The sequence below is a fragment of the Nyctibius grandis genome, chromosome 1 (genome assembly GCF_013368605.1).
Source record: "Nyctibius grandis isolate bNycGra1 chromosome 1, bNycGra1.pri, whole genome shotgun sequence".
Taxonomy (NCBI): domain Eukaryota; kingdom Metazoa; phylum Chordata; class Aves; order Nyctibiiformes; family Nyctibiidae; genus Nyctibius; species Nyctibius grandis.
The window spans coordinates 116,568,504-116,686,271 of NC_090658.1; the positions used below are offsets into that span (position 1 = coordinate 116,568,504).

At 42.1% G+C, this 117,768-nt stretch overlaps 1 protein-coding gene across 5 annotated transcripts; it reads right to left on the reverse strand.

Moving 5' to 3' along the window:
* Positions 1 to 47,958: 47,958 nt before the first annotated feature.
* NOL10 (nucleolar protein 10) lies at positions 47,959 to 112,523 on the reverse strand. Of its 5 annotated transcripts, none has more exons than XR_011048334.1 (24): positions 112,436 to 112,523; positions 111,879 to 111,924; positions 110,993 to 111,091; positions 110,107 to 110,184; positions 108,243 to 108,280; positions 104,226 to 104,362; positions 103,380 to 103,445; positions 99,876 to 99,936; positions 99,268 to 99,353; positions 98,825 to 98,903; positions 97,453 to 97,602; positions 95,148 to 95,214; positions 88,898 to 88,950; positions 70,365 to 70,491; positions 67,492 to 67,571; positions 67,223 to 67,321; positions 66,491 to 66,580; positions 64,559 to 64,732; positions 63,916 to 64,163; positions 58,646 to 58,748; positions 53,173 to 55,241; positions 50,419 to 50,535; positions 49,029 to 49,113; positions 47,959 to 48,392 (listed from the first exon to the last, which is right to left on the reverse strand). XR_011048334.1 is itself a non-coding variant. In XM_068402546.1 (21 exons), the coding sequence occupies exons 1-21, from the start codon at positions 112,499 to 112,501 to the stop codon at positions 55,122 to 55,124; spliced, it is 2,067 nt and encodes a 688-aa protein (XP_068258647.1). In that variant the 5' UTR covers positions 112,502 to 112,523; the 3' UTR covers positions 52,917 to 55,121. The 5 variants fall into 5 exon arrangements, 1 of the variants encoding a protein (XP_068258647.1); XR_011048332.1 differs by having other exon boundaries at positions 47,959 to 48,426; XR_011048333.1 differs by lacking the exon at positions 50,419 to 50,535 and having other exon boundaries at positions 47,959 to 48,426.
* Between the last annotated feature and the right edge of the window lie 5,245 nt (positions 112,524 to 117,768).

A 117,768-nucleotide genomic window follows, 5' to 3' on the forward strand; every position in this document is an offset into this window, starting at 1 on the left:
GAGTAGATTTAGCCCAGGAGCTCCAGCCTCCTTTGGCACTTGAGCTAATTCATCATGCGTCATTCCATTTTTGCCTGTCACCCATCAGGCAAGGGCCAATGCTTCCAGTCACGCCTGTTGAGATGTGTTTGCTTATTGCTGTGCTGTACCAACCGATGTGTGTCAAGGAAAGCCTTGACCTTCCTTATTTAGCTTTTCTAAATCCTTCATTTACACTTGTGTGCACTGTTTTTTCCTGCTCAGTGTTGAAGTCCCTCCTTTCCACATTGAGCTTCTTTGTGCTAAGATTTCCTGCCTTTTTGCTGAGTAGTTTTGACCTTCATTCAATAAATCAATAATCTTCCCAGAACTTAATCATCACAGCCCCCCCGACTGCCTCTGCCTTTTGTACCAGCACTTTGCCACAGCACTTCAGCAACAGTTTGCCTGGAATTTCAATGGAATATATATAATTCCTGAATTGCTCTTGGACACACATTAAATGTAGCACCTCTTCAAAGGGTTCTTCTGCCCAGTTCCTAACCCAGCGTTTAACACGGCAAAGCCCACTTGAGTTGCAGTCAGCTCATCTCTTCCCCCAGGCAGGCTTGTGAGGCCAGGACTGCGACCAGGTAGACGGTGTGCTCTGATGTCCAGCTCCAAGGGTGACATGCCAGTTATCAGCCACATGAGAAGAGCCTGCAGAGGCTTGCAGGAGCGAGCCACCACCTGGAGGCTGTTTCCAGGGATGAACACTGGCTCCTTCAGTCTTCCCTAGTTTCCTTCAAAAAATCCTGTACTCCCAGCAACCCACAAAGCGAGCTGCCAGAAGAGCTTAGGCAGGTTCCTGGGCTTGAGCATGTTTCATCAGTCCCTCACTGAAACAAACACATTTCCATAGGTCAGTCTTTTCTGACCGTGCACTCAACAGCAAGAACAGGCTTCTCAATTGAAAGCATAAAATTGCAAACATTTCTCAGGGTATTTCTTTTCCTCCAGAACAACAAATCTTTCTTTCCATACCAAGTCCAAAGGGATGTATTTTTTCAGAGCTCACCCATGGTATCCAGGTAGCAAATTCTCTTCCTTTAGTAGACTGCTTTCCACTTTGACTTAAAAGGGGAAATAGGCCCTCAGCCAAAGGGTAGATCTAAACTCAGATCTACAGAACAGTGCTGTTTCCATCTTTGTTTGTATTTGGGCCTGTCTGGCTTCCTAGGGTGAAACTCCTCTTCCAGATCTGCACAGCAAATACCAGCTTTGCTAGTGTGTTCTCTGCTCTCCCTTTGGCAAACAACGTGCTGGAAGTCAGCATATCTAGGGAGATCAGTCCAAACTGCCATGGGAAACTGGCTATTTTTCTAAAATACATGATACAGATCAACCACAGGTTACTGCCTAGATTACTAGTTTGTGGTACTCATGAGATCAGACTAGGTGAGCATAAAGGTGCCTTCTGGCTTTCAAATCTATCAGCCTAAATAATGCATTAATGAAGTAACATGGAACAAAGCCATATTTGTTCATGTGTAAGGCATGTTAATGATGTTCCTTTCAAAGATGGGTAGATGGAGCAGTGGATTGATGCACTGAATTTCACCTCTAGGGACTCTGACTTTGGTTACGAGACAAATGAGTTTGATAGCATCAAGTAAATACTCAATGGATATTCGTCTCCATCCCCAAAACCGCCATGCAATTTGGCAGGAGCAACAGTCTGTGCTCACGAGACGTCTAGAGGTGCTCAGGGCATTGGCAGTCCTCTGGGAGGAAGCATCTGACTGCACTGTGCCTGGTGTTAGCCAGCGCTCTCACCCTCTCACTTCCCCAAGCACCAGCAACACACTACTCCCCAGAATCACTGCAAAGAAAACAGAAAATTAAAGCTGAAAAAAGGGGGGAAAGATGTGTATTTGGGTTCACAAAGTGAGTTAATGCTGGAGATTGGCTGAACTACATACTGTATCAGCTTTGATGCATTATTAGAATTGTGAAAACTTTCAGTGTTTCAAGGAAAAGATTTTTTCCAGGCATAAGATCAAAGCAAAAGCTAAATAATATTGGGTTACAGAGCAGGGGACTTTCAAATGGCTGGTCTTGCCTGTTTATGTATCTAGAAATGTTGTGATAGGAGCAGCTCTTTTCTACAAGGCCCAGTAACAACAGCATAAATCAAGCATTAATGAGAAGTAGACAGCAAATTATCTGTTTTTTAAAGACATTTCTATTGGAGCTTGTTTTTAGGGAAGGAAAAAAGGAGTTCTGTTTTTAATAGCATAAAAATAGTTGTCCAGGAGGCGCCACTGTATCTTTATCCCAAAGCATAACAATGTTAGATATAAAACAACAGCCCTGAAGCAGCTAATAAAACTACATAGGGGGATGTTTTGACCCAGACCTGCTAGGACACAGCTCAGAGTGAATCCTCGCCATTTTTTGATAGACTTTTAGACTTCTTGCGTATTCATGCTAAAAAAAAGAGATCGATGTACTAGTCTGTGCAAAATCAGAGGTGTGGAAAATTTGCCTGCAATGTGTGTCCCTGTTAGATGGGACATTTCATTTCAGCAGTCTCTGGGAGACAGAAATGATGGCTGTGACAGCCGGAATTTAGTCGTGGAGCAGCAGGGTTCACAGTGAGAGGACAGCAGGAGCACAGACTAGGAGACTAGACATACGGGGACGGATAATTCCACCCTTCTAAAAGTCATACATTCAATCTGAACTATTTGTATAGCTAAAGCAGAGGGGCAAACACCTTCAGAGAATAAGTCATCCTGTCCTAAGACAGGTGCTTAAGGCAGGGGCTGAACTGCCCAGCAAAAGTGCCTTTTTTTTCCTCCCCTGGCTCTTGGAGCCAAGGAAACTCGTGGAGCCAAGACGCCTAATTGCCAGGTGGCTAAGGCAGAGTGAGATGCATCACCCCCACAGCTAACTTACCTAATCATCATGACTCCTGTTATGTTTCCAGACGGGAAGAACAGCCAAATACTTTCAGTCTTGGATATGTTTATACGAAGGAACACAACAAGAAAGAACAAAAGTAAGGTCTCCCTCCGGGACACGGCCACAGTCTGTCTCTCTTCTGGAAGGCTTTCAGTGAAGAGAGTGAAATGGCTGCTTCCCCATGTTAAGGGCTGTCTTGGTTTTCCCCATAAGGCTGAAACACAGCCTTTTGTCTAGAGTCCACCTTCCCTATGGATGGCATTGCTATCTGAATGACACCATTCAGGCCCATTTATAAAGCCAAGAAAAAGAAATCTGAAGATCTGCTTCCTCCACTAATTGCAGATTACCGTAATTTCAGGCCAAACTCAATTGCTGCCACAGAGAAGAGAATCCAAAAGTAGTTCAGACTCTCCTCTTAACCTGTTAAGGAAGCACAGGCTGTTCTGAGAGTGACTTTTTAAATGTCAAACTTTAAGATCAAAACCATGGATGAGGAGTATATATTTTTAAAAATGTCTCCTTTATTCCAACATTTCTGTAAAAAGATGGTGCAATTTTCATCCCTCCACATATAGCCAAACTGCTGGGCTTTGAGTAGCAAACATATCAGGCCTGGCCACCACCCTGTAGTTTGTAACTATGGTGCAAGTGATACCCAACCATCAAAAGTCAATAATCCTACTCTGTAGCTGTAGGAGAGTCATTATGGCTTATTGACTGTATGCAACCACCGAGCCTAATAGACCTTTATTCCTCCAAATTGCTCCATCACACTGAACTTCCCAGCTCTGCTACAGAGATCTATTCTACTTGGGAAGGAAATTGAGCCTCGCTGAAAGGGGTGCTGGACTCCACTGAACAGAAGGCACCAGCAGAGCTTGCACCTGTTGACAAACATCCCTTTAGGGTGAGCACAGGTGGACCCTTATAAGCATGTTTACACAAATAACAGGCTGGATTCCATTTATTCGCAATGAGATGGTGTTTTCTTGTTTCTTGACTGAAGTTTTGACATGTAAGTCAATCAAGACCAGAACATTTCAGAAATCCAGTTTCCATTGCAAGAAAAAATGGTGTCATGAAAATATTTATTTATATGTTTCTATGAATATACATACAAATACATGCATACGTGTTTGGCTAGAATGAGATTCATTCATAACACACGAGAGGTCAGAAAGAGTTTACCTCCATGTGTGCACGTGTGTATGCATGTACAAATATGCTTGTCTGTATAAATAGAGAGAGAATAAAAGATTGAAAATAACACGAGGAAAACCAAGAAAGAGGCAAAACAAAGAACAGTAAGAGACAGGCAAGAAAGCCATGGCGTAACTGAAGTTGTAAATCCAACTTACATTGTACATCCTGTGTGGCCAGGATGCTCCTTCCATCAGAGGAAGGAGCGGTGTTGGACACTACAGGGCCCTGATTCAGATTTAGATCTGCAAGGTGCTACAGCAATGCCCAAATGTGGTCACCGAGAACAGGTACGTGACTGCTCTCTTGCACAGCCCTAGATCTGGAATAGCTTTGTTGGAGCCAGTGGAGTTACTCCAGAATTGTACCTGTGCAAGCAGAGATAAAATCTTCTGTGCAATGTAGGAGGATTTATGTAATCCAAGGAAAGGATTTGGTCAAAGCAGAAACAAAGGAGGAACGTGAGCACCCTGCTGCACAGTCTTTGAAGTGTTGTGTCTTTTACAAGGGAGTAATCTAACCCATGTTTATTCCAGTGTTTTTCTTCCACAATTTACTCCAGAGATTTTCTTTAAACAATAAATAGGAAATACTCTCACATACAGCTGTGCAGGATATCTAGTTTACAAGCCCTTTTTCCAGGGTGGGAGCTTGTCCGTTAGGCATCACAGTCATGGAAAAGAAAATAAAGTAAGTGATGCAGGAAGCAACAATGCTGGCATTCTCATTTAGCATCCATTCAATGCCAAAATTAATTGGAGGAGATATCCCTAGGTGACTACCTGCATGAAAACGAGATGAATTCCAGCTACTTCCATCCAGGGAAAGTGCCATCAGCCTTCCTGCAGTGCTCCCCTTAACTGTTGCAACAAGCTACTCAGGATAAAATGCAGACCACTGAAAGCTGCCCTGCAGCAGCACTCAGTCTCGGAGACCATTCACTAGGAATGTACCTGATAACTTGGAGGTTCCTAAGATGGTGCTCAAAAAGGTCCTGATCTGGACAGAAATGCAGAAAAGGTTGGATATGGACTCAAGTTTAAGCACTAGAAACCCCTAAAACTTTTAACAGGACTGATTTGGCAGGTGTGCTCAAGGGAAGCACACCCATGGCAAGAGCATCAAAATTAGTCCAGAGCACATCTTAACCTGCTTTATCAGTTTCTGGGTAATATCCCTGTGGCTAGAGCAGATCTCCAGTGAGTGTGAGACCTGGCTTCCAGTACCACCAGCTTCCGTGAGTACGAGATCTCTTCTTGCACACAGAGAAGACTGTCCCGGCCACCAGGCTATACCATACCCTTGGCATTCAGAGGGCAGGAAAGAGGTATAGATATTTATTCATATTTATATGTTAAAGCTGGGCCACATGCCACCTGGACTGCAAGTCTCATAAGGTCAGAAGATGAATGAGAAGCAGCCTTCTCACTGGAGGACTGGGCTAGACTGGGCTATACCCAGAGACTGGTTACACTGGCTTGGAAATACATTTGATAGAAAGCTGGATCTGTTTCTGAGCTATGCCTAGCTGGTCTCCATGCAGGCTTGGGGGACAGAGGTGAGTCTGAGTCAGCTGGGTAGCTCCCTCTTGTCTGGAAGCAGCATAGCTTTGCATTTCAGGTACCTGGATGGGCTTTACATAAGGAAGATTTTAAAAGTGTGATGCTGCTCTGAAAAGCAAGGAGGTGAAAATGGGATGATAGGTCTCTGAGCTGATTCCCTCAGTGACTCAGATCAGATATACCCTGCTTGCAGAGAAAAATGAGGGGGAGGTTCTCCACTCACCTTCATCTGGGAGCCAGGCTGGTTGTTTTATAGTCTGGACATTAATTCTGCCTGATTTTGCCCAGGAAAAAACAGACAGCCATTTATCAAAGAATTATTCTGATGATGCAGTGATCAACTAAAATACAGCTTTCTACCTATTAGAGCAGGGGCAATCCTCCATGGTGAGCATTAACAAAAAGTGAGTAAGTGTATACTTACATGGTACAGCGATCAGCAGACAGCACTCTCAACATATATGGGATCTGATGAAAAAAGGGTATTTTCCTCAGCCACGTTCGCATGCACACTAGAATTACACAGTCAATTCAGAAAATCTTCTTCAGATTAAGCTGTGGGTTTTCTTCTCTGAGAGGTCTTTGTTTGTCTCCTTGCAGCATTTCAAGCGTTGCATGTGTCTGTATCCCCATGCACAAGGCAGGTGGAGGACTGAGTCCAGATCTAAAGTCCTGAGCACGGAATTTGTGTAGGAGGCAAAGGAGCTACATTTGAGCCATGGCATCTATAGCCAGGCATCTTCTTTTTTTGCAGTGTTCCTGAGCACGTTCACATTAACATTGTTAGCCACCCTTGTTTGACTGGAGCAGTTTTGATGTATCCCATTAAATTCAGGTGGCTCATTCACCAAATTGACTGTGGTGGCTCACGCATGAGCTTTGTTCCACTCCGTGACTCCGCTCTTGTGAGACCCCACCTGCAGTACTGTGTCCAGCTCTGGGGCCCCCAACATAAGAAGGACATGGAGATGTTGGAATGAGTCCAGAGGAGATGATCAGAGGGCTGGAGCACCTGTCCTATGGAGATGGGCTGAGAGAGTTGGGGTTGTTCAGCCTGGAGAAGAGAAGGCTCTGGGGAGACCTTCTAGCAGCCCTCCAGTACCTGAAGGGGGCCTACAGGAAAGCGGGAGAGGGGCTTTTTACAAGGGCAAGTAGTGACAGGACAAAGGGGAACAGTTTTAAACTGAAAGAGGGTAAATTTAGATTAGGTATTAGGAAGAAATTCTTTACTGTGAGGATGGTGAGACACTGGAACAGGTTGCCCAGAGAAGCTGTGGCTGCACCCTCCCTGGCAGTGTTTAAGGCCAGGTTGGATGGGGCTTTGAGCAACCTGGTCTAGTGGAAAGGCGTCCCTGCCCGTGGCAGGGGGGTTGGAACTAGATGATCTTTAAGGGCCCCCAACACAAACCATTCTATGATTCTATGAAAAGGAGAGGAGCTAAACCAGGCAAGAAGAAAATTCTGGCACTCAGTCCTGGCGAGCACAATGGCCTTATTTATTTCATGCATTTTCTTTCTTCTGCTCATACAGTCAGTTCAGATCACATTTTGTCTTCCAGAGATAAATTAGAGCCCACAATGGGCTTCAGACCAACTTTGATGGAAGCTGCTTAAACAGGGCATGAATTTGCCCCTCTACCTTTCCTCTGATTTAAGGAAACATGCATGCCCAGATTATTTCACCTGAGGTAGCCAAGCATTAATTAATTACATAAAAGCATTTGTGAACCTGTTAAAACTATCTGTTAGATGAGCAGCACTGCTATCTCCACCATCGCTCTAAACGTTTTAATTAATTTGGGGGAATTTACACATGCACATTGTCTGCCAAATTCAACAAAACTTGCTTTATAAACTAATAATAGCATTTGCTTTCACTGTGAAGGAGTTATGCAAGCTCTGTATGTGCTTGCAAGCGGAGAGGGTGCTGGCCTCTGCCCAGAGCCAAGTGCTGCTTGGTGATTTACCAACAAACCAACGTTCTCATCAATATTAGTTTATTTATTTCACATTAATGACAGTAGAGGTGCAGGCACTCAGCACCATGCATGCAAATGTGTGTTCAGCATGTGACAGGATCAAGCCCATCAAAAATAGTCTTTTTTTTTGCAATAGGTTCAGAAAAATAGTGATTTGTTTTCTCAGAGCGATGCAGAGCTGTTAGTGAGGCCTCAGTGACTTGTGCTGTCCCCTTTGCCGATTTCACACTGCATTTAGATAATATAATTGTAACAGCACATCAGGGCTCAGCTGCTGGAAATTAGTGGCTGGCGCATGATTTTAAAAGGAAAAATTACTGCCCTTTTTGGCAGAATTTGAGAGGATAACTCATTAATTAGGTAGCCTGAAAAGCAAAATAAAATCCTAGTCACCTTCAGTGGATTAGCCACATAGAAACAAAGCCTGCACAGATGTGAGGAAACTTCACCGAACAGGGCAATGTCAGCTCAAACCACATCCCAGAGAAGGCCTGATCTGCTGCTCTGACAGCATTTTCCTTCATGGACATGGGAGAAAAAAAACCTCTAGTACCTGAGCCAGATGACATGAAAGCCCTTGCCGCGGAAATTCCCCGTGCACCGGCACAGCTGCCCGTGCTGTGCTTCACCGCCTGCCCCACAGTCCTTGTGCCTGGGTGGGGGGATGGGGAGATGTCCTGGAGCACCCCAGAGGTCCTCTCCCCCAGCACCTGCAGCTGGAACATGCAGAGGATGGTCTATCCTGACATGCCCCAGCCACCGCAGCACCTTGGTGTCCCACAGTCTCTGATGCATCTGTCCTCACCCCACCTCTGCGGGGTATTGCCCCATTTCACAACACCGAGGGCAAGGCGTTTTCAGGAGCGTTCAGATGTCTGGATAGGCATCTGGCCCCAGATCTTCAAAGGTGCCAAGGCAGTGCTGCACTGCAGCTTGAGTTAAACCGACTGCAGCTGGAGCTTAAGCGCCCCTGCGCTTGGGGTTTTCTCCAGTATAACTACATCGCTCCAAATCCACCTAGATAAACCAATACAACTTTTCTTGTATAGACAAGACCTTAATCTCTCCATTTAATCTCTTCTTGCTATTGTTCCTCCTGGCCTGGGCCTCTCGGCAGCCCGGAGCACTAATTGCAGCGAGGTGCACGGCTTCCTCAGGATGAGCAGAGAGCTACCCTGTGAATTAATTGCCACTTGTGGCTGGCATTAGACTTGTGCTCCAGCTCCCTGAGGCAATATTAGTTTCAATGTTTCCAGCCCGTAAGACTCAAATTTAACATTCAAAATGCATCTCCTTAATTTATCTCCGTCCCTTGATATGATCTTTCCTGTGCTTCTTGGTGATTTCTTTGTCATGATAACCGTGTAGGTTTTGACAAAGATCTTTCTCCAGCAGTAGCAGGATTCGGTACACCACATCACCCCACTGGTCTGTCAGATTGCATCTCCTGCCTTTGACAGGCCCTGAAACCACATTTTTTAGAGACATGTGGGGAATCCCATCCTATCACCAGGTCTGTTACAGAGTCACTGGTGCTGCACTGCCTGCCCAGCACTGCCTGCTCGCTGCTGAGGACATCTGTGTGGCTCCCACCTGGATCTGCCACACTGGGCAGAACTGTCTTTCACGGTAATCCCACCACAATCGCTTGTGCACATGATATTGTGTCGTGCCAAGCAAGGACTGTGTTAGTTTCTCCTTTTTCCCCTACAGCTGCTCACTCCAGCCAGGTCCTTGCTGTCCCCTGCAAACGAGGGAGCTCCCATTGCAGCCCAGCCTTCACCTGGTACCTCTGCCATTCCTCGCAGTGCTGTTGCCACTCCAAATAAAACACGGTGCAGGGAAATAAGAAAAGAACAGACCCTGCAAGAAACAGGAATCTGGAAGAAGTGTTTTGGGAGCACTGATCTTCTGGTGTCACCTGCCTGATTGGGGGATATTGCTCCTCCAAGGAGAAGATGGTATTTGGTTTTCTTGGCTCAAGGTCCTGTATTCCGAAGCCTGTTGACTGGTCACATTTGCTTGAGCAGATGACTCTGACTCTATCAAAATGAGGTCAGGGTCTTGTTAGAGGTGTTTTTTTAGGTGACCATTTAGCTCTCCCCTGCTCTGACCTCAATCCACACAAACCAGAGGAGACAGTAAGTGGGAGTCAGCATCTGGCTGGGGTCAGAGTCTGGCCCGGTGGGAGGTAGAAGTTGTGTTTTATAGAATCTGCTGTCATGGAGGCTCATGACCAGATCTTCTGGGCCTAGGTTATTACAAAAAAAGTAATAATCAGCAGGTTTGCCGATGGCACCAAGCTGTGTGGTGCAGTTAATGCGCTGGAGGGAAGGGATGCCATCCAGAGGGACCTTGACAGGCTTGAGAGCTGGGCCTGTGCAAACCACATGAAGTTCAACAAGGCCAAGTGCAAGGTCCTGCATGTGGGTCAGGGCAATCCCAAGCACAAATACAGGCTGGGCAGAGAATGGATTGAGAGCAGCCCTGAGGAGAAGGACTTGGGGGTGATGGTTGACAAGAAGCTCAACATGAGCCAGCAGTGCGTGCTTGCAGCCCAGAAGGCCAACTGTATCCTGGGCTGCATCAAAAGAAGCGTGGCCAGCAGGTCGAGGGAGGTGATTCTCCCCTCTGCTCCACTCTCATGAGACCCCACCTGGAGTACTGCGTTCAGCTCTGGGGCCCCCAAATAAGAAGAACATGGAGCTGTTGGAACGAGTCCAGAGGAGGGCCACGAAGATGATCAGAGGGCTGGAGCACCTCTCCTATGAAGACAGGCTGAGAGAGTTGGAGCTGTTCAGCCTGGAGAAGAGAAGGCTCCCGGGAGACCTTCTAGCAGCCTTCTAGTACCTGAAGGGGGCCTACAGGAAAGCGGGAGAGGGGCTTCTTACAAGGGCAAGTAGTGATAGGACGAGGGGGAACGGTTTAGATTAGATAATTAGACAGTTCATCCACCGCTGTGTGGTCTACAGGCACGTGTGCGTGCACTCAGTCACGTCCCCTTCATCACACTCTTTCACTGGCAGTAGGTATTCCACTTACCATTAACTGAAGTAGCTCCTCATTCAGGTTAATGTGTGTCTGTGCTTGACATACCGTGTAAGAGGAAAACACTAGAAGGGAAATTTGAGCCGACGTATCTGCAGGATGTGCAAATCAAGTGCAGAAACGAGGAATTTGGCAAGTCTCTCGGAAATGATTATAGTGGTTTTTCTTTTTAATCTCATGCCTTTTACTCATTCAGCCGGGACACTATTTCCTATTTCACGATATTTCCACATTACATATCTGCTGGGAATGTAAACACAATCCGGGATTCAGCTACAGCTTTTTCAGGAGAGAAACATCTGCTTTCCAGTGTCACCGCCAGCCCCAGCCCGTGCAGGGAAGCATTCAGCGGAGGAGTGACACAGCCTGACATGGGGTGGATGGACCACAGGTCCACGTTGAGTACATGCTGTATGAGCAGGGCAGGCAAGCTCTCCCCCACTTATCTCCCTTTCATCCCATGCAGGTGGGGAATTAAGCTTGGAAAACTTCTCTGGAAGATCTCTGATGAGTGAGTAGGTACATTCCATAGTTTCCTCCTGCTTCCAAGGCATTGCTGTGGCCCAGCTCTGTGTTTGGAAAAGGCTTTGCACCTCCCTGCCAGGGAAAATGTGAGGCACAGGGACAAAGCACAGGAGAGGAGCTGTGTGGGGACCGGCGGGGAGAATCACAGAATTACAGAATCAACCAGGCTGGAAGAGACCTCAGGGATCATCAAGTCCCAACCGTTGCCCTGACACCACCCTGTCAACTAGATCATGGCACTAAGTGCCATGTCGTCTTTTCTTAAACACATCCAGAGATGGTGACTCCACCACCTCCCTGGGCAGCCCATTCCAATGTCTAATAACCCTTTCTGAAAAGAAATTCTTCCTAATGTCCAACCTGAACCTCCCCTGGTGAAGCCTGAGGCTGTGTCCTCTTGTCCTATCGCTAGTTGCCCGGGAGAAGAGGCCAACTCCCACTTCACTACAACCTCCCTTCAGGTAGTTGTAGACTGCAATAAGGTCACCTCGGAGCCTCCTCTTCTCCAGGTTAAACAACCCCAGCTCCCTCAGCCATTCCTTGTAGGTCAGACCCTTCACCAGCTTGGTCGCCCTCCTCTGGACTCGCTCCAACACCTCAACGTCTTTCTTGAAGTGCGGGGCCCAGAACTGGACACAGTACTCAAGATGTGGCCTCACCAGTGCCGAGTACAGAGGGATGATCACTTCCCTAGACCGGCTGGCTACACTGTTCCTAATAGAGGCCAGGATGCCATTGGCCTTCTTGGCCACCTGGGCACACTGCTGGCTCATGTTTAGCCGGCTGTCGATCAGCACCCCCAGGTCTCTTTCCACCGGGCCGCTTTCTAACCACTCTTCCCCCAGCCTGTAGTGCTGCATGGGGTTGTTGTGGCCCAAGTGTAAGACCCGGCACTTGTTCTTGTTGAACCTCATGCCGTTGGTCTCGGCCCATCTATCTAACCTGTCCAGATCCCTCTGTAGGGCCTTCCTACCCTCCAGCAGATCGACACTCCCACCCAGCTTGGTGTCATCTGCAAATTTGCTGAGAGTGCACTCAATCCCTACGTCTAGATCATCTATAAAGATATTGAACAGCACCGGCCCCAGAACTGAGCCCTGGGGAACACCGCTAGTGACCGGCCGCCAGCTGGACTTTGCCCCATTCACCACCACTCTCTGGACTCGGCCATCCAGCCAGTTTTTAACCTTGAAGAGTCCACCCATCCAAGCCCCAGGCAGCCAGTTTGTCTAGGAGGATGCTGTGGGAGACAGTGTCGAATGCCTTACTGAAGTCTAGATAGACTACATCCACAGCCCTGCCCTCATCTACTAAGCGGGTCACTTTGTCATAGAAGGAGACCAGGTTGGTCGAGCAGGACCTGCCTTTCATGAATCCATGTTGGCTGGCCCCGATGCCCCCATTGTCCTGCATGTGCCGTGTAATGGCACTCAGGATGATCTGTTCCATCACCTTGCCTGGCACCGAGGTCAGGTGAGAGGCCTATAGTTCCCTGGATCGTCCTTCCGACCCTTCTTGTAGATGGGCGTTACATTTGCTAATTTCCAGTCAGCTGGAACTTCTCCAGTTAACCAGCACTGCCGATAGATAATTGAGAGTGGTTTGGCAAGTTCATTTGCCAGTTCCTTCATTACTCTGGGGTGGATTACATCCGGGCCCATAGCCTTGTGGGTGTCCAACTGGCACAGCAGGTCACTAACCATCTCCTCCTGGATTACAGGAGGTTCACACAGCCCCCTGTCCCTAACTTCAGGCTCTGGGGGCCGAGTCTCCTGAGGACAACCGGTCTTGACATTAAAGACCGAGGCAAAGAAGGCATTGAGCACCTCTGCCTTTTCCTCATCCCCTGACACTACACTACCCTCCTCATTCAGCAAGTGGTGGAGGCTCTCCTTGACCCTCCTTTTGCTGAGAAGTCAGGCAGCAGCAGCTCCTGGATCAGCAACAGCAAAGCCAGGACTTGCAAATGGAAAAAGGGGCAGTGCATGTCAAGAGCATGGTGGGGGGAAATAAGTATCACAACCTCTCACCACGCAGGGTGCTGGAAGACGTGATGGTTAGTGACTCAATGGACTGGGATTTAATTTTTCCCATAGGAATTAATGTAACTGAGAGGGCAATGAATGCATGCATGGACTTACAAAGTGCACATTCTTTAAGTGCACGGGGCAGTATCTATGGTGTGAAGGACGGAGACATGGAGACAGGACCACTGAGTGATTTATGGGAGTCCGATTTTTGGGAACGGCCCACTGCTCTGAAAGGTCTCGCCTGCTTTTCCCATGAGGCTGACAGCTTGATGTGCATCCTCTTGCAGGAGAACTCCTTCTACCTCTTCTGAATGATCCCTTTTTCATCCTTGTCATTATCTTCCTCAAATTAATAAATCTCAGTCAAGCCAGTCGAGGGCAAGGGATAGAAAAATGAATCAGTGATGAAGGTTAGCAGAGCAGGGTGTTAAATGATTGGTGATGAGACTCAAAACCACAGGCAGGGAAGGACCAGGCAGCAGGGCATTGCTGTACTGCCCAGCCTGCCTTCCCCTCTGTAACTGTCCTGTTTTCTGTACAGAAAATCAGATTTCCCTAGGCCCTCATAGCTGTTTTCCATGGATCAGGAGAAGCATGACTGGAACCATCATCCCACATTGGTGACTCCTTCAAGGGAGCAGTTAGTGAATGAAGGAGGGCAAGAAACCCCTGTGCCTTTACGAGACAGTGATGAAAAGTGAAGATCCTTGCTTTTGATGTTCCTTGCAATTGCTGTGCAAGTGATGCTTCGTACCCGCTACCATAGTTCAAGCCCGTATCACACATAGGGCAGAGCACAGGCTGCTCTGGTTTGCTGCTCTGGTTTACTGTTTTGGTTTACAGCTTTCTCCATTTATATGATCTCATCTAGTCCCTCCTGCACTTGCCCCAGTTTGGCATGATGCTATCAAAGCACTTTGCTGTCCTCTTCCAAGTCTGTCTTGCACTTTAGACATATACTTCCTTCCCTGATGTTACATTTCTGCTGCATTTTCTACTTCTGCAGAGTCATATTCTCTCCCACTGCAGAGCTGTGCAGTGATGTGGCAAATTCATACTTCCTGAAGGTTTAGCCCTAAAATTCCAGCCAAAAGGGCTGCTGAATTTGAGAGAAATCCAAGATTGCTACTTCAGCTATCCTCCCTCCCCTCTGCCTGGGGTGTGTAGGGGGTACCTCTTTGCCTCATGCTGCCCTCTCTGAGGTAGATGGAGAAGATCACCCCTTCTCAGGGGGGTTCATTCTGGCTCAGTGGCACTGAGCTGGGTTAAAGAAAACATGGAAGAAATGAGGACAGGTACTCCTATAGACAAATTCATGTTAGGGTGATATAAGAAATTTCTACCATTTACTGTTTTACAGATGTCACTGTCTCTTGCTACTCTAGCCAGAGCACGTGGACTCTTCATCTGACAGAGTTTGCAGCCAGGTACCTTAAACTTAAGGTTGCATCAATTCCTGTTCCAGAAAAAAATGGCTCAGGATGGTGACTTCTGGCCAACGGCCAACCGAGGGCAGTCACCTCTCAAAGTACCCCACAGATAGTGCCTGTCACTGCCTCAGCCACCACTAAAACTGGACATGCAATCACTGTTACAGGACGTCTCCTATGAAGACAGGCTGAGAAAGTTGGGGCTGTTCAGCCTGGAGAAGAGAAGGCTCCAGAGAGACCTTCTAGAAGCCTTCCAGTACCTGAAGGGGCCTACAGGAAAGCAGGAGAGGGGCCTTTTACAAGGGCAAGTAGTGACAGGGGGAATGGTTTTAAACTGAAAGAGGGGAGATTTAGACTAGATATTAGGGAGAAATTCTTTACTGTGAGGGTGGTGAGACACTGGAACAGGTTGCCCAGAGAAGTTGCGGCTGCCCCCTCCCTGTCTGTGTTTAAGGCCAGGTTGGATGGGGCTTTGAGCAACCTGGTCTAGTGGAAGGTGTCCCTGCCTGTGGCGGGGGGGTGGAATTAGATGATCTTTAAGGTCCCTTCCAACCCAAACCATTCTATGATTCTATGACCTTTTCGAAGTGATCTTAAATAAGCTCTGCAGCTAAAAACCAAATGCAGTGTTTCACACAGAGAACCCTGATACATACTGTTAATTACCCACTCGAGAATAAAATTGTGATAATTAAAAGATCAGATAATGGTGTCTGGGAAACACCAGAGCAGTAACAGCAGAAATGTTGGTTTAGTAATGAAATGCATGTTAAGTACCCTGAAATACCTCATTAACAGCTGGGGTGTGATTCCCAGCGCCAGCCTCAGAGTGCTAACAGCAATAAGACACATGGAGCTCTAAGGTGAAATGGATATTTTCTCACCATTTTTTATATTTTGGAAAGCAAGTGAAATGAAATCATGCGAAAAACTTTTTTTCCCACTGTTTTCAGCATGAAACAGTTTTCAATTTTCAGTATGGTGCAAATCACTGAGTTGCACTCCTCGGTGTTAATTTGACATTTCCCACCCTCCCAAGAGATGCAAGGAGAGCCCAAAGGGCCCTGATAACCAGGATAAAGGAAGAGGAGAGCATGTGGCATCACTGCAGGAGAGTCCCTTTAGCCACCAAATGGAAACTACCACAGGAGAGAGATCTCATGCTTTGACTTTGCCCTCAGCTCAGAAATCCTTGGGGGAAACAGCACCAGGGAAATGAGTGAAGTGGGTAGGAATGGATGAAGTAATACACAGTACAGTATATCTGTAACAGAGGATTAGGGCAAGTCCTCCAACAGAGACCAGCTGTTTGAGCAGCCTCTTTTTCCTGTGTATTGTTTGTGGCATTTCAAAGAGGCTCCCTTTTCAGAAAGACCTGGATTCACAGCTGCTGGAAAAGTGAGCTAAATTCAGGCAATTAATGAATCCTTTTTGGAAACTTTGCAGTCCCACTGTAGGATATTCAGGAAAACAGAGTCTTTTGTGTCAAGCGGTCTGCAGTTGGTAGAAACAACACTTAGAGTGAGTAATCTATGATTAAACCAAAACCAAATAATGAGAATAGCTGTATCACGGGTTTTAAGCCTCCTTAAACCAAGCCAAAGGAAAGAAAGGGGTAGGAACAGCAACCACTGAAGCAAATAGAGGGTTTATCCATCTCTAGAAAAGCTACACAAGAGAGCTTCAGCACACAAGCTGAAGATTCCCGTCTCCAGTTTGCCCCAGCTCCCGGGATGTGTGGCCTCAGATGGGCAAGCTCCTGCTAAGAAGGACTACCTACCCCTGCAGAGTTTTGTTTTGCTGAGTATGATACCATTAAAACTTGTCTGTCAGAGAAGAGACTGTCAGGGAGGGTCATTTGCTGGCTGCAACTGCCCTCTGGCCAGACTTGGCACTGTGGCAGTACCAGGTAAGTGTCTTTCTTTGAGAAATACAGCTCAGTTTTTAATCCAAATACTCTAAAGACTTTTGAATGGGTTCAAATACCACACAAGCAAAAAAGCTCAAGAAACTACAGGACACACACAGTTCAGGACAAAATTGTAAGCAATATCAATGAAGGAGGTGGACCATGGCAAAGGATTTTCCAGTTGTGTCCACTGCACAAAGTCCCTCAAAGGCAATGCTATTGTGAGTGTACCTTTGCAGCCGTGCATACACGACTGTGACCAAGGCCTTTTTATTGCACTGAATCCTAGTGTCACTCCCTGGAGAAGCATTTGGTCTTCCTGTTCAAAGCCTGTTATTAAACTACCAAACATTCTGTAGTTGGGAAGAAGAGTTCATCATGACTGTTCCTCAAAGCTTGTGAAACCCAGGAAATGCTGAACAGCCTTTCTTCAGCAGCTGTAGATACTGCTTATAGATTAAAATAGGAACATTTGGGGTTTTTCTTAAATCACTAAAGGTTGCGAACTTGCCAAATGCTTGCTCTGCTCTGGACATACTCTGATAGCCAACTGGCAGAACATTAGGATTATAGGATAGGGATCAAGATATTTAATCATTAGCATCCTGTGTCTCCAGCCCATGATTCTAAAGGTAACATCAGTCAGTACTTAATTAAAAAGTGATACAGTTTCAAACTTGTAAGCCAGTATTTTGGGTTGGGTGAGATTGCAGAAAGGGTACTTTCCAACTAAAGATTTCTCCCGCTCAGCAGATTTCTGTCCAGAATATTTTGTCTACTGTACCATTTTTATGAGAAGCCACTGAAATGAAAACAGACTTTGGACAAAACAGCAGCATATATATATCTGGGCATGGTACCTATAAATGGGTCCAACACTGTAAGTTGTGACCTGATGGACCCCCTCTGGTGACCCAGGGGATCTCTCCATGCACAGCTCATGAACGCGGGCTGATGGGATCAAAGCGCAGTGCCTTAGCACCCACGGCACTGCCAAGGCTGTGTCACTCACGTCTCCTAAACCAAAGACAATCTTTAAATATTAAAGCCCCTCCTTCACTTTGGACTGAAACATGTCTACATGGTAGATCAAATATTTTATTTTCCTGATGTTGCTACAGAAGAATGGGGGGTGGCAAGTAATTCCAACACAGAAGAACAAAGCCAGAGGATTAGTTCTGCTTCTTAAAAACTGTAGTTCTCGAGCAGCTCTGGGAGACCTCAGGAAAAGCTACAAGTCCCAGCAGGAGAAGGGCATGATACCTAAGCAGAAGATCAGCCATAGTGCTGCGGTCTGTCCCAGAAGGAGGACTTCGTGAGTCAGGGGACACTGCCCTTAGCTCAGTGAATACCCGAGGGGAAATGGACATACATATATACACATCCATATATATATATATGTTCTGTCTAACTATGCATTTTTCTCCCTAGCTCAGTAAACACTGATTGTCTTCCTACAGTCTTTACAATGCGTGTTATGGCTCTTTCATGTGTCCCTGAACATGTGAAATCCAAACCCAGGGCTGGGGCTGTTACAAGCCTGAGACAGCCAGGCACTTTTCTAGGAAAGGGTTGTAAGGAGTGGGAAACCCAGTGTTTAGTTCCAGTGCTAAAGTGGGTGAAGAAAAAGATTTTCTTGCAGCCTCCTCAGAACAAGGGAAATGGCAGAAAATAAAGGTCCAGCACAGCAAATCCAAACACAAGGGTCCAAAGCCGATCTGCCCAAAAGAGCTCTTCCAGGCCTGTATTCCAGACACACTGGGAGATGAAGAGCTGGTACCCCATCCCAGGCAGGGGACCTTTGGTAAGTGCCCGTCCTCAGGAGAGAGGCAGTAGCTCAGAAAAACCCATGCTGTTCAGTTTTGGGCCCCTCACTACAAGAAAGACATTGAGGTGCTGGAGAGAGTCCAAAGAAGGGCAACGAAGCTGGTGAAGGGTCTAGAGCACAAGTCTTATGATGAGCGGCTGAGGGAACTGGGGTTGTTTAGTCTGGAGAAAAGGAGGCTCAGGGGAGACCTTATCGCTCTCTACAACTACCTGAAAGGAGGTTGTAACGAGGTGTGTGTCAGTCTCTTCTCCCAAGAAACAAATGATAGGACAAGAGGAAATGGCCTCAAGCTGTGCCAGGAGAGCTTTAGATTGGATATTAGGAAAAATTTCTTCATGGAAAGGGTTATCAAGCACTGGAAGAGGCTGCCCAGGGAAGTGGTGGAGTTACCACCCCTGGAGGTATTTAAAAGACGAATAGATGTGGTGCTTAGGGATATGGTTTAGTGGTGGACTTGGCAGTGATAGGTTAACAGTTGGACTTGATGATCTTAAAGGTCCTTTCCAACCAAGACGACTCTATGATTCTATGATTCTATGCCCAGCATTGCATTTGGCTGGCTCTGGACAGCCTCCAGAATAGCCTGGTGGCTTTCTGTATCTCTCTCCAGCAGTACTGACCCCTCGCTACGGACCATGTGTGGGGCTGGGCACCCGCATCATGCTGCCTTTGCAAGTCTGTGGCAAGTCCGTGGCAGCAGAGGGACATGGTCCAGCTACCTGCCTGATGCATCCCACCCTTCTTTTGGATTTGCTCCAGTTTTCTGACCCCAGGAGGAAATAATCTGACCAAAAAATGCTCAGCAGGAGCAGGCTATGAGCAGGCTACCTCACCTCGGAGAAATGTGCAGAGCCAAGGCAGGCTCTCAGCCACGGCAGCATCAGCCACCGTACACCAGCCCTGGGAGTCACAAAGCACAGCACAGAGCTGGCATGGGAACTGCTCTCTTATTAACTTACATAATGCAGAAAAAAACAAGGTCGTTCCCATTAGCAACACAGGATCAGCTCAGTGGAGTCATTTATCAGGCAAGTTACCATCAACCCTTTCTTCATTTTTTTACCTGGTCTCAGGGAACTCCTTTTCTTCCAGACGGATACGTGATGTCCAGGGCACCGCATCCCACCCTCAAATGATTTGCTTGCCTGTTACCCCAATACCACCCAAATCTAAGGCATAAATCTTCCTGTGCTAATGCCAGCAGTTGTGTAGGACTGGGCTTTAGCACAGTGCTCTTCCAGTGTTGCTTTCCTCAAATGAAGCTTGCCTCTTGCTATGTTGGGTAAAACTGAAGTACAGGAAAAGAAATGATGCTGTACCTGACTGTCTCTTTGTCATAAGTTATTGCACTTTTGTTTTGTAAAATCTAAGGTGACTTTCAAGAAGCCATCAGCTGCTTTTGGTACAACAGATTTTGCTGCTACTAGAGCCTGATGTAGGCTACTGGGTTACCAAGCAAGCTGGCACAGAAATGTGAAGCAATAAAAAGCTTAGCAGTCCTAAGGCACTAAAAAGCAGAAGGAAAATTGACTAATTAAAAGGCTTTTTAAGTTGTACTGCCATGGTTGTTTTATTTGAAAGCCATTTACTGAAAATGAGCGTTTCCTCTCTAATTTGTGCTCCTTCATAGGGGATTATCATCTCATGTCCACAGTTTGCATTGCTTACCTGTGTCTGTGTGATGTGGCAGAGCATGTTTTTAAGGGCTACGTTATTTGCAGTAAAGAGGGAAGCTGCACAGTGAAGGTGGAGGTTCGAAGTTGAGCTTACTGTTAGTTTGCAAGTTTAGTACTGCCTGGAGCCACAACTGTCCTGCATCCTCTCTTCTGGGTCACACCAGGGGACTTCACAGCCAAATGGAATCATGTAAAAGACTGCAACTTGCTGAGGAGGGTAAAAGGTCCAGAAACAATGTGGCGCAAGAACTAAAAGCTTGCTCTTAGTAGATGTCCCAGCACTTGTCAATGGTTTGTTCAACAGTCTCAAAGGGAGTGCTCCCATTCTTCAGAGGTTATTTCATCTGGCCCTTTGAGGGTTCTGGGCTCTCCTGTTATCTGTGCTGCCGGCTCAGTTTTACATCAGACAACACATAGGGATTTTCCATCCAGCCTTTGACACCAGACACAAGTAACTTCTGTGCCTGCTCTGAGCGGAGCCAATGCAAACCAGGTACAGCTGCAGAAAGCTCAAGTACACTGTAGTCTAACTGCAGTGACTTGACTTCTAGTTAGGAGTTGGTTTGGCTGGTGGCAGGACAGCTTCTCCATGTCATGTCAATCTGCAAAAGAATGGTATTCCCTCAGACTCAGATCTTCAGGAGAAATCTCTAACCTCAGAGTGCCAGGCTCATGTGACCAGTGGAGGGCTTTCTGATCTGCCAAGCGCTTTGGTTTGTGGATATTCAAACCTCGAGGCAGACCAAGGTATCTCTTTGTGGGTCCCCAAAACCAGGGACCGCTTTCTAAAATGCTTGTGAAGGTATTTTCCACTGAGTGCTCTTTTGGGACAAGCAGGGACAAGTTTCAGTCTAAGGGCCCTGCAGGAAAAATTCTCAGCTACTCTTCCACATACAGAGGGGTTCTCCAGTGGTTGTAACCATGACAGTGTAGATACTGCAAGCAAATAATCTTACAAGTGAGACACATCATTTTGTGGTCCAAGTCAAACTCTACCTAGAAGCTAACAAGCATCAACTGTCTGGATGACAGCATTACATAAAAGAAGCCTTAACATACTCTTTTAATTATTTTGCACTTCAGTGGCAACTGGAGACCTCAGTGGAGTCATGCTCCAGCATGCCAAGCACTATATTAATAAATGTCATGGGCTGGTCCTTACCCCAGAGAACCCAGCGTACATAGACAAGGCATATTCTGAGAAGGAAGCAGAGATGCAGAGAGAGATGACATGACTACCCCAAGGACAAACAGTAGGTGGTTGGTGGGGCAGAGGTTTCCCAGCACCACACTGCTCTCAAGCCTCAAGAGTCTTGGCTTTGTGCACCAGCAATTGGCAGTGGTCAACCACAAAGCCTTGCTTAGTACCTGAAAGGCAAACGTATGCTTTTGCCTCACATTCCAGTACCTTTTTGGAGGATGTAGAAGGATATTTTTTTTTCATTGACTAAAAATTTTTTTGGCTAAAAGAAGGTTTTTGTAACTGTTTATATAGAGAAAAAAAGACAGTTGTCTAGCTCCATCTTCTTCACACAGCTGGGTGCACATCCACCATGTGGCCAAAACACAGGTGTTCCCCAAGAAGCAATGTTTGTGCCCACTCTCAGGATGGAACACCAGAACCTCTGTCCTGTGTCTCAATGCCTAAGTACACTGGCTGTGTACCACTCACTAGGCAGAGGCATCTGCATTTTTTAGCTTGTCTGTGTGCTAGCCTGAGTGCATAAGATCTTCCAGAAAAGAGGTAGACAAGTAGCAGACTTAGGGCCACCAAAATGAATTGTAAACTGCTTCAAGAACCTGCTGGAAAAAGGGTGAGCCAGGCCTAGGTGACACGGAGACTGCCAGGCTCATCCATCACAGTGTGTCCAGAGCTGCCCGTGTGCTGGTAGCACCAGCCCTGGGCAGAACAGGAGGCAGAGGGGAACAGGGAACTGCTTTGAGAAACGCAGCAACGCAGCAGCATCCATCCTGCAGTCATTTCAGCTCATTGAATCATTTCACTTCTAGTCATCGATATTTAAGGAAGCCTGCTCTTGAAAAACATTTCTACAGCTGTGGACCAGAGTCCTTTAAGTATTCTTAGTCTATGGGTTCAGGGTCACGAGGCAGCACCTCACATTACACCAGGTTCATTGCCAAGGCATCAACAGGGGATGAGTTAAGTGTAATTGAAAAGCACTGGCCCAGCTGTTTGTAGATTTGTATGGCTTATGCCAGGGTTTGGACAGCAAGAATCACCCCTCTGTGTGCAACGTAAAATAAGCTGTGAGAGTGTGAGGATATATATTAGTGCCTCTCCACAGCTCAAAACATGCCCAACAGTTATTGGCTCTCTTGTGGACACAAATAGTAAACCCAATTAATCGTTACTCCCTCAGTAGGTGCTAATGATACGCTTGGCTTTCTGGCCATGTTCTGGAATAAAAAGGACCATGTTATTAATTAATTACAATCAATGCACTCATTACACTATGTGGGACCTGGATGATGCTGTTGTTCATTTTAAATCAACTAAAAATGTGATTATTGCAGAACTTAGCAAGTCAAATGGATTTCTGAGGTAACGTAAGGTAATTAAGTGTTCCTGCAAGATCCCTCTGTTCTTGGAATGTCCACATGGACAGCAAACGTGGAATTGCTTACACAAGGATGTGGATGAAAGACAGGTCTTTAGCACTCTAGCCAACAGCCCTCCACCTTAAATACCCCATGAGCCTCATTACACTGGACAGAATTATAGAGGTGAAGATGCCAAAGTAGGTTGTAGAGTGCCTTGCTAATACCAGGCATCACACTGGAGAAATGCCTCACGTGGTGCCTGTTTCAGCTTGTAGCAAGGCAGACCCATGGTTTTCCAGGTTGCAGAATGATGGTGATCAATTAGAGGGTGACTTGGGTTAAAAGAGGGCAAGTCTGCAACTGCATATGCCAAAGTAACAATCCCAAAGGAGACAAAGGAGATATAGAAAATTAAATAAACACGGTGCAATTAAATTTTTTTCCCATTAACTACATCACTTTGAACACCGAGTTGCTGAATATGATATCTACTAGATAAGGAAGGACAGTTCTTTAGTGTGTTGGTACAAATTCACTTCCAACACAGGCACAAGCACAGAAAATAGCACCAGTGACAACTGAGAGAAAAAAAAAGAGACAAAATAACTGCTGTATGAATATAGTCTGAATAATGAAAAAAGGCATTACAGGTTTACTCATTATAGACCTTTTCATAGCAGAATGCAACACAACATACAAATCAGTAGCTGTACTGAATGCTGGACAGTTGTGAGGTAAAATTCATATTGCCTTGACTCCTGTGAAGGAGCCCACCTTACACAGGCAGACTGCCTGTGGGATCTTAGGCAGAATATTTCCTGGAAAAAGTTGGTTTGCTTTACCTTGAATTTTTCACCACATTTAACACACAGCCCAGATTCAAAAACAGAGGAAGACCACTGTTCTCTCTTTAGCCCAAGGTTTAGGACATTCCTGGTTCAAATCCACTCTTTGTCTCATTCAACACGAGGCTGCAAACTGAGAGTCTGCCATCACAAAACAAACGCTAAGGTACCCTGGTGTGGGTAACCTTCAGTCCCTCTTGTTCATAGGAGCAGCAACCAGTGCCTGAAATTAGTTGGTCAAGGGCTAGAACATTGTTCTTTTCTCCTGCAGATTAATCATTATTTAAGTTACCTTATAGAAAGCAGAAGATCCAACATGAGGAACTGAGAGTGTTTGCAATATCTTTCTCCAGCTCCCTCAGGAGTATGCTACTTCACACTTGGTGGCAAGAGCAATGTCCTCGTGGGTGGGAGGTGTCGTTTCAGATTTCCTTGGGCAGAGGAATCTGTCAAGCCCCAGGTCTCAAACATCCCAGCTCCAACCACCTACCTTACTCATTAGAGCTAGCGACCATGTGCTAGGCTGTAATACCTGAGCCTAACCTTGCAAAGATCCTTTAGCTCCTCAAACAAAGAAGTTCTTTGTGGATGTCAAAGCATCAGCCCTTCCCAAAAGGTTAAATAGGGCCTCAACTCCCTCAATTACTTGGCTTCAAGACAATGAGCTTTAGCAGGCTAAGCAAAGCTCTGCGTGTGAAAACAGCTGAACTGACGTGTATTTAGTATGTTGCTGGCTTCTCCTCCCAGAAGCTTTGATCAATGTTCAGAGCGCAGGTAAAATGTGCAGTGCATGCCCAGAATTAGGATGCCGGTGGCAGTTCCAACAAGACACCCAAGCAAAAAAACCCTCCTGATCAGACAAAAAGGGAGGTCTGTGATGCAAATAACGAATACCACACAAATCCTCCCATCTGCTGCTTTAAAGAACGCTGCTGATGGCTTCTCAGTGAGTTTTGCAGCCACCATGGGAGTAGAGTATTTTCTCCATTTTCAATGCCAAGAGACTGAAGCTTAGAGAAATTTGGCGAAAGCCACAGAGCAAATCTGCCATGCCAGAAAAGAGCTCCAAACTTTCAGCTCCTATTCATGTTTCAGCTCCTTTGGTCTTGCTACGTCTTGGTACACTGAGAGCAGGGACTCCAGTGAAGGTACTTATAAATATGAGTGGAGACCACATTGCTCCAGTCCCAGTCCTGCCTGTCTAATCAAGCCCGTTTTCTGTGTCCCTTGAGAGCACTGGAATGACAGGGTGATCTCTAGGGTGCAGAAAACCCTAAGAGGTGTCTCCCTGGGTATTGAATGACCACTCTTCTTTCAGGTAGTGCCTTTGTATTACAATGACATCTTTAGGATTTAGAAAAGCTGGGGTGCAGACACACTGTGAGGCACAGAGGGGACAGTAATACCAGCAAATAAAATGGGCCCAGACTCATTCTCTGATCCTGAGGTCAATGGCCCATCAGATCACATCTGTCCAGATTAGCTTTCTGCAGCAGGGTGGCCATATCCAAACCACTTAGTGAGACTGGGTCCAAGCTGATCCCCAAGCCATGGGCTGGACATTGCCTGACGGTCCAAGCTGATTCACGTCCAAACCATGCTAGGCACAGCAGCAGCAGGTCAACAGGACTCTGCGGACACCAGAAGAGCTGCAGCAGCAAACCTCCTCCATCTTTGGAGAGGGTGCCCAGTACAGCCCTGAGTGCACACACAGGCTGTGAATAGACTTCTAGGGTTATTTCTGCCAGCAAAAGGCATTTTCATTGCCAGGGACACAACAGCACCTTCTTACTCACAGTAGTCACCCCTGTGGTCTACCAGCAGGAGGGACCCTCTACAGCAGGACTCACAAATCTGCTGTTGTCAAAATCAGCCAGATTATTTTAGCATACCAGTGCTGACTGTTCAAATCCATGTGGTTGACTGAAGCTGATCGGAGGATGTTTGTATGGTCTTATCCAGCATTAGAGCTTTGGAAATGGTCACCTCCAGCAAAGGGACACTCACCTACACCTTGAAGAGGCAAAAACATCTTCAAATGGCATAGCTGACAGTGAAGGGAGGGTTTGTGTGTGCCCGTACTGCTGGGGCACTGACTTGTCTTTTCCAGTTGATGAAAAGCACTGGGTGAATTTTTCTGTAAAAAGAACTGTTGCAGCTGCAACACGGGCAACAACAACATGAGGAGAAAATCCAGACAGGACAGTTGCATCCAAAGGCTCTCACTATCTTGGTGGGGATCAGGTTGAGAGCAGGTTAAGCTCAGTTGTGGTGGTGATCTGTGACAAATGGGATTGGATTGATATGAACATGAATAAATCATATCAAACAGACCACTAGAAAGCTACTGAAGAACAGCCTATTTCAGTCATGACTGATCCGATTCATAGCCAAATTAGCAACCCAGACAGTGAAAGGGTCCATATCACGTTACCCATCCAGCCCAGAAGCTATCTTTAGACACAGCAGGAGCTCTGTCTTGTCTTCAGACCATCCCAGATCTCTGGGGGTGAGTGTGAGGAGGCAAGAACAGGAAGGGGGAAATGTACCATGAAAAAAATAAAGCATGTTTAGTCTTGTGGGCTGGAAGTGGAAAAGAGATCATAAAGAAGCATAACCAAAGCGCACTGACAAAAAGGAAACATTGGACCTTGAAAAGATAAATAGGTTTAATGGTTTTGTGAAAGTATTTTTAACTTATGAGGTCTTTCTGCTGCTTTATAGCATATGAAGAAGGGTGGATATTTTTTATTTCCTGTCTTTTTTAAAGCTCATCTTCCCCAGTTTTATTTGGCATATTCTTAAATAGAAAGGACAAGATCTGAGATTTTACCAAATTTGTTTTCAAAGTATTAAAGAAGTATTTTGTCTTCTGATTTGAACTGTCACTGTTGTACAGGTAAAAGCTGGTCTAACGCAGTGCAAAGAAACAAAAACCTGTATCTATGCTTACATTTCTGCACCAGTGTAGTGATGTTCTTTAAAGACCGGTTTAGAAAATGGCTTAAGCAAAACCGTGTTAAATTGATTTCAGTAACCTGACCAATTTGACAATATTAATTAACAGGCTTTGAACTGTCGTAGTTAAACCAGTGCTAAACTGCCTGTGGAACACGCTTCAGAGCTTCTGCCAAACACTTCCCTGGTTCATCAGCAGGCTGTTGCCATTTGTGCACATAGAAGAGCCCTTGAAAGCATGGGTTTATGCAAAGCCAAAGCAAAACTATCAACACCTAAAATAGAGCAGCTACCCAATTTTAACTCTTAACTGCAAAAACACGTTCCCTTTGGAAACAGGAGGAGCAGTTTCAGAAGTGGATGCCCCTCACAGCTGGCCACCTCTCTGCGAGAGGTTACTGCTCTGGCAGTAACAGCATTGGCAAATTCAGCACGTTCACATTCCTCAAAGCACAGAGAAGGCTGCTGTGGCTTGGTCTGCTTGCAGAGGGAGGCCTAGCTAGGACACCAAACTGCCTGCTGGAGCAACTAAGGGTTGTCAGCTGTAATGCTGGATGGGGTTGATGCTTGGGGAGCAAAATCACCTTGAATTTCTCAGTCAAGATTCATTGGAATATGGCCACCAAACGGGAGGGCCATCTTCATAAATCACACTGACGTGTCCTCAAGTCTAACTAACTTCTTAGTTATGCTGCTTACACTTAAGGAGCCCTTTCTAAAGAAAAAAAAAAAAAGATAATTTAGCTTATTTTATCAATTCCTAGCAAGCTTCAGAAGAAAAGTCAAGTTTTTAAGCTGTTGGCTCCCTCTCCTTGGAGAGAGACACTCGCAGTCTGCAGGACAGCTGACTTGAAAAGGGCACCACCAACTTCAGCTGGCTGAGAGTATGTCTTGCTGGTCCCAAGAGTCTTGTTATCCCCCAGCCAAAGTCGCTTACGCACCTTCCCTTCTGGCTTCTTGTTGCGGGCCCCAGCCCTGTCTCTGCAGCAAAGCCCTTCCCCACCCCGATTTGGTCAGCACCATTGTATTGAATGGGACAGAGGTCCCCGCTTAAAAACACCTTCCACTGAGCAAACACACAGATGAGAAAAGCCCGATCAAAACCACTAATTGTGAAATTCAAATGCCATCTGAGGCTGCCGAGCAATTCTCCAAGGTGCGTCCTTGTCTTCTCACCGTGTCCTCAGCAGTGGAGCAAGGACAGCAGAGACAAATCAGCTAATTGGTCTCCAGCCCGATTGCGCTGCAATTCTGGAGGCCTGTTCCTGAGAGCAGTTTGACCCAAAATAGGTGCTTTTAAACAGATAAGCAAGCGCTGGGCCTGTTTGTCAGTGATGGCAATGTTGCAGGAACATACAGTCGCAGAACTAACCATGAGGAAGGACTTTTCTACATGGGCAAATTTGCCTACACACAAATCACTGAAAGTTATAGCCAGCAGGGTAAAGTCTCCCCTTGTTTTTAGGCTGCATGCTCCAAAGATCTCCTTAACTACAAAAAGCTGAACTTCAGGTGTCTGTAGGAGACACCTCAGGAAAAACAAGAAACCTCACCAAACTCAGAGGACTCCTGCCACTGTGATACTTCTACCACTATCAAACAGGATCCCCAAGTGCCACAGCCTACCAGCTTCTCCTCCTCTCTCACACTTGTGACTTGTTAGGCTCTCATGACCATGTTCTCCAACTAAGCCACAAACTTTCATGACAATTTCCCTGCTGAAATAGGTAATCGCTCCTGTTCCTAAAATGCAACAAAATGAAGCAGTTTAAGTGACTTTCAAAATCACACGGGAAAGCACAGGTAGAAGCTACAACTGCAGATCAGTCTTACCAGTCCAGTGTCCTAGTTGTAAGATCATCCTTCCTTCCAGACACTCAGCTTTAACAGGAAGCCAAGACAAAAAAGAGGTTTCCAGGGCTGCTGTGCCCCACTGGTGCCTGCTCTGCAGGGCAGGAAGCACCATTGTTATTCTGAGCTGGGCAGTCCCCACACATCCATCTCCGCAGTGAAAATACAGCCAGTATTAGCAGCCACAGCCAAGGACACCGCTGATGAAGATGCCACCTTGAAACAGATGTCTGGGATGTTTGTGATTATCAGGGATGAAGGGGTCTCTGCACCCGGACCAATTCCAACACAGAGTTTTAGAGTCTTCAGCTGCCCAGATCAGAACTTGCCCCCTTTCCCGTCTCCCAGCTGCTCTGTAGGTGAGGGTGGCAATATTTTTGCTTGTGTGGGGAAAAACAGGGACACAGAGAAATGTCCTTTGCAACACATCACATGAATAGGAACACTCTGCTTCCATTCTCACCTTCCTCAATTGACTTAAATGACATAAATCCTATAGCAACTAAAAAGACACGAGGGCCCTATCTGCTGCCACAGCCCTGGGAACAGGGAAGCCCTGAGGACTCCAGAAGGAGATGTGGAAACAGAAAAAAATCCTGTGCCTGGATGCATATTCATGATGGTTTCTTGAAGACTGTCGCTGGGGTGCCAGGACTGTCCTGGACTCCAGGACTGTCCCAGGTGGGCTTGTGACCCTTTGCGCATTTGAGCTTGCACAGGTAAAATTCCTGCTGCCTTCCAGTGATGGTTGCGTTTTCACAGTGTGCAAAACAAACAGATCCCCATCTGAATGAACAGGCCTTTCTGCCAAAAGGCTCAATCATACAAGTAGTCTCATCGACATTGCGGGGGCCGATCCGATGAGTAAGGACTAGTCCCACAAGTAAGACCCCTGGGACTGGATGCAGCTTGTCATTTTTTTTCAAGTGCGTGCAGGCCTGCTAAAGCTGACCTGCAAATCAGGAAAGAAAACAAACAGTAAAAGTTACACTGTCCTCTCTTCTGAGGCAAACCCCAGTATGCCTGAGGCACTCTTCTTTCCCATCGTACTTCCTTGGTCTCTCCAGACAGCCCCAAAGTTGGAGTTACAACCCCCTTGCCTGAAATGAGAACATTGTTTGACAATTTAGATCAGCCCCACCAATTTCCCAAACCTCATTTGCTCTCCTTGCTTTACCTGGAGTCCCCCCAGTGCAGCAGTCAACATGCTAAACCCTTTAGCATGTACTTAGAAACAATCTTCTTTAAAAAAAATGCGTGTAAGTGTTAAGGCCTGCATGGTAAGGAGGGCCAGAGCAGGGGCTGCAGGCAGGCAACACCACTGGCTTTCCTCTGGTCAGACACTCCCCTCCTTTTTCTGGAGCGGGTCTGAACAGAGCTGACCTCTTGCTAGAGCTCCTTGGATGAATCATTTTTCCTTTAGAACTGTTTTACTGATCCTACAGCAACTGAATAAACCCAGAAAAGGAGAGTTTGCTGGAGGCAGGGGTGCAAGTCACGTTCCCTGATATTTCATTCATACAAGTACATTTACAATAATGTATGTGTACCATGTGTGACAAGAAACATAACTATAACTTCTGCAGTGTCACCAGCATCGTTATCTTCTGGGAATGAAGAGTAAACAAAAGCACATTGTAAATGCTAGTTTAGTAGGGAATGCCCCAAGATACGAGTCACTGGAATTTGCCACGTGCTAAATCACAGTGAAGACATGTTTGCATTCCTCCTTCTCATCTTTGCATGCTAGTTTCAGATTTGTTATCACCAAATAGCACATGCATGCAAGATGCATATTATCAGCTCCTGTATGTACACATGGTCATTTAATTTCCAGATCTCTCTGAAACACCTTCTGCTACACAGCTGACACAGGACAAAAGAGAAGAAAGAAAATATCAGTGATGACACTGACCCAGTAAAAGGTTTGCTGCAGCCTGTGTGTTTACAGGGGATTACTACAGTGTGCTGACTAAAGAGATTACGATTATCTCTTTATAAGAGATTTATCTGCTGTGATTGTGTGTATGTAAATACCTCACTGCAAGTAGCTGGAGGAAAAGCTATAGTCAGATAATACCAGATCCAAGACCAAAGTATGTGGGATGAGTAACAGAAAATCTCTTAGAAAGCAAAGAATGTCTAGCCAGATGCCACTAAAGCTTGGCTAGGTAATATTTCACCTGACAAAGCCAGTGTCCAATCCCCATCTGGCAAGAAGGGGCGAAGCTCCAGTGACCAGCTGAAGAGCTGGCCTATATCCAACAGAAATCCCGTCTTTCCCTTCTGCTTCTGAAACAAATGAGGCAGAAAGTCAGGAACCTAGCAAAGTGTCAGAAGTGAGCTAATGGCTGTCACGGGTTGAGGTGGGTTGCCATAAATCAGCTTTCAGATTAGCCTTTGAGAGGCCTTCTGGAGTTGTAATGACGTATTAGGCAGTGTACACAGCATGGTTGTGGTAGGTCATATCAAATCTATGATGTTGCAGATGTGAAGCAGGGGGGAAAATCCAGACCCATATTTTTTTATATTATTAGTCCATGTATTATTTCAGCTTTAAAAAAAAAAAAAAAAAAAAAGCTGTTCAAAGATCAAAGGTCACATGAAGGTGATGTCAAGCCCACCTCCAAATAAAAATCACACCGTTGCCGACCACGAAGTGACAGAAGGGCCGCCCCAGGCGATGCAGACGCAGGGAGCCAGAGCAGAGACTTCGGCAGCGGCTGCGTTGTTCTGTGCTGCCCTGACGGAGCAGCTACAGCCCTGAGACACAAGTCCCTCCTGCAAAGCTTTCCCTGTAAGCAGGACACTTTGTCCGGTTGATCGGTACTCTTGGAGTTGCTGGGGGATGGAACTGTTTAAATCGGGGTGTTGCAAAAACTGGGATTTCAGAGCAGATCAGTGACAGCTAGTTGTTTGTGATCATCTCTTCTGGCATGACTACATGGGAAAGGGCCCCTTTTAACTCTGGGCTCTGGCAGAGCAGCTCTAACAAATTTTGCTGCAGTGGTTTAAGACATCCCCTTTATCTTGCAGCACATACAGACAGACGGGGCTCACAACTGAACCCTGGCTGCCCAGCTCACGGTGCAGGGAATTAGCCTGTCCACCACACAGGCACCAAGGACAGCCAAAGGCACCCACGCCACTCTGCCACATCACCTCATCCAGCGCCTGGGCCAGCATGACAAATCTGGGGGTGATGACAGGGAGGACAGCGCTGCAAAGCGATTCAGTGACAAAATCACCCTGGCCAAGATGAGAGCTATGGCACACACCTCTTGCTATCTGAGGTTTGCTAATATGGTGTTGTTGGTACCCACTGCTCCTAGAAAGTCCCACTCAGGATGAGTTACCCGCAATGGAGATCACTGACAGCCCAAAATGCAGCAGCCACATTCATTACAAAAGAGGAGAAGCATCCAGAGGAAATGCCAGTGAGAATCTTCTGCACAGCAGTCCAGAGGCTAGTTCACACCTCAGAAGAGATGGAAAGATGGATCCTAGGCTCTCACAGCTTCTAGGCTTTGCTCCCATGCTTGTGTCTTTTATCTTTAACACCTCTCGCTCCTGGGCAGCCCTATCCAACAGCCCCAGGGACAGAGTCTTCTTAGACTACAAATCTTGCTGGCATGAGTGGTCCTACTCCAGCCTTGACCTGAGCATTGGGATACAAGTCAGACGAGGTGGTTTCAGACATAGTCCTCTCATCACTGTTGATTTGCCTGTCTGCTTGTGCTACCTAGTGGCAAATCTTAAGCTTAGGTGACCTGCACCTTAGAGGAAATTAACGCTCACCTTTCCCTCTCCAGACCGTTTCTGCAGACCTATGCTTTGGAATTCTGGGTCTCTGCAGAAAAGCCCCACAGTAAATCCAGATTCTGCTTCCTTTCACGCTTGTTTCCAATTACAAGGGATATGCGCAGAAGGTGGGGTGTCTCAAGACAGGCTGGTAGGACCAGGGATCATAGAATCATTGGTTGGAAAGGACCTTTGAGATCATCGAGTCCAACTGTTAACCTATCACTGCCAAGTCCACCACTAAACCATGTCCCTAAGCACCATATCTACTTGTCTTCTAAATACCTCCAGGGATGGTGACTCCACCACTTCCCTGGGCAGCCTGTTACAATGTTTGACAACCCTTTCAGTGAAGAAATTTTTCCTGATATCCAATCTAAACCTCCTCTGGTGCAACTTGAGGCCGTTTCCTCTCGTCCTATCATTTGTTTCTTGGAAGAAGAGACTGACACACACCTCACTACAACCTTCTTTCAGGTAGTTGTAGACAGCGATAAGATCTCCCCTGAGCCTCCTTTTCTCCAGACTAAACAACTCCAGTTCCCTCAGCTGCTCCTCATAAGACTTGTGCTCTAGACCCTTCACCAGCTTCGTTGCCCTTCTTTGGACTCACTCCAGCACCTCAATGTCTGTCTTGTAGTGAGGGGCCCAAAACTGCACACATCCATCGGCTGAGTGCTGGCAGCTCCCCGTGCCCCTGTCCCAGCTGAGCTCCCAGGGCGGGCTGAGGCAGGGCAGGGCTGGCAGGCTCTGCTTCAGACCTTCATCTTCATCAGAGCCCCTGAGCTAGCAGAGGGTCAGGGTAGAGGCCTCAGGGCTGATCACAGAATTGTGCCTTATAGACGGTGGCTCAGTCCAGATTTGAAGGCCATCGAGTTTCTTCACCAGAGCTGGGAGCTGAAAGGGTGGATGTTTTCTCAGGGAAACAAGGCCTAAACATAGAAATACTTTAAAAGAAAGCAATTATTCTTATCTTCTAGTTCAGTGAGGGCAAATGATTTATGGTTGCCTTTGTCTCCTGTATGAACGAGACGCGTTATTCCCTATCCCCTTCATTCTTTCCACCTTCCATGTTCAGCACTCTTCCCTGGCAGCTCTTCCCCAGCCTCATCCAAACCCACTGTCCAGAAGACTGAGCTGTGGCACTTTCTTTTCCTCTTGTTTGCACCGATACAGAACAAATCAACATCTGCTACCAAGCCTTGTGATAAAAGGAGACCCTTGCAGAAAGGGTCTCTAACACTGAATGCAGAATTTTATTAGAATAAGAAAAAACAAATTATTAACACTGTTTTGCCTCTCTCCATGCTCTTGCCAGGGACATACCCAAATTACTCCCATCTGCCACCCTGGTGCAAATTTAAAAGCAGCAGTAATCCATAGATCCCTGCAACGATGATTAATTCTATCTGGGAAGGAAGAAAACCTCAGAATTCAATGAAGAAATTACCACATAGAAAAGAGATGTTGCCTAATAGTGGCTTGCTTTTATTTTATTAGAACTATAACACTGAAATTAGTTGCTAATGTTTTGAGGTCTGCCTTTGATCTTAATAATATATGTGGTGAGAATTGGACAAATCGGTAATTGTCTCCAGCTGGAGACAAAGCACTTGGAAGAGAAGCCATTTCAGGATCCTCTGTAGCTGCTTAACTAAATCCTAGGATTAGGGACATGCAAATTTCACCAGGGAAGAGAACAGAAGAGGGGCTTGCAGTGTTGAACAGAAAACTGAATAAAAATTATTTTAAGTGGGCTAGAAACAAAATGCTTGATTTTAATTAATTTCAAGAAAACGGAAAACTCAATTTTAGCCTTGCTCTTTCTCCTGCGAAAGCCAATGGCTGAATTCACAGCTGCAGGTGACAAACCTATGCAAAAGGTTTGTCAGTGCTAGTACAGAGAGTAAAAAGAGATACAACAAAGAATTGGTTTTGGAGGTCTCCTCTGCTATGTGAGAGCAGGCGTGTGGATGGAGACCTCCCCCTGAGCAGTGTCTGTTAATCACTTCCATACACCATTCTGAGTAGAGTTATCCCAACCTCACCTGATGAAACTGTCCTGGGATCTGCAAAATATGTAAATATTAATTTGGGTGCAAATAAGTAATGCTTCATAGAGGAATGTTGTAACCAGAGGCTATAGAGTACTTGTTCCCTTCTGCAGTCCAAGGTAAAATTTTGTGTAAAGGACACCTGTCCTGCTTGCTGAGCAAGGGGAGCCCTACCCTCAAAATGCCTTGTTCCTTAGAGGTGAAGAGATGAAGACTTCTCTAGTCAGCTTGTGTAAGAGACCCCAGTCTTCTTGCCCCTGTTGTGAGTGGTGCCCAAATCCTTCAAGAGTCCTGACTAAAAAATCTGGGGAATTCAGACCAGAGTTTAAACAGGCCAAAACGGCACTTCTTAACAAAACCCAAAATGCTCCCTATAAACACTCATTAGGATCCTGGTTAGGATGTTGCAATGTAATCTTTGATTTCCCTAATGCTGGGAGCTAATAAGGACACACAAACAATAATGGGCTGATACCACATCATCTCCCTCCTGCAACTATCATGCGACGGTTCCAGGATGTGCCTAGCTAAAATAGATGTGATTCCTTTGGTCCAAGTTAAATACAGAAGTACTTTGGAACAGGTTATGTCCTGTCAGGCTCTATTTTCCAGCAGGATTACAGAAATGCCACCTTCAAGACTCCTAGCAGTCAGACTGGCATTCTTCCAACCAGGTTTTATTCCACAAACACATCCCTTATGCTCTACTTCTTTTTGTGCTATGCCTGCATTTAATGAATGCAAATAACATAACAAAAAATAAACAAATGAAAGAAACACGCTCTCTAATCCCTTCAGAGGTTGTCAGCAACAGTTAAAAACAAGCTGGAAATATTTTCATTTGTTGCTCTGGTTTCAAAAGCATTAGGGAAAGATCTTGCCTCATAGGAAAAGGAGAGGGCTTGTGGAGGTGGAAGGCATTTATGGACTGCAGGGAGCTGTTTGCAATTATTATTTGTAGAACATACCTTAATGGAACTATACTGAAGTGGTTTACTTGTGGTTCAAAGGCTGGGTGTTACTCATACTTTATATGTGGTAGACACTATGAGGTTGACTTGGGCAGGAGCCATCAAACACTTCTGACTGCTCAGCCTCATAACATGCATGATATGGCCATGGAAGGCATCTTCAGGTTTCTTCACAATAGCTAGTCAGAGCCTGGAAGCCGTTGTGCCTCTGAGGAGGGATTTCCAGGCTTGGGTATTTGTGGTTAGATGCAGCTCCAGTCTCCTGGACTGAGGGCCGATGAGCTGGACTGAAAGTTAAAGGTTCAGCTATCTTCCTGGCAATACTACTTGTCTGCTAATAACAGACGACCTCAAAGTAAGTCCCTGGAAAAAAAAGACTGTAGCTCACATAAGTCTTCAGACATTTTTAAAGAGGACATAGGGGAATATGCACTAATTCACTGTTTGCTTATATCTTTTCTTGCACACTGTGATTTTCAAATGCCAGTTCTTGCTATGTTCTTTGAGTTCTTGGAAGCTCAATTCATCTCTGTCACTGCAAGTATATAACTCTTGATTTTTTTTCATGTTTTTCTCCCAGCGTAGTCTGTTAGCTCTTCAAGTCTATTGCTGTCCATTTGCAATGCTGTCTACAAGGACTGGTTTTGCTGGGGGAGAGGAAGCAGGAGGGAAGCTCAGTCACTGGTAAATTCCCCATGGCATTGCCTTGAAGAATGCACACTCTGAAGTGCACGAGCATCAGCATCTGCTGTAGCTGCCCTCCCTACCATCAACATCACCCTGCAGCTGGCAACAAGGTCCTGCAGGTTAGCTCACAGTCCAAAACCACAATCCTACCAAAAGGAGAAACTAAGAGCAGTATGTAGGGATGAGACCGCTGTCTGTCCTGTAAGCCCATTCCGTTTTGTCCTTTTTCCTGTGGAAAGGTCATGGGCCAGATGTGTTGTGAAACTGAGCCTTAGACGTTTCATTTGGATCTTCCGCACTTCTGCTGCGATGTTATAAAAACAGCTCATACCCACAGGCTCAGAGGTTGCAATTCCTTTCTCCCAGGGCTTGAAGCAACCTCGTTCTGCCACTTGCGCTCCTCTGTAGGCAGGCTGCCAGTAACCCAGCAAACTGACACTATGTTGGTTCCAGCGCCTACAGACCTGGCTTATGGGCTTAGCCTGGCCTTTGAGTCACATCCTGGCGTGTCTGCTCTGGTGCACTTCAGAGGTGTAACTCACCCTCAGCCTCCACAGTGACTGCAAGAGTGGGAAGATGACATGCTGGCTGCAGGCTTTGCCCTTGTTTCAGCCTTACTTTTCCTTTAGCATCCAGGATGCCTTTTGGTCATGTCCTGATGACAGCACAGGGGTGGGAGGTGAAGAAGTAGGCACTTTTACTCATCGTTTCCACAGAATTGCAGGAAACGGGATCAAAGTGGCGTTTGGAATTCCCTGAGTCTAGCTTCCCTTCTGAAGTAGGATAAGCTCTACCTACCCCGCATCAGAAAGACGTTTAGCTAATCTGCTCCATTCCTGTGATGGAAATCTCACAGCCCTCAGCAGGCTCATAGCAACATACAAATACAGGCAGACCAAAGTCAAGCGCTCCCTTGCAGATATGTAAGGAAGGGTATAAGGAACAGGACAAGTACAGAGTGATCTTTTCCGCAATATGTGCTTCCAGCTTCAGGCAACCACTGATTTAAGGATTTCTTGAGCTGGAGATGGCATCCAGGTTCTCAGGTACAGTACATCTCAGTAGATTTATCACTTGTGAGCATATCTCCCCACTTCTAGGACTAGTACCTCTGTTTGGCTTCCACAAGAGCCTAAGATAACTAGCTTCACAGTGTACCTATACATCATATACATAAATACTCCATATGTTTGTCTTAAACCTGCTACCTGATAATTTCATTTGATGGCACCTGGATCTTACATTATGAAGAATATTTAATAGTAGTTTTGTAACCTTCCTCTACACACCATTCCAATTATTTTATAGGCTTCTATCATATGGCTGCTCAGCTGTCTTTGTTTCCAAGCCAAAAAGTCACACACTATTTAAACTTTATTTGCAAGGAAGCTCTTCATGTCTCTTATAAAAAATGCTGTTTCTCTTCAGTGCATAGTTACACCACACCCCTTCTTAAAGTGAGGTGATCAGAACTCAACATAACAAATAAGGTACAGGAGCTCTGGGGGTTTATGTATAGCACGGATATTTATTAATTTTTTTCCCTTCATCTCATTTCCAATAAGATTTGACTATTGCAGAACACTTAATCAATGTTTTCAGAGAACTTTCTCCAGTGACAAGATCTTTCCTGAATACCAACAACGAGCTGAGAGCTCACTGCTGCATCCCTGCAGCTGAGTGTCTTTTCCTGCCTGTCTCTGTTACTTTCCACAGCTGACGTGCCACTGCCTTCTCACAGCATGCCACAGTGACAGCTGCTGCTTTGTTTTCTACCCAGGTCTACTGAATTCTCCTACAGTGCTTTGCAGCCTTCTTTATTTTACTTTACTCCATCTTTGGAAAGATGATTTATCTTTCCGAGTCACAGAATGTTAGGGATTGGAAGGGACCTCGAAAGATCATCTAGTCCAATCCCCCTGACGGAGCAGGATTACCTAGATCATATCATACAGGAACGCGTCCAGGCGGGTTTTGAATGTCTCCAGAGAAGGAGACTCCACAACCTCTCTGGGCAGCCTGTTCCAGTGTTCAATTACCCTCACCGTAAAGAAGTTTTTCCTCATATTTATGCGGAATCTCCTGTGTTCCAGCTTGCACCCATTGCCCCTTGTCCTGTCAAGGGATGTCACTGAGAAGAGCCTGGCTCCATCCTCATGACACTTGCCCTTTACATATTTATAAACATTCATGAGGTCACCCCTCAGTCTCCTCTTCTCCAAGCTAAAGAGACCCAGCTCCCTCAGCCTCTCCTCATAAGGGAGATGTTCCACTCCCTTAATCATCTTCGTGGCTCTGCACTGGACTCTCTCCAGCAGTTCCCTGTCCTTCTTGAACTGAGGGGCCCAGAACTGGACACAATATTCCAGATGCAGCCTCACCAGGGCAGAGTAGAGGGGGAGGAGAACCTCTCTTGACCTGCTAACCACCCCCCTTCTAATACACCCCAGGATGCCATTGGCCTTCTTGGCCACAAGGGCACACTGCTGGCTCATGGTCATCCTGCTGTCCACTAGGACCCCCAGGTGCCTTTCCCCTACGCTGCTCTCCAACAGGTCTGTCCCCAACTTGTACTCGTACATGGGGTTATTCTTGCTCAGATGCAGGACTCTACACTTGCCCTTGTTATATTTCATTAAATTTCTCCCCGCCCAACTCTCCAGCCTGTCCAGGTCTCTCTGAATGGCTGCGCAGCCTTCCGGTGTGTCAGCCACTCCTCCCAGTTTGGTGTCATCAGCGAACTTGCTGACAGTGCACTCTATTCCCTCATCCAAGTCATTAATGAATATATTGAATAGCATTGGTTCCAGTACCGACCCTTGAGGGACTCTGCTAGACACAGGCCTCCAACTGGACTCTGTCCCATTGAGCATCACTCTCTGGCTTCTTTCCTTCAGCCAGTTCACAATCCACCTCACTACCCGATCATCCAGACCACACTTCCTCAGTTTAGCTGCGAGGATGCTGTGGGAGACCGTGTCAAACGCTTTACTGAAATCGAGATAGACCACATCCACAGCTTTACCATCATCTATCCACCGGGTTACGTCCTCATAAAAGGCTATCAAGTTGGTTAAGCATGACTTCCCCTTGGTGAAGCCATGTTGACTGCCCCTAATGATCCCCCTATCCTTGATGTGCCTAGAGACAGCACCAAGGACAAGTTGTTCCATCACCTTTCCGGGGATGGAGGTGAGGCTGACCGGTCTATAGTTACCCGGGTCCTCCTTCTTGCCCTTTTTGAAGACTGGAGTGACATTCGCTTTCCTCCAGTCCTCAGGCACCTCTCCTGTTGCCCACGACTTAGCAAAGATGATGGAGAGTGGCCTAGCAATGACTTCCGCCAGCTCCCTCAGCACCCGCGGGTGCATCCCATCAGGGCCCATGGATTTATGGACGTCCAGATTGCTTAATTGGTCCCTGACCCAGCCCTCATCTACCAAGACAGATTCCTCCTCTATCCTGACTTCTTCTGGGGCCTCAGGGGTCCGGGGCTCCTCAGGACAGCCTCCAACAGTATAGACAGAGGCAAAGAAGGCATTCAGTAACTCCGCCTTCTTTTTATCCTCTGTCTCCAGGGCCCCCACCTCATTCATCAGTGGGCCTACATTGCCTCTAGTGTTGGCTTTACCTGCAATGTATTTGAAGAAGCCCTTTCTGTTGTCCTTGACCTCTCTTGCAAGGTTTAATTCCAAGGAGGCCTTAGCTTTCCTAGTTGCCTCCCTACATCCTCTGACAACAGACTTATATTCCTCCCAAGTGGCCAGCCCCTCCTTCCATGATCTGTACACCCTCTTCTTCCACTTGAGTTAGCCCAGCAGTTCCCTGTTTAACCATGCAGGTCTCCTGCTACCCTTCCTTGACTTCCTACCTGCTGGGATGCTCTGATCTTGAGCTCGGAAGAAGCAGTCCTTGAATGCTAACCAACTATCTTGGGCCCCCTTACCTTCTAGTACCCTGTCCCATGGGATTTCCCCTAGCAATTGCTTGAAAAGGCCAAAGTTGGCCCTCCTGAAGTTCAGGGTTGTGATTCTGCTAGCTATTCTGTTCCTGACACATGAGATCCTGAACTCTACCATCTCATGGTCACTACAACCAAGGCTGCCCTCAACCTTCACCGCTTCAACCAGATCCTCCTTGTTAGTGAGGAGAAGATCCAGCAGCGCTCCTCTCCTAGTTGGCTCATCCACCATTTGCATCAGAAAGTTATCATCAATGCACTGGAGGAACCTCCTGGACTGAGGATGGCTGGCTGAGTAGGCCTCCCAGCAAATATCAGGGTAGTTGAAATCCCCCACAACAACCAGGCCCTGTAATTGCGAGACTGCTCTCAGCTGCCTGTAGAAGGCCTCATCACCCTCCTCATCCTGATCCGGTGGCCTGTAATAGACACCCACAACAGTATCACCCCTGACAGCCTGCCCCTTAATTCGCACCCACAAACTCTCAACTCGCTCCTGATCCGCCTCTGGACAGAACTCAATACATTCTAGCTGCTCACTCACATAAAGAGCAACTCCACCACCTCTCCTTAGCGGCCTCTTTCCTGAACAGGACATAGCCATCCATGACCACATTCCAGTCATGCGAGGCGTCCCACCAAGTCTCTGTAATTGCCACTAGATCATAGCCCCCCGACCGAACACGGATTTCTAACTCCTCCTGTTTATTCCCCATGCTGCATGCATTGGTGTACAGGCATTTCAGGGAGCGAGCTGAGTACACCGATTTGACCCCAGGGGGATGGGAGGCCTCCTGGTCTACCTCAACACTAGAGCGTTGACCCAGTGGTTCAAGCCCAGCTACTACCCCATCCTCCTTCGAATCTAGTTTAAAGCTCTCCGAATGAGCCCTGCTAATTCCTGTCCCAGAACCCTTTTGCCCCTACGACATAAACCTTTCCCATGTATTACGGTCACACCTGGTGTCTTATAAAACCAGCCATTATCAAAGAACCCAAAGCCCTGCCTGTAGCACCAGTCTCGTAGCCAGGCATTAATAGAGAGAATCCTACTATTCCATCCCACGTCATCACCTGAAAATGGAAGTAGGGAGGAGAAAACAACTTGTGCCCCAGACTCTTTCACCAACCGTCCTAGGGCCTTGTAGTCTTTCTTCATCCCCCTCAGACTATAGGATGCAGCTTCTTCCCCACCTGTCTGGAAGATCAGCAGGGGGTAGTAGTCTGTGGCCTTCACTTATAAATACATGGAAGAGCACAGGGCTCCACACAGGTGCCTGGGAAAACCAACCGCTACGCTCCTCCTGTCAGGGAAACTGCCCATTGACTGTCACCCTTTCTTTCCAATCTATAACAACTTATTAACCCACAGGAGGACCTCTTCTCTTACCCCATGACAACTGACAGAAACCAAGCCTAGTTTCCAGGCAAAAGGAAAAATATATTATTAATAGCATTTCAGAAAGCCAAGTGCTCTGAATTGTTCTCGCGTTTACAGATATCCCAAACGTGGGGCAGCTTCTGTAAAAGGAGTGACTGAATAGTTCAGGACCTGAGTCTAGAAAAGAGACGACTGACTTAAAAAGGTCATGAAAGAAGTCTACAACATCAAGAGTGTTGTCAGAAAGAGGACGAGAAGGGAACAGCTGTCTCATGGTTTCCTGAAAGCCAAGAACTGGAAAGAAGCTCAAGTGAAGCCACGAAGCCAGGTGCAGCAATAGGAAGTGTCTCACCATGCCATGGCAGTAGATGTTGTGGATGCTAAAATCTGCAGGCTTCACAGGGAAGCTGGAGGAGTACACAGAAGCTGAGGTACCAAGGACACAGACACCATATCCAGCTAAGGCTGTTCCAAAGCTAAATACTGCTGACAGCTGGGTGACTGTTAGGTAGAAGCCACTGCTGTAGAAACAAGTGTCACATCTCCAAGAAGACATGGGCTGCACTATAACTATGCAGTGCTCAAAGAAAAGTTTCACAAGAGAAATACCAACTCACCTGAAACTGCAAATGTTCATAGGGTTTTCGTCTCTCCCCAAGCGCTCCAACAGTTTGCAATCCTATTGCCCTTGTCTAATCCTATAACTACGTAAGAAACATGTGCAGTCACCTACAGATACTGAACCTGTTCTCCAGGGGTAACTTCAAAGCCTTCTACATATAAAACCCAACCAAAAATGATATTTAAGACCAGAACTGTTCCTGATCGTGGCTGCAGACATCTTTGTGAGCAGGATCCATAGCATTTCAAGGACACAAACCACACAAACCACACTCTGCTGGTCTGCCTTAGCTCATCAGAAGTAAAACAGAAGAAGAAAAAAACCCAGTGAATTGTTTTGTTTATTTATAAATATTTTTTAAAGATTCTCTTTTTTTTCTCTCAAATTTCTCATCTCAGAGAAAAGGGTGTCTTTAGTTTACATCCTTAGCAACAGCAACTGGGGCACAGAGATGTTCTGACAATTACCATCTCTAATTAAATCACCAATTTCAGAGCAGGGAATGCACCTTTTTTTTCCTGCCTTCCATGTAAGGCAGAACGCATTTGCATTTAACCACCTTCCTAGCGTATGATGTGCCATACTGTCAGGAAATCAAAGCAAAGATGTAAAAGGTCTTGTTCATCAGAGCAGACCAAAACTTCAGCTCCTTCCCATGTCAGTTAAGACAGTGCTCTGACAGAACCACTCAGTGGATTCAGAAACTTTCAACTTGCTCTTCTGAGACATGGTCCTCATCTCATCCCTTCCGATTTTGGGACCCACCATAGCACATACATTGGGAATGGGTGTGAAGCGATACACTCCTTCCCCTCAACTCCAACCACCAGAACAACCCAAACCACAGGCAACAAGTAAGCCAGATAGTACCTTGCGATTGTCACAGTAAACATACGGCCAACATCATCTCAACACAGGCAAAACTCCTTTGATATCAGTGAGAGCTTGGCTTATGTCAAAGCAGCAGGACTGACCCTGTTGTTTTGGAGGCTGTGTGGGTGGAAAAGACAAGACCTGCAGGTAGAATAAAAGCTCGAAGAAAATGAATTGAGAAATTATTCATTTACAGTTCAAAGCCCTGTATGTGGGATGAAAGCTGGCCTATGCTTAATAAATCTAAGAAATGATTCAGTAATAGTTCATCCTGTGCAATGGGTTCTCTGTAATTAATGTAAGCAGCATCCATGAGAACCAATACAAATTAAGTACTAGTCGTTCAGGTTAACCCTGCCTTTGGGCTGCTTTAGTTATGTACCAAAGTAAGAACTTTTAATTGAGAGAAAATTAAGTCTCTCTCAACAATCACATGCTAGTCAACCCAAGCTACAGATCTGTTGTTGAGGGATTTGGAGCATGGTCACCATAGCTAGCTCTCACAGTACCACTGCTTCTCTGGTTGAAACAGAAGAAAACCCATTGATATAACTGAATTTCCGTCTTTCAGTGCTTGCATTCCACATGCAAAGGGGTGTTGAAAGAAAACTGTTTGAGTAGCTTTCAAAGGTCTTGCTTTATTTTGAGTCATTTGCATCAGATGATTTGAGAGACTGACACTTAAATGCCTCAGAATAGTCATTATCTCCTGTTTATTTATGTCCTTCTGCCTTAGGGCTTAGTCCTCCTTTCTCTGAACCCAGTGGCCAGATTTTCTTTACTTTCAGGACCTTTAATACTTACAGAAGAAAATAAAATCTACTATGGACAGTTTTGGTTCTATTGCTTTTCAGCTTGGTGGTGAGGAACATTGCCTAGGCCCCCCAGGGAGCTTGTGGTACCTTTCTGAAACAGCGACAATATTTCTAGATACATTTGACTCAAAGCACACTGATATACTGAAGGCTTTCAAGAAAGAGCAGGAAGATTGCTCAGAGAATGCATGATAGAGGGAAAGCTAGAAGCATGGCTGTTGCCAAGCTCTTAGGACAGCCTTGTGCTGAAGATTTCTGAGCTGTGGTCAAAGCAGGGTTAGGCCTATGTTCTTGGATTCAAGCACCTTTGAACTCTGAGCAAGCCTGGAGGCCAGTCCAAATTCTTGCCTTAGCCAAGAGGCAGAAATTTTGACCCAAGGGAATTACACAATCAAATACAGTAGAAGTTTACTGGCTGTATGAGTACCTTACACAATGACAGATTCTTAAGCCCATCTGGTTCTTCAGCCTGATTTGTATCTTCATGTAGTTTAGATGCCCTAAAATGCATCACTCAGTGTGGTGAGATAGATGAAGTAATACACAAAGTAAGCCAGAAGTAGGGTTATCTCAAAGTCAGGAGCTCCAAAGCTTCCTGTGATTAAGAAATTATTTCCACTTAGCTCCTATCAGCTAGTTGTCACCAAATCCCAACTACACTAGGAAAAAAAGATATCAGCACTGACAATAATTTTCATTCCCACTATTCCTACTTAGTGCAGAAATCGGTTTGCTGTTTGGACTTCACAGCTAGAGGCAGCTTGAAGAAATGACGAGGTTGTCTATCAAACTTCCTATAACTGTTCTGTCCTCTGAATAGTATTTACTAAAACCATTTTCCATCAGCTGAAAAGAGGCTGGTAAACCTGTTGCTGACAGCTGCTTGTGGGTCACTTTCTTGATGCTGTCAGTGTCAAAACACGCCTACCCAGAAGGAAGGGAAGACAGAAAGGGTTCAGACAGCTCAGCACTTCAGTGGTCACAAGCTGCAGGCACTTCAGGACTGCTGCTCTACACAGGCACTCACTGACTCAGACCTTGTGATTAGATAGTGCCCAATTATCCAACCCCCAATAGCTCCAGATGTTCAGAGGGTGGGGAACAAGAAAAAAAAGTTTGGAAGAGTTTACATTACTATTTCTACTTGACCAGCTCTAGTAACCTTGTCATGCAGGCTGGAGGAATCCAGTTTTTAAGGACTGGATGCAAGAAACCAGAGCAGGTCAAGACAGGACTGTACCCCCTAGGAGAAAATGGTGGTAAAATTAAAAGCTAGAAAGTCTTCACTGAAAACCCAAAACCAGAACAGATTAGCTTCAGCTCTTGAAAATTTGACATTTACATTGACAAGCTCTTTTCTCTGTTGGAAAGTGTTTGAAGAGAAACATTTGGCCAGATCTCAAATGATTTTCCACCTCTCCTCTTTCCCTTCCTTCCCAGCTCTTTACTGACTGCCTTACTAGGCTGTTAGTCTTTTTCCAGATTATCTCTTTCTATGAGAAACTCCTCTAATTTCATGGGGAGTGGTGGCCTCTTTGAAGGAAGGAGCTCTGCTTCCCTAGATCTTCAGAGACAAGGTGAAATAGCACGTCTTAACTGATTTGAAAGGTCAGTTACTTTTCTGTGATTAAGAAGCAGCATGTAAGTATCAATAGAGACCAAGAACGACACCCACCATTGGGCATTACTCTGTAGAAATCGCTTCAGTAGACATCATGTACACATCATATAATGAGGGAAAGTAAAGAGAGATCCTCTGGAAAAACAGTGGAGAGAAGGAGCCGCCTGCCTCAACTGTTTGGTTATTTCATCCTCCTGTACCCTGAGGCGCAGTGTTCTCTCCACTTGGGTGTAAAATCTCCCTTGCTTTGGTCACATTAAATATCTGCCGCATTCCAGCAGCCCTGCCCTCACATCTATCCGAAACGCCACCACTGAAGTCAGCTTTCATTCCCACCACTCCAGGCAGGTCAAGCATTTCTTGAATACCTGATATAGCCTCGTGCCTCATCTCTGCTCTGGAGGAGTTTCCATCTTCTTCCAGTTTTGACTGGACCTCTCATGGTTTGAGAGATTGACCATGGAAATAAAGGATCATCTTTGAATTCTCCTAAAATAACTTTCTCTAAACTTATCAATACTTCTAATTTCTTCCCTTAACTGGCTAAACTACAGTTAATTTAGTGACACTAGGCCCCAGCTACATGCACATGCGGGATATTACACACGATGTTCTTGCCCACGTCCATACGCATAAACTGAAGTGTCAGGCCCTGTCCTAAGCACTGGAGCATGATCATCTATGCTCTGCTTCGAGTAGTATTTAAATCGCAGCACTGTAGTTTCCATGGCATTGTGCAAAAGTGAGTTGTTGTAACCTGTCTAAAATATCTCAGATAGAGGATATTTATTTGCTGTGGAGATCTGTTTAAAATATTGCCTCATATTTTCAGTGCAAAAGTGTCATAGTCCTGTTGGGCAATCTCCCGTTTACATCTTGGAAAGCAGAAAAACACAGTAGCTATGATGGGAGTGTTGCAAACTTCCCTTTTCATTCAGTTTACAAGAATATCAGCAAAATCCTAATAGACAAGGTAATTACCTTTCACAACATTCTCATTTGCATAAGATGATTAAATCCTTACAGGTAAGCATGTGGTCTTTTATGACCTCTACTGTATGCACTCCACTTGTGATATAAAGTTGCAGTATTACAAAGGTTAAAATACAGAAGAAAAATACATTTACAGAAGAAATGTTGGTAAATGGAACAGACATAATATTCATTACTGAAGTCAGATGATATATAATTGGAATGCTTTTGAATGTTGAACCTTTTGTGTAATTGTACATAATGTACTTGTGCATGTATGTAATTGAGCACTGCAATTGTACCAATGCAGTAGTAAAATTCTTTAAAAAATTATAAAACACAACAATCCCCCCCCAAACACCCAGACCCTTACTGAAGCATTGCTAGCACAGCGGTACACGTGCACACAGAGCACTGAGTGGAATTTTTGGAGGTTAAAGCACATTACCCCCTGCCTATCACCAAGGATGTGCACAGGAGCGTGTGCCAGCTCTCCAAACCCCCACCGTGCACTTTGATGTCACAGCTCTCCACATCTCCAAGTTCATACAAATCCATTCTGCTCAAGATGTGCCTATACACAACCCGTCTACTATTACATTTTAGTGCTCATTCTCAAATCTGTGCTGTATCTGTACAAATTTGTACCATAGACGCGATACTAATAGAAAAACTGGAGTGTAGACATAGGCACCCCACAAGAAATAGCCAGATGTTAACACAAGAGATAATAAGTAGGAGAGACAGAGCAGCTTTGGCAGAAACCGCTGTAGGGAAGGGAAGGGTGGTTCCAGGAATTGGGAGTATAAATTTTGATTAGGGCTGGGCTGGTATTTCCCACTTCAACCGCCCAGTGTTCTCTTTAATGAGGAAATGGGATTTTCACTTTTGCCCCACTCAGTGAAGAATTAAATGGGATCAAGGACTTGCCTTCATGGGTGAGCTGACCCAAATGTCACTTGTAAAGCATGACCATGCTGGGAACAATAGTGTTTTAAACTCATACCTGATCTTGCTGTAAAATTATTGTACTTAAACTCTAATTGAATGTTAACTGTCAAAGGAAATGCGGCACTTATCTCTGCAATTATTTCTTTCCAACGGTAAGAGAAAAATTCCTCCTTTCTGAGCATGCTCAGTGTCGATCTTCACTCCTTGCCCATGCACCGCCATCTAAAACACTAAGCAAAGAACAGAAGGTGAGGTCCTGAAAAACACACTCGGCAACAGACAGGTACATTTCTGAATTTACACTAGTACGGATGATTTACAGTCATTGCAGTTCTCGTTCACTTGTACAGAAATCACCTTACTTTACCTCTGCTGATGGGTGAGTGTGCAAACTAGCCTGTACCATGGGATGCTCACAAGTATTTCATACAGAAATGCAGGTTAATGCGTGACATATTTAGAAATTTGCCACTAGGCCCCATGTGGATCAAGGATCTGGGCCAAATTAAAAAACAAAGGAGGAAGGAAGCGATATTAAAATGCAGTTAGCACAAGCAGAGTCATCAGAGAGATGAATGGGGCAGAGAGAGAATGCCTAAATTACAGGTGGGGGAATGGGTGTGGGAATTAGCAATACCCAGTTTTATAGACAGAATGACTTAGGAACTGCGTCACAAGGTTTACAGTTACCCATCTACAGAGTCTTTATAACACGGGAATTCTTTTTCCTCTGGTTGTGTAAACTACAAGCTCTGCTAAATCTGATTATTTTCTGCAGGCTATACTATAAATTGTTCGTTTTGGTGATAGGACTACTTCTTCACATTCATCACAAAGAGTCAGTTGTTGAGTAAAACGGGCTTTGAAATACAGAGATAACGATCAAGAGCTAAAGTTTATTAATAGATTTATGTGCTTTCATTCAGTTTAAAAACCCCAGACTTCCCAAGATCAGACAAAATATATTAGCTATGGAAACAAGCCAAAAAAAGTATTTAATCTTTATGAAAGAGATAAAAAGATAAAACTAGTGAGTGATTCAGTTGAAGGATGGGACAAAGGGGGAAAATGACTCCAGTCAATTAATGCTGCATGCCTCTTCCTTATGCCTTACAACATTCATAGAGTCATCAGGCTGCAGAGGTCCTCTAAAGTTCATTAATCCATTCCTTCTCCTCAAGGCAGGCTCCACCATACCCACGGGGTTCCTGCAGATGTTTAATCTGACAGTGCAAGTCTTTCAGTGGACATTGCACAACCACCTCAGTTAAGCTGTTGTACTGCTTCACTGTCCTTCATCTGAAAGTTGGTCCTTTCCTCCTGGAATTCAATTCTATTACTCGTTTTCCCATCTGGAAACACGGAGAACACAAATACAAAAGGCCACTGCAAAGCAAGATGGAGTAATATGAAAACTGTTACACCCTCCCTCGCAACTCTTCCTGAAGCTGTTAATCTCAAATCACACCTACTTTAAGCTCCACACATAAACAAACCCCATGAGTATAAAATTGTGTATATACATTTTACATACACTTGCTACTTATGCAGGGGAATATTTTAAATCATATTGCACTATTTTGTTCAGATATTAAAAACCAGCAGTGTGGTACAGGAAATTCTTTCATTTTTTGTATAAACTGATGGATGCTCTTCATTTCAGACAATTATACCAGCTGCAGGAACACAGCATGCTTCTCGGCTTGGTAACAGCATTTTGGGAAGAACATTACACAAATAGTTTTGGTTCAATGTTTGTTCAATGACTAATAGCCTATCTGAAGTAAACCATATTCCTTGTGGAGTAAGAAAGTACTGAAGTATAGGTGACGCATCAGATCCAAGTCTTTTATCTCGCTAGTATTTCACTCACATTTAACCACTGTAAATTTATTTATAGGGAGTTTTTAAACTGATCCTCACCACAATTCTCATATGTATGAAAGAATCAGGGTTTCCACAAGGCTACAGCATCTCATCACTCTTACCTTAGATTATGAGCCTTAAATATCAGAAAGGATCCCAGCAGCTGCTCAGCTCCTAGGAATGGCAATACTGGATCGATATTGATTCCTGCAGTATGGAAAATGAAGTACTGTTGACTGAAAAAAGGTTGATGTAACCAGGCTGATACCTAAGGAATGCCTGCTTTGGTTGCATTATGAAGCTAATTGGTTGCAATGATGTTGCATTAATATGTCAGCTTCTACTGAAACTCTCAACTTTTCCCCCAGATAACTGTTCAAGGACATTAACCTGTTTATCAATCTCAAGAATCTAAACATGCTTCATGCCAGGTCCCTATGTGGGACCTTAGGGCTCTGCTACCTCTCCCCCACCTTGCCAAGGGTTTGGCTGGCTGTGCTGAAAGCCAGATCTGGTAACAGTACAGCCAAACAACTGGGAACCAGACTGCTAGGAGAAGAGCTGTGTGAGAAAGAGCTCTGAACAGCCTTGCCAGAGGCCTTGCCCCTGCTTTCCTTGGGAGTCGCATCACCCTTAGTCCTCGCCTAAGCTATGTTGCAGGGGTGCCCATGCCTGCCCAGGTACTTCACAGATTCTGACCTGCTCACTTGACCTTGGACCTGCCTTGTCATAACGAACTTGTCTGTCTGGGCTGTTGGTTGAACCTCATTGCTGTCACCCTACTGCTGCTCTTGTTTGCTAACTGCAGGACTGCACCTCCTGTCAGGGAGGTCACTGCCCCTGCCTGCCTTGTCACCCTGAGCTCCCAGCCTGCCTTCCCTCATAGAGCTGCCCACTCTTGGTGCTCCATGATACCTCAAAAGCAAGGCTTGCAAGTAACCTTCACCCCTATTTCACCAAAAAGCTCTTGGGCTCAAGTGTGTGCCAGACAGTTTGGCACAGCCCACCGACTATAGCTCACCTGTGTTCCAGAGTTCCAGTGCTGGACACCCTGAAGAGCCATGCCTCACCATCAGCAAAATGCAAACATCGAACCCTTCTGACCAAAGTGAGCAGCATATAAAGAATACTGCCCTCTTTCAAACAAACATTTAATAGTCAGATCAAGGCTAGGAAATCCACTGTTTGGGTACCACTGATTCTAATGATTCTAACCAGCTGCTGGTTCATGGGAAAAAGTATTGTGAGATTAAATATTAGTTCAATTAATTTATGAATTTTAAAATTATATACTATCTTTCTATTTCAGATACATGCTGGGTATCCATCTGCCTGTATTAGAATGACATGTGCTTCCTTCAGGAATAGAACCATGGCAGGAAAACACCTTTAGCACTGCAGACCTGTTTCTGGTTAATTCTCTCTGGTCTTTAAAAATCTGCATCAGCCACTGACCATCTACTAGAGCACAAATTCAGTTATAGCTAAGATGAAGACTGTGTAGAGCTTTACCTCTTGTTCACCTTACACAAACGTCCTATTCCACCATGACCTCCTGCAAGCCCTCAGCAATCCAGAGCACAACTGAAGAAACTGTTGAATGAAGAGCTGTCCACAAGGCAGATGGTCCTGGGCAAAGACAAGCAGATGAATTTACAACGCAGTACAGTCTCCCTCCTTGAAGGGGCACTTCACAACCGGTAAAGTTACGTATGCCATTCACAAATATTCAGATTCTTGAGCCAACTCCGATGTTCTCATTCACAAATGCTATCTGTGACCTCCAGTTTTCTAGGATTCTTCTCCATAATGGCTGGTATCTACTACTTGCACTTCTATCTCTCATTAGCCTCATTCTAGCAAGATTATATATAGAGAGAGTTTATATACATTGCACATAACAATACAGCATAGTTCCAGGCAAAGCCTGCAGTGCTTTGGAAACCTTAAGCAGTAGGGACTATCTTCTAAACAACATAAGCTACTAAAAGTATATCAAACCTGCCTTCCAGTTTCCACATTTGCTTCCTGTAATATTCAAGTCACAGTCCTGTCTTTCCAGGCACCTCACTGCTTATAACTAGTACATTCCAACACTGTTTAAAGTGTATCCCAAATATCTTCTATGTGAAATAAACGCTGTGCTAAGGACAGTTTGCATGTGCCTTCTCTCTAACAGTACAAAGTATATTCCTTTAAACATACAGGCTCCAACCTAAATACATGACCAGTATTATCACAATGAGGTACTCTGTAAGCACATGAAAAGTAAAACACTGACCTAAACCAGTGTCCATCAGAAGAATCTCAAACCAGAGGAAATACACTTTTTTTAAGCTGAAAGTTAACCATTTCAAACTCGGTTCACTACTACCCTGCAGATCAACCGCATCTTATTCTAGTGCTCTTAACAGCCAACAAAATCACTGCAGAAATAAGGATACCTTAAACCATAAATGCACCTCTAGCTCTTGATCAAACATAATGGGACTTAGGCCTACCACGAGAAGGAGCAAACTCCCACAAATTCCTGTTCTTACAGCACCAGGTCTGCCCACCTCATCCCCAGTTCTCCCTGTATCAACCAGAATGGTGGCAAGTTTCCACCATTAATCTTTCCACATTCAGTACAGCCATGTGTATGAAGTGAACACACCTGAATTGCATGCAAATAATTTCTAAGAGATAACACAATGCTCCAGGGGAAAGGTGTTGCACTAGTACAAACTTTAACTTGTCATTGCACTTTGATTTCAAAGGCTTAAATGTTATCAAAAGACAAGACTCCAAAAGGAGGGACATACCCTGGAGCAACCACAACTGCACTACATTTTCTCAGTGGCTAAAGAGAAGTAATAATGGTGCTTCTTGATATACAGCATGGGTGAGACTCACATTGGAATACTGGATAGCTCCGTGTTAAACAGAAAGCATGAGAACCTTATGGACAACACAGAAATTTGACAGCTAGAGGTAAAAAATAGGTATTGAGAGACTCATCCTTCAGTTGAAGGCAAGGACAGAGAGGTGATGATTACAAGGTATGTTTTAAAGATGAAAATACCAGGTGCAGAAGTCATTTTTAAATTAAATTAAACAATATAATTAAAAACAGAAGCAAGGAATTAAAGCAGGTAAAATTAAATCAGGGAGAAGAAAAAAAAGCATCAGGCTATGAAAAATGAAGGTTTTTACCGAAATAATCATAGAATACTTTGGGTTGGAAGGGACCTTAAAGATCATCTAGTTCCAACCCCCCTGCCACAGGCAGGGACACCTTTCCACTAGATCACGTTGCTCAAAGCCTCATCCAACTTGGCCTTAAACACTGCCAGGGAGGGGGCATCCACAGCTTCTCTGGGCAACCTGTTCCAGTGTCTCACTACCCTCACAGTAAAGAATTTCTTCCTAATATCTAATCTAAATCTGCCCTCTTTCAGTTTAAAACCATTCCCCCTTGGCCTATCACTACATGCCCTTGTAAAAAGTCCCTCTCCCGCTTTCCTGTAGGCCCCCTTCAGGTACTAGAAGGCTGCTAGAAGGTCTCCCTGGAGCCTTCTCTTCTCCAGGCTGAACAGCTCCAACTCTCTCAGCCTCTCTTCATAGGAGAGGTGCTCCAGCCCTCTCATCATCTTCGTGGCCCTCCTCTGGATTCGCTCCAACAGCTCCATGTCCTTCTTATGTTGGGGGCCCCAGAGCTGGACACAGTACTCCAGGTGGGGTCTCATGAGAGCAGAGTAGAGGGGCAGAATCACCTCCCTCGGCCTCCCGGCCACGCTGCTTTTGATGCAGCCCAGAAGGCCAGCCGTATGCTGGGCTGCAAGCGCACATTGCTGGCTCATGTTGAGCTTCTCATCAACCATCACCCCCAAGTCCTTCTCCTCAGGGCTGCTCTCAATCCATTCTCCACCCAGCCTGTATTTGTGCTTGGGATTGCCCCAACCCACATGCAGGACCTTGCACTTGGCCTTGTTGAGCTTCATGTGGTTTGCACAGGCCCAGCTCTCAAGCCTGTCAAGGTCCCTCTGGATGGCATCCCTTCCCTCCAGTGTGTTGACCACACCGCACAGCTTGGTGTCGTCAGCAAACTTGCTGAGGGCACACTCAATCCCACTGTCCATGTCGCTGATAAAGATGTTAAACAGGACCGGTCCAAATACCGACCCCTGAGGAACGCCACTCATCACTGGTGTCCACTTGGACATCGAGCTGTTGACTGTAACTATTTGAGTGCGACCATCCAGCCAATTCCTTACTCTTACTCACCGAGTGGTCCAACTGTCAAGTTCATGTCTCTCCAATTTAGAGACAAGGATGTCGTGCGGGACAGTGTCAAATGCTTTGCACAAGTCCAGGTAGATGACATCAGTTGCTCTTCCCCTATCCACCAGCGCTGTAACCCTGTCGTAGAAGGCCACCTTATTTGTCAGGCATGATTTGCCCTTAGTGAAGCCATGTTGATGTCACCAATCATCTCCTTGATTTCCGTGTGCCTCAGTATAGTTTCCAGGAGGATCTGCTCCATGATCTTGCCAGGCACAGAGGTGAGACTGACTGGCCTGTAGTTCCCCGGGTCTTCCTTTTTTCTCTTCTTGAAGATGGGGGTTATGTTTCCCCTTTTCCAGTCAGTGGGAACTTCACCAGACTGTCACGACTTCTCAAAAATGATGGATAGCGGCTTAGCAACTTCATCCGCCAGTTCCCTCAGGCCCCATGGATGCACCTCATCAGGTCCCATGGACTTGTGCACCTTCAGGTTCCTTAGATGGTCTCGAACCTGATCTTCTCCTACAGTGGGTGGTCTTCATCCTTCCAGTCCCTGCCTCTGCCTTCTGCGACCTGGGTGGTGAGGCTAGAGCTCTTGTCGGTGAAGACTGAGGCAAAAAAGTCATTGAATACCTCAGCTTTCTCCATATCCCGCGTAACCAGGTCTCCCGTTTCCTTCTGGAGAGTGCCCACATTTTCCCTAGTCTTAGGGAAATAACTGCAAAAATTCTATGGTAAATACTGTCCAGGACACCTGCCCAGATTAATAACCTCTCTGGTTCATAAAGGAAAACACTTAAGAACCTCCAAGTCTCTTAAAAATATTTACAGTGATGGGGAGATTCACTGATTCTTGTTGAATCTAAAGTTCACAGTTTCTTGGATTTAGCAAAACAACAATTTATAAAGCATTTTAAAACCCAATAAAAAAAGCTCCTTTAGGATCAAAGGTAAAAAGTAATTTCTTTGCTTAAGTAGTGAACTACTTATGTAAATGATGGGTTTGCAAGATATAAATCAAGAAGAGATGCTGTACCCTGGTCAGCAACAAGCATTCTTTTGGGAATCAAAAAGACGACATAGAAAAGAATCAATCATTTCTTTAACATAGGTTCTAATTTCCCAAGTTATTTAACCAAATTATCTTTTTGAAGAATAGGAGACTATTGGCATGGCCTTAATGTGCTTGTTATGTGAACATATACCACTTGATCTACGCTGAACCATGGCTGGCTTACCAAAACATACTAAACCTGGTCCTAAGGATTCTGAGTAAAGGCAATATTCGCAGAATTTAACTTAGTAAGACTATCCTTCCGAGATTACCCTTTGTACATCGGTGTGGCAAGAGAGGTTTCCTTATAGAGTGACTTAGAGGAACCTAAATCAGGCATTCTCAATTGCCGTCATGACAACCATTTATACCTCCTCCTGGCTACTAAGGCAAGCAAAGAATATAAAGCCAAAGTCAGTTTTTGAAAACACAATTGTGTGTCATCAAGAACCATGAAACAAAAATTTGTTGTGCTCTTGTAAATATAAGTTTTTAGACAAAATAACTTACACTTGATCTTCTATCTAAGCACTCACAAATAAAGATTTCAGAAAGCAAAAACCCATAGCTCTTAAGTTAAAAGACAGGCAGCCTCGTATACATAAATTCTTACACAGAAAACATCCAGGGTTACACAATAACCAGTTGCTGGTGATTTCTGCACAAATACAGTTCACACTGGAGTTTATAACACACCATACTCGTAGTGTCCTTTGGTCAATACTTTTACTTTCATAAACTTTTCAGTAATTAACACAGGGTTTAGCAAGTTCTGTTTTTTGTGTTCATCAATGAATCAAAATACAAATACATTGGTTCTGTGTCCCAATTGGAAAAAGTCCCTTTTTCAAATGAAAAGTGAGATAAAAGAAGTTTCTTAAAAAAATAACATAAATCAATGAAACAGTCGTCCTCTTCCACGTCTGCTCTTGAGATGACTAGCAGGACGCCGAAGAGTTTTCCTCTCTTGACGATGTAGTTTCTCAGCTTCCTGCTGTTTCTTTTGCTGCTCTGACTGTAATATTAAAACAAAAATAGACTCAGGTTCTTGTAAACTTACATATCACCTCATTGCTCAAGTATCTATATATCAAGTCAGAATTCCACTAGAGAAATCTGGAAATGTTACTGTAAATGGTCCCAGGCTATCTTGTCTTATACCGTACCTGTTGATTCTGGGTATCCCTAGGCATTAATCATTCCAAGTAATTCAGAGCAAACATTTAAGACAAAGATATCGAAAAACCATGAATAAAATCATGTATTTCAGATGAAAACTAATGTCTAACTACAGACTGTAAAATTACACTCCAGAATTTATGTTTTAATGCCCTTAAGAAGGTAGAGCACAGTTTGAGGCTATTTAGTATCTACTTTGGTTAACTAGTATTACCACATATAATATTTGCACAGATGGATTTTAAAAAGACAGAACAATTAAATTTGCTGAAATATACAGGTTTTCCAAAAAGTGTTCTTAAAAGTTTTTGAAAGTAATATGCTGTATGCAACTCTAGAAAGACTTTCCACATGAAAATAATTTCAAATCTCTGCTCCTGTGCCACACGCTCTATTAACGTTTTTCCTCTTCATCAAAAACATGCTGAAAGGGTTTCATTTACATACCATATAGATAAAATGACTCTTACAGCCATAAACGACTATTTTCTTTGGAAGACTAAGGCTTGTCTTCAAACTAAGCATAAACTGGAACTAGCAGACTTGAACTAGCCAAGCTCAGGCAACTGTCCATGTTATAAAGTACTCCATCAATTAGAGCAATTTCAACGGTAGCACAGGATAACTGTGTTAACAGCGTGACAAAATTACTGGATATGCAGCTGCATCCCCACTGCATCTAATTCTGTAAGCAGCAGCATTCATATATCAGCCCATCTCTCCCTGAATCTCCCATTAAAGTACCATTTCGACTTGAGCTAGAGATTTGCACGCATGGACAGCATTTTGTTTGAGGTAACAACCGATTTATCAAATGTAGCAATAAGCCCATACCAGTATCATGGTAATAAAAGCTAGTGGTCTTTAGACTTTGTTGAAATTTATTGACTCCTGTTTCCACTGCAAGTAGGGTAAGAAGAAACCCACTATGTGAAAATATAAGTAGTTTCTCTCTGTCTCCAGACTTAGTCTGAAACAGTCTTGAGAAATCTTACTTAATGTTGACTGCTACCGCTAGCGTACTGGAATGGAATGATCCTGATTTGCATCTGAAGTTCTGTTTTTGTTTTCGGGGTTTTTTTGTGTGTGTTTTTGGTGGTTTTGTTTGTTTGGTTTTTGGTTTTTGTTTTTTGTTTTTTTTAATGTCCTCTATACCTCCCTAGTAGTACTTAGGTATTTCAGAAACCCTGCTATTTTGTTATATCTATTTGCTACAATAAAGCATGTTGAAATTGAAAAACAGGATGCCACAATCGCCTAAAAACTAAACTGTGAAACATCAATGACAGTTTCATCGCTGGATCTGTCAGAGGTTGCTGGGCATTCAGGAGGCTGCTAACATACCACAAGTGTAGCAGCCAAGTTCAGTCTCAATTCCACTGACTTATAAGGTCGAGTGATACCAATCCTATGGAATCACAATTCTCTCCCCCACTAAATCTTTCTACCTACTCCTAAATACACCCGCCCTTTAAGGTAAGGGCATCACAAAGCAGAAGCTGATGATCAGAGTAACACCAAAATCCCTTTTTTGGCTTGCCAACTTCGTCTCTTCATCCTCTGAAGAGGAGTGTCAAGACACAGCATATTGCATAGCATGACTTCTTCCTAGCTCTCCCTTGCACAGCATGACTTCTTCCTAGCTCTCCCTGCCCGTTCCCTGGGACTTCAGAATATATACACAGGGTCTATTTATTTGAGAGAAGACCTGTAAGTCTCTCTTTGCTGTTCTGTTGATAGCAGAAAAGATCTCCACTGTAGATGCATTATTTTTCTTTTAATTAGACTTTTAAAAATCTTTTTAATGCAAATGATGTACGTATTTCAATAAAGCAACATCAGTTAACAGAAAAAAAAAATCCATATATGTTAGCAGCAACATAATTTTAAAAAACCTCAAAGCTATAGTGTATCTGATGGAATCAAGTAAAAATGGCATTCTGAACCACTGCCGTGTCTGTCTTCTTCCACCTTACTCCCAAATCTTCATAAAACTGTTAGCAGAAGGTGATAGTTCATTGTTCACCACCAATTGCAAGAAACCTTGTGGCTTTGTGCTTTCTAAATTAAAGTTACTATAAAAAAAAGACTGGGCTTTCAAAGACCTGCAAAGCCCATTTAATTAGCTGCAAGACACTAACATATCAGTTACAGCAGTTGGTAAAATCCCCAGAATGGTTATCCTACACAGCACTGCAGAGGAATCTGTGACTTATTCCACAGTCAACACATTTTCAATTCCAGCAACACAGGAATCAAAAACACATAAAAAAGGACATCTGCAAACAGACAACAATCAGATAAAACAAGTCAGGTAGAAATAGTCCAATAAATCTGGTTATTTAAAAAGTTTTTTCAGGCATACCCAATCAAACAACTACTTAGCCGTTCTTGTGACAGCAGTTTTACCGGTGAGAATAACGTCTGACCACTGGTAAGGAGAAACGTACTACAGCGAAGGGGCTTACCTGAAGAAAACCAGTTTTTACTGAAGTACATTTTGTCAGCTCAAGTATCAATTAATATGGGGTTTCAGCTTTTATAATGTGTCCTTTCCTCAGTTTTAAAGCAATTTTCCAGCAAAAAATCCCTAAGTGTTCCACAGCAGTAACAGATGCACACAAGCATTTAACTCTGCTCACGCTATAAAGTAATCACCTGTCTGTAATCTACAAAATTCCTTAGGATGGGAAATCAAAACCCTTTAGGAAACATAGACATGCAGCAGTCAACTACACAATTAAAACGGAATTTGGCAAGTAAAATAGGACCAGAGCTCATTCTGGTGATCTGTGTTACACAAGTTCAATGACAAAGGTGGTTAGGAGCTTTATTTTTATCATGTTGAGACCTAGCAATATTATCAGTCAAGAGAAAGTCTGTCACCTACAGCATCCTGATTGCATTTGGACCTGCAGACCAAGATCTGATCAGTCCTGGCACAGAAGTCAGGTAAGGTCACAAGCTTCTTATGGCATGTCTGCAAATAAACTATTAAAAGAAGGAAGCCAGTATTTTCCACCGGAACATAAGATTTTATGACTACTGCTTGAGTTATAAGGGTATAAACACACAGAGTACTACCGGAGGCTTTCATTCTCTTGGCAAGAAGCAGAAGATTTGGCAGCTTATAAAGAAATGAAAAGGGACATTTGTTTGACGGTTTTAAAGTTCCTGTTCTTTCACGCAAAAACTAAAGTTACTTGTGTATTATCTTAAAAAATTATATATATAGCTCACCTTCTTTAATTTGAATGTTGCCTGTTTGCTGCCTACTGTGGTATCAGACACATTGAGCGTGCCAAGTTTTTCTTCAAGCTTTAAACGGTCTCCAAGAGTTTTCCTGTGGAGAATAATTAACATTAGTCCCTATTCTTGCCATCTTTTTACTGTAATAAAGGCTGATAATGCAGTCAAAACTAATCTCAATTTCTCTGAAACCCTGAAATGCCATAACTCTAAAAAATAGACATTCAGTAAACAGAGAAGAAAGACAAGTTCAAATAATTCCCTCCAGATATTGCTTTCAGCAGAAACACTTTTAAAATTTATGTAAAGTTCATTGTTTTTCCTGCTAAAAAAGCAACAGGACTCTAGCTGAGAAAGAAACCGCACCCTTCTATTGCTATAGTTTTCTATGAAATGTCAGAAAGAGTCAGGAAATATTCAGCTGCAGTAACAGATACAGACACAAATAAAAAAGTAAGGCTAGATAGAGAGAGTTTTCTTGAAATCTTATCATTTCTGAATTGGCAACACTTTTGAGGGAAGAAAATAAATCTTGACTATATATCAGAATGAATTCATCACCAAATGAATCACTTCACTGATAGAGACTGCAAATGACTGTTCGGACACTGCACCCACAATAGTCTAATGCAAACAGTTTTCTAAATAAAAGAACACCACAAACAAGTGAATGTGATAAATAAGACAGATCCTGACCCGAGAGAGAGGAACTCCACACGAGCATACGCCTTAAAGCGCATGGTGCTCTTCGGTTAGTTTCTCTAAGCAGGTTGGTATGGAGCCTCTCCCTCAGGCACTGAACTCTGGCATTTCCACGGAGAAGGAGGTAGCTGTTGTGGCTAAAACTGATACTGCTTTCAGCTCTCCTCCACTGGAAGTTAATGCCCCTACAGAGGCAAGACACATGGATGTGCCCCAGCTGCTCCAGGTTGCGAGCTGATATTTAATATCACTCTTGCTGACTGCAGTTAAGTTGGGTTGTAAAGTGGAACAGCTGAGGAGTGGAAATACACCTTGTTCCCATATAGCCTCCAGCACAGGGGAGAGGCAGGCAGGAAGGGATGGTGCTGGCTTCAGCCAGCCTCCCTAAAGGCACCTGTGAGTCCTAACATGGCTTGTCCTTCTTCTATACTGGGCGTCCTACGAGTAGGTAGTGCCACCTGAGAATACGACACAGCTTGTATGATCAGAGAAACTCACTCTGTGATGCACTTAGAAAACATTTGCTTAACAAAGTTAGTGTCTGCATTTAAGATGCTGCTATTAGTGCCTTATTAGATCTCTCTGAAGAGGGCTAAGAGACATTTTTTGTACAAGTTTTAAAGTGGAAAGTAAGTCACCATAAAAATACAGATGATTAGCAGCCACCAAAGTCAATGGCATTTACTACGGATGAAGAGCTCATGGATTGTGGCCTATGCATGAAGTCTCTGAAGTCTGCTGAATTTTGGTTAATGAGCCATTTTATGTAACAAAGACTTTTCAGATTAACAATGAAGAATTACTGTCAAGAATTACTTTATTTCTCATGACTAGGTACTTTGATTGTATTTTTTTCTGTAGCATATTTTTCATTGAGTACATGTAAAAACTTGTTCCATCTGTGCGAATCGAGAAGACAAGCTAAGCCTTAGAGCTAACTATGGCAGAAGATCAGTCACCGACATTGTGGTGGGATTTCTACATTCAAGTGAAGTCCCATTTTTCTCCCCTTTGAAAGTGAACTGGAGAAATATGGCTTCTACCCAGCAATTATTTAGCATGACTGCCTAGATACTGCTTCAGTCAGGAGAAAAACTAAACTGAGGAGGTATCAGCAAAATGCTGTGGAGTTGCAGTTTTACTGAATAAATGCAGGTATGGCTATATTTATCTGAAAATGTGCAGACCTCAAATGATAATGAATTGCACACACTGATACACAAATAGAACAGCTGGATTGTTTGGGTTTTTTTTTTTCAAATCATCCTCAACAAATTGATTCAAGGGATACATTAACAATGTTATTAAAAGCAACTTCCCCTGCCCTACAGTAAGAAAAACAAACAAACAAAAAAATTGCCCAGGCACTTCTTTCCTCCTCATTATAAAGAGAACAGTTTTTCAGTACTTTTCCTGCTGTTTTCCTCTAGCAATACCTAGGAATGTCAACTATGCTTTTGTTGGCTTTTGTTGACTTTCTTGGCCACCTCTGAAGACATATACATTGACTGTCATACTTTTTATAAAGCTTGACTACTGTGGATTTTACTTTTGAAATGTTCTAACTTCAATAACCAACCTTTTAAAGGGACATCAAGAGAATCAAAGAGCTCTTAGCACACTGATAAAGACTCTTTCCTTTTATGGTTTCCTTTTAAGTTACTATGTAAGGAACTTACACAGTAAGTAAACAAAGCAAAGTTTTGCAGGTTTTCACGTGTAAGCATAAGAGTGTAAAAGGGGAAAATGAAATGTAGATGGATTTGAAACAAGGCATTTTTTGCAACCATGAGTAAATTTTGCAGATTTCCTGCGCAAAGAAATGCGTAGACTGTTGGTCTATGAAGAAATTTATAGTACGCACTACTGCTTTAGAAGTTGGGCTTGGAGCTGTGCTGAGTCAGGAACATGTTGAAAGAAACACCCAGTTTTATATAAGTCATAAACTGTTTCCTCAGGTAGAACATTATATGATTAGAGGAAAAAAGAACACCTAGCCATTAAATGCATAGTGAAGGTATTAAGGTACTTAATTATATTGGTCACAGACCATCATTCCATAACTTGGATAAATCAAATCAAAGACAAACATGCCAGCCTCAACAGATTGTACATGCCACTACAGTCTTTCCAATTTTCAGTACATTACTTGAATTAATTATTTTTATGCTGACTACTTATCACTGAATAAGGCCAGCAGAAAACATATTCAAGTATTTTCTTCAGTCATTATGATTACAGAATCATATCAGCTATATGCTACAAGAAACAGACACCAGCTATTAATTTTTAAATTTCTTCTAAGAATTTGAGGAGTATGGAGTAGAGAGTTAACGGTTTAGATAAAAATATAAAAAATCATGGAAAGACAATTCAATGGCAGCAACTCAGAAAAGCATAAAGGATATAATGCTGTCACATCCATTTTTTTTGTCATCCTATTCTAGCCTCAATTTTCTCTCCTCTTTTTTTTTTTTTTTTTTTAACATTTTACATTACATCTCATCTGTGCACCTACCACATAGAGGGTATCTAACCTAAGCCACCCTAATTATGCATCACACCTTGCAAACTATTCTACAGAGAATCTTAAGACAGATTCTCTTTTCCCTAAAAGCAGTCTTTTAAAAGATGGCTTATGTCATCACCGATATTCCTCCATCCACTGGACAGGTCTCTGGTATTTGCTTTCATTTTTCCCGAGCTGAAGCAATGATTTTTCTCCCTCTATACACCAGATGAAAGAATTTACTTGTCCTGTGTCACACAGTACTAATTTTTTCTAAATGTTTCTCTTCCTTACACCTGTCTTGGCTTATTTACTTAACTTTCAGTATCCTTGTTCACATTTAAGGCTTCCATGTTTTGAACAAAATGAAATCTTAATACTTCAAATTGAGTGTCCTTGAGAATTTCCTTTAGAGGTCAGCAGCTGAATTTGTGTGAAAGAACAGTATGTGAGTAGGCTCAGCCATACTCCCTTTTAGGGAAGTATTTCAACAGCAAAGAGAATACAGTGCCATTTGACCAGTGTCGAAGGTTCCTTTCAAGTCACTTGCTAACATGACTATAAATCTAAATACAATGTAAAAAATAGCCTTAACCTACAATACTCTGTCAGCGTGTCCAGAGTAGATTTCCTCCTATTAAAGAAGAAAAACTGACAAAAGTAAAACGTTCCTTCATCTTCTGCAAGAAAGAAAGAAAAATAATCAGAAGAAAGCTGACGGAGAAACCTAAGAAAGTTAAGAGTTCAGAATGAATGGGGATATTCAATATAAAGAACAAAGAAAAATCCCTGTGTGAAAACACTTGACAATAAAAAAAAAACAAGGAAAACATAGGAATCAGTTCTGCAGAACTGCTATAAATCCCAATTTATAAAAACTACTACTTCTATTTAAAGAGGTCTTACAGGTACAACATGGAAATCATAGACTACTAAACTACTGTAGAAACACTGTCTCAGTAATACTTGAAGACCATTTTACATGATAATTCCAGTTAAAAACTCGCACATTTAAGGGACAGACTGAATTTTTATCAAATGTTTCTTTACATATCTCCAGAACATTTCCACCGTGAAACAACTAGGTTGTAGTCAGTCATTAGTGACATAAAGAAACAGCCCCATTGTATATATTATTCACTTCATTTTCTTTGACTATATATTTTAATTCCAAGTAAAAACATAATAGCTATTATGAGATCCATCTAGCCCAGCAACTTGTTTCCAACATTAGTCAAAATTCTGCTCTGCATCCAGTGTGCTGCAAGAACTCTGAAGCTGTTAACTTTCAAGGTTTTAATATCTCATCTTCTGAAAGGGCTCAACTCACCTCTGAAAAAAAGATATCAATGAGATTTGCAGGCATTAAGCACCTCAAAGCCAAGTTCTTTAGTTTGACATGCTCTTTATACAGTACCCAATTACTTCAGCTGATCATCAATTTAAGGAAATCCAAATTAAAAAAAAAAAACAAAACCAAACAAGTCTGATTTTTTGTAGTGGAAAAGAAAAACAGAAACAGTAAGACCTCACAATGTAAGGACAGCATAGTTTTTTGAAAGTTTCTGGATGCCATAAAAATACACAGACAAAACAATTTTTCTTTTACCACCTTGATCCTACTCCCAAAACAGTGACTAGTCATGCAGTATTCTACATCCTTTTAGAGGGTCAGATGAAAAACATCCACACTGTCAACCTCATACTGACACTGGTGGAGAAATACAACCAGTCTCACAGGCATCAGTGTTGTGATTTGTGAGAGCAGCAGTTCACCAACACCAAGCAATGGATCCCCAAGTCTGGCTCAGAGTATTAATCTCCTACTCATCTCATTTGTGTTGTCTCTCTGACATACTTTAAACATTATATTTGTGTAACTACAAAACAAAGCTTTCAGCAACTATGTTGCTTTAAGTTATATCCCTGAGTCGCCAGATGTGGCTTTCCTAGTAAGTGCTTCCAAGCCAAAATGCCACTGGCCTGCATTGTAGAGAAATACTTGAGCCTCATCCACCCCCAGCTATTAAAATAGGAACATTAGTCTTACTTCATTAATTTTTGTTTTTTGGCAGAGTCTTTGAAGCTTCTGAATTCCTCTCCTTCTTTAATCTCAAAAAAATGAGGTTTCAGTAATGTTTGCTGATCCTCCTTGAACCTTTCCTGCCGCTTTACTTTTTCCTCTTGGCGTAGAAGCTTGTGCTGTTTCCTGACCTCTTCAACCCAGCCTTTTTCATCATCTGAACTCTCAGAACTTTCTGCATCACTTGCTTTTCCTTCTGGTTCTTCCTCCTCTTCCTGCAGACAAAAATAGTATAAAATAAGAAATCATCAACTAATTTTCTTTTCAAACCATTCCTGCAATTAGCGTACGTGACAGCTTTTACATAGATACAGTTTAAGAGAACTAAAATTTGAACAAAAGTAGTAACAGCAAATGAAGCAGAAGATATATTATAAAATTGTTTCCACCTACATATTTTGTTTTTCAAACCTATATTCATGTAGACACAATACTGTTCACATCTGAAAACTAGGATAACATTATAAATTACACTTAATTACTGTAGCTGATAAGACACACTCGCATTGCTTCCATCTTTCCTTCTTTCTAGGGTGAAAAACCTGAATGCTTGAAACAAAGGAAAAACAAACCTATGGATTTTTCCTAATCCAAATGGAAAACATTTTACCTGTTCTTGGGCTTCCAGTTCCTCTAACATCTTTAGTTTCCTCTTTCTTTTCTCACTTATTTTAGAAACAAGTGGGTTAAGTAGCCTAAATTCTTCACTCTGTTCATCCACCTGGAAATCTGGATTCTCAAACATGACCTTAAAACGATCATCTTTGAGAAGGCTAGGCAGATTCTGGAAAAGAAGCAAAGCATGAGCGAGTTATAAAATTCTGAAACCGACATAGGCAAAGTGAGTAACATCTTTTTAATGAAACAAAACTCAAAACCAACATGTGAAATGCAGTTGCTTTATCCTTCCAGGTCATATGAAATCAAGATTTATATTTATTATATTTTACTACTTTCACAAAGATCAAATCAATATTATTCTAAGCTACCTGTAAGCAAGACAGGTTTTTTTTTTAGTGCACACTATAGTCACCTTAAATACACAATTACTAATATTTTTGAATTAATGTTTCTCATACATTCAGCCAGCGAGTCTGGAGACATGTTGATATCTACTGACTAATCTGCAGTACCTCCACGGCAAACACCCTGCCCGACAGGGGTGATTCTACAACATATACAACAAATTATCATGGTAAACATGTCTTTATGCAATGCTACTACTGTTTTACTGTAAATACATAAAAGTAAGTGTTTCTATACATCTTATAGCACTTTTTCTTCACTGCCCTCACATACAGAATGGAAAAGGCAGTTTCATTCACCTCAAAGTAAAATGAACTCAGTGTAAATTATGCTACTGTTGAATTAGGAACAGTTCAAGCTACAATTACAGCTCACATGACTACCTGTTGTTGTCATTTTAAAATCACTGCATACATAGCTTTTTCTGATATAAAGCTGATCTTTCAACATTGCCAAACTTATACCACATTCAACCCACCCCAGCATTAAACTTTCATTGTTACCCTAGAAGTGGGGAAAAAAAAAGTTACAGAAAACAAGTGTAAATTTCAAACACAGAAACTGTTGCAAATGTGTGACTTGCAGTCACACAGCCTAAAATAAAATCCCAAAGCCAAAAATAAATTGTTCTTCATAAGACTCTAATGCCATTTCAGGAAAATAGCCAGAACGTGCATTTTTATGTATAGTCTTCGTAGTCCACTTAATAACACGATCTATATGCACTCCTAGACAAATCAGCCCTCATTTATTGAACTCATATTTCCACTGTAACACTGGCTTAGTCTGCATTTAAGGTTTTATCACCACCTACCTTTTCAGTAGTTCATGCTTCCTACTAACTGTAACACACAGGATTTCATTAGATGCCACATGAAACTAATGCCTGCCTTTCATGAATGCTATGTTCCTGTGAGAATGAGCACCTATAGAGTGCTACCTATAGAAAGCCCCACCCTCCCACTAGATATTAAACATTAACTAATTTTTGCTTTAGACTTCACTTAGGATAAAAATTGGTTATTTTCAACAACAGGAAGAATTCCTATTGAGTAAGAGCAAACCATTTTTGCTGTTTTATAGAATGTAGTTAACTCTGCACACAAAGAAAGGCAATTGTATCTGCAGTTTTACAGATAACATCTACCTTGTCATGGTCACCACCAAAATACAAACAAATGCAAACAATGGGTCTTTTTTGAACAACTTTGGTATTGACTCTGCATTTAGCTGACTTCTGCAGTCCTACAAAGCCCATATCACATTCACAGCGAGTAGGTCATCATTTTAAACTTTAAGTCACCACACAGCCTTTTTGGTGCTGCAGCTACAGTGAAGTCCACTTTAAAGCCACGTCCTAAAATAAGTTATTTATGAGAAACAGAAACAATGGAATTTTGAATCTGTTTGGCCAGATAACAACCCCCCTCTCCCCCCAACAACAAAAAAAATCAATTCTGTAAGCATTACTATTTCTGTGCTTTCAGTTAGAGAAGTCTCCAAAACAAAAGCTCACCTTCTGTTTCTTTTTTCTAGTAACCTGTTGCTCTTCTCCTTCTTCTTCAATCAGTTTGAGTGCAAGTTCTTTATTGACTTTTGGAAGTTTCTAAAGAGAGGAAACCAATTAATCAGTAAATTATTCTTTTACACATGCAAAAACCTACATGCTTTACATTCATAACTGGTGCAGAGAGAATTCTTATTCTTTCTTACAACTCTTGCTGAAAAGCTCCTTGACTGGTTCCAAATATTTCTAGGTACTAGTAAAGCAATAGCACTTGGAGAAAATTTAAGAACTTCTGTATCTTTTTTTTCTTGTCATCCATCAACTTTAGTACTTTAAAAGCAATTATTTCTCCTTGTATGTTGAGCAAATTCAAAAGCTACTAGTTATAAACACAGTACTATTTTTTTATACATCTTTCCAGAGTATTATGTTTTAACGGCTTAAGTCATTTAGTTTACTGACAGAAGTAGCAACTGCAAGTTTTACCAGTGGGTTATCTGCGCAAGTGGCAAATGTGATGAGAGCTGCTCTTTTACAATTTGGTATCAGTCTTTCTCATCTGTGGGAACCACACGCATGGGAATTTTATGGTTCCATTCAAAAAGTTCTATAAATTACTTTGTGTCTCTGATGATAAACAGAATCAAATCCTAAGTCATTACATCTCTGAGATACACTTAAGAATATATTACTCTTTATGAATAGTTTTCCCAGAGTATACTCATTGTTTACAGGATTTACCTTTAGTTGGACTCTCTGTGCACGTGTTTCTTCTATCTTCTGCCTTATTTTCTCTCTTCTGTATTCTTCATAGGCAAAGGGGTTGGCCATCATTTTCGCCTTTGAACAAGCAGGAGGAAGTAAAAAGAAAATACCATTAATACAGGACACAGTCTGTTATTTTGAGGGAAAAAACCCCACAAAACAAAACACACAAAAAACCCCCAACAAAAACCCAACACACATTTTATTGTTAAGCATAAAAATCGACAAGGATCAGCCTTATTTACCTTATGATAAAGTCTAATGTCCATGAAAAAGCCATGCATATATGCTCTGAGCAATGATGATCCAATGAGATGAGCAAGGCCTGGGAAAAAAGTTACAGAGGATTTCAAAGAGCTTTCATACATAAAGAACTCCTATTTCAAGCTAGCCACTTCCACTTACCCGATTCAAGAAAAAAAAAGACTGCCAACGCAACACATCAATCTAACAGTCACATCCATTACATCAAGACTGAGTAAAACCGCAAAAAAAAAAAAAAAAAAAAATCAGTTTGGCCAGCAAGAAATTTGAGCTTCTTTGGAGCAACAAAATGCATTTTTCTTGTCACGATACACGTTACTGTGCACTTCTTAAGAATGCTCACATTCACTATGCTCCGTAAAAGTTTACAAAGAAAAATTTGAGAGGATTTTTTGGAAAGTCCATAGATGTTTGACAATCTCTTTTTTAGTGTGGTATAGAGATGTTTTTAATTAAAGAATTTTGCCTTGGGTCACTATTTTTGAAGAATCAAGATGTTGAAAAAAAAATACAGTACCACATCAGGTCATAAAACTGTCATCCTAGGCCCTAACCTAAGTAAGAATGAAAATACTTAAGAGTTCTCTGATTTTACTTCCATGTATCTCCACAAAATTCCAAGTCTGAGAAAAGGAAAAGCTTTTTATAGCAAAATATCCTCTACAGACCCTAAATCTTTAGATATTAAGAATTAACAACAAAGTTCTAGAAATGGCAAAAAAAAAGTGAGAAACTGCTGTGCATCTCAGCAAGCAAAGTTGTCTCTCAAAATTTTTTTAATTGTTTCCAGGAAACAATCTTCCTGCATATTCCAAAATGAGAGTACTCCAGCTAACGGCCAGTAATACAAAGAAACCCTGACATATGAAATATAAAATATCCCTTAAACTGGTTCTTCATTTGAAAGCTTGCATTTATGGGGAAATGAATTTAATGAAGTGTGTTGGGTTTGTGTGGCAGGGCTTTGGTGGTGGGGAAGGGGCTAGAGGGGTGGCTCCTGTGAGAAGCTGCTAGAAGCTTCCCTGGCTCCAAGACGGACCCACTGTTGGCCATGGACAAGCCCATCCACGATGGTGGTAGGGCCCCTGTGATAACATATTTAAGAAAGGGGAAAAAAACCTGCTGGGGGACCTGCAGCAGAGAGAGGAGTAGGATGTGAGACAAACAACTCTGCAGACACACAGGTCAGTGAAGAAGGAGGGGGAGGAAGTGCTCCAGGCACTAGAGCAGAGATTCCTCTGCAGCCTGTGGTGAAGACCATGGTGAGGCAGGCCGTGCGCCTGCAGTCCATGGAGGGTAATGGTGAGCAGATATCCACCTGCAGCCCATGCAGGACCCCACACCGGAGCAGGTGGATGCCCAAAAGAGGCTGTGACGCCATGGGAAGCCCATGCTGGAGCAGGCTCCTAGCAAGACCTGTGGCCCCATGGAGAGAGGAGCCCACACTGGAGCTGGCAGGACTTGTGACCCTGTGGGGGACCCACACTGGAGCAGTCTGTTCCTGAAGGACTGTACCCCGTGGAAGGGACCCACACTGGCGCAGTTCGTGAAGAACTGCAGCCCATGCGAAGGACTCACATTGGAGAAGTTCATGGAGGACTGTCTCCTGTGGGAGGGACCCCACACTGGAGCAGGGGAAGAGTGTGAGGAGTCCTCCCGCTGAGGAGGAAGGAGCGGCAGAGACAACATGTGATGAACTGACCACAACACCCATCCCCCGTCCCCCTGCGCTGCTCGGGGGAAGGAGGTAGAGAAATCGTGAGTGAAGTTGAGCCCAGGAAGAAGAGAGGGGTGGGGGGAAGGTGTTTTAAAATTTGGTTTTATTTCTCATTATCCTACTCTGATTTGATTGGTTACAAATTAAATTGATTTTTTCCCCAAGCTGAGTCTGTTTTGCCTGTGACCATAACTGGTGAGTGATCCCACCCTGTCCTTGCCTTGACCCACGAGCCTTTCGTTATATTTTCTCCTCCCCATACCACCAGGTAGGAGTGAGCGAGTGGCCACGTAGTGCTTAATTGCCATCTGGGCCTAAACCATGACACTAAGTTATAGTGAATTTAAAGCAGAGTAAGTATTCCCAGTCAAGTCTCTGTGTAGATAATACTACATTGCCTTATTCCCTGACAATTGGGATAGGGGTCTGTGGGCTACATTCAGACCATTTACTCTAGAACTCTAATGCTGAAGATGCAGGTGCTTTGGATGACCTCCTCCTTCCATGGCTTCCTGCCAGGCCAAACTCGGCTCCATATTCAGAGGTAAATTAATTAAATTAAACTGGAGCAAAACTTTGAAATCAAAACACGCAACGGACAGAAAAAGGACTAACTACCTTGGGAGAAGCACACTTACCTTCTCTGCTATATAATTTTCAGCATTCCAGTTCCTTGCAACTGTGTTTCTATTTGCCTTAGAAAGATTTGTATTTTCTGGAAATTACTACATTCAAATAGGGTAGCCTTGGGCAGATTTTGCTGTGAGTTCCAACATACTATTTGATCACCTCAAAAATACTTTGAAAACTAAACCAACTTCTCTTCCTGTGCCTTCCATTTAATGTCTGAATGCACACACAACACATTCCAAGACATATAAAATCAGCAAATATCAATCATCTTCTTGGGATAAAATTCTGAGAAACACAAACATCTAGTGTTGCACTGGCTGGGAACCAAAGAAGCCATAAAGCCATCAGTCTGGTATATTAATACTCAAGAAGACTGGAGGAAACTACTGCCAGTGAATTTCTAACAGTCCTCATACGTCACAATCAGAATTACAAAACTGACACGTGTAACTGATCAAAAGCTGAACAAAGAAGTCAGCTAAAGTGGATATTCAACTGTTTTACCTAAATTTTCAAGGTCTTTTCTAGTAACGAATTTGTAATCATCATAAACTGTGCTCTCTGGATTCTCTTCCAGTTCTTCAGTCAAGTTGTCCAAGAAGGAACACCATTTTGGGGCAGGTCCTAAAACCTGTGGATATCATAGAAAGTTACAACATCGTATATTCTTACAGAAAAAAAAAAAAGCTACAGTTAGGCTCTAGGCTACTGTGCTGTAATGGAATAACAAATGAATCCCTCTGAAACCAAACACACCTTTTAAGAGCAACAGCAATTAGAGAATACAACTAAACCTATTGCTCGCATTACCAATAAGGAGTACTATAGATTATGTAAGCGTTATTTTATTTGAGACGAACAACCTAGAGGCTTCAAGTGTAATTGCTTCAAGTGGTCCCAGTCTGATGAATTTATTTAAAGCTCAGAGCCAAACATTATAGACAAAATTATAAACTAATGGCACTAGATAGCAACTAGTCTGTAAGCACTGTTGGATCTTGAACTCATCAGGTTCACTACGCAATCATGTTAAATCCCATTCTGCCCCATTTGTTTTAATTAAAACACCACAGGTATATTTCACGTATTTTTATTCAAGGATAAACCCAGACTGTATGAACAGATAATGGGAAATACTCAAAAACTTGTATATCTCCACCACGAGGCAAAGGATTTATTTGAACAGTAATATGCTGCACTATCAATGTACTTTTCCATATAAGCTTCCTCCAATTTCCGAAGTTAATTGTTAACTCCCTTCACTTTTCCCTCCCGCTGTTCTGATTGAAATTCCTCTCTATCCTCATGCATGCAGCCATACTCAGCTGTTCCAGTACTATTATTTTAGCAGGTGAGTTAGCTGAATGGAAAAATCCAACACTACATTTTTCTCTCTAGAGCAAATCAGCGGATATTTCAGAATGTAAAGTGGCCAGTTAAGTCCTAGAGTGGGACTTTTTATGAGCCTTCTGATTTTTTTGCTAAAAATTCACATTAAAAACTTCACAGTGTACATGACCTCAGGAATGGATGCGATTCAACAACATTTTAAGATCCTATTTGATTACACAAACAAGTAGAAGTGATTTTATAGAAATAAAACACACATAATTTGTTTTAACATGACAGTGTGGTAACAGTATGAGATAATGCTGTTCATTTAAAAAGAAGTGTGTTACTATTCATTCAGAAGTCTTATTTTGAAGACAATTATACACAAAAAATTGTAAAATTGCATTCTAGAGCGTAATATTCTAGACTGTAACACTCCAGACAATAATATTGTATTCTAGTCCACTAATGTCTCTGTATCAAGTACGATTTATTTTCGTAAGATTTCAGCCCTAGCTGAGAACCATAACATGCCAAATGAAAAACTGCACTTTTTTACAGTGCTGCATATTTTATTCCAATTAGGACGAGCTTCCAAGGAAAGACCTAAGATGTCACTAACAGGAAAGACGTTACCTACTTAATGAATTAACCAAATTCTCGTGTCTGCTCCAGTAATACTCAGCTTAAACACTACATAACATTCAGACTGACTGCTTGCCAACATTGCAGGAGCTTTTGTCTCCATCTTGCCTCCATGCAGTTTTTAAATTTTTAAGTTATTTCCCCCAAACGCACTTCTTCAAATCTAAACACCAAACTTCTATATTAATAAGAACGCAGCCTAGAGATATTAAATGTACCACTGGTTTTCATGCCATTCAAGAAATCAGTTATCTGTGCTTCATTACCAGACCATCAAAGCATGACTGGGGTAGAGGAATCTTCTCTGAAGTTCACCTGTAGTTTTGTTTTAGATAAAACCATTTCTCCTTCTTATAAAACCCAATTTGCTTACTAACTAAACAAAACTTCTTTCATAAGAAAATTTAAGTACAAATTTCTCTGCTGAAGATGATTAGAAATGAGATTAGAGAATCCTTGACTCACGTCCAGTCCCATTAAATAAAAAGTTCCCCTTCATTCCATCTTGCTGACTCATCATGTAAAGATCTCTCCCACTTCAATAAACCTTTTTCATCTCTTCCACCTCTACAGCACTATCTGCTCAAGCCTTACAAACCGCACTTTACTCATTAGAACTCAGGCCACTCCAGCCAGTTAGGGTAATCCTCTGACGGGATCTTGACTGGTGTAAATATTTGAACAAATAACGAAAGCAGAAGTCCCACAAATAAGGGAAAACAGTTTATCTGCTCTTCAGCTGTAGCTCCACTCACTGCTCCAAGTATCCTTGTACTCAAAACCTGATAATGAGAGTAAAACCTTTCATGGCACGTAATCTGTGCCATGAAAAACGTACAGCCAAAAGACCCGATTATTCACCATAATTGGTGGAGTGAGTTGGATGATCAGATCATAGAAAACAAGGTGGGGGAAATGAGATAATTAATGGAAAAACACAGTGGCAGAATACCAGGAAAAAACAGAAAGTCCAACCATTATTCAAATTTCGCATGTAAACTGACAAAAAGGAAAACCCTTCAGAGTTGTCTGTGTATGTTTTATTGCCTTATTTCCCTCTCTCCCATCCTACTGAAACAACTTGCCTACCTATTCTAGGACACCTTAGGAGCTTTGCTTTGTATATTAAAATGGAACATTTTTTAAACCTTAAGAAGAAATTTAAACACAGAAAAGGCAAATAATACCAGCCACAATGATGAAAATAAACAATGTCCTTCTCTTGCAATGCAATTCTTTCACAGAATTTAAATGCCACTGCATTTTAATTGCAGAGTTTAACGCTCCTCTGTCATCCACTGTCAACCAACAGACGTCCCAGGACGGTGCCGAGAGCACTCTGAAATGGCAGGCTCCGTCCTTCCTGTGACCAGGTACAAATGCCACGGTTCAGAGGCTAGTCTGCACTGGGCCACCAAGGATGAGGCAGGGACATGAAACCTGTCTGTCCCCTCCAGCTCACAGGTTTCCATGCAGTGGGCATGCAGCAGCACAGCTGGGACCCCTTGGAGCTCCTGCCACCCAGCACTGGCACCACCTCAGCCTGGTGCACAGTCGCTGCCAAAAACCAGCAAAAGAGCCAAAGCTGTGGAGTTTGTGTAGGCTAACTAAAATACTTGTCAATTTAGATTGGGAACGTACAATTCTACCATATCTAAGGGAGAAAAATGCACTGGAATTCACAGCAAGAATAAGACAATGTTACAAGGTAGGTAATCGCATGCAACTGAACTGACAGATCTCAGCTGTACAATATTTGTAACATACCAATAGGTTTCTCCACAAGTTTTAGAAAAGTTGTACACAGCTAATGGGAAAATCATTATTAAATGAGTGCACATCTACACCTGGCTTTTACTCAAATATTTCTTAGGATAGGAAAACCAGAAATCATCACCAACAGTGGTCGAACCAATATTTTTGCTATTTTCATTATTATTCTATTTTCAGTAGGATAACCACTTTTTGAGACAATTTCCACCAACTGCTGGTGAAAGTCAAGGAGATTGCCTTTGAAAATATTTTTGCCTATCTACAGAATAGCCTCACCTGCGGGCTGGGCCCTGCTGGCAGCAAGCTGGGTGAGCTCCTCCCTGCTCTCCTCCCCTCCCAGTGCTCTCCTCCTTCACCGACTGGAAATAGCACCCATGAGGTGACCAAAACGCAGCTATCCTCCATTGCATGGTGAGGTGTCCCACCACCACACTGCAAGACTTATTGAGAGCAGCCCTGCAGAGAAGGACTTGGGGGTGATGGCCAATGAGAAGCTCAGCATGACCCAGCAATGCACACTGGCAGCCCAGAAGGTCAACTGTATCCTGGGCTGCATCAAAAACAGCGTGGCCAGCAGGTCGAGGGAGGTGATTCTCCCCCCCTATTCTGCTCTGGTGAGACCCCACCTGCAGTACTGCATCCAGCTCCAGGGCCCTCAGCACAGGAAAGACATGGACCTGTTGGAGAGAGTCCAGAGGAGGGCTACAAAAATTATCAGAGGGCTGGAGCACCTCTTCTATGAGGAAAGGCTGAGAGAGTTGGGGTTCTTCAGCCTGGAGAAGAGAAGGCTCTGGGAAGACCTTCTAGCAGCCTTTTGGTTGTTAAAGGGGGCTTATAAGAAAGATGGGGACAAACCTTTTGGCAGGGCCTGTTGCAATAGGACGAGGGGTAATGGTTTTAAACTGAAAGAGGGTAGATTTAGACTAGACATAAGGAAGAATTTTTTCTGATGAGAGTGGTGAAACACTGGAACAGGTTGCCTAGAGAGGTGGTAGGTGCCCCATCCCTGGGAACATTCAAGATCAGGTTGGACGGAGCTCTGAGCAACCTGATCTCTAGTTGAATATGTCCCTGCTCATTGCAGGGGGGTTGGAGTAGATGACCTTTAAAGGTCCCTTCCAACCCAAACTACTCTGTGAAGACAGAGTGATAGCTGGGTCATGCCGAGCAGGAGATGAGGAGCAGCCAGAGAGCATGGCCCTCTCCTCCCCATGGGTGAGCCACGCAGGCAGACTCACCACAGGAGGCGTCCCACTGCGATACACTGGTAATACAGACATCTTGCCATTGCCATGTGTGTCTTACACCAAGTCACAAGAAGTAAAGATGTGGACTTTATTAGTTAGGAATTATTAGTACCATGCCTTCTAATGCCAAATTTGTGCTGGTACACCTCAGAATGTCTTTTTTTTTTAACTTTAGACACAGAGAACACAAAATATGATGAGTACTCTAGCATGCAACTGAGCAGACTGCTCAAGAAAGCTGTTCAAGAAAAGGAAGAGAAAAATGTTGACAGAAAAATATTTTTAAAATATTGTAGAACAACTTCAAGAAAACACAGTTCTTTGTATTGTTTTACAAGATGTTTAACTTAATAGTCTTGTAGCACCACAAATCTTACGTGGTACAGCTCTGCAATGCCCTGTACTTATGGCCATGCCTAATTCCTGAGCACTTCTGTAGAAAATATCATCCTGTCATCAGTCTGTAATTCCCCTGAAATTAATGAGCCCTAGAACAGAGGGGTATTATTCCTAACCCACAACAGATGTTCCTTATCTTCAATCTGGAACACCAGACAGCACTTCTACACTTTTAAATGCTACTCAACAATTTGACAGCCAGCTCCTCAGAACCCTTAGAGCCACCGAAAAACTGGGTCTAATCCTAACTAGTACTCAACATGCTCAACAACTTAAAAGAAGCCCAGGATGTGTAGAAGTTTCCAGAGTCAGATGTCACAAGATTTAAATTAAACAACTTGGAATGCACACAGAGATGAGTATTATTAAGTATCTGTTTGAAGGTTTCAGGGACCAGTTCCACATAAGTGAACTGAACAGTTGCTCGTCTCTTCTCAGGGAGTCAAAACAGGTTCCAAAATCTATTTTTCAAGATGTTAAATAGCAAGTCCCTGGAAGATTTCATACAAGGCAGTGATAAACTCCTCAGCTGTAAATAAGATGTCAAAATATATTAAGACTCAACCAGCAGAAACTCCTCCCAACCTTCACTGATGCATTTCAGCAATCAAAAATATGCAAAATGTTCACAGACAGCATAAATCAGATTTGAAAATAACTAGAATTTACAAAGTTTACACTGCTTGAATTCCCCTAGAAGACTAACTTAATGTATGTGGCCATCATTCAACAAAACACTTCCAGAGGCTTTGGAAAGCAGAAGTACTACCCACTGTGGCTGTACAAGACAGCAACATGCAGTTGCACAGAAACTTCACAGTTTCTCAAAAATTAACACCGTTAATGCCATATCATGCCATACCATAGTAATACAGTTAATAAGTACGAAAATACATCATATCACTGCTCTTTCATAACGTATTTTAGAAGTAAAGCCTTCTTCCAAAAATCTTCAAATTTTTTGTTGTGGTACCTTCTACGGATTTTAAGTTAGACTGCAAGACCTTTATCAGTTAGCAAAAATGTACTAGTTAAATAATTCACTGCCATACGATTTGAATAATGCTGATTACAACAAAAATAGCCTATGTTTAAGGCCTTCAACAGAGCTCTGGGTACAGTGTATTGTGTAAAATTACTACAATAAGAATTTTAATAACTGTAAGGCAAGATAGGAACTGGCTAACGAGATACGGTTTATGCTGAAAGGTGTGTTACTGCACAGAAAGTAGGTGACAAGTGAAGCTCCAAGGACTATCCTATTAAATATTTTCAGTAATGACTGCCACGTATAGTAAGAAAATGCCAATCAAATCTGGTGATGACAAACCGTCACACAAGAAGGGTCAAAACCTCTCAGGGAAAAAAAGCTACCTTGATGCTGGAAGTTGGATGAAATATACAGCCAATCACTATCAGCTGTAAAGAACAGAATAGGAAAAAAAGATACTGTCTGATCACAAGACAACAAAATAGTCACATAAGGTCATTGTATTAGTATAGGATAGGAATAATGACGCAGTATACTTGTTGTACAACTCCAGGCAATAACATTCAGGATACGTGAATGCAAACTGTAGCAAGTATAGTGGAAGGCTGCTGGGATGACTTCTGAAATGGCAATGCTTGCACAAGAATAAATACATGCAAAGTTATCGCAGTGACGCTGTAAATCAGAAAAGTTCGCTAAGCATCAGAGGAATGGGACTCTTGAACAGTCTCTTAATGGAGACAATGAGGAAGAAACAAACAGCTAGTTTTCAGATGAAATCTGACATACGCATGGAAAAGATTACACAATCTGATTGCCTGTGATAAAATGGGACTGGACTCCATGATCCAAGGAAGCACCTCCATTCCAATGTTCCCATTTAAAAAAAAACCCCAACAAATCCAAAATTAAAGCACTTTAACAAAGAGAGATTCTATTCTAGATTATAATTTCTTTAAATTAAATATATTTTATGCATATGACTCAATGACTTCACATACATATTTACCTGCAGGAGACAAAAACAATTCTTTGGAGGAGACAAAAGGTAATAATAATAATTTAAAAAATCTTAATTTTGGTGGCACATTTGCTGGAGAAAGCAAATGCACATCTACGCATACACATTCTCAGCTTCAATCATGCCATTTAACAGGAGAAGGAGATTACAGAAAGTCTGAGAGAAGAGAAAAAAATGGGTGATCCCCAGGGTGTGGGCAGTGATTGAAATGTGCAATTGCATTTTAAACATAATTGGCTCCCTAATTGCATAGCCAAGTTTAATTAATGCAATTACATGAGTAATTAATTACTATTCATTTTAAGAGTACTATTTTCAATGTTTTGTTCTCTAATTTTAAGAATTAGACAGATCTCAATATGTAATAACTTTGAAAAGTTTCCATCTATATGCATTGAAAAGGCAAGAGCAGAAAGAACACCTTGTTGCACCTCGTTAACAGTCAAGGTTACATCAATTACAATTGGTAACTCCCAAAAATCAGATGGATTATTTCTAGCTTCTGGACATGAAAAGCTGCGGTGCTCCATTCTTGTTTCTATGCTTTTGGGCGTCAGTCATACCCAGCCCAAGAACTTCAGAGAGCCCAAGAGATTAGCTCGTGTTAGAAAGGAGCCTTGGAATCACTTTACCTTGTTATGTTTCTATCTACTAGTTTCCATATACAGTGAGTTTCCCTTAGCAACCAACACGCTCCCAACAATTTGTGATGTTGAGTTTTATTCTGCCATTCCTTTCTAATCTACCTTCTCCCTATGAATGCTTTACAATCAACTCCAATTGTGCCCTGTCAATCTCCTGAGTAAACTGATTTAATGCACTGAATAAAATTCCTTAATTCTCTAAATCAAATGGGTTTTCGGAATAAACTCCAAACAAATCTCCCATATATTTTCATTTTTCATAACATCATGCTTTCTTTCACCCTACATTATATGGCGTAGATTTGATGCTTTTACAGTAACTGAACTTCCATGGCCATCAAGTAGCTCACTGGAGTACAGTTATGACCAAGAGAGACCGAATAGCACATTTCTGGTTTTCGGCATACTACTGACAACAGCATTGTGCTTGGTTTTAATCCCACACACTCATAAATTTCACTGAACTATGCAATGAATTGGGTCTTTCTCTCATCCTAACTCCAGCACGTCCAGACATTTTTGGCAGATTCTTTAATCTGAGAGAAGTTGGTTTTCCTACCTTTCACTATGCCATGGAAGCTGCCAAATCAACAATCTGGAGGTTTTACTCCTTAGAGAGCATGTTAAAGGAAATGTTGCTTTTAAGATCTTCCCAGTGTTAAACAAAAACTGCTGCAGGAACTTGCACACATCTAGGAATGAGATACTAAATCTTTCTGCCCTGGTAGTTATCAGATAGCAAGTACTTCTTTTTCTAATCCTAAGCAGTTTGGCCTTATAGTGGCTTTTTTTTTTTTAGAATCCCATATTCTCTGATCTGACAGGTATTACAGTTAGTTTGACAGTCATAGGTCTGCTCTCACTGTGTCTTCTTGGTGAAGCCACCATCTTTTGAAGGAAGCAAGGGTCCTGTTGCTCATAATGTTGGGAAAAAAATGCCCTCCAGGACAGGAACAGCAAATAACTTTTCAGCAAAGAAAGTTACTCCTTAAAATTGTAAATAAGATTAGCAGAATAGTTGTCTTCCTCACGAGACAGGAAGAAAAAGGGACACTTCTCACAAGTCATCTGTAACTTAACAGCAGCGGCATTAAGAGTACGGAGTCTGATGCTTTCACCAATATCCCTATCATGTTCTGACATGCTGACACACATAAAAGATAAACACTCATCACTATTGTTATGGATCTTTTTATTTATCAGTCTCCCTATGCATTTTAGGTCTTTAGACAACTGGAACTGAGACGATTTGAGGTCAGAAAAATAGATAGAAACTGAAGTACAAGAGCCCACTACTTTCACATGAAGTCAAGTAATCAAATGAAGCTCAAGAGGTAAGAAGAGAGTGGCTTCTCAAAGCATGCGTTACAAGTGTGATCCATTTCAAGCACTTTCGCATAAATATCAGCTGGAAATTAATTAAAAGTTCCCGAAAGTCTGTTCTTACTCTAATATAGCAGCTTCTATAGCATATCTGCTGTAATAATAGAGGCACTTAGGTAAGTTACTTAAATACTGTGCAGTAAGTTCAGCTGAGACTCACTTCACATGATTTTTTTACCTGTGAACATCTGCTGATGGTCTGTTTCTTTATCTATGGAAAAAATGGTGCAGATTGGGTATGATCAGCTGGTCTAATTCTTTGCTGACGATAAAAGGCAGCAACCACATTTTACTTCAGCCATTCACACCTCCCATTCCCTACCATACCTGACTATGTGCTCTTACCAACTCCTTTGCATAAATTCTGGCATTCATTAGACCCTTCACGAAGTCAATGTACTGTTCAGTGACTCAACGTCACTGAACCAGCACAAGCCCCCTCACAAACGCAACACCTCCACGTTTTATATATGAAGTCTAACAAAAAAGCCCCCGCGATATTATGATATTTTTCGAAGAATAAATCCCTCACAAAGCTCTCCCCCTGCATTTACCACTGTGACTGCAGGGGACACAGACAAGGCAATGGCAAGTGGGAGACTTCATAACTGTCTTGGGTCTTTTTCTTACTCAAGGAGAGAACTTCTACACAGATTCTACCTGTTCCAATACAGTCAGAAATCTGTATTGCAAAATATAATAGCATTTCTTGCAATACTAAGGGCATGGGCCATCAATGGACAAAACTTCTGCTACTAATAGAGATGAGAGTAACACGTGTTGATTTTAGTACATACATAATAGCCTCTGATGGCAATCTAAACTAGCAAGTAAGAAGAACTAAGAATAAGCCAGAAATGCAAAATCCCAGCAACTCCCCTTCTCCATTTCTCTGATGGGACAGGAAACCTTCCAACCGTCACACTGTGTGGGGACTTGGGGATTTGACTCTCGTGCTTTTACGTGGCCAGGAACAACTGGGCTCTTGCAGTACAACCCAGATGCCAAGGAATGTTACAACATAAATATCTTTATGGTCATGAAAACAATACTTACTGTACTGGAGTTGAGAGCATGACCTGCATTTTAGGGAAATGTGAGGCATATAAAGGTAATGGCCAAATCCAGCTGTACGTCTACCTTATATGACTGACAAACTACTGGAAATCTAGGAACATGTGAGCTTCTAATAACTCCCTACCATGGCAGCTTAATTGCTCTTTGCAAACCTGGGAGGAAGACTGCTCTGTGAGTTTATACAACTACTGCCAGATAACACAAAGGGAAAGAAAGGCAACTACCTGTTGGGAACATGCAACTCCTCCAGACAGATAATGAAGATAACCCCAGCACAAACCAACCTACTCTTTACAGAGTATAATGCTAGTGAGAAGAAATTTTATGTAACTTATGAAATAATTTTCTTTTGAGTAGGAAACATCTTTCAAATATATATTTGAAAGCTTTCACATATTTGATGGTTTAATTTATCTCTCCAGTTTGTCTGATAGAAATCTTAAATCCTCACAACTTTGTTACTATTTTTGTATAAAGCAGTCATAATTCACAACACATTTGGTTCACTACTGACTGCAGCACAGATGACAACACAGATAAGCCACAAGAGTAACTTGCCTCTGCTTTCAAATATAATGAAATACTTAGTTGAAATTACAATGCAGAGAAAATTCTTGTGCTTTTTTTCTGATCCAAAAGCTAAAAAAGACACTAAATCTTATCACATGCTGATAGACTATAGTACAGTAAAAAACATCCTTTCAGCAATTACATCTTTTCATTATCTGTGACTGCTTCTCTCTTCACTGACTGAAGCTGAGCGACTGCACCTCTAAATTTTCAGAAACCAGGCGTAGATAGCCAAAAGAAAGGAACAAGTGCAATTTAAGAAATAAAAAATATCTTTGAGATATTCAAGGCTTAAATTTTCTATCACTTAAAAATGGGAGCACCTCCCCCCTGCAAAACTTGTTTTCTTAAAATAGGAACCCAAGAACAGAAGGTCCCATACTACCAATTGCTTAAGAAACAGTAACAACACTAAAAAAAATACATGAGTCTATCAACTACCAATGTCCTGGTATAACTCAGTAAAACTTCTGCTTTTAAGAGTTTTCTCCTTTGCTCTATGAAGGGTATGATGTAAACTATAAGGAAGTGTGGACTTAACAGTCAGCATGCTGCTATCTATTAAAAAAATAATAATGAAGAAGAGCTTGCCTATCATACCATCATCCACAACAGCAGTAAGAAGGGATCATACACCTTCATGATCTACACATGATGTTGAACTACTACATCATCAGCACCAAAAAGCATCTAAAACAAGTTTCACAGGAAGACCAGAAATTGTTTCCTGATTATCGCATGTTGGTGTTTTCCTTCTATATATGTGTGATAAGTGGTACAGTGTCTCTCAGCCAGTGCATGGGAAATGGAGGATATCCTTTGTTGGGAATAAGCCCAGCGTGTTATTTTTCAGTTTGAAAGTGTTTAGGTTAAAAGTAGGAAGCTCACATTTCTGCTTGTGCAGATAAACAACTTTTTTCCTATGCTTGTTAATACTACGAGATAGGTAATGTATCACTCACCAGGCATTCTTTTTATACTGTTTGCACAATTTTCTGTGTAAAGAATTAGACTGTTCTGGATGGAAAACACAGTTCTAAAAGAATGATATACCAAAACTCAGAATTAGCTTAAAGGCCAAAGATGTGCTCAAGTGTCTTTTTATTAACGGAAAGTCTTTTCTTTTAACACTTCGCAGTCCCAAAGCATACGTGTAATATGTTACTTCATAACAACCTGCTTTCCAGTCATTTCACAGTTCTCAAAATAAGCAAACTAAGGTTGAGACCAACATTTCCCATTCTACATCATAACTACTGTACTTTTATTTTACAACATTTTTTCCCAGGGAAACCGGTTCTGTTTAACATCTTTGTCGGTGACACGGACAGTGGGATTGAGTGTGCCCTCAGCAAGTTTGCTGACGACGCCAAGCTGTGCGGTGTGGTCAACACGCTGGAGGGAAGGGATGCCATCCAGAGGGACCTTGACAGGCTTGAGAGCTGGGCCTGTGCAAACCACATGAAGCTCAACAAGGCCAAGTGCAAGGTCCTGCATGTGGGTTGGGGCAATCCCAAGCACAAATACAGGCTGGGTGGAGAATGGATTGAGAGCAGCCCTGAGGAGAAGGACTTGGGGGTGATGGTTGACGAGAAGCTCAACATGAGCCAGCAGTGCATGCTTGCAGCCCAGAAGGCCAACCGTATCCTGGGCTGCATCAAAAGCAGTGTGGCCAGCAGGTCGAGGGAGGTGATTCTGCCCCTCTACTCTGCTCTCGTGAGACCCCACCTGGAGTACTGCGTCCAGCTCTGGGGCTCCCAACATAAGAAGGACATGGAGCTGTTGGAATGAGTCCAGAGAAGGGCCACGAAGATGATCAGAGGGCTGGAGCACCTCTCCTATGAAGAGAGGCTGAGAGAGTTGGGGCTCTTCAGCCTGGAGAAGAGAAGGCTCCGGGGAGACCTCATAGCAGCCTTCCAGTATGTGAAGGGGGCCTACAGAAAAGCAGGAGAGGGACTTTTTACAAGGGCAAGTAGTGATAGGATGAGGGGGAACGGTTTTAAACTGAAAGAGGAAAGATTTAGATTAGATATTAGGAAGAAATTCTTTACTGTGAGGGTGGTGAGACACTGGAACAGGTTGCCCAAAGAAGTTGTGGCTGCCCCCTCCTTGGCAGTGTTTAAGGCCAGGTTGGATGGGGCTTTGAGCAACCTGGTCTAGAGGAAAGGTATCCCTGCCTGTGGCAGGGGGTTGGAGCTAGATGATCTTTAAGGTCCCTTCCAACCCAAACCATTCTATGATTCTATTCGATGATTATAACCCCTTGTACAGAACTAGTGAGAGCACTCTGCCACCAGACTGACAGAAAATACTAACCTATTTCAGATAAATGCTTTTTCTGTCTGTGAGTGAACTGAACACAACTCTTCGGTCAATTCAGTCACAAGTAGATTTAAAAGCAGCTAACCTGGAAGCCTAGAATGAAACCAAAGCATGTTCGTCCTCAATTTACCATCCAGAACTGTTCCAAACTAGTATCAAGAAAGAAATACAGGGGGTGAACTAAGGCATTATAAAACTGCCTTCATTTGTATTTCCTTCAGTACAAGTTCCCTCTACAGATTTGTTTCATCAAATATACAGTGCATTAAATGAAAACATATAAGCTAGTACAATTTGGTGCCTTGATCTGTGATTACATTATTTCAGGATTAACTACTAAGGAAGAACTGGCTTTTTCTACAGATTTTCTAAAACTTTTTTTCCTAAATCTAAGGAAAAAACTTTTTTTTTTAAGAATGAGCATTTTTGAGGCATATTAAAAAAAAAAGATGGTGATAAAGAGTAATTAAAACAGGTAAGCAGAACAAACAAAATAACTTAAGATAGCATGTATGAAAGGAAGGAAGTACCAGGAATGGCTGGTTTAGTTGAAAATCCGTCCAATTTCAACAGGACAAAACTCACAAATATTTCTAGCAATAAAGAGATCCACATATCCAAAGCAGGTATTGTATTAGAAACCAGACCCATTATAAAGATATTCTTGGAGAAACTGAATCATTGAGCAGGCAAGAAATTCTTGCCCTTGAAACATTTCCAGTTTATAATTCCAAGAGCCCTGAACTAGGAGAGCGCTAGGATAGCAAATGATTTTCCAAAACCACCTGAAAAGAAGCCAGAGACGCTCCAGGATTTATTTTTTCTTAAAGAGCTTAATATCTTCTCTACACCAAAAGTACATTGCTTCTAGCCTCAACGGAGAGTTTTCTGCCAAGACTGCAGGAAAGTAAAAAAAATCCAGAACACAGAATATTACACTCAATTAATTACACACTTAATTGCTCTCTTCTTTTAACAGCCTAATGAATAGAGCAAGTTTCAGTTTCAGTTATGTATACATGTAGCACAAAGTTTCTAGTGCAATAAAGGAGACAGGACTGATTTGAAATGTCTGTGCTACGATCAGACATGTTCATGTAACCAGTAGTAAACACTCAGAATAAATAACCCCTATGCCCCTTGCCTTCCACCCAGAGTACTTAGGAGCTAACACGTAGGGGGTTTTCTGTACAACCTGAAAAGAGAACATTATATGTCACGGAAGCTGACAGCCTCAATTAAACTTAAGAGAATCCACATCATCTTAGATACCAGGCCAGTGGACCACCACGCATCGGTGGAGCTTTTTCCTCTCTTCACTTCTTTGGCCAGAACCTGGCTGCACTATTGACTCAATTTACATTTCTGAGTCAGTAGTCTGAAAAGTATCCCAAGGCACACACAACTCATTTCAGCCTTCCTGAGGCACACATCAAAGCGATATACCAGGAAGCCAGCTGGCAAGAAGTAGGTTCCAAATGTTTGCATAAACTGCAAGTTAACTATTAAACTATTGGCAAACAGCCCAATTCCAGTCAGAGGCACTTGCCCTCATTAAAGCCCAACAAAATAAAACAAAAACAAAGTCTCTAAACTAAGCCACTCAAGATGTTACCTATGTAAAACAAACATCTCATTTTAACGGTCAGATTCAGTTTGGCTTTTACTCACTCCCTGCACTGTGTACCTGCATAAGGCATCTTCTTGCCATTTAAAATCAAAGCTGACTGTCCTTTCTAGTAAATCAAATTACCTTCTTTTCCCTCTACTAACAGCTTTGCACACAAAAGAAACAGCTACAGTAATTTTTTTTTTCTTTTAAGAAAAGCATAGTTCTCTCAGACATTCCTAGTCTCAAATGTCATACCTATCTTGTTGAAAAGTCTGCAGGAAAAGCTGAAGCATTATTTCATTTACAGACAATACTATGATACCCATTGTCAACTCTTTTATAATCCTGAAGTTCAAGAGACAGTAATTTTTTGGTTTTGCAATGGAAATTTAGCTTTGGCATTAACAATGGAGAGAATGGGCACATGTACACAGATAATTCAGTCAGACATGAGCTCAGTCAGACCATACTTCAAGCTGGCCGGACATGAGCCAGCTCTAGCTCACAAGTCATGTAGCTGTGTTAGCACAGCGCTGTGCCCACACTAATAAACCCTGCTGAGAGGAAGGGTATATTAGGCTGGGCACAGTCTTACACTGTCTGGCCAACTTCAATCAGGGACAGAGGATGCTGGGTCTGTCTGCGCCCATCCACGTACATATGTACTCCTGCTCTGTAAGACTCCCAACTTCTGCGCATCTCTTCTACTGAAGATTTTTTGCTTCTTATGTTGTAAACTAGAAGGCTAGAGCACAGCATCATACATTTGAGATTTTAAATATCCTCCTTGACCATAACCATGGTAACTCCTTGTAGCTGGTCCAATCAAGACTTAAAAAAGAGAATAATTACTAGTGCTACAGGCTAATGAGGGGCTAGGGCAATTGAATGGATGCTATTTACACAAAAGTACTTCCAAGACCTCTGAAACACTGTCCTTTATAGTAGTAGTATTTCCCCCAGGCATTTATTCTGTTGTGGAATTCAAGAATTGTAAGTCAGTTCTTGTCAACATCTCAAAAACAGAGGACACATTTTAAGTAATATTCACGTCTATCTCAAAGTAAACAAACAAATAGAAAATTAAGCTATTCACTGGAAAAACAATGAATCCTAGTTCTTCGAAAAAGCCAGAAAACAAGACTATGAAAAGAGATCAGGTAATACAACAAATCACTAGTTCTTTAAAGTTTTGCTCCAAAGACACATGCAACTGAACTCATCTTTGCCTGTGCAAGGAAATTACTCTGTGTTCAAAGGATGGAAAAACCCCATGTCTCAATAATGTACTGACATAGAAACCAAAGGACAGGTGTGCACCCCTGAGCTCAAATAACTAGCCCAAAAGATCAAGGAATAAAACTGTAACATGAACACATTAATAACACTGAGTTTTCCTTAATAACAAATGCCCTGGAGCAGCTTAAGGCTGACACAACTTCTCCATTTTATATTTTTCATTTAAAAAAGGAGATTAAAAAAAAAAACAAAACAGCCAACCAAAACAGATTTATTGAGCTACATACTTGATTTTTAGGAAGTGCAGTAAGAAACTCTTCAATTATACAACACTATCTGTGCCAGCCCCTTCAGTCTTGCCCGTGAAAAGGCAGACAGGGTAAGAAAGCCAGTTACAACAGCGTGAGACTTCTGTCTCTATTTCAAAGTAACTTCTTCTCACTACCTTTAACTTTTCTATTGTCTAAAATAAGCGTTCCATGTTTTGAAACAAACTGTAGATTGTTGACTAAAAAAACAGTCATGCCAGTATTTAAGATATCTTCAGCAACCTTCAAACTCGAAGCCATTGACGTGAACTGGAGAAGTTTAGCTTATTCAAAAAGCGAATTTAATTTGGGCAGATAGTCTTTGAGACAAGTTTTAAATTTTCTTACACCCAACAGAATTTTAAAAATAGAACTTATATTTGGATTTATGCTTTAACATTCATCATTCGGGTCAATTTGTATATTCATGTGTCACTGTGAATGTAAAACCCATAAAAAGGTATGATCCAAACAAGCTGAGGCAGACTCAGGTACCAAAAATCAGAGAACGGTGACAAAGAAGATGGTTTAAGGAAAGATTTATGTTAATTTTCATTGGAATAGCCTGCATGCTGCAAAAATACTAGACAGTATTAGTCAATATTTAGGTTTGCAATAGCATCTGTAAAGTATGATCTGAGATCTAATATAGCATGCTTATATTTCTTAGCTAAAAATTACTTATCTGACTTCAGAAACATGAATTCAGTATCCTTAGAGGACTCGATCACAGTGAGATTTTTGTGAGAGTAAAAAATAAGTATTTTTCATTTTGATTTACAATATGTGCAGGAACACTCAAAATAATACTGGCTAGAACAAGTTCTAACAAACATTCACTGCTGGTGACAATCAAGACAATTAAATATTTTTTTGGCTAAGTGGCAATGTTGGATATGCACCTCTAATGTACTATAGCTGTAAAGGTCATATATCATGCACACCTGCACAAAAAAATCTCAGTGCACAATTTTCAGAGAGAAGCTGAATCTTACCCTTAGTGACAGAAGGAATGCTTTTTCCGTCTGAATTACTTAAATTGAGTAACTAGTCCATTCAAGTTTTAAAACCCCATCAGACTTTGAAAATACGGGAGTTTGTCTTCCCCAATCCATTAATTAAAAAGAAACAAAGCGTTCAGCTTCTAACTACAGCTAATACTTTGTCTTAAATACAAAAATATTTGTTGTCCCCCTGCCCTTTGTTATCCAAAGCATGGAACAGCTCCAGTTAACAAAATGCAATTTGTTAGAGCTGAATTAGAGAAATAGGTAACATACATCCAAAGAAAAACCTGACATAAATGACACACAAAGAAGTCATGCATAAAATTTTACTTTTCTTTAAATGCAAAAATCTAATAATATAAGTAAATACAACCAGACTATAGAATTGTTTAGAGGGGTGTACTGTTGTATTTGGACATGTACATACAACAGGTATACAGTGTCTATTCTACAAAGCAAAATGTAAACTGATGAATCTCCATCTTAAATGTAGTCAAGACCATATGGGCTGGGGGGGGGGGGGGGAGCAGGGGGCGACCCAGAAATAAACTAAAGAAAATTAAATTAAATTAAAATTAATTTAAAATTGATTATCTGAATGAAGACTTCTTGGCTCATTTAAAAAACATTAAAAATATATTTCAAAATTAACAAATTTATTGTTTGTCCAGAAGGTGAATAAAATGACTTAAGCAGAAGCATAGGTATTTTTATAGTCTGGTCAGATATTCTCCATGTAACATTTGCATCTATATCCTACTATTTATCTCCTACCAAGCCAAAAAAACCTTAGTGAATGCACTGTAGAACCAAAACCAAAACAAGAGTGAAATGCAGGTGTAGTTTGCTGTACCATTCCCTAACACCAGAAGGCCTGCTGTTAGTTTCCCTAAAACCAACCTGCAGAGATAAAACATATAGTTAACCTACAGTTAAGCCTTTCAAGTGAAGAGCTTTTCAAGAGAAAAGCTGCAATTCGAGTAGGGCATTGAGCAGAAGCTACAGCCAAGAGTCATACTTGAAGCCACACAACAACGTTTCTTTATCAAAACAGAGAATAATATTTACTGCCATGATTATGTCACTATATACCACATATTAAAGACAGTAATAAAATATTTCACAACAAAGCAAAATTATTATTGAAAGTAAGCTATATAGTTCCTATTTAGAAATTCTTTTCTGAGCAGCTATCAAAAACTACTTTTTCCGCAAACCTCCACTTGAATTTCCTACTGCCACTAGCCAGTTTTGGAACTGATAGCAAAAGGCAAATTACAGGTTGTTTTTTTAGTAATTCAGTATGTGACATTAATAAATTATGGTTAGCTTAAATTCACTTTATCATGAAAAGTCAGAGAATGTAGATGTGAATCTGCAGAAGTTATTTTCCAACATGAATACGTGAATGGCACCAAACAACTGAGTTTTCAAACAGCAACATCAGCAACGATTTGTATTACTTACTGGTATATAATAGATATTCATTTTAGGGGCTTCATTGGCAGTCATTAGCATTCCTAAAAAAAAGATTTCCACATTTAAAAATACTGGTCACAAGAGGATAACACTACTTTTTTTTAAAACATATATATACATACTTGTGGCATTTAATTCACAGGAAGCGGATTTCTAGACAGGACTTAAAATATCTTTGCAGGAAAAGAAATGGGAAAAAAATGAAAAATTTGCTGGCACAAAAAAAAAAAAGAATTAGAATGGCAACCTGAGTATTTGTAGGGAAAGAACGCTTCATGGGTTAGGGGAGGAGGGATGAAATCACATTACCTGTAGCTCATACAGTACATATTCTTGGCCTGCAACAGAATAGCTAATAGGGACCCATAATAAATCGTTGCGTCAAATGCTAAAGAAAGAAAGGTCCGATAGCTGCACAATTAATGAAGATTCATTTCCACCATATTCATCCCCTTTTGTCCTCTATCTTAACTGTTCAGCACACTTCAATCAACACTAAGTCCTGACAACTGCGGGCTGCCAATTTTCATTACAAATTTAAATAGTTCATCCCAAAATACTGTTTAGAACAAATCTAGTTACTATTGCACTTAAAACCTACCTTGGGCATAAACTTATATTATTAGTAAAGGAGGGGGTGGGTTTTCGGTTGTTTTGGTTTTTCACACACACCTATAGTCTAAACAAAGTCATAAATCATAACATGGTTTACACCTTCACTCATATTTCATCTTGGGAAATCAACACAACAGTAGCTTCTCAACACAAAATGAGAAACAGGATATTGCGGCTCCAAGCGCAGTAATATTAGTGATATTAGCCAACCGGGGCAAATGTAAAAATTGAAATATCTACGAATATACCTAAGAAACACCATGAATGAGGGTTGTAAATACTCTGAATATAAAAAACTACTGTAGAAATATTAAAATCCATGGAAAATCTCCAACCGCCACAAGATTTCACCCAAGTTCAAAAAGATAAATACTCTCAGTTTCCTTCTACATAAGGGAGCAATCAGGACATTTGGCATATACTTTCACATTTATCTCCATTTTGTCTTTCCAACGTAGCTGATCACCAGGTAATACAAAAGATGGAATATGAAGAAGAGAGCAATCAAGTTAGATAACATTCTGATCTAGAAGTACTGTAACATATGCCACTGAGACTATGAATAATTGGGTCAATTACTACACACCCAGAGGGTACAAATATAATTTACACCCAACTAGAGGAACGCAATTAACATGGGTGGAGTAATCCTTCCTACCTAATCCTTTTATTAAAAATACACAACGCAGCTGGACTTAAAATGTCAGAAAAAAGGGGGCTTGCTTTCCTGGCAAAGCAAGAAATTTGTGAAAGCTTAGTCAGCAAACTGAGGCTAAAAACCATACCTGGAAAGGTTTGCAGGGAATTTAAGGAAAAAGCAAGAATTTGTAGTATATATACATATATACACACACACACACATAATGTACTATAGTATAGTATATAGATTATATGCTCCCTTAACATATCAGCATGCTCACTACTATTTCACAAGCCAAAGCATTTCTCCATTGACTGAATATGAATCACCAGAGATAAAAGGACAGAAATTAATTCTGCAGGTGCTTCAAAGATGACAGTAAATGGAAAACCTCCTCTTTGAGAGTCTTCCACTCATAATAATTAAAGGAGGGGAAAAACAGACTTCGGAACAGTACATGGGCGTATACTACAGGAGAAATAAAAGAATTAAAAAAAGGAACAACTCTGTGAAAGAAGAAGTCTACTCCACGAATTTGCATTGTTTCAGCTTGTTAGTTTAACCAATTTTTATGGGAAGAGAGACCACACCCTAACAAACTACACAGCAGCCTAGTTTGATCACCTTAAAAGGGAAATAAATGAGAACTCTTTTTTCAGAGAAGAGGTTTTAATAAGACCATCTTTAGAAAGTGGTCTGCAATGTAGTACCATCAATTTAAAGGAATAAAAACATGACTATGAAGTGGCAGTAAAAGGTAGCAGCAGTTTTAGAAAATGCAAATTTTTAGCTTAAAATTTTTTTTTCCAGTACTTTAAACAAATGAGGCACAGATTTCTATACACTGAAGTTGCTGTTAAGTTTCATTTATATTCTACAACTTAACCGAAGCTGAGTCAAGGCTACTCAGGTTAGTGGTAAACCTTGTTTCCCCCAGCCCCATTCTGTGCATGTGTGATCAGAGACAAGAGATTCATAACTAGTTTAAGAGATCCACTAAAGTTTGTTGTCATGTAGTTTGGTCAAAGGTACACAAGGGTTTGCTTCCCAAGAAAGGCAGTAATACTGAAGATGCTTGGTAAAATAATTGAACTTAAAAAACCCCCACTGACAACAAAACTCCCACAAAACGAATGACAAAGAGTAATTCACATTACACTGATCCACAGTTTACCATAAATCATAGAATCATAGAATGGTTTGGGTTGAAAGGGACCTTTAAAGGTCATCCAGTCCAACCCCCTTGCAATGAGCAGGAATATCTTCCACTTGACCAGGTTGCTCAGAGCCCCATCCAACCTGGCCTTGAATGTTTCCACGGATGGGGCATCTACCACCTCTCTGGGCAACCTGTTCCAGTGTTTCACCACCCTCATCGCAAAAAAAATTCTTCCTTATATCTAGTCTAAATCTACCCTTTTTTGGTTTAAAACCATTACCCCTCGTCCTATTGCAACAGGCCCTGCCAAAAGGTTTGTCCCCATCCTTCCTACAAGCCTCCTTTAAGTACCAAAGCCTGCAATAAGGTCTCCCTGGAGCCTTCTCTTCTTTAGGCTCAACAGCCCCAACTCTCTCAGCCTTTTCTCATAGGAGAGGTGCTCCAGCCCTCTGACCATTTTTGTGGCCCTCCTCTGGACCCACTCCTATGCTGAGGGCTCCAGAGCTGGACCCAGTACTCCAGGTGGAGTCTCACAAGAGCAGAGTAGAGGGGCAGAATCACCTCCCTCGACCTGCTGGCCACACTGCTTTTGATGCAGCCCAGGATACGGTTGGCCTGCTAGGCTGTGAGCACACATTGCCAGCTCATGCCCAGCTTTTCATCCACCAGCACCCTCAAGTCCTTCTCCACAGGGCTGCTCTCAATCCCTTCATCCCCCAGCCTGTACTGATACCAGGGGTTGCCCCAACCCAGGTGCAGGACCTCGCACTTGAACTTGTTGAACCTCATGAGGTTCACATGGGCCCACTTGTCAAGCTTGTCCAGGTCCCTCTGGATGGCATCCCACCCCTCAGGTGTGTCAGCTGCACCACTCAGCTTGGCATCACCTGCAGACTTGCTGAGGGTGTAGTCGATCCCACTATGTCACTGATGAAGATATTAAACAGTACTGGTCCCAATACAGATGCCTGACGGACACCACTTGTCACTGATCTCCATCTGGACATTGAGCCATTGACCACTACCCTCCGGAAGCATCCCATCCAACCAACTCCTCATCCAACTAACAGTCCACCCATCAAATCCATATCTCTCCAATTTAGAGAGAAGGATGTTGTGGGGGACTGTGTCAAAGGCCTTACCGAAGTCCAGATAGATGACATTCGTAGCTCTTCCCTTATCCACTGATATAGTCACTATTTCAGAAATATTTCAGAATGTTTTATGTTACGATGGAGCTTCACTTTTCCAATTTTTTTTAATAATTGTGACAATACAATGTTAAAACTATTTCATAAGGGTGAGGTTAGGGTATGGGCTTCGTGAGCAGCAGGTTCACATGAAGTGTTAAAACACAAGCTAGGCAAAGATCTCTTGGGTTTCCTGTGCAGTGCTGGCTTCACAAACACCCAGCGGTGCTCTGAGAATGCTGGGTCACCAATGAGAGCACTGAGCCATAGCCATGCTGGTACTTAAATGATATTGTATTTCCAGCTTTCCACAACCGCAAGCTCATATTACTGAAAGTATTTCCCTATTTGCAGATGTTCAACCGTTATTATTCTTTAAATTCTGAATGAGCATGATGTGGTGCAAGGCATCTTAAATTCTAAAGCAACCGTATTTATGACAAACATGCAATGCTCCACCTCTTATCTTAAATCTCTTAATTTCCACTGCAACATGTTCTAGTTTTTCCCCTCTGCCTCCATATGGTTATAAAATACAACCTACTTTTCAACCCACAACAGTTCTTACTAAAAGACATCAACCTGTCCCCCTACAGACATGGTTGAGAAAAGAACAATAAGAAAAGCAGGACTGACTTAAGGAGGAGACACAGGACTGGAATGCACAATCTAGATTACTGATCTAGATCACAGACACGTGAAAAAGCAATGTCCAGTAAACAAATTAGGGAGATATGTGCATTCAGTTCTTTGTGCTACAAGATTCTTCCTGCAGAGTCTCATGAAAATCATTTCTGCAAAACCACTTGAGGCATGTCTGCATACCACAGAGGCTATAGAGCGTCCATAGCTGAGTAACGTACATCCTTGCAGATATTCAAACTTGACTGGTTATGACCTGAGCAACCTGATCAGGCTTTGAAGTTGGAGCTAACTTCAAGTTTGGCCCTGCTTTGAGCAGGAAATACAGGACCCCCAGAGGTCCCTTCCAACCTAAACTACGCTAAGATTCTGCATTGTCAAATAACTTAATTCTGTTTCACTCCCTGTCATAAGCCCTTCATTATCAATGCTGCATGGATGTTAATTCACTTCTGGGTTCTGCTTTGGATCAAATCAATAAGCTCATCAAAGGTGAAACCTGGATGAAATGCTAAAGGTAATTTACTCCAATGACCTCTCTCTGTAGCCACTATGGATGAGAGATCAGGTTTGTCTACCTCCGTGTTGCAGAGTGCACGCTGTTACCACATAGTTATTCTCAAACACACCTAAATGAACTCATACAACCAGGGCACACAAGATGTACCCTCAGCGCCGTGCCATGAAGTCCCTGTTTTGGCAGGCTTCAATTCTTTGCTTACATTATTTCTGGCACTTTGATCTGTGAAAAACAAATATATGGAACACAAATAAAAATGGTATCAATGTCTTTTTGAGGGTTTAGAAAAACCTAGCCCAATTCCTAAGTAGTGAAACACCATTCTGTTTCAGAGCGGGCTAAACCTGAGCAGTATGGAAGTGAGTTAATATTTTCATCAGCAAGGTCCTGCAGACCATTACAGTTTCGCTGCTGCATAAGGTCAAAAATGCCCACCACCTCAGCAGGTATCGGTATTTAAGTGCTTATCTTACAAAAAAAAAAAAAAGAGGACACATTCTTAACTGAAGCTGGCAGAAAAGACAAGATAAGTTTTAACTCGTTAGAAATCTCAAACTCACTTATCTACAATCTTGAATTTGAGCTGCTAGTACGAATCAAAGTCCAAATCGTTCCGTCTTCACTGCTACCTCTCTCTAAAATTAAGATAATAGCAGAGTTTGCACCACAGGCATTCTCTGGATCAAGAATTTTGCCTTGTGCCATCCTAGTGGCCCTAATCTTTTTCAGTACTGCTTTCTAAAAAGGAAGTAGGTGTCACATAGTAGTTAAGAACTAAGCAACTCAGATCAAGCAGGGAAAATTAAGGCCAGTTGGAATCTGAGGTACAGCCAAAGTACATGTACACATATAACCACCATTTTAAAAAATATTTTTACTCATAAGGTAGGATGTGGAAACTCTGGTTAGAAGTGACCCTCAGTTTTGACCTCTAAACATAACGTTATGAGACGCAGAAAATTTGAAAACAGTCACAAAAAGCATGCAAATCTGTGCACTTAGCAACCTACACTTAAAACCAAAATATTCAATCTAAGGGAGGGTACAGTAAGTGCTGTATCTAAAATAAGGAAAGATAAACAGTTGTAAACATTTGTAAAAATTTGTAAACTTGTTGTAAAGAGATTTTTCCTTGCTCTAGAAAGCAAGCTCTAACTTATCTGGGACTTAGCCAAGAAAAAAGGCCAAAATTCCTATTCTTATTAAATGAAACTTCAGATCTTTGAAAGAGCAAATGAGGTCAATCACTCAAATGGCAGCACAGCAGCTTCTTACTGCAGAGAGGCTCCAATTTAATACAGGTGCAGAGGAAACAATGACACTAACTGACAAGTAACCATTTTTTCCTAGCTCTGTCATAAGGAGGAAAGTAGACCTAATTTGCATCACCTAAACAGAAAAAAAGACCACAGATTGGTTTAACACAAGTTTACCCTTTTGAACTTAGTACGACATTAATATATCTAACATACCTGAATTTGGATACAGGCAGACATCATTGATCTCATATTCTGGCTCCATTGAAGTAAATATTTTCCCCTGAAATTGTAGGAAGAAAATACATTATAAAGAACTCCAAACAATATAATTATATTTAGTAAATCTAAATATTAAGAATAGCCATCATAGAAGCTAAGAAATATGATGGTATCTAAACATAACACAAGGAACTCAATATTGTATTTTGTCTCTGATCTGATCTCTTACAAGGAAGTGTAGCCAACTGGTATTGAAGACACAGCAATGTACACAGGCACTTCTAATTCCTTAGCTCACAATTCTGTATTGAAAATATATGTGTCAGATAGCAAGAGTGGGGGTGAGGTCCATAACTTCCCGGCATATTGTCAGTGTAACCCTCATTTTGTTCAACTCAGTGTGGTAGTTTTAAATCATTTTATTCTGGTAAGTATCATTAGCTGAAATGATGGATTTTGATTCTGGAGCTTGGTTCTTCCACCCTGCTCATGTCTACATGAAATGAACTATAGCTCAGCACTTTATTTATAATTTATAAACTCAGTATTAAAGCACCCAGTGGTATCTAGCTTAGATCAGAATTGAAGTTATAAAGGTTATTTAAGAAAGAGGTAAAAGCAGGAAACAACATTGTCAAAAAAATAAGAATTGGAACAGACTCTGAAAAACCCAGACAAAATACAGGTGCTCTTATAAGCCAACACACAAGACAGCCAGTAAAGCAAGAGTCTCCAAGAACTGGGCCACAGAACCTGAAGCAAGAGAGTACATGCCTACACTGTTCTAAATGAGGGACAGGAACAGAGCAAATTTTGATCATGTTCCTCTTTTTTCTTTCCCTGCAGCAATCCCACCTACCTTTCTGGGCCCTTCCTTTCCCTCCCAGTTACATGCTGTTACCCCACCCACCTCTGGTCTCTCCCCGATGATTAATGAGAGTCCTCCCCCACCCCAGTCTTAGCAGACAAAAGCCTCATGCTCCCCACCCCAAGGCACGTCTCAGCATGGGGCTATTCTGGTATCAAAGCCATATGCTCTCCACCCCGCAGTCTGCCTCTGCAGTTGGTTTCCAGCCAGAGATAGTCAGGAACCAACATCTGGGAGAGGTGGAGCCAGCTGGAACATACTCTAGGAAAGAGTCCAAAGCTATCTTTGCCTTCCAGCAGTACAAAACCCTCCCTTTTCCCACTGCAGAGGCCACCTGACAAACCTTACAGTGCTTCATTCTCAAGGAGGGAAATATATATACCTAGGAAAAATGGAGAAAAGCCACTGCAGATGTTTTAAATAATAACCAATAATTTATTTGCTCTTTTAAACAATAAAAAAATAACTGCAGAGGAGCTTACAAAAAACTGCTTGCGATCACAGAAAAAAATAAAAGAGGCTGTTGAAAGTTCGTGAAGAAGCACAACAATAGAGAAATGACTGCCTGAAATAGTCAGAAAAAAAGGGCCTCTAAACTACTACAACTGCTCTTGATATATTTCACTATAAAGCTAGAAAAGCATAGATGGAGCATGTTTTTTAGAAGGAATACAATGACTAAAGATACCCCTCAAACCGAACCAAGTCACAGTAGTATCACTATGAATCTACGGGATAACATATTTTGTGCAAGCCTCATTGACAGAAAGATAAGAAAAAGAACAGCATAATAGAATGAAAGAAAGTGTTATGAAAATTAAGAGATTTCAGTTTCACTTAGAGGTGCAAAAGGCAGGGATAAAGACGTTGCCTACTGCAACATTATCCATTAACACAGCATAATACACGTTGTTATTTGGATCTAGGCATAGTACCTGCTTCAATAACCAACAGGTTTCTGTGAAAATAAGCAGCACCTGACTTTAATAGGTGTTAAACTAACTGATCTACCTTTGAAGTTAGCCCTTCTTCGAGCAGTGAATTGGAATGACCATGTTTTCTCTGATGAAAAAGCATAACTGGATGTGTTCAAGCACACTGTGAGAGATACATGAACCAGGGAAATGGCTAAGATGCTGCTTTTTATGTTTAAATTCTTCTACTGAAAGAAGCACTTTAGGCGGACATGTACAAAGAGCTAAAAAAATACCGGACTATATCTTTATACCTGACAGGCTGCTGAATAACTTCCCAGATGCTGGTTTATTTAGTCAGACAGGACAAAATGCTATGTAGATTAGGACACATTAAAAACCCAACTTCCTACACTGAATCTCAGCTTTATTATTCAAGCTGTATGAAAAAAAAAAAAAAGCAAACCAAAAAGAAAGTAAAAATTAAAAAATCTGAATGCAGCAATATAAAACGTACCGTATCTCTGTTCCACATTTTTATGATTCGAGAATCTGCAGAGATAATTAAATCCAACTGACGCTGAAACTGAATTGACTTAATAGGCAGGCCATAGTGGTGATCTTTGACTATTAATGGATTACTAGACCGGAGATCATATAACAAAACCTTGAAGAATAAGAGACAGATTAAACTTACAATATTGTAAGATCAAGAGGAAGTCACGCACACCACATCTTCACTAAAGATTTAACTAAACTTGAAATTTTCTACTTAAATACATGGACAGGATTTACATAAAAGAAATAATTTTAAATTCTGAAAACAGCTTAAGTGACCCCGGTTTATCCTAGCAATATATTTTAACCTCAGCATGCTTCAGTCTAGAAAAATTAAGAGCAAATTTAAAAGCTCACCATCTTTCTAAAGTCTTTTAAATTTCTATTGAAAAAATTAACTGTTTTCAAGGCTCTTAGTATTTCTTAATTACTAATATTTCACTTTCAGATGCTTGTGCTGTTCTTAAAAGATTTAAATTTTCAGACTCCCTTCCACATTCAGTGAGTATCACTTTCACTCAGTGAAACACCACAGAATGCAATTTTTTATGTTAAGTAAAAAGTACAGGCCCTGTCTTCCAGAAACCTGCACTTTTATCTCCAAAGTTTCCTATGGAACTCGAGAAAAACTTTAAATCTTTCACACACAAAGTGTGAAGACTAATAATTTTGGGGAAAAAATATTATCAGTTTATTTAATAAAAAATATAAACTCCAGTAAAACTTGCCTGACACATATACTAACATTATTGCAGATACAACTCTTACATACGTATCTGTTCTTGAACAAGCTACAGTCTTCTAGACCCATGAAAAGACTGCTGAAGGCAGAAAAAAATCCCCATACTCCACTTTACAAATAAGATAGCAACAATGAATAAACAAATTGAAATCATCCCTTATAGAAAGATAAGACAGCAAAAACAATAGTTGAAAGACAATCTCTTCTGCTTCTTTAGCCCCCACCAAGATAAGGGAGAACATATATGTTGCATTGAGATGGTACTGACAGTCTCAAAAACCAGCAACTTCCCCATATACTTGACTTCTAAGTCATGAGAAAATTTCAGAATTTGAAGTTTTAAAGTATGTAGGTTGTAATGATTTTAAGTAGTCCCTACAGTATTCTCAAGAGCAAGACCATTTGACAAAATTAATTTGCAGTTTAAGAATGACTATTACTACTCTAAACTTGTAATTTATGCTCTTACAAATACTTGTATTAATATATATTTACATTACAATAAGCGCACTGAATTTATGATAGACTTGGACGGGCAACTGCAAGAACAGGATCTCCTAAGAACTGCTGCAGATGAATTTAAGTCTACCTGCCCAGTAGATGTTCCAACAGCCATATTCAAAGCTCCATCAAATTTCAGTGCTGAAATGGATGGTAAACCATCTATCCTGCAAAGCACAGTGCTTATAGTTAGACATTCTTTCAATAGAGGCTGCAAATAATTTTTTACATGTTAAAAATAGCTAAGATAATTAATGTAAATTAATTTACAGATATCCCTCAGAAATACGATTTCAAAAAGTTGCATTCTTTACATTCCTAACTGTGGTTGTATAGAAAATTAGCCATTACTACTCAGATCAATAACTAGGAGACTCCTTTATGACTAAGAAAACCCTTTATTCACACTAGCAATGAGAAGAGAAGACCATGGGCAGGTCATTTTAATGCAAAGTGGGATTTGTTTCTAAAATCAAAACTTCTGAAAAAAAACAGAAGAACACACTTCGAAAAAAGGTAGCCTTTACTCACTCTGTGTCTGGTGTCACACTGTTTAAAGCACAGTCCAACAGCCCAACTCGATTTCTAGTTCTAGGATCCCAGCATTCCACTTTACCCTAAACAGTTTAGAAAAATATGTTTCAAGCTTATGCAACAGCTGTGTGGTATTCTGAAAATGTTTAAATAAAAACATGAATTATTTAATCTATGAATAATTCATCAAATTTCCTAGGTTGAGAGGAGTTGTTCTAATAATGGCATACAAGCTCCACACATTTAATTTATATTTTTTAAAAATGCGATCTGAATCAAAATCATTAACACTAAATTTCTGAAAATTAATAGGGTACACATGTGAGCTAATTTCTACAGATGGCTGTACTGTAAAGCAAGATAACATTGTTTTCTCTCCCATCTGCAAAATCTCAAGCATCTCAGCAACCAAGGTAGCTCAGAAATTATATCTGCACAATGCTCTAAAAAGTCTTCTTGTTTAACTGATCTATACTTAACATAGTAAATGAGATCAAATTAATTAATTAGGTTTCTGTCATGATTTCTCCTTATCCTCATGCAAACTAATATAAAAAAGAAACAAACACTACTGTCCTTCTCATAAAAGGAATGCAAACATTTACCTCAGCTGTCCCCATAGCAAACAAGAAGTGTACAGGATTTATGTCACAGACATTACTCTCTCTGAAACAGAAAAAGGAGCAAGTTTAATGACCTCAGAACAATTTAACACATGAACAACTAAAATGATTTCTGTAATCACATACACTATTGCTCAGCCTGGAAAAGCAAAAGCTGGAGGGAGGGACGAATGGCCACCTAATAGCAGCTTCCCATATTTAAGAGGAGCTTACCAAGAATGCAGAGGGATCTGGACAGGTTAGATAGATGGGCCAAGACCAATGGTATGAAGTTCAACAAGGCCAAGTGCTGGGTCCTACACTTTGGCCATAACAACCCCACGCAGCGCTACAGGCTGGGGGAAGAGTGGTTAGAAAGCGGCCCGGTGGAAAAGGACCTGGGGATATTGGTGGACAGCCAGGTGAACATGAGCCAGCAGCGTGCCCAGGTGGCCATGAAGGCCAACAGCATCCTGGTGTGTATCAGAAATAGGGTGGCCAGCAGGACTAGGGAAGTAATTGTCCCCCTGTAGTCTATCTAGACTTCAGTAAGGCATTCGACACTGTCTCCCACAGCATCCTCCTAGACAAACTGGCTGCCCGGGGCTTGGATGGGTGGACTCTTCAATGGGTTAAAAACTGGCTGGATGGCCGAGCCCAGAGAGTGGTGGTGAATGGGGCAAAGTCCAGCTGGCGGCCGGTCACTAGCGCTGTTCCCCAGGGCTCAGTTCTGGGGCCGGTGCTGTTCAATATCTTTATAGATGATCTAGACGTAGGGATTGAGTGCACCCTCAGCAAATTTGCAGATGACACCAAGCTGGGTGGGAGTGTCGATCTGCTGGAGGGTAGGAAGGCCCTACAGAGGGATTTGGACAGGTTAGATAGATGGGCCGAGACCAACGGCATGAGGTTCAACAAGAACAAGTGCCAGGTCTTACACTTTGGCCACAACAACCCCATGCAGCTCTACAGGCTGGGGGAAGAGTGGTTAGAAAGCGGCCCGGCGGAAAGAGACCTGGGGGTGCTGATCGACAGCCGGCTAAACAGGAGCCAGCAGTGTGCCCAGGTGGCCAAGAAGGCCAATGGCATCCTGGCCTCTATTAGGAATAGTGTAGCCAGCCGGTCTAGGGAAGTGATCGTCCCTCTGTACTCGGCACTGGTGAGGCCGCACCTTGAATACTGTGTCCAGTTCTGGGCCCCGCACTTCAAGAAAGACGTTGAGGTGTTGGAGCGAGTCCAGAGGAGGGCGACCAAGCTGGTGAAGGGTCTGGAGGGTCTGACCTACGAGGAACGGCTGAGGGAGCTGGGGTTGTTTAGCCTGGAGAAGAGGAGGCTCCGAGGTGACCTTATTGCAGTCTACAACTACCTGAAGGGAGGTTGTAGTGAAGTGGGAGTTGGCCTCTTCTCCCGGGCAACTAGCGATAGGACAAGAGGACACAGCCTCAGGCTTCACCAGGGGAGGTTCAGGTTGGACATTAGGAAGAATTTCTTCTCAGAAAGGGTTATTAGACATTGGAACGGGCTGCCCAGGGAGGTGGTGGAGTCACCATCTCTGGATGTGTTTAAGAAAAGACTGGACATGGCACTTAGTGCCATGGTCTAGTCGACAGGGTGGTGTCAGGGCAACGGCTGGACTCGATGATCCCTGAGGTCTCTTCCAACCTGGTTGATTCTGTGATTCTATGATTCTGTACTCGGCACTGGTGAGGCCGCACCTCGAGTACTGTGTCCAGTTCTGGGCCCCGCACTTCAAGAAAGACATTGAGGTGCTGGAGTGAGACCAGAGGAGGGCAACAAAGCTGGTGAAGGGTCTGGAGGGTATGTCCTATGAGGAGTGGCTGGGGGAACTGGGATTGTTTAGCCTGGAGAAAAGGAGGCTCAGGGGAGACCTTATCACTCTCTACAACTGCCTGAAAGGAGGTTGTAGTGGGGTGGGGCTCGGCCTCTTCTCCCAGGCAACTAGCTACAGGACTAGAGGACATAGCCTCAAGCTGTGTCAGGGAAGGTTCAGGTTAGACATTAGGAAAAATTTCTTCACAGAAAGGGTTATTAGGCATTGGAATGGGCTACCCAGGGAGGTGGCAGAATCACCATCCCTGGAGGTGTTTATAGAAAAGACTAGATGTGGCACTTAGTGCCATGGTCTAGTTGACACAGTGGTGGTAGGTCAAAGGTTGGACTCGATGATCCCAGAGGTCTCTTCCAACCTAGCTGATTTTGTGATTCTGTGATGAATTAGGAGCCATCAGAGACAGTGCTGATTACTTGAAACAGGTAAGGTTCCAACTGGATGTAAGGATATTTTTACACTATGCAGATAATTAAGCACTGGAACGGGTTGCCCATAGAGGCTGTGGAATTTCCATCCTTGGAGTTTTCAAGACCCCCTGGGAAGATTCATCTGAATTCAGTGTGACCACGCCCTGAGCAAGAGCCTGGGCTCTGAGGTTCTTTCCAACCTGAACAATTCTGTGTTTCTCTGCCCACACCCACCACCTACCAAGCATTGCCATGTCACTCTGCTCTACTATATTCTTAAACAACTCAATTATGTCAAAAGGTCTTCCTGATTACTTATGTTCTGAAGCTTACATCTCCAATGTATTCTGATGAATGGCCTGTCTTACCTTCCCTCACTCCAGTATCGTATTTCTCAACAGGGTATCCAAGAGCCCTGTATTTCTCCAAGAATCCTTCCAAAGTACAAATATTTATCTTTACACTGCTCACCCCAGCGCTTTCCAACTTCTTTCACTCAAAGCCCTCCACCTCTAGTTCTATAACTCATCCAATATCCCCACCTCACAACCTTCTCACAAGTTCAAGTCTCATCTCTCTAATTCAGATTTTACTCTACACCCTTAACTCTCCCACTGCAGAATTCTCCCCCTTTTTTTTTTCTGCTGCTCAGTTTCTGTATTGTGCCTTCCCAAATACTGCTTTGTCCATTAAGCTATCCTACCCACTGAACACCAGTTGTTGCCCACCAACTAGCCACTTGTATCTAGTCAAGTCTGTTCTTCTCATTTGTCACTGCCCACATGCATGAACCCCAGCTCCTGCTCTGGTAGGGTTTTCAAAAGAATCGGACACATGCTAGAGATATAAAAATTCTCTTTGGGCTACTCCAAGAGCAGAAGGACAGAGACATGTCTGGGAAAGGACATACCCTGTGAGGCAGATCTCTACATGATGGCTAAATTGAGCAATAATGGCAAAGTGCTAATGAAATGCTCTTAAGATCAAGTTATAGAATACCTATTACAAGTCCATATTAAGCAATTTTAAAATATGCACGAAAGAAAACTCAATTAAAACACAAAAACGAGCACAAAGAATTACAGAACATAAAATAAAATGAGGCTCAGACTCGGCCTATGTTCCTTTTCAACTCTACAGTGCGTTTGGGCAGTATTCAGCTACAGAGCTGATGGTGAGCATGCTAGTAGTTTGCTTCCACCTGGTGGAATGAAGACAGAAGACAGATACGAATTACAGATAACTTACGAAGCATCAGTTTGCAGGGAGTTCAGAAACCTTCCTTGTTCCAGATTTAGCCTGTATACTTCAGAACTACAAAGGAAAAATCCGAAATTACTCCTTTCTCTTATGAATACTGAAAAATACTGCTGTAAGTTAGGAACAGTTACTAAAATTCTTGCTGACACCCTAATTTTCAGATTCATAAATTTTCAGATTCAAAAATTCAAAATACACAATTTTCAGATGTCACAATCTAAAACATAAGACAAATCTACCTTTCAGTGTTAAAAATACAGAAAAAAATGTGCATGTTCACCAAAGATATTTATTACACTGCAATATCCTACCTTTTTCCAGGGAAAAGATGCATTAATTCCTTTCTTAAGATCTTTTTATTTCCTAAGATTTACGTTACATATTGATTTGCTACTTATTTTGTTTGAAACCCTAAAGACCTCATTTTATTTTTACAATGTCTTCTCACAAACTCGATTTATTATTTTATGTGATTTGACTCACACTAACAGTAACAAAACACCAACCAGGATACAAAAAGTTATTTAATTTTCCTTACTTAGATGGTAATCACTTTTTAAAACAGTACACTGAATTGCAATTTTTATAAGAAATTTGCAAATACATGATGTACCTGGTTTAAGAATCAAAGAAAAAAAGTCTTAGTAGAGGAAACTGAATTAATCTTAGTCTTCCCACATTTTCTACTCTTCACAAACAGTGAAGAGTAGAAAGGAATTTGGAAGGAATTGCCACTTCTTCCAATTTTTAACTTTTCTGGTATTCTAATGTTCATTTTATTCTTGGAAAATATTGCTAACAAAAGTGAAACTAAATAATCCACTTCATCAATACCTTGCTCCTACAAAATAGAGGTCACACGATGGATAGTGATAAGAGAAATCTCTACCAAATTTTGGTATTCTTGTCCTGTAGTAATGGCCGTGTTGCGAATGAAACTCCACAAACCTGCCACACTGCAAGAAGACAATCTGAAAATAAAATAGAAAGCACTGAAACATACAGAAGCAGATGACAATCTCCTCAACTTGTCTTACACACAAACTCCAATGATTTTTTTCAAGCTCACACAGCTTTATCACAAGTCATTCAAACCATTTCTATTAAAATTATAGAATCAACCAGTGCTTCATCATTCTCACTTTATTAATAAGCATTGAACAAATACTCACAAGAGTATATGTGATACCCTGAAAATGACTCTGCAACCAGAAGCAATATAATCATCTTGGAGTTGTGCTGCACCAAAATTAACATCTGTACTTCTTTCAGAGATCAGAGTTAATATTTTCTTCCAGATACAACGCCATGCAGACACCAGTATGTTCACAGGTACTAAGCCCATGAACTATACATCCTGATGCGCAGCAGCGTTTCAATAAATTACACCAATGACCTTTGTGCATTTTTTTTATTGTTTGCCAACTGAATAAGGACATTGCTTCTTTCTGAAACTTAGACAAACATCTCAGTCCTGGAAGAGCCCAAAGGCAGGCATTACTAGAAAGCTAAATCTATATTAGTAAATAAAATAGGCCAGAACCTGTCCCTATAGTCCTGATGGCAAGGTAACATAGCACAACCCATACCCATACGAAGGAATTCTTCCCACTTCAAACAGAGACAGTATCATCCACACCATCTGTTACACTCATGCTGTACCTCAAACCATGCCCAGTCACTGTGTGACGGAGGAACAGCTGGCATGGCCCAAACTCATGCCATGAAGCATGCAAACAATTAAACAATATGGATAATCACAGGGTAACTCTTGACTCTGAGCCTCAACCCAATTTAGCTTAGATTAGAAAAGTGCTAGTTTAGTTTAGAATATGTATAGTCCACACATCTTCTAAAAGTAGTAGATAATGAAGATTTTAAATTTCCTACTGCTGCACTACATTGTTAGCAACACAAATAATGATGAGAAGCTCAGGAAAGGTGAGCTTTAATTTTACGAGTTATTTTAAATCTGTCCTCTTTAATTGTATTATTTGTATATTCTTCCTTTACGACACATGGAGAAAGTACTGACCTGGGCTAGTACTTCATGCCTATTTATCATTAAGTCCCCCTTATTTATGCTTTTTCTGATACCAGAAACCCTAGTGTTTCAACTTTTATTCATGGACTTGCTCATCTTGGTCCAAGACCAAGCAGAGTATCATCTTTCAGAAGTGTAACTACAATTTCATAGGAGATTACAGATGCAGCTGCACAGCTGATGTTATACAAAGATGTTTTTCATATAATCCAAATCAATCCTTTGCGTGCCTAATGCCTTTATGCTTCTAACTGGAGGTTCACATCAAGCAAAGCTCTTTACTTATCTGTCTGAAACAATGCCCAGATCAAATTTTTTCTCTATCATCATTGCCGAAGAAGAAATGTCTACATCTTCATGCAGTACAGAAGTTACATAAACTATGAGAAGAACGCAAAATTAAACCATATTTAATTTTAAAATATCAGTATCACATTCTCTTAGTTCACTACCAGTAAGCCACCAAAAACCTGTTATCAGGAAGAGAGAAGATGCAGTTTGCTTTCAATGTGAAAAGTGAATTTTCTTCTCACCCCTTCTACCGCCAAAAAGATTTTTAAAAGTTTTTGATAGTTGCCAAAACCAAAAAAATATTCTGCTAATGATTGCTTTACATCAAATAATTTTCTATTTTAAGATAAATTTCTACAATATTGGACTTGAAGATATTTGTGTCCTCTTTCATTAGCAGTGTATACGACTCACTGCAAATCATGTTTGTCTTTCCTTCATACTAAATTAATTTCGGTCACTACCAGAAAACTACAACCTCAGGGTAGCAAAAGCATAGCCACCACTGTGTGGCAAAAATACTATAATAGGAAATACGTGTCTTTTTGCAGAAGGCTGTGGAAAAAAAGACTCTCTGCTAAGTCTGAAACTTAGTCCAAGTCTAAAACTTTTAAGTCTAAAATTTAGGAGAGCACAGAAGTGTAACTGGCCTTATGGATACCAGTATGAATGAAAGCCAACAGCGTGCTCTCACTGTGAAAATGCAAGTAAGCCTCAAAATGCGACCTTATGAGGACAGCAGGAACAGACCGGGGAGAAGCTATTTTCCCTGAGCTACTAAAGCGTGAAGCAGTATGCCTGCGTTGGGCCCCGCAATTCAAGAGGGATGCTGAGAGCACCAAGAGGGCTACCAAGACAGACAAGGGGCAGAACGCATAATGTACAAAGAAAGGTTGGAAGAATCTTGGCTTGTTTAGTCAGGCAAAGAGCACCCTGTAGAACAACGTAATAGCAGCCAGCAACTGAAGTGCTGTTACAAAAATGACAAGAGTCAAACTCCTTGCAGCAGCAACAGTGAAAACTACAGATTTTCCTGGGCAGGTTAGACAGGAAGGAAAAATTCTTTACGAGATGGTAGTGCAGCTTTGCAACAATTTATTCAGTGAAACTGTGGAACCTCCAAGCTTGCAGTCTTTGATAGTCCAGTTCAAACATTAAACAACGCCTGAAGGTCCCCTTCTAATCAATATTTGTATGATTCTAAGCATTTCAAGTGTAATTTCTCAAATATTGTTCCCTCTTTATAACATGTTCAAAATATTATGTCAGCTACCTGAAATTAGTTTTCTTTCTAATGATTTGGTAAGTTTTAAGAAAATAAAATTGAAAATAAGGTTGTGTTAAGTTGTGAAAGTAGGGCTTCAGTCTGAAATATAGTACCAATTTCAGCTGAAAACATACACAAGCCTTACTGTTCGTAACCAGTCAGAAACATACCTGCAAACACAATATGTTCTTCAGTCTCCCAAATAACTGTTTGGTCTGTACAATCAGAAACATTCTCCCACAGACAGACAAGTGGGAGGCTACTGTACTGTATTAGTCACCTTCTTCTGCTACTTGAATTCACACACATTCTTGGAAATTTCACAGGGAAAAAACTTTGAACAGACTAAAGCTAGAAGGCTAGATGATAATGTCTCTGATCAAATAGAAATATTTATTAAAACAAACCTGTACTGGAAATGCTAAGGTTTCTTCTCAGAAAAAAAAAATGTATTTTAATAACTAAAAAAAAAAAAACCAAACCTAAAAAATGGCTTGTCCTAATGAAATCAGCAAAATTATATGCTTAAATTTCTTATTTAATTTGGAACAGAACACCTTGATGAATCAGCAAAGCAAGGTTTACAAAAAGAGGTAACATCTTTTATTACACCAGCTGCTGCAGCTGGAGAAAACAGATGAGCTTTCAAGCACATAAACACTTTTCTAGGTGTTAAACAGAATTAGAAGCAGTAACTGTATTGGTCTTGAAAAAGGGCTGATGGTCCTAAGAACTCAGCTGTTTCCTCCAGGTACAGCACTTCATGGTGGCAGGGGGGGTTTGTGTTATTACTTCTCTCCACAATTTTTGCCTCATTCATATGCTTATCATCATCATGGCTACAACAACATTGACAAATCAGGCTATTAACTTAGCTATAGCTATCCGACCTCTCAAAAACCGTGTATCTGTGTCTCACTCGTCATAAGGGATTGTGACTAAATGTTATCCTAGAAAGAATAACTAATTCCATTTTTCACATTATTTTGTTTGTAGGATAGATCATTATTTGAAGTTTTTCTCTACTACAGACAAAAGACTTTAAAAGTTGTAAGGCAAATTATAATACAAAGAGACAAATAAACAACATCTTGAAGGTACAAAAAATGTTTATCCTGTTTGCTTTTCTAAAAAAACTTTTCTGTTCCAAAAGTTGTGTTGATTGACTGCCTTTACTATATATGAAAATGCATTTTAATCTACATATTAAACTATTTTTTCATTTATACATTGAAAACATTAAACATACCTTTGAGTAATCATCTGATAAAATCTCAAACGTAACCACTAGAGGAGAGAGCAAGAGAATTTTAAGTCAACTAAGTAAGCAAACTTATTTGCAAACATTGGCATAAATCCTGAAAACATTTACACTCATGCTAACCTTTAGTCATATAAGTATTCCCCACAGGTCTCAATGCATAACGCAGGCATTGTGATAAAATCTTTAATTATATAACTTTATTTGCAAAATAGTAAGTAGTTTTCTAAAACTTTAGAAACATATGAAGCATCTTGTAATCTTGTTATCGTTCTTGTATACTTGACATGTTCCTGAACACAATGCTCAACCATGTATTTATTGGCTTGGGGAAGGTCTAATCAAATGGTATTCAGTGAGTGTGTGGTCCATGGACGTTTGGTAATCTGTCAAAGATGATAAAAAATGACATGAGTTCGGATATACTACACACAAACCCTCACACGTGATCTTTCTAAAGGGTCAGTGCTTCCACAGAAAAAGTTTTAAGGCTCAAAAAAAACGTAAATTTGAAAGCTACTATCCACGCTGAACAATGCAATGTATTGAACTTTGCATAGTTTTAAGTGAGCTGGGTTGGGAACACTAAGGAATAACTGCTTCAGCTAAACATTTAAATGAGGTAGCTCATCTAGCATTACCTGAATTGACTCTATGCTATATTTCAAATTAAACATACTTTTGCAGTCTAGTAAGATGCCAGTTCAAAAAAAATTACTTTAATTACCAGCAAGCATTTACTATTACAATGACGCCTACTCTTTTAAAGTGGGTCTCACTCTTGCCATACGTTCCTCTCCCCAGCCTCTCTGAACCCCTACCACCTCCCCTCTTACTATACTGTAGCACTGTCTCTTCATCCTATGTGACTCCTTGTAGTCCTGAGGCATAGGGTAAAGAAATGCTACCATACTCTAATCCCTTTTTCCTGACCTAATTCAGTAGTTCTCAATTTTATTTTTGACATCACTTTCACACACATCACAGTTAGACCAGTTTCATTCTTCCCTAATGATTTAGGACTTCTGCCGCTCTACACTCATTCCCTCATTGCTTTACTCACCCCTCTATCCCAGTTTTCAGCCATCAGTCTTATAACATCCCAGTCTTCTAGCAAAAAACAAACCAAACCAAACAAAAAAAAAACCTCAAATCCCATTCCCCAAATCTATGCACCCTAAAACTCAGAGCCACAGCAGCTCTGACCCCCTCACCTAGTCTAACTGCCAGCAGTCTCCCCTTCCCATTGTCTAGATGGCTCCTTGCTTTCCTCACCATAGTTGTTCTCCCTCAAAATTAGTAGCAAACAAGGTATAACTAGGGCCTTGGCCATGCTACCATCTATCCCTAAGTACCTTGCTTCCAAGAAAACAAACCACCAAACCAAACAAACAAAACCACTCTTGGAGAATTCTCCTTACCCTCTAACTCATCTACTGAGCTTGGGCTCCAGTGTGGAAACAATGAGAACTCATTTCAGTAATGCTGGTGCAACCATGGTGCCTTCTCCTACGTTACTGCTTCACAGAAGTGGAAAGAACTGACCGCTACCCAGCCATCATACCCACATGGCATTCCCCAGAACACAGCCTTCAGACACATTCACTGAGCCCTGCACACACTGGCTCAAGGTAAACCTTACATTCCTCACACTGCTCCAAGAGAGGAGAAAACTTTGAAGGAGGAGGAAAACGGAAAAATACAGAGATAAAGACTAGGTGACGTTTTACTATAGATTCTTGTGTTCCCCCAAAGTACATTCTGTCCCCTCAGGGAGGGAAATTTCTACTTGAATCCCATCTGAATTATATATGAAAGACATCTCGTGCTAACAGCCATAGCTTATACCAACCTTCAGAATCTAAGCATCTTTCAAATTTCTGGGATAATTGATAGGTATCAAAACAGCGGATCCTGGGTTTGTAAGTTCCTGAAAGAACAATTTGATCTTTAATTAAAAAATCAAACAAAAAGATAACATTAACGCATTTTATTTAAAATATAATGTCTTACATATACAGGCTTTACTGCATTTCAACTATAAGTATTCTGATCTTACCAAACTCTCTGTGACTGGAAAAACATGTCTCTTAGTAAGGCATGTTTTAAACCTTATGGCCTAGTTTTTGTCTTTTGTGCCTGAAAGCACCCTACTTGTATGTGGGTCCTTCTGATTACCAGATACATCATACAGAATTTAATACCTTCCAGTAAGTCTGAAAGACCAAGTCTCCTTATGCTACTAGTGCCTACTAAAGTATTCATGTTTGGATCCTGCTTTGACAGTTACAAAATGTAGCATTATCCTCCATCCTTTAAAACAATACTCTGAACAATGATGTTCAGAAGTTATTTAAAGCAAATTTATAGACACACAATAAAAATAATTAAGAACTTAGTTTTTAACTGTATTATAAACAGGTTAGTTTTTAATTGTATTATAAACCCCCAGTGGCAGGAGGGTTGGACTAGATGATCTTCAAAGGTGCCTTCCAACCCAAACCATTCTGTGGTTCTGTGATTCTAAGAACATCTGTATTCTAAAAAGAAGTGTTTCACAATACCACTACCAAGACTGCTGCCCTATCGTATCTTAAGAGTAAACTTCCAAAATTCTCTTCAATGCTACATTTAAAAATGAACTTTTATCAATTCTACCTGAAATACTAAGTCATTCTGCAATCAAGATTTTCTAGCACTTTTGGCCTCTGCTGCAGAGAGACACTTTGTTAACTCACCAACTGCCATAACATACTGTCCATCTCTTGATACCTTAATCTTTGTGCTAACTGTGGGCATTTCAAAGTCTTGAATAAGTTCAATTCTTCTACGGATATCTATAAAGAAATAAAATAAAATAATTTTTTAAAGGTAGCACTAATGTATCAGTCAAAAAAACTGTAACAGTTTCTTATGAAAGCATGTTAAGTTAACTGAATATAGGGAATATCTTTTAAGATCTTGTAAAATATAAAGATCTTTTAAGTATAATTAACACATGTTATAAGCAGATTAATACAGCCTGTTAACCCTGAGATGCAGGCTACCTCCATGGAAAGTAAATGTCTATTCTGAGGTGGCAACTATGTAACAAATTACTATATAATATAGTAGCAAATATGTATCACACATTTTGCACGTAAGATGTTGTATAACATATTCCATCCTCCTGTTAACTCTATACATTTTTGGTTAGTTGAGGTTTTTACACAACCCTTATGGTACGTAAATAGCCATATTTTATTTTGGATAACAAGTTTCAGCTAAAATTATGATGTTCCTGCAGTCTAAGATGAGCATAATACACACAGAGGAGTTTATAGTTGGACTTTATCATAAGCTATACATGGAATTAATTCGTCAAGTTTCTGTAGGATCTACACCCCAATCTTTAATGCCTGAAATTTAAAGCAATATTGGTAATATTCTATTTATATAAAGCTGTGTAGAAAGCTGAAGTATGGCCTTCTAACTGTAGCTATTTATAGCTTTAATTTTGAAGTTTTTAAAATCTGAGCTATGCATAACTTCCTTGGACCTGTTAGTAAAGCATCTCCCTCTGGACTTGCATGTTGTGTAAGTGGAGCCGAGTATTACTGAGGACGCTGTGATGGGAAAACTCACCCACATCTTTCTTCTGTAAAGCTCTTTTCTTCCTGTCTGAAAGCCACTGTAAGGAAATACATAAATCAGTCTTGAGCTTGTTACACAGAAAGGAACCAGAGAATCGCTTAAAGTTTACCCAATTTAGGATATAAGACATTTAGGCCATTAATTCTTTTTCTCTTGATTATTTCAAAGTTTTCCCTGGTAAGTTTAACCACTCCACGTCAAGAAAACTTAAAAAGTAGTGTTTTTTAAGGGTCTGTGGAAGAACACACCTACATTCAGACACGCATGCATTCAAACTGCATTTTTAGTTTAAACAATACTTCCAGCGGAGTTTGCTTAACCATCCTCCCCTCAACACAAGCGCACACGGGGCAGGGGCAGCTCGGCGAGCCGCTCCGGCCCGGGCCGGAGCTCAGGCCTAAGGCGCACGACGCGCTTCGAAAGCCTCCTGCTGCCGGAACCGGCGAGCGGACGCCGGGGCCCGGCGACCCGGCTGCGGGCGAGGCCGGGCCGGGCCGGCAGCGCGTCCCCTCGCCCCGCTCGGCGGCCACCCCGCACCGCGCCCTCACCTCCGGGAGGCTCCTGCCGGCGCTGAGGCTGTAGATCTTCACCTCGTTGAGGCTGGAGACCTGCATGGCCGCGGCCCGGCCCGCCTCTTCCCGGGCAGAGGGGAAGCGGAAGGCGACTCGCTTCCGGCCCGCCGCTGCTTCCACCCGGCGGGGCGGCGGCGGGAGCCGGCGGGAGGGTGGCTGGGCCGGAGGGAGCGGGGCCGGAGGGAGCGGGCTGAGCCGGGCCCCGAGCTCGTACGTGGGGGCAGGAGGAGGCCCGGGTGACGGCAGCCCTGGCCCCGGCCCCCTCCCTCTCATAGGGAGGGGGGCAAATCCTGCTCATAGGGAGTGGGGCAAATCCACAGGGAAGCAGGCTTTGCCAGTGCCGCTGCTCACAGGAAAAGAGCTTTGCTGCGACCAGTTTCCCCCGTGTTCATTTCTAATGTTCAAAAAGCTCCTGTGCAAGAGGCTGCCAGGGATCGATACTTGTGGAGGCGGCAGGCGACAAGGGCAGCCATGTGCGCCTCACAGACTGCGGCTCTCCTGCTTGGCAGGCACGACCCCATCTTGTGGCATCCAGACATAAGGACCACTGTCTGTGAGGCGGGCAGTGGTGCCACTCTGGGTGGCCTTAAGGTTAAATCACAAAGGCTGGAGTTGCTTTTTCAGGCTTGGTGGAGGAGGTTGCTTTTCTTGCCCTACAGCAAACCATGTTTGTTATCTATGGAAAATAATGAATCCAGGGGTTCGCTGGTCAGAACCTTGCCAGCAAACGCAAAAGGACCCATTTGTACTGCTTTGTAGCACCACTGTTTAAAAAAGAACAGACATGCAAATTCTGACCGTTCCTATTATAACTTACAAAAGCAATGACAAGGACTGAAATAATGTATATCCAATCTGTATACATCTTCAAGAAACAATGAAAACCAAATACTTATCACAACAGTACATAACAGTACAGTACATTGGTTGGACTTGATGGTCTTCAACATCCTTTCCAACGAAAACGATTCTATGATTCTATAACTCTGGTACAAGATGCAAACTGAAGCTGTTTCAAATAAGTCTTATGTATGCTATTCCCTGGATGATGTAGCTCAACAATGATGATACTAGTATCATGACTAGAAAGGACTCTTTTCTAATTTGTATTACAGGGTGTTATAGCTGAGATTCATGGGAGATCAACACACCTAAATATAGGTGCCTATGGGGGTACTAGATGTCCAAGCTCTCATTTCAGACAGCTAAGGCTTAACTTGCTTAAATGTAGGTTGTCTAGTGGCATTTGAGATGCCGTGTGGTATCCAGGACACCTAGATGGGGCTGATACAAGACCTATGGAAAACCTATGCCCTTCTGCAGCATGAGCTGGAGGCCAGGCAGGATGTGCCAGGACATCTCAAGTGGCACTAGAAACTCAGGCAGCTGAATCTCATCCCTAGTAAATGCAGTTCATGAAGCCTGAGGAGCAATGTAGCACAGTAGCTACTAGGTGTCTTCTTCGGGGTCAGCTCAATCATTTCTAGGTTGCACTGTCTACTTAGACCACCACTGGCTATTAATAGACATTTAAAGCTGAATTCACTTGTCCACACATGGAGGTCTTGTGCTATTCGGGATCCTCTAAGGAATCCCAGACATCCGCAGAGGGTTGGTTGGTGTGACACAAGATGTGCGGAAGACCAGTGTCATCCTGGAAAACCAGCTGAAGGCCCAACAAATGCTCCAGGGCACCTTGAAAGGCATTAGGCAGGGCGAGGAGGACTGAACCGACAAAGAATTCCTAGAGGTGTCAAACTCTGGAGATTCTTATAGAATGGAGAATTATGTGACTTGCTTTAGGTGAAACTGCCCAAGGATTCACAGAATCACAGAATGTTAGGGATTGGAAGGGACCTCGAAAGATCATCTAGTCCAATCCCCCTGCCGCAGCAGGATTGCCTAGACCATATCACACAGGAACGCGTCCAGGCGGGTTTTGAATTTCTCCAGAGAAGGAGACTCCACAACCTCTCTGGGCAGCCTGTTCCAGTGTTCGGTCACCCTCACCGTAAAGAAGTTTTTCCTCAAATTTAAGTGGAACCTCCTGTGTTCCAGCTTGCACCCATTGCCCCTTGTCCTGTCAAGGGATGTCACTGAGAAGAGCCTGGCTCCATCCTCATGACACTTGCCCTTTACATATTTATAAACATTAATGAGGTCACCCCTCAGTCTCCTCTTCTCTAAGCTAAAGAGACGCAGCTCCCTCAGCCTCTCCTCAGAAGGGAGATGTTCCACTCCCTTAATCATCTTTGTGGCTCTGCGCTGGACTCTCTCTAGCAGTTCCCCGTCCTTCTTGAACTGAGGTGCCCAGAACTGGACACAATATTCCAGATGCGGCCTCACCAGGGCAGAGTAGAGGGGGAGGAGAACCTCTCTTGACCTGCTAACCACCCCCCTTCTAATACACCCCAGGATGCCATTGGCCTTCTTGGCCACAAGGGCACACTGCTGGCTCATGGTCATCCTGCTGTCCACTAGGACCCCCAGGTGCCTTTCCCCTACGCTGCTCTCCAACAGCTCTGCCCCCAACTTGTACTGGTACATGGGGTTGTTCTTGCCCAGATGCAGGACTCTACACTTGCCCTTGTTATATTTCATTAAATTTCTCCCCGCCCAACTCTCCGGCCTGTCCAGGTCTCTCTGAATGGCGGCGCAGCCTTCCTGCACGTCAGCCACTCCTCCCAGTTTGGTGTCATCAGCGAACTTGCTGACAGTGCACTCTATTCCCTCATCCAAGTCATTAATGAATATATTGAATAGTACTGGTCCCAGTACCGACCCTTGAGGGACTCTGCTAGACACAGGCCTCCAACTGGACTCTGTCCCATTGACCACCACTCTCTAGCTTCTTTCCTTCAGCCAGTTCACAATCCACCTCACTACCCGATCATCCAGACCACACTTCCTCAGTTTAGCTGCGAGGATGCTGTGGGAGACCGTGTCAAACGCTTTACTGAAATCGAGATAGACCACATCCACAGCTTTACCACCATCTATCCACCGGGTTACGTCCTCATAAAAGGCTATCAAGTTGGTTAAGCATGACTTCCCCTTGGTGAAGCCATGTTGACTGCCCCTAATGATCCCCCTATCCTTGATGTGCCTAGAGACAGCACCAAGGACAAGTTGTTCCATCACCTTTCCGGGGATGGAGGTGAGGCTGACCGGTCTATAGTTACCCGGGTCCTCCTTCTTGCCCTTTTTGAAGACTGGAGTGACATTCGCTTTCCTGATCCTCTGTCCATTCTCCGGCTGCATTTGAGTGACAGCAGTGCAAAAGAAGAGGGGTAGAACCCAGAGGTTCTGACTGCACAGCAGGAAACAGCATTTTATTTCAAGTTGCTTAAAATTAATTTTTTGTTCTTTTCAGTCAAATTCAGTTCTCAGGCAAAGTTGATAAATCTGAGCCTGGCCAGTCATACATTTAAGACTTCTTAGAAAATCGAAGGGGAAAAGATCAACTAGAATGCGGACTATTAAAATTTCAGTCCAGATAACTTAAGAGCAGCCAAATCTGCCTGTTACACTTACTACAGAGTTAACAAAAATCAGGATCTGAACAATGCAGGAGAAGATCTGACAAAACATTTTGCTTCCTGTGTGTAATGATTCCTTGTCATGCGTAGTAATAATATACTTTTAAATTTTCCGTTCAAACAAATATAGATGAGCAGGTAAGTGTACTGACTGCAAATAGGTGTGATATAGGATGCTTTCACAAAAAGCAAATAATTTTGCTTGCTTTTTCTTTCTTTTTCTAGTGTCAGAATTTGCTGTGTGCATTGCCTGGTGACAGACATGGTGGTGCAGTGTTCTGAAACAACGTGGTGATAAGCAAACTGAATGTAACCTTTGCTGATTTTAATGATAACTGGACAGTGCCCCTTCAGTACGTACATACATATGATTACGTTAAGTACAAGTTTTCAGGTATATTCACATTGAAACAACATTTCATGTTCAGTGTTCAAAAGTAAATAGATGCAATTCATCAGGAAGGTTCTGCTGCACTTCACAGTACAGAGACAGTGAGTAACCAATATTCTTTAACATAATTAAGAAATGAATACACAGCTAAGGAATTATGATAAAGAAGTAGTTTGCACACTAATCTTAAAAGTACACAGAAAAATGTTTTCATTTAAATAATATTTTATTATCCATTATCGTTATGTAAGAGTTCCTTCACTGAAATATTTTAAACAGTAATTTTAATTACATTGCTACAATAATAATAAAATACTCACGGGACTAGGAAATAGGATTTTTAAAGATTCTTTTTAAGCAGAGGGAAAAAACCCCACATTACTAAAAGACTAAAGAGGTAATGCACGTAATAGATGTGTAAGTTTTATAGAGAACTACAGCTCTGTGGTTGCTGTTTTGCAAGCTTAAATCATAAGGTTTCCCATTAGTGTCAATGTCATAATTGTCTAGGTAATTAATTGTGGTTATCTGTTAGAGAAATTTGCCTTGGGAGATATTTCAGGTAGCATACTTCAGTGCTCTTAAGGACAGTTTGAAGGCACAGTTTTGCTCCTGGGTGTGACATCTGAAGAAGTACTAGAAACACAGAGAGAAGCAAAGTCACAGAAAGGTTCCTTGCATTGATGGATCAAAGGGAGCAGAAAGACACATGATGGTCACGAGGGAATTAGACAGCTTTGAGATCACACGGCACGACACACAGTACCAGCCAGGGAAATGGCAGGGGAGCATGAGCTGTTGTAGCTGTGTTGCCACCACACCGTGCAGCACACTCTCCATACCCCTTGGCATGTGGTGCTGTGTGCTCCTTCCCTCCTCCTCCTTCACTGCTGCTTCATCCAGTGTAAAAAAAATATAATGGGGGAAAAAAAAGATTAAAAAGTCACAGTAAAACCAGAAAATGTGATAACAGAAAACATTCAATAGGACATTGTTTAGTCATTAACATCGTGTTTCCTTGATAATTTTCTATTAAAACAATAAATTAAGTAGCATAATGTTTTCCACTTTAATAATAGTAACCAAAGCAAATGATTCCCTAAGAAAAATAAGAAAAGTGACATTGCTGCAATAAAAACATTTAGGAAGCAAATAGTGTATATTGCAGAATCCAGAAATCTGACAACCCTTCAGCTTGGATTTTACCTTATTCACTGTAATAACTATGTGTACAGAAGCATCCCCAACAGCTACTGCCACTGCAGCAAGTAACATTGCTTGTCTGTTAACACTAGTGTCAACTGACACAATTCTAAATTTAAGAAGCTTATGAGAATGCAACATTTCTAAAATTAAGCATGCAAAGCATTTCCATGGCT

Excerpts from the sequence above, each read along its gene's own strand:
- NOL10 (XM_068402546.1), bottom strand. The coding sequence starts at position 112,501 with ATGCAGGTCTCCAGCCTCAACGAGGTGAAGATCTACAGCCTCAGCGCC. Across the intron at positions 110,185-110,992 it reads ACAGTATGTTATGGCAGTTG|GAACTTACAAACCCAGGATC; the intron begins GTGAGTTAACAA and ends TTGTTCTTTCAG. Across the intron at positions 104,363-108,242 it reads TATCAGATGATTACTCAAAG|ATTGTCTTCTTGCAGTGTGG; the intron begins GTATGTTTAATG and ends TTTTATTTTCAG.